This window comes from Sminthopsis crassicaudata, chromosome 2 (genome assembly GCF_048593235.1).
Source record: "Sminthopsis crassicaudata isolate SCR6 chromosome 2, ASM4859323v1, whole genome shotgun sequence".
In the NCBI taxonomy this organism is placed as follows: domain Eukaryota; kingdom Metazoa; phylum Chordata; class Mammalia; order Dasyuromorphia; family Dasyuridae; genus Sminthopsis; species Sminthopsis crassicaudata.
In genome coordinates, this window is record NC_133618.1 from 115,917,337 (window position 1) to 116,046,537 (window position 129,201).

The 129,201-nt window shown below is 38.0% G+C and overlaps 2 protein-coding genes, 1 long non-coding RNA gene and 1 pseudogene across 5 annotated transcripts; 3 read left to right on the plus strand and 1 right to left on the minus strand.

Annotated features, from left to right (window-relative positions):
- Window positions 1–1,630: 1,630 nt before the first annotated feature.
- On the plus strand, window positions 1,631–42,474 carry SLC1A4 (solute carrier family 1 member 4). Its single transcript, XM_074287078.1, has 8 exons — window positions 1,631–2,449; window positions 20,347–20,389; window positions 22,370–22,432; window positions 28,617–28,792; window positions 32,449–32,682; window positions 35,136–35,330; window positions 37,376–37,510; window positions 40,664–42,474. Exons 1-8 carry the CDS (start codon window positions 1,926–1,928, stop codon window positions 40,896–40,898), a joined length of 1,605 nt encoding a protein of 534 aa, XP_074143179.1. The 5' UTR covers window positions 1,631–1,925; the 3' UTR covers window positions 40,899–42,474.
- Window positions 42,475–73,830: 31,356 nt separating this feature from the next.
- Window positions 73,831–74,913, plus strand: LOC141554782 (prohibitin 1 pseudogene; annotated as a pseudogene).
- An 11,942-nt stretch (window positions 74,914–86,855) lies between these two features.
- CEP68 (centrosomal protein 68) lies at window positions 86,856–125,596 on the plus strand. 3 transcript variants are annotated; one of them, XM_074287081.1, is made up of 7 exons: window positions 86,856–86,993; window positions 99,830–100,272; window positions 103,977–105,482; window positions 106,797–106,919; window positions 111,211–111,307; window positions 122,571–122,729; window positions 124,650–125,596. In XM_074287081.1, the coding sequence occupies exons 2-6, from the start codon at window positions 99,844–99,846 to the stop codon at window positions 122,723–122,725; spliced, it is 2,310 nt and encodes a 769-aa protein (XP_074143182.1). In that variant the 5' UTR covers window positions 86,856–86,993; window positions 99,830–99,843; the 3' UTR covers window positions 122,726–122,729; window positions 124,650–125,596. The 3 variants fall into 3 exon arrangements, with proteins under 3 accessions (XP_074143182.1, XP_074143184.1, XP_074143183.1); XM_074287083.1 differs by lacking the exon at window positions 86,856–86,993 and adding an exon at window positions 87,090–87,223; XM_074287082.1 differs by lacking the exon at window positions 86,856–86,993 and adding an exon at window positions 99,502–99,634.
- LOC141554790 (uncharacterized) lies at window positions 103,422–105,000 on the minus strand. Its single transcript, XR_012485957.1, has 2 exons — window positions 104,866–105,000; window positions 103,422–104,470 (listed from the first exon to the last, which is right to left on the minus strand). It is a non-coding gene; the product is annotated as an uncharacterized LOC141554790 (long non-coding RNA).
- Window positions 125,597–129,201: the final 3,605 nt, after the last annotated feature.

The window sequence follows — 129,201 nt, forward strand, 5'->3', positions numbered from 1 at the left end:
TTCAATGACTGGAATAAAATTTACAGAATTAGAAGGAATTTTTGGGTGGCCACCTAGTTCAGCTTATAACGGAGAAAGAATTTGTGCTACCTGCCTAAAAAAAAAGAAAACCAGTCATTGGTTGAAGACCCCGGTGAAGAGAAAGCAGCTCCATTTTACTTCTGGATAGTTTAAATTGTTAAGTTTTTCATTACATCAAGTCTAAATTTGACCCTTTGCAACTTCCCCTCCTACTCTGTCCTCTGGGCCAAACAGAACTTGTCCACATGACCTCTTCTCCGGATATGAACAATATCACGTCTGGCTTATTAGTTCAGTCAATCCTCACATGCCATAAACGAGTTTTTTCTTCCATCAGTTCAGGCTATCTCCAAAATTTCTTCTTGTCTATTTGCTTTAGGAAGCAATTTAAAATTCCTTTTTGAAATCACAAAGAGAAAATCTGAGCCGTTTTATAAATGACGACAGTTGCAAGTTTTCCAAGGTCCACCTGAAAGAAAACATTGCTCCCGCAACCTCTGCAGTTCCTACTCTGAGTTTGGATTGTTGAGTTCTGGAGGGAGTTAAAATCATCCTAATCCATTTGTCAGGGAATTGTTTGCACTGTGAGCATCCAAACATTTTCTAAGGTCACACAATTTCAAAAGCCATGTGTAAATAAAGAAATAGAACTAGAGAAAGGAGGAAAGCTCGGAACGTATGAACGGCCTCAAGTTTGGCGGCAGTAATAACTATTTAAAGGGGGCTGGCCCTTCCGCTTCCATTCAGCCAGACAAAGCCTGTTAGTCTGGGGATGTTTAATGACCCATCTGCTCAATGGAGCTTCAGTCTTAATACCCCGCTTAAACCTCGCCCGCTTGCTCTCCCCACTGGGAGCGGATTGGGAACAGCAGTCTGTAGTTTTTGTTGGTTTTCCCCTAGTCTTTGCTTTGTAATTATCCTTAGTTCACGAGTGTTAAGTCTGGTCCCCCAAGGCTCGCGGCTAAAGCGCCGGAGCCGAGACCGGCAGCGCGTCCTTTGCTACGACACATTTAGGCGTTTATCTCGCTCTTAGCAGATGCGAGCGGCCCTGTCCTCAGGGCCCATTCCGGAGAGATCCCGGGACACGGAGCACCTGCCGGGCTGGGTTAAGGAGGCTCCTCTCAGAGACAGGGTGGAAGATCCCAGCTCCTGATCTCACTTTAACTCCGGGGCTCAGCGTCACGCGCCGTATATTTCCCAGCCCCGCTTTTGGCAGATTGAGCAGCCTCCAGGTAGTCCCGGAGCGGGGCGCGGCGTCCGTTCCAAACCCGGACCCCAAAGGGAAGGGATGAACAGGTGCAGAGCCTCCTCCCCTCTCCAAAGGCACCGCGCTCAATTACATCCCAGCGGCCCGGGAGGAGAAAAGAGGCAGCCCCGGGCTATTGGCCAGGGGCCCGCCCCCCGCAGGCTCAGACAGCGCCCACCGCCAGACCCCGCCCCAGCCCGGAGTAGAGCCGGCCTGGAGGATGTCTGACTAGAGCCAGAAAAGGAGGGAGGGAGGGATGGGGGGGGGGGGGGGGACGCTTCCAGGGCGCTGATTGGCTGCGGTCACACCGGCGGGGCGGGGCGTCCGGCCTGGAGGGGTGTGAAGGGGGCCGGCTCGTCTCCTCGTTGCATCATCCTCAGCCCTCGGCGGCCGCTTTGGGAAGCCCGGTTGCGGTGCACACCACTCCCCCTCCGCGCTCCAACCCGCGCCCGGGGCCTCTTCGCCGGCCCAGCCTTGCCTGCACGTTCCTGCCCCGCACGTTCCCACCCCGGCGCGCCAGCTGGCAAAGAGGCGGGTGAGACTGCGCGCGCTGCCAGCTTCGCCCACCTTCCGACCCAGTCCTTCGGGGAAGCATCCCCGGGATCTGCAGTCCTCCAGACGCGGTCTCGGATCATCCCCGCAGAACCAGCCGGCGACCATGGAGAAGAGCAACGAGACCAACGGCTACCTCGAGGGTAAAGAGCCGGCCGCGGAGCCGGGGGCCGCCGGGGCCAGCGCGCCAGGGCGAGCGCGGCGCTGTGGGGGCTTCCTGCGGCGCAACGCGTTGGTGCTGCTGACCGTGTCCGGGGTGCTGGCGGGTGCCGGGCTGGGCGCGGCATTGCGGGGACTGGCTCTTAGTCCCGCGCAGGCCACCTACCTGGCCTTCCCCGGGGAAATGCTGCTCCGCATGCTGCGCATGGTCATCCTGCCGCTCGTGGTCTGCAGCCTGGTGTCGGGCGCGGCCAGCCTGGACGCCAGCTCCCTGGGCCGCCTGGGGGGCATCGCGGTAGCCTATTTCCTGCTGACCACGCTGGGCGCTTCGGCGCTGGCGGTCGCCCTGGCTTTCATCATCCAGCCGGGAGCCGGCGCTGGGGACCTCCTGGGCAGCGACCTGGGGCTGGAGAGCTCAGAGACACCCCCCGTCACCAAAGACACCGTAGATTCCTTTCTTGACCTGATCAGGTAATCAATCTAACTTCTTTTGGCTTCCCTCCCATCACACACACCCTATTCGTCCTCTCCCTACCCGCTTCTGTGTTGGAGGACCCAGAGCCTCCAGGCCGCACAGTTGAAATTAATATTAGAAAATCTGACATCTCCCCCACCTTGTCTCCACTATACTCCCATTCCCCCCATCCTAATTCTGCAATTGGCTGCAGTGATTTTTCAAAGGTGCAAATTAATCACCATTCTGTATGTGTTGTACTATCCTTTGTAAATATATCCCTCGAGGGGCCTTTCTCTGAAGAGGCAGACAAAGCTTCCCAGTTATATTGGTGAAACGGGAGGTGAGGGTGGCTAAAATGTAGCTAAGATGATGGAAGGGCATGCTTTCCTGAGCAAAGATGTCAGAGGACCGAGGATTTGGAGCTTCTTTTGGTTGTGGTGCTCTTTCGCCTTCCTTGGTATTAAAACAGCTTGCGGGTACTTTCCATGCAATTTGCCCAACCACCTTGTAAAAGAGCCAGGTTCCTAACTTCTCTTTGCAATCTTTGTGATGTGAGTCATAGAGGCTTTCTCCCAACCCTTAAGGCTGGAGGCAGTGAAGGACCGTGTTTGTACAAGAAGGTTGAATGAGTTGGTGATCTGCTACCTCACTGCTTCATCCAGAAAAAGAAATGAGCATGGGGTTGCCACCCCATTCTTGGGATGCTGAGAGAAAGAATATGTAATCACTGAAATGAGAGGACCATCAGTGTCCCCTGGTTCTGAAATTTCGAAGGTAGTTCTGCCTTGTGCAGTGCTTCAGAAGCATAGAGACAATTGATTTTAGCACCTAGTTAAGTAAAAATAATGTAGGAAGCTGACAGAGTCAATAAAAAGTATTTGTTGAGCGCTTACTAGGTGTCAAAGTAATTACTTTCAGTGGATAGAGAATGTTAATAGTTTATTGGAAGGGACCGCAGATGAGATAGGACCAGATAGGATAGGAGGGGCAAATCCTTATATAGAAGTTAGCACTTGAGCTGTCCTTTGAAAGGAAGATAGCTATTCTAGAAAATGATTCACTTGTGTAGACAAAGAAAATGGAATGTGTGCCCCAGGCCCAAATGATGGCTTAGTTTGTTTGGAACAGAGAAAGTACACCAGGGGAAGTAATAAGAAGTAAAAGTAGCAGCCTCCAGTTGTGGATGGTTCAGTTGACAGGCTAAGGATATTATTCTAGAGGCACTAGAAGCCATTGAAGATTTTTCAGGGAGTTGGGAGTTACATGATAAAATCTGTGTTTTGAGACTGTCACTTGGACAACTTGTAGGAAATGGATTAGAGAGGGACAAACTGGAGGTTTGGATTAATTCAGAGGCTATTGAAATAATTCATGAGAAAGGCATTAGGGTTCTAAACTAGAGTCATGTTCTTTTCCCTGCTATATTCTGAATAAGCTCCCCATCCCACAGAGACCTAAAAAATGTGTGTGTAGAAGAGGTGTCCTGTCCCTTCTATCCATCATTCTAGAGAGATATCAATCACATTTTAGGAACTGAGAAACCTCTGAAACTCTTAGGTATAGAATGAAACAAGGATTTATAGGTGATATGCAATAAAAATTCACATTTATTTGTAAAAAAAAATGAATATGAATGTAAAATATAAAATTTCACATTCATATCATGCTTGGATACATTACAAGCAGCCTTTGTAGTAAGTTCTATAATTGTTGGCTGTCATTGATCTCGGGGAATGAAAATGATAGTAGATTTCCTTCCTCTTCAATGTAGCCAAGTAATCAAAGTGGAGGTTTAGCTTCAGTAACATCCCAGGTTGAACTTGCTACAAAGTTAAGGGTATCTCACTGTCGGAATGGAGATACCCCCTTTGGCAAAAGAATTCTGACAAGAGTCTCCTATGTTGTAGCAACACCAGCTGTGAGAGGTTAGGGCTTATGTTTATGCCTTAATCTCACTTGATTGTGGTTAATGTCTTTAAATATAAATATAAGCTTTTTAAACCCCAGTTTACTTTAGCCCATTTATATACAGGTGCAGCTTTAAAAATAATTGGTTTGTTCAAATCCAGTTATCAGTGGTCCTATGAATTCTTGCCTGTTGTTAAGTGATCTTGACTTATGCAAGGGATGCACAGAGGCTCTGAAATTAAGAGCTAGAAGAAGCCATTCTAGTCTGATAGCTTAGTTTACACATAAGGAAAGTAAGAGGAGAAGGGAAGTGAAGCATCCACACATTAAAGACCCTTTCTACTTCACATCACTTATTTTCTGTTTTTATAGTTTTGTTTTAAAAGAAAAATTTATAGGAAAGAAGTGATTTAGGATTTGAGAAGCTAGGTGTACAGTGGATAGGGCTTGGAATCAAGATCCGTCTTCCTGAGTTCAAATTGGGCCTCAGCAAAAAAACAAAAAACAAAAAAACTGTTACAGTTGAGAGAAAGAAGGAAGTGGGATTAGCATTGTTTGAATCTTAATCTCATTGGATTTGGTTTAAAGAGGGAATATCCTACACATATAGTTTGATACAGAAACTAGTCTCACACTATAGGAAAGGGGAAAGGAAAGGGCAGGGAGGCTAATAGAAGGGAGGGCAGAAGTAGAAGGGGAAAGGAGTAAGAAAAGGGAAAGGGGCTGAAGAAAGGAAAGCAAATTGAGGGAGGTAGGAGGCAGAAGCAAAACACTGGGGAGGAGGGAAAGGAGGAATGAGAGAGAAAAGTGTTTGGAAAAAATAGGATGGCAGGAAATTCAGAGTTAGTAATTTTAACTGTGAATGTGAATGGGATGAACTCTCCCATAAAAACAGAAGTAAAAAGAAGACTGGATTAAAAGCCAGAATCCTACAATATGTTGTTTACAAGAAACACATTTGAAGCAGAGAGATGGATATAGAATAAAGGTAAAAGGCTGGAGCAGAATATATTATGCTTCAGCTGAAGTTAAAAAAAAAAAAAAAAAAAAAGGCAAGGGTAGCCATCCTGATTTCAAATCAAGCAAAAGCAAAAATAGATCTGATTAAAAGAGTAAAAGAGATAAGAAAGGAAACTATCTTGTGTATCATATCAAAGGGTACCATAGATAATGAAGTAATGTCAATACTAAATATACATGTACAAAGTGGTATAGCACCCAGATTTCTAAAGGAGAAGTTAAGAGAGTTGCAAGAAGAAATAACAAGATATACCAATTGGGGATCTTAACCTTCCTCTATCAGAACTAGATAAATTGAACCACAAAATAAACAAGAAAGAAATTAAGAAGGTAAATAGAATTTTAGAAAAGTTAGGTATGATAGACCTTTGGAGAAAATTGGGGACAAAAAGGAAAACATTTTTTCTTGGTGGTACATAGAACTTACACAAAAATTGACCATGTATTAGGGCATAAAAAAACCTCAAAATCAAATGCAGAAAGGCAGAAAGAGTAAATACATCCTTTTCAGATCATGATGCAATAAAAATTGCATATAATAAAGGATCATAGAAAAAGAGACCAAAAATTAATTAGAAACTAAATCATCTAATGCTAAAGAATGAATGGATAAAAAACAAACCATAGAAACAGTCAAATTGGGTCTCAGATACTTACTGTGCTAAGTCCTAAGTCTTTACCCTAGCTAAGTCATTTTACCCTGTTTGCCTCTGTTTCTTATCTATAAAATGAGTTGGAGTAGGAAATGGCAAACCACTCCAGTATCTCTGCCAAGAAAATCCCAAATGGAGTCTTTTGAAGAGGGGGACATAAATTGAAACGATTGAACAATATTTAGAATTTAGTGTAAATATTTAAGAATCAAACTGGAAAGTAACCCATGGAGTTTGCAGCATCAATTTTCTTTTCCCCAGTTACTTGAGTTAATTAATGCCTTTGTCCTTTTTCAAAACCATTTTCACATATATTACCTCCTTTACTCTAACAGCCTACTTGCAATTCAGGTAGTGCAGGTGGCTGCTTCCTACTTTATTGCTGAACAAATGGAACCAGAGAGATTAAGGGATTTAGCTGTGGTCACATAGCTCTTTGTTAACATCCAAGACTAAAAACCAGGTTTTTCAGTCTTAGTCTAGTGGTCTCTCTACTAAACTATGCTGTGTTGGTTGGTCATTTAGTCATAGGTGAAAATCATGAGTGTAGAGCCTGTGTGGAACAGTTAGGTATGCCCCCAATCCTGGCCATACTTCTTCAGAAATGTAAACCTTCTTATGGAATATTATTGCTCTGTAAGAAATGACCAGCAGGAGGAATACAGAGAGGCTTGGAGAGACTTACATCAACTGATGCTGAGTGAAATGAATAGAACCAGAAGATCTCTGTACACTTCAATGTTGTATGAAGATGTATTCTGATGGAAGTGGATATCTTCAACATAAAGAAGATCCAACTCACTTCCAGTTGATCAATGATGGACAGAAATATCTACACCCAGAGAAGGAACACTGGGAAGTGGATGTAAATTGTTAGCACTAGTGTCTATCTACCCAGGTTACTTATACCTTCGGAATCTAATACTTAATGTGGAACAAGAAAATGGTATTTACACACATATATCTGGGTTATATTGTAACATATGTAAAATGTATGGGATTGCCTGTCATGGGGGGGGAGGGAGTGAAGGGAGGGGGGGGATAATTTGGAAAAATGAATACAAGGGATAATATTATAAAAAAAATTACTCATGCATATATACTATGGGGGAAAAAATTCTAAAAAAAAAAAAAAAAAAAAAAAAAAGAAAGAAATGTAAACCTTCAATTCCAAGGTTGTAGGGAGGAAATCTATGCAGATCCATTTTCCCCTGCAGAAAAAAAAAAAAAAAGAGGTAAAAAATAATCACATACTTGGCTTCTTTTGGATTTATAACAGCTACTTCTTGGGCATGAATGTCTGTGTGTGTATACATAGGAGCTTATGGTTTCATCAGTGTGGGTAACTCATTTGAGTTAATTGTCAAACATTTCATCAGTGCTTATCTGGTCCTAGATACCAAGTTTATGAATATTAAACAGCTCTTGTCCTCAAGGAGCCTGTGGTAGGCAGGGAACAGAGAAACAATACATGAAGAGGTGATACAAAATATACACAAAGTAAATGCAAAGTAGTTTAGTGGGTAGAGGAAAGCCCTAACTACTGAGGGACTCAGGACCTTCAATGGAGGTAATGATTACAAAACATAGAAAAAAGGAAGGGAGAATATCATAGAAATTTGAGACAGCTTCTACAAAGGCTTGAAGGTAGGAGGTAGAATAATATAATATAAAAAGAATACTTATTGAGGGAATAATCTCTAACGTGATCAATAAAGGAAATGTCAAGTAAGCAATTTTGGTTGGAAAAGTATGGGAGGGGGAAAATCATCTGCTTGATTTGGAGCTTTTTCATTGTCCATCTGTTTCTCCAATCTAGGGGTGTGTGTGTTTGTGTGTGTGTGTGTGTTTTATATTGATGAAGCAAACCAGTGTGTCTATCTCTATATTTGTCTAAGGGTATAGTTGTGCAGATTATATTCAATCTTTACAGGGGCTAGATGTGTGATTTGATTGATATGAGGGACTACTGGAAGAGAAAACTCTTCCTTCCAGTGTAAGTCAGCCACTGCTTTTTGATTTATAATCCTAGAGACTTGTTTGGAACGCTGAAAAGGAAAGTAAATGACTTGCTCAGAACCTAGAGCTACTATGTGTTAACTAAACTCAAACTCAGGTGTTCCAGGCTTTGAGACCAGCTCTTTATCCAAGACACTACCTCCTCTCTTTAGTTACAATCACTATTCAAATACAGCTTTTAGGTCAATGAAAAGTAAATGTCAAGAAAAAAAAGAAAAAGAAAAATCATTGAATTCTGAGCCACATGGAAATATTTTCCTGAAATTCAGTATTCTACCAGTAAATATTCATTAAAAGAAATGTTGTAATGCATGACTGGTTTTTATGTGATTTTTAGACATGCCATTTGACAAGTTAGGAATCTAAGGTTTCCTTGCCTAATTGTAGTCAGATGAGATAGGAGGCTGGGTAGAAAAACTAGTCTTTTTGGTACAATACATACCACAAAATCTCTCTTACATGTCAACTTCATATCTTAAAAAAAACTTACCAGGAAATGATAATAATGACAATAATTGCTCATACCTACATAGCACTCTGTATAGTTTATGGACTGTCTTCCTTTTGAACAAGATGCTGCAAGTATCACTTGGGATCAATTTCATGTAGCAGCCATAGTAAGTGATATTAAATCTCATATACAAAAGCCCATGTATTTTTCCTTGCCGGAAAATGTCCCAGTCTTATTCAGAGCTATTTTGTCTTTATTTTCCACATAATTCTAACAAGTTATATGTCCAGTGCAGAGCCCTGTGGGTTGGATTTGGACACCTAAGGACCAGAGGTGGTAGGTATTTAAAAATGCTGTAGTGAAAGTAACAGGAAATTATAGCTAACAGCAAGGGAGGAATTAAGAAAGAGAAACAATCAAGCACAAGAACTCAAAGGTCTTGAACTGTTTGGCATATTTTTGTGATCATTTGGTATATTGGGCAAATCGCTACCAAAGGGGCATTGTTATAATTATGTATAACTTAAGCCAAGAATTGGTTTTCCACAGTGGTGACCCTGAGTCATCAAGAAAAAGAGAAATCACATTCTGAATGTCCAGTTCAAGGCAGACAGAGAAAGATATCTGTTTGTTTTTTTTTTTTAAGAGATTTTCACTTTAAAAAGTTTTTTTTTTTTTTTTTTTTAATTTTAATTGTTTTGTTACATGTGCAGGAAAATTCATCTACATAGAACCCTTGAATCTTCAGAAATTATAAATGGATCACCATTATAGGGACATTTTGTTTTCATTGTTTAAATATAATTACAAGTGAGGGTAATTGATATTGAAGAAGACCAGGTCCCAGGGAATGGGATAAGGGCGGGGGGGGGGGGGGGGGGGGGGAAAGAGAGACAGATTGGCAAAGCAACAACTGGAACTGATGCAGCCCATGAGTCAGTCATTAACCATGGGGGTGGAGAAGAAATAGTTTGCTTGAAAAACAAAAATGGGGTTTTAGCAAATTGTTGAAAAATGAGAAAGTGCAGAAATCTTCACAATCTCTTATCTTGTCCCCTCCCCTATTCCCTCCTTATAGATCAGGAAACCGAGTCTCAGAGATGTTGGAGTTATCCAAAGTCATATCTTCCCAATGACATCTAGACTTTTCCCCAATCTTAAAAGTTTACAGGAACCAAAGTGTTTAACTTGATCAAATAACAGTGTTTTTCTGGGCTTAATTTTTACTCACTTGGAAAATGGAGCGATTGGTCCAAAATCTTTAAATCCCCTTTCAGTGGTGAGATGAGATGCTGGGTGACTATGGTTGATGTGGGATCAGTCCTGCTTCTGAACTTTGCCTGTCTGACCTGTAACCATTGCATCAACTTGGAAGAAAAAGGAAGCATTCTTTATTATCATGTAGAGTGTCCAGTAGGGATGGAAGGAGAGTTCTCCTCCCTTTGAGTAAACAGTGCAGTCTTGTAAAATGTCACTATTGGCTTCTAGTCTATATGACACTTATTTCCCAACTTTTTCCTCTTCATTTTTCAGAAGTTTATAAACACCAAAGGCAGCACTGCTGAATCATAACAGGAAGTACCATTGACTTCCCAGGCCCTCAGTTTACTCAGAAGCAGTGTGTAGGAACTTGATTTGTTTTAGGAGGGGAATAAGAGCTTAAATAATATAATTGTGACTTCTTAAGCAAAATGTAATAATACGTGATCACAAAGGTAACACCTGGAAAAATGAAGTTTTTCTTTTCTAAATATTGACTTTTCTATATTTTTGTTTTTTATTACTGGAGATAGAATCAGATATTATTATTAAATCTTATAATGGTTGATTAAGATTAAGAAGGTATATAGGATGTATTGTCCATAAAGGAATGTAAGACTATAGCTAATTCTTATTGTTCTTATTGATTGTTCTACAGCATCAGTCTCTCAACTAGGGAAAAGCTGAAGATTTTCAGGGAAGTGAGAGTCAGTCTTTTCCCAGGAAAGAAATAACATGATTATGTTATTTTTATTATTTTATTTTATTTTAAATATTTATTTGAAAGAGCAATCATTGAACTACAAATAAATAGCTGGACAAAAAAATAAAGATAGCTGGATTTTAGAATCAGAAGACCTCTAGGTTCTTGTGTTAACTTTATAACTTGCTGATTGACTTTTGAGCAAGTCCCTTAATCTTCCTAGGCCTCAGTTGCTTCATCTATAAATTGGGATTAATAAATGTACCATCTCCCTCAATGGGTTACCATAAGGAAACTTTATGGTTCATCTATCTTTCAATCAGGAAGCATGAATTAAGAGCCTATCATGTGCCAGGCACTCTGCTAAGAGCTGGGCTTACAAAATGGAGCAGCTCAATAGGAAAGGCACATACTCATGTACCTAGGGAGGCAAGGTAATAGTGACTTCAGAATAAAACCATATAAAAATGGCACCTAAATTGACTTTTTAAGGAAATTATGGATTCTAAGAGGCAGAAGTGATAGAGGAGATGTTCTAAGCCTGGGAGATATCTAGCATGGGGGCAAAGAGATGAGAGATGGGAGTGTTGGGTGTGTAGAATGGCAAGGAGACCAGGATGGCTAAGTGAGGAGGATAATCACCTATAGCTTCTCATCCTGGCATTCTCCTTAAATTGTTTGTTGCCTTAGGAGAGCTGCCTTCCTTCTGACACTTTTACTGAACTCTAAAAATCACAGCATAGTTTTCTTGCAGACCCTTTGCTGCAGAGGAAAGGGATATCCAGTAGTTGAAGGCAAATATTTATGTTGCCTCCCCCATATCCAGGAACCTTCCCCAAAGACATAACCCTTCTTCTACTCTGAGATATGCAGAGAACTGACACAATTTTTTTTTTGTTTTTTTTAACAGTGGACACTGAGAATAATATTTACATATTTCATACAGTACCATATCCTGTCCCAGGTCACCTTTGAAATTTTCAGTTAATTCAGTGAAGATCTTTTGAACATTAAAAAAGATTTCTTTTTGGTAGGGGCTACAGTAAACAACCGTGGAACATAAAAATATACCTTAGGAAAAGTTAAATAATTGCACATTCCTGTCCTATATAACAAGGAAATGGTTAGCCGCATTACAGTAAGCCTCAGACAATGAGACTTGGCTTAAAACACCAAACAGCCCCCCAGACATAAAAGCTGAAAGTTTTGGAAGCCTGGAAACTGCTCTGTGGGCAGTTTGAATGCAGTATGGCCTAAACCATTTAAAAAAAAATTAAACATCACGGACGGCATTTTTGCTTTTCCCCCCTCTTCCTATTAAATCTCCATTGTGAGTCTCTAGGGGCTCCTTGGAACTTTATTGAATTTCAGCTAATTCCAGGCAGCTCAGGTTTTGTCATCTTGAACCAGTAGAAGTGGATTTTTTTTCTTTTTTAATGAAGAGACTCAGCAGCAAAGAGGCCTATTTTTCCATGCCTAAAAGGATCTTTAGATCTAATAGATTGTCTTATTTTGGTCCCTCCCCCATCCCCACTTTATAGATCAGGAAACTGAGTCTCAAAGATGTTGGAGTTACCCAAAGTTGTATACTAGATGATCTAGATCAGAACTTCTTAAACTTTTTCCACTAGTAATCCTTTTTCACCTGAGAAATTTTTATGTGATCCCAAGTACATAGGGATATAAAATAGATATACAAATCAAACATTTACTGATAATATATTATATATTTTGCAACCTCCACATTCAGTTATGCAAACCCACATGGGGTCGCAACCCAAAATTCAAGAAGCTTTAATTTCCAACTGTGATGGACTTGCTCTTTTCAACGGTGAGATGATTCAAGACAATTCCAATAGACCTGTGATGGAAAGTGCCATCCATATCTAGAAAAACAACTAGACTGAACATGGATCAAAGCATAGTATTTTCACTCTTTGTTGTTGGTGTTTGCTTGTTTTTTTTTTTTTTTTTTCCTCATTTTTTTTTCCTTTTAATCTGATTTTTTTTTTTTTTTTTTTTGCATAGCATGATGAATGTGGAAATATTTAGAAGAATTAAACATGTTTAACCTATGTCAGATTGCTTGTGTCTAGAGGAAGGAGAAAGAGGGAGGGAGGGAGAAATATTTGGAACACAAGATTTTGTCAAGGTGTTAAACTATCTTTGCATGTATTTGGAAAACTATTCCAAAATACTATTAATACTATTAAAGTACTATTAAATACTATTTAAAATACTATTTTAATGTGCTATTAATACTATTAAATACTATTACAATAGTAATACTATACTATAGTATAGTACTATATATAATATATACTATTAAATAGTATATTTAATATATACTATTATATATTTTATTAAAATACTATTAAAAATAAAATAAAGATTACTTCCAGCTTAAAAAAAAAAAAGAAGCAGCTTTCATCTAGATAAGGTGATATTAGATAAGGTCTCTTTGAACATTTATTTTAGGCAGTATGTTTTTTTTTTTTCTTTTTTCTGGAACTGTGACTTTATGCAGATCTCCAATTTGTTTCTAATTTAAGCTGAGGAAATTGCCTAAGAGCAATAAAAGATTAACTGTTTTGGTCACATAGCTAGAAAGTCTCACAGTCAGGCAGGACTTGAACCTGGCTATTCCTGATTCCAAAGCAGGATCCTTTATTAAACAAAATCACATCCATTACTTGGTGTGATTCTTCTTAGTAATCAGGCATAGATGATCAGTAATTCATATAAATGACTGTATCTGGTATCACTTCCACACAGACAAGCCAATTATTTCAAGGATCAGCCAGGAGAGGTCAAGCAATGAGCTATTCTGGGTCCTTTGAGAAGACTTTTTTTTTTTAAATTAATTTAATTTTTTTAAATAATAGCTTTTTATTTTCAAAATACATGCAAAGATAGTTTTCACCATTCACCCTTGCAAAACCTTATGTTCCAAATTTTTTCTCTCTCCCTTCCTCCCACTCCCTCTCCTAGCCACAAATAATCCAATATATGTTAAACATGTACAATTTATGAAGACTCTTAAATCCATAACTGAAGAGGATCTTTCACCAGTATAGTACCGTAAGGTCTGAGTGTTCTAGGATCTCCTAGTTAGGTGACAGATCCCAAGAATTTGTTATCTGCTGGGTTCTGGCTTCTACTGGGATCACATTTGGCTTAAGACTGATACATTACCAAAGTGTCTGGCACATAGTAGGTGCTTAATAATTGCTTTGCCTTGAATAAGGCAGGACAGCATGTTCTTTTTTACTGTGAGCATAACCCCCCATCAAAGATCTACAACTTCCTCTTTCAGAAGGGAAACAGGTGAGAGATGAAGATGATAATAATAGCAACTAGCATTTGTATAACATTTTAAGATTTGGCAAATTTGCTTTACATATGTTATCTCATTTGATTCCAAAGAATCCTATGAGTAAGGTGATATTGTCCCCGTTTTGCAGATGAGGACATTGAGACAGACAGATTTGCTCCTCCAGATCACACAACCCGTTAAGTGTCTAAGACAGCATTTGAACTTGAGTCTTCATCCAAGTCCGGTTCTCCATCCACTGAGCTACCTAGGTCTTCAGTAGGAAAGGGAGTAGGATGAGCAAGGAAGGGACCCATAAACTCTCATTTCAACTCTTTCCTCCTAGAGTCAGTCTTATATAGGAAAGTATATAAGGAATAAGCTATGATTTTTTTAATGAAAAGCTCTCTGCTCTCTCCACCACACCCCCAATTTCTCTGACCCTGCCAGAAATCTCAACAATTAGAGATTGATTTTATTTGAGAATAAGCATCCTTGGAGCATCTAGATGATGTAGATAGAGGATTTGAAGTCAGGAAGATCTGAGCTCAAAACCAACTACAGACATTTAACACTTACTAGTTCTATGACCCTGGGCAAGTCATTTAACCCCAATTGCCTCGTAAAAATGAAATATTTTCTCATGAAAAATAAGCACCTTCATAGTAAGTTAGAGGAGCTTTCAGATATTCATTCAAATCCTAAGTATGAATTTGATACATCAGGCTTTCTACACCCAACTGAGGAGATTGAAAGACTAAAGGTACTGGATAGTACAGTAGAAAGAATGTCAAACCTGAAGTCAGGAACCCTTCTTCCTGAGTTCAAATCTGGCTTCCGATGCTAATAAGCTGTGTGAATCTGGGCAAGTCACTTACACCTGTTTACCTTAATTTCTTTATCTATAAAATGAGCTGGAGAAGGAAATGGCAAACTGCTGCAATATCTTTGCCAAGAAAACTCCAAATGGAGTCACAAGGGCAGTTGTACACAACTGAAATTACTGAACAAGATGTGCCAGATGCAAGGCTAAGAGCTAGAGATATTAAAAAAGGCAAAGGTAGTTCCTGCCCTGAAGCAACTTAGAGTCTGGTGGAAGAAACAATATGCAAATACATACAAAGAAAAGAAGCTATAAATAGGTAAAAAATGGGAGATAAATGACAATGTTTAAGGCACTGGAATTAGGTTGGGGAGGCCTTGTAGGAGGTAGAGTTTTAGTTGAGATTTAATGGAAGCCAATAGTTGTGAGCAGAAAAGGAAGAATATTTCAGGCTTGGGGGACAGCCAAAGAAAATGTTTGGAGTTGATCAGAAATCAGCTTGGAGGCCAGTGCCATTGGATTGAAAAGTATGTGTTGGGGAGTAAAGTGTAAGAAAACTGGAAAATTAGGAGTAAGCTGGGCTATGAAGGGCTAGGAATGCCAGAGCATGTTGTATTTGCTCCTAGAGGTAATTGGAAATGACTAGAAATTATTGAGTAGAAGGGAAAACTATAAAATAAAGAAGATCCTATAAGCTGCATATAATAGTCGGTCTTATTATTTTGGAATACATGTATCCTAAAGAAGTAGTGGTCTTCTATAATAAATCTGTTACAAAAATACATCCATCTTCAGTTGATTTATGTGGGCAAGAGTAGTTCCCTATGATCAAATTATCTACTCACAAATGTCAAACTTACTCAGACATCTAAAGAGTCATTCCAGTATAAATCCTATATTTTACAGATGAGCAGATGACTCCTAGAAGAAAAAGTGAATTGCCTAGGAAGCAAGGCAAATGCTGATTTGTTTGGACTAAACTTAATTGGACAAATATTTTTCCTTTTTGCCTCTTCTGTTTGTTGTTCTATGTTGTCAGTGGTTGCCATTTATGAGCTATTTGTGATTCCTTAAAATGGTTTAATGTGCTTAACATTCAGTCTAGAAAAGGCTCAACTTTTTTTGTGTGTCATGGATCCCTTGGTCAGTCCAGTGAAGCCGTAGGACCATTTATCAGAATCATGCTTTTAAACACACAAAATAAAGTATACAGGACTACAAAAGGAATAAAAAAGAAAAATATATTGAAATACAGTTATTAAAAAACTTTGGAAACAATTTAATAAGCTCCAGGTTAAGAATGCCTAGCTAAAAGTTGTCAATTATCAGAATATGGGATGACCTCATATTTCTCTAATAAATTATAATGTTGCTTATAATCAAATAATAATAGCTCTTAAAGCTTAAAACTCTACTGAGACTTTTTAAAAGACTTTGTAAAAGTATAGTTGTGCTTAAAGAATATTGCTGGATCAGAGCTCAAGTTGAACCCCCATTCTAAGGGGGAATAGACAAAGGCTCCATAGCTAGAGATGAGACTGAGACTCTATCCTATGGGGACTCTCCTTGGATACACCTAGAACCAAAAAGAACTTTAGAGGCTCTAGAGCTAGTCCTAGTTAGTTAGAAACCATTCTATCATTCTAGTCAGCAAGAATTTATTAATAGGCTGAGCACTGCATTAAACTCTGGGTGCCCTCCAGAAGCTGTATTCTAAGAGAGGAGATGTGTGTGTGTGTGTGTGTGTGTGTGTGTGTGTGTGTGTGTGTGTGTGTGTGTGTGTGTGTGACAGACAGAGAGAGAGAGAGAGGGACAGAAGCAGAGAAAGAGGGAGAGAGTATATGAGAGAGACAGACAGACAGACAGACAAGAGAGACAGAGACAGAGAGAGGGAGAGAGGGAGGGAGGGAGGGAAGAAGGGAGAGAAAGAGAGAGAGAGAAAAACATAGAGATAGAGACAAAGGAGGAGACAGAGAGAAAGAAAGAGAGAGAGAGAGAGAGAGAGAGAGAGAGGGAGGGAGGGAGGGAGGATACTGGCAGCTTGAAGGAGTCAAAAAGGCTTCACGTAATAGCTTTTGCCTGAAGACCTATGGTGAAGTCTACTTTTAGATTAGCTGTGGTAGGAAGTTTTTCCTTAAGTGCCTTCCATTCTTTGTTTCTGTATCTGTCTTCTAGGGTCAAACCCAACGAGACTAAGCCCCCTTCCACGTGACAGCTCTTTACAGACTTGAAGGCAGCCTTTAGGGGCTCACATATCCCATAGGACCTTCTCCAGGTTTAAATATTTCCCCCACAGCCCCAAGGGTGGTGAGGGTAAAGTGGCTGGGATGGTGTTTTTCCAGATCCTGGGGTATCTTTCAGAACGGGCAGTCGAGATGTCCCATTAGCTATCTGCATGGTACAGAATGGGTTGGCAAAATAACTCTCTCCCTGTTGTCTGCTTCTCCTGCCCTGACACAAAGTTGCCCTGTCGGGGCTCCGTTCTTTGTCCTGACCAGCTTTGGACCCTGCCCTCCTCTGGGTCTGTTTGCACTTCACTTCTCATGTATTCCTGTTTGCATTGTGACTGTCCTGGGAGAGCTGACCCTGCCCGCCTTTGAACCCATTCTTGTCTACTCCCAGAGTCCCTGTTAACTCCCCCTTCTTTATCTGACCCTGAGTAACTTTGGTCGGCTTTTAACTACTGCTCTCTGCAAAAGAAACAGGCTCTGCTAGCTGTCAGCTGCTTCCTGCGCACCTGTGTTGGGGCTGTCCCCAAGTGAACAGAGTACAACAGTATTCGGGATCACTTGCCTTTGACCCTGTCTGTCTGTTTAAAACCCATTGTAGGCAATGAAGCAAACCACAGTCTAATGTGGGTTAGGGAACTGCCTGGGGTTTTTATTTATCCCAGCATCTTGTATCAAATATTACTTCAAGTAAGTGCAGAGGAAGGAGCCGGAGAGAATCATGCGGATCGTTCAATGTAGCACACTGGGGACAGAGGGGACCTGTTGGGGAGTGGGAGAGAGAGGGAGAGAAGTAGAAGGAATGGTTGCCTAATCTTAAATCCTGTCCGGCCCATTATCAGCCCTCTAGTTGTTCAGAATGCCCTGGGCTCTTCTGTCAGGAAAAAGAAAGTTTTCTTCAGCTGGTCCCACCAACCTGGAGCATTTCACAAAGAGGTAGCTAGATTATAACATGCCCACTGCCCCAGGACTTTACAAGTATTAGCCAGGCCCTAATAATCTCCCTGAGATGTCCTTCCTGTCAACATCTGCCAAATTCACCACCTAACCACCACCCCAGGCCATTCAATTAGGTGATATCCGCTCCTCAGCCTTCACCATTCAGAACTTTCCATAATGAAGTGTCTATCTGTATCCTACCAACATAGGACATTATATTGAGATAACACCTTCCCCTGCACTAGCCCAGGACATTTTCACCTTGAAGGACTTACCCCTACCTTACCAGTGCAGGACCTTCCACCAAGAGATAACTAGAACATAATTTCCATGTGGTAGTCCCACCAGCCCAGAGCATTCCACTAAGAGTGGGGCCAGGACCTCACCTGTATAATGACTGGAAAAATTGCCATCTCATAAACCAAGTAGGGGAAGGTGGATGAGGATCAATCGGTTCCATGAGTGGAGACTATAAGCTCCCTCATCCTCCAGTCTACTTAGTTATAAAGTCCAACATTGCTATGTCCTCTGTGTCACCAGACAGCAAGGCCAGCCTCTGCCCACCAGGCCACCTTGTCCCTTGGCCTAAGTCCAGAACTTCCCCTCAACAAAAATTAAGTCAACATGTACTGATGAGCAGTAGAAAGAGCACTCACCCTGATACCTGACTTCTTACCAACCAAGCCTCAGCCCTTCATAGTGAATGAGGGGCTCATTCCCAACTTTAGGTTTACCTACAGCCGGCCACCTGGACTGTCTCATACTCCTGATATCTCTTTAAAAAGTCAAATCAATGTCCAAGTACAAACCTTGTAAAAATGGTTGTTCACCAGCATGGAACTATACCCAAAAGGCTATCAAACTGTGCAACCCTCTGATCCAGCAGTGCCTGTACTGGGCCTGTCTCCCAAAGAGATCATAAAAAAGGGGAAAAGAACCACATGCACAAAAATGTTTGTGATGGCAAGGAACTGGAAACTGAGTGAATGAATGCCCATCAGCTGGAGAATGGCTGAATAAGTTTGTACATGAATGTTACAGAATACTATTGTTCTGTAAGAAATGACCAGCAGGATGATTTCAAAGAGGTTTGGAGAGACCTACATGAAGTGACACTGAGGGAAGTGAACAGAACCAGGAGATCATTGTACACGGCAGCAAGAAGACTATATATGATCAATTCTGATAGATGTGACTCTTTCCAATAGTGAGGTGAGTCAGGCCAGTTCTAATGATCTTGTGATGGAGAGAGCCATCTACTTCCAGAAAGAGGACTGTGGGGACTGAATGTGGATCACAACATAGTATTTTCACTTTTTTATCATTGTTTGCTTGCATTTTTTCTTTCTCATTTTTTCCTTTTTTGATCTGATTTTTTCTTGTAGACCATGTTAAGAACTGCACATGTTTAACATATATTGGATCATTTACCATCCACAGAAAGGGATAGGAGAGAAGGAGGGAAAAAATTTGGAACCCAAGGTTTTGCAAGGGTGAATATGGAAAACTATCTGCATATATTTTGAAAATAAAAGGCTTTAAAAATTTTTAAATAGGAAAAAAAAGAAAAAAGTTGCTCACAAGAGAACACAGAATGTGGTCACAGTTAGCTTGTGTTCACCAGCTCCCTAAATGAACCTTAGTTCACAGAAGCTCCTCCCTGTGCTACCTAATCTCCATTTGCTTCATCCATAATTTCTAACCCTTCCCTAATCTTACCTTGTTTTCCCTTTCCTTTTTGCCTTCTGGAAGCCTTGTTCCTTTGTTAATTCACTGCCTTCTGTATTTAGCCCCTTACTCCTATGTGCCTTGCAGTCACAGAAATCTGGCTTTCTCCAGATGACACAGTATTCTGGGCCATCTTCTCCACTGTTCAATAACCTTTGCTCATGCTTAAGCACTGAGCTTTGAAAAAACAGTCATTCCTAGGTCTTCTCTGCCACTTGCAAGTCCCTCCCCCTGCCACCATCAGTCAGGATCCTCTTGTCCTTTGAGATTCATCCCATCCAGATAATTATTTATTATGTTATAATAATATTATAATTACACATTGTAATATTAATAACACAATTTTATTATGTAATAATGTAATATAAGTAAATATGTAATACACTCTTATGTAACATGACATTTATGAATGTAAATATGTATTTGTTCTATATTATAAATTTTACTTGATACAAATATATTTACCTAATGATGAGCACTTCATAAAGACTGATTGCATTGTTTGTTGAAGATGTCTTTTTTAAAAAGTCTGTTCTTGAAAAATTTCAATTTTGTCCTACTCTTCATGATCCCATTTGAGGTTTCCTTGGCAAAGATACTGGAGTGCTTTGCCATTTCCTTCTCTAGCTCATTTTACAGAAGAGGAAACAGAGGCCAGTAAAGTTAAGTGACTTGACTAGGATCACATTTCTAGTATCTGAATCTGGATTTGAATTCAGGAAAATGGGCCATCCTGATTCCAGCTGCACTCCATCTACTCCACCATCCAGCTGTTGTAGGAAAGTCTCTGTTAACAGACATATTCTATTTCTTTAAAGCTCTGAAGAATATTTATCAACCCAATATGTTTTTTTCTTTTCCAACAGAAACTTGTTTCCATCTAACCTTGTGGTAGCTGCTTTCCGCACGGTAAGAATATTTTTTTTAATGAAATATAAATTGTTAAAAACTTAAAAAAAAAAAAAAAAAAAAAAAAGGAACTTTAAACCTTGAAAGCTAGACAGAGTTTTGTTGTGGTATTCACTTTAAGATGAGTCTCAAGAAGGATTGGATTGACAGCACTAGGATAAGTTTTTATTTTGATCTGTTTGTTTCTAAAGATCTAAGCCATTCAATTTAGAATATGTTTCTCTACTTGTCCCCAAGTATTCTCATGGCTTTTCACAGGAGGGCTTGTGTACCTTTTTCCTTAGATAGAATAGAAAAGTATGGCCTGTGTTAGATTATATATATAGATAGACCTATAAAAATGTGAAAATCATTTTCAAATTAAAGAACCAGAATTTAAATATCTCTGAGGACCAGCCTGAGTCCATTGACACAGTACATTATTTTTTTTTTTTTTGCAAAAAACAAAAACAAAATTATTTTGAAGTAAAATTATACATGATTATAATTTTTAAAATTTATAATTATATGCTTATAATGACATATTTAATATATACTTATAATTATCACAATTTTTGCTTATAATCATTTGTATTTAGAGTATATTTTCATGGCTAGGAAAAATTATAGTAAGTTACAGTAAAATAATTTCTTAAATGTTATCAATTAATTGACTCAGTTCTTCTAATGTTAAGGATTATTTTGTAAAAAGGAGGTCATGTATAAAAGGTATGATGCTAAACCCATGTGTGACTTTTAAATGAAGCATGATAGAAAAATAGAAAGTTTATGGAACCTTTCAGTGTCCTTATGGAGAGATAAGGCAAACTTATTTTCTTTTATGTTTATCACAAAACCTAACAAAATATTTTAGAGTCTGTCAAAACTCAGGAAACTAAAATTGATGTTAAAAAGTGATATATACCAGCTGCTAGCCCTAAAACTGTCCCTAAGATGTTTTTGCTATTTCATTTTCCATATCCTCTTGAATGGCACCCAGATAGACCTTACCTTACTCTATATATTACTCTTCAGTTAGTATTATTACAGTAAGATTCTAAGTGATAGATATATTTCTGAGCACAGATAGGACAGAGACTGATTACATTTCAGATAGGACAGTTAGATGGCACAGTAGATAGAATGCCAATCTTGGAGTCAGGAAGACTCATCTTCAAATGTGGCCTCAGACACTTACTAGCTATGTGGCCCTGGGCAAGTCACTTAACTCTGTTTGCCTTAGTTTCCTCATCTGTCAGATGAACTGAAAAAATACAAAATACTCCAATATTTTTGCCAATGAAATCCTACATGAGGTCAGTCAGAATTGGACACAACTGAAAATGATAGACCAACAATAGCATTTCAAATAAATGTGAGAATAAAGAGTCAGAAGAAATTTGCTATTTCTAATCTACCTATCTAGTGTGGAAAGCAAAGATAAATGTTAAATCAGCATATAAAAATAATATAAAATCTCTGGACTTGAATCAGATCTGAAATGAATGCTGAAAATTCATTCAGGGAACCTGTCTCTGGCTTAAGTCATGGCTGATTAATAAATGAACTTTGTTATGCTACAGAATTAATAAAAATTAGCCATAGTTAAATCCTACTAATATATTTTAATGAAAATATAATGTGCAGCAGAGCAGCATAAAATTTTGCAAAAGCCTCCTTTTTGAACCCACTTGTTCCACAAATAGAAGAACCTTTTTGCCCTATCTTTTGTTCTCTCTTTTCCCCTGCAAATTTCTGGGACTCCTTGGAGAAGTGATTGTGTCTAAGCCTCCATCTTATTCCTTTTGCCACTTTCGTATCATTTTCAAAAGCATGACTTGAGTCAGCCCACCTGAGTCAGAAATTCCCTCTAACGACTCTGCTTGGATGATCACCAGGAAGGCTACAAGGAAATTGTTAAGCTGTTATTGCTACATGCCCTTGCTATTTCTTTTGTGAGAGTTGTAACCATGTGAACTGAGGTTTGCTTTTCTCTTACAGTACGCAACTGATTATAAGAGAGTCATCCAAAACGTGACCTTTGGAAACATTACTTTGGAAAAGGTAAGGGTCACCTACCCTGAAGAAATGTCTGTCACTTTGTACAATTTTCTTCTTGCCACATTTCCGCTGTATTAACAATCTAGGATTTTCAAAGCTTGTATTTCTCCAAAAGGTTATAACTCAGGGGTTTTGTTTGGTCATGGATACAGATGGTGACTAGAGGACCACAAAGTCCAGAGATTGGTTGGAGAACTGGGCAGGTGGGTGGAAGGAAGTATTGTCTGACTAAGCACATTTCCAAATTTAAGACAGCAAAAGATTATCAGAAACACAATTATATTTGTTCTTTTGACTCCATCGCTTAAAACCACGTATTTTAAGTTCAGCCAATATCAGAACATTGTGTAATCCCAAGGTGAAGGAATTTTTTTAATTCACTAAACCATACAAATAACTTTGCCGTTTGAAATTTATTTCTGCTTTGCCTCCCTCCCAAGTTCATTCCGTGTGCTTCCAAATTTTACTCCCATGTTCTACGGATTAAGCTTGATGGATTCTCATGGATATTAAGACTGTTCAGGGAATTTAACAACATTAATAACTAACATTCATATGACCTTCTCAGGTTTACAAAGCATTTTTACATATTTTACTTGCTATTCACAATGCCCCTCTGAGACAATTGCTATTATCGCCTCCAATAAGCAGATGGTGAAGCTGAGGGGAACGAGGTTAAGTGACTGGGTCACATAGTGATCAAGGATGGTGTTGAGCTCTTTTTTCATGACTGCCTAAGAACAAACACAATCGACAGATATGTCCTTTGTCGGAAGGTGTGGTACCTAAAAGCTCCTGATGGTTCTAAGGGAGTGATTAGAGAGCCTGAGGGTTCATATCTCAGGTACACAGCCCCAAGTGGGTGCTATATTATTAAACTGGCTCTAGTTACAGGGTAATTAAGGTCTGTTACTTTAAATGAAATAGATGATGACTACTTTCAGATTAAAAAATCACTGTGATCCACAGCCTGTTTCTGCATAAGTCTTATTTGTACTTTGGGTTAAGTTGGATTGTATTAATTTTTAGAGAGCCAGCCATGGAGCCAGATAGATCTGGATTCAGATCATTCCCCTGATACATACAGACTATGTGATCCTCAGGGGGCAGCTAGGAGGGGCAGTATTAGAGTACCAGGCCTGGAGTTCAAATCTAGCCCCAAATATGCACTACTAACTACTTGGACAAGTCACTTCTTTCCCTCAGTTTCCTCATTTGTCAGATCTGGAGAAGGAAGTGGCAAACCATTTCCCATTTTAGGGAAATGAGAAACCCTAAATAATGTTTCAAATAATCAGACTTGACTGAAATGACTGACAAGAAGAAGAACAAATGTGATTCTGGCCTCAACCAGATGTAATTAGGAAGTCTTACAAAAATGAATGTTGAAAATTATTTTATATATATTTGGAAAAATAAAATACTATTGATAAAAATGTAATTAGGAACTATTTAGTAAGAAATGAAACACAATAAAATATAAATAATATTGAAATTAAGTTAACATGTGGCCCTTGTGTATGGTTTGTTGTTTTTAAGTATTAAATTTAAATATACATTTTTAAAAATTAATTTGTAATTATAACATTTTTTTGACAGTACATATGCATAGGCAATTTTTTTTTTTTTTTTTTTACAACATTATCCCTTGCACTCCCTTCTGTTCCGAATTTTTCCCCTCCTTCCCTCCACCCCTTCCCCTAGATGGCAGGCATTCCCATACATATTAAATATCTTATAGTATATTCTAGGTACAATATATATGTGCAGAACTGAATTTTGTTGTTGTTGTTGTTGTTGCAAAGGAAGAATTGAATTCGGAAGGTAAAAATAATCTGGGAAGAAAAAAAAAAAAAAAAACAATGCTCACAGTTTACACTCATTTCCCAGTGTTCCTTTTCTGGGTGTAGCTGATTCTGTCCATCATTGATCAATTGGAATTAGGTTAGATCTTCTCTTTGTTGAAGATATCCACTTCCATCAGATTTGATCATCATACAGTATTGTTGTTGGAGTGCATAATGATCCCCTAGTTCTGCTCGTTTCACTCAGCGTCAGTTAATGTAAGTCTCTCCAGGCCTCTCTGTATTCATCCTTCTGGTCATTTCTTACAGAACAATAATATTCCATAACATTCATATACCATAATTTACCCAACCATTCTCCAATTGATGGGCATCCGTTCATTTTCCAGTTTCTAGCCACTACAAAAAGGGCTGCCACAAACCTTTTGGCACATACAGGTCCCTTTCCCTTCTTTAGTATTTCCTTGGGATATAAGCCCAGTAGTAACACTGCTGGGTCAAAGGATAAAATTTAAATATTTTAAGTATTAACATTTTAAAAGTATTAAGTATTAAAATTTTAAAGGTATTAAGCATTAAGCTTTTAAATATTAAATTACATACTAAAATTAAAAACCCATTAAGTAATTTAAGTATGAAGTTTTAAGTGTTCAATGTAAATATTTGAGTATTAAATTTAAGTATTTTAAGTATTAAACTTTAAAAGTTTTTAAGTATTTAAATATGAAGCTTTTAAGTATTAAAGTATTTTTACATACTAAAATTAAAAACCTATTAAGTATCTTAAGTATGAAGTTTTTAAGTATTAAATGTAAGTATTGGAGTATTAAATTTATGTATTTTAAGTATAATTTAAAAGGTATTAAGTATTTAAGCATGAAGCTTTTAAGTACTAAACTATTTTACAAACTAAAATTTAAAAAGTATTAAATATTTTAAGTATGAAGTTTTTAAGTATTAAATTTACCTATTGGGCATTTCATTCCTAATCCAACAAGGGGGAATAGGCTGGTAAGGCTGGGTCCTTTCAAAGCAGAGGCTGGGTGACCAGGAATGTTATATAGGGAATTTTTGCAGTGATGAGAGATGAGACAACGTAGCCTCTTCGAACTCTAAGATTCTACCCTTTACTGTCAAGATTTTTCACGATTTTTTGTAGTCAATCATGTGAAGCTGGAAGAAAATCTCGGGGTGATTGGCCCAAACCTTTGATTTCTCAATTACAAAATCAAGATCCAGAGAAGCTCTTTAAGTATATGGGGTGACAAAGAAGCTGGAAATCGACGCAGGTTCTTCTGATTTGGGTGCAGGGCTCCTTTCACAATATACCATTCAGTCTCCCAGTCAAGGCCCACAGTGACTTTTTAAATCAATGCACTGGGCAGAAGAAGACTATACCACTTGACTAATTAGCAGCTCTAACTGATCACCCATTTCTCGTAGGAGAAAAAGCAATTCTTTCTCCAGCAAAAACGACATCAGATTCTTCCAAAGCAAAAGTTTGGCCCTGGAATAGAGTCAAAATCAAGCACCATAGGCAACTGTAGTCTTTAAACTCTTTTGGGACTGCTTACTGAGTGTCAATTTTAATTCATAGGCTCAATTTTATCTTATATGTTTTCCCCATTCCAAAAAGTACACTACATATTTCCATAAACTCAGAGATGATGAAGCCCAATTCCCTCATTTTTACCTTTTGGCATGAAAACAAAAAATGCAAATTAAAAGAAAAACTCCATTTTAAATTTCATTCCTTGAAATCTGCTCATAAAGCAAAAGAGGGAAATTGGTTACTGTGGAACAACACAACAATCTATACTGCCATTAAATGAATGTAGTCAATCAATATAATTAACATATAATTAGCAAGTTTTTTCTCCTCCTTCTGGGTACCAGCAAGAACTCTGTTTTGAGTCAGCCTTTACTTCATATGATACACTTGAAACCCGCTGAAAACCTAAACAGCATAAAAATAGATGAATAATAAAACTGAAACTTTATACTAACGTTCAATTCAATAAACATTTTTATTTTCTGTGTATTTACCTAGTACAGGTGGAATTTCTCTTCTCTATTAGAATGAAAGCTTTTTGAAGTCAGACATTGTTTTCTTTTTTTCTGTCTCTTTCAGCACTTAGCACAGTTCCTGGTACATAATAGATGCTTAGTAATGCTTTTTGAATTGAACATTGAATGAATGAAAAAAGTATTGATTAAGTATTACTATATGCAAAGCTGTGGAAACACAAATAGACTCACAAGCCAATCTCTGCTCTTAAAAAGCTTCCATTCCAATTGGGTAATAACACATCATTTCTAGGATCATAACTGTGGATCTTGCTTCTCCCCTCCCCATATTACTTTAATCACAAAGCTTTTTTTCTTCACCTGATTATCTCTCTTTTTTTAATTAAAGCTTTTTATTTTCAAAGCATATGCATGGATAATTTTTCAAAATTCACTTATGCAAAACCTTGTGTTCCAGTTTTTCTCCCTCTTCCCCAACTCCCTCTCCTATATGGAAGTAATCCAATATATGTTAAATATGATTTAATATATATATATATATATATATATATACATGGATAGATAGATAGATATATCAATACCTGCTTATCTCTTATTAGGAATTTGGCCAAAGAGCCCCAGCACTGAAGTCAGGAGACCTGGGTCCTAATTTTAGCTTCATCACTCATTAGAGTGTGATCTGGTATAAATTATTTCAGTAGGTAGGGGTTGAACCAGATGATCTTTAATTTCCTTTCTAATCAAAATTCTATAATTCTATGAACTGGAGCTCCAACTTCCTGTGTTAGATTTGATATTAGTAGTATTTGGTAATCATGTTTGGTGTTAATCTATTCTTTCTCATCACTTAGAGTCAGAATGCAAATTAACAGACAAGAATCAATCAAACTAGTCAGTCAGTCATATTGCTCTGTAGAGTCTATCTACTTTGTACCAATGCTTTATCCAATAGGGTTCTGAATTTCTTTCTGGTTCACTCTTCTAATGGTAGACTATGGCTACTAAGAGAATGTTATTGTCTGTTCTTTTTTTTCTGAAGAGGACCAGTGATATCATAGGATGCTGTTTTGACCTGCGTGGTCAGGTTGGATTTAAGGGATGCAGACTTGCACAGATGGATCAGCATCATTCTCTCTTCCAGAATGGTAGCAGTCTAGTGGCAAGGGAGACATGGATACATGAGGAAAAGAACAATACAAATAATCCCTCTCATATAGCAATTCTCCTTCTGAAAACAATGCTAGGAGGAATGAATTTATAGGGTGATGAAGCAATAAAACTGGGACTGGAACTGTGATTTTGCTGAGATAGAGAGTTCCCATTGAGAAACTTTCTCTACCATTGCTAGTCAGTGATATCTGAGCAACTTTGAATCTTAAAGCTGCCTAATGCAATGATCCTAAAATCAAATAGAAATGGAGGCTGCTGCTGCTAAACCATACACCTGTAGATAGTAGAGTGGGTAGAATGCCAGGTTTGGAATCAGGAAGACCTGAGTAAAAAAAGTCTCACCTCAGATATTTTTTAGCTATGTGACCCTGGCAAGTTACTTATCCCCAATTGCCTCAGTTTCTTTATCTGTAAAATGAGCTGAGGAAGGAAATAGCAAACCACTCTACTGTCTTTGCCAAGAAAATCCCAAATAAAGTCATGAAGAGTCAGACTCTACTTAAAAATGATTCAACAGCAACAATAGCACCTACCTCACAGGGTTGTTGTGAAGATCAAAATAAATATTTGTAAAAGAAAAGAAAAAGAAAAAGTGACTAGCACAGTGCTTAGTACATAAGTAAGGTTTAATTAAATACTTAGTTCCTTCTTTTTTTCCTTCCTTCCTTCTTATGTTCTTTCTCTTCTTTATCTGTACTGTTCATTTACCAAGGCTGCCAAAACTTTATATAACTCCATTTTTTAAAGGCGCTTCTCTGAAGAATATTTTTGTCTTCATTCTCTGTCTCTATCCTTTACATGTCTACAGCCCCTTATTTATTTTGCCCATCAAAAAGCTTCCTCTCCCATTTCTGCCCTTTAGCACTCTTGTAATGTCTTTTTCTCTCCCTCTTCCTCCCATTATAATCTCCCATTTTTCTGTGATGCATTTCATGTGACTGATCTCCAGCTAGAACTTTTAATTAATTATTTCCCATTCAGCCCCCTTAATTTTCTCTTTCTGTATCCTGAACTTCCTTCCCCTTCCTTTCATGGTCTCTTTAAAGAGGAAAATGAAATAAACTGACTCTTTTTTTTCTTCCCCATTGTAGTGTTTCAGTCTGGCCTGAAAACCTCAAGGGGCAGATTTCAGTATCTCCCATTCTCTCCCACAAGGATGGTACCTGACCACTGTATCTCCTCAGTCCATGCAGGTTCCTTATGGCACAGAGATCGAAGGGATGAATATTCTGGGTTTGGTCCTCTTTGCTCTGGTCTTGGGAGTCGCCTTGAAGAAGCTAGGCTCAGAAGGAGAAGAACTGATCCGTTTCTTCAATGCCTTCAATGAGGCAACCATGGTGCTAGTATCTTGGATTATGTGGTAAGTTCAGCTTCCTCCTCATATCCTCCAAGTTCATCTTGCCCTTGCCTAGATAAAAATGTAGAATTAGATATTTAGTTTGCTTAGCCATAGGTTCCAGCTTGACCATGGCACCAAGAAATATTTCATGGAAATAACAAAAGGAAATTCAAAGAAAGAGGGAAAGGTTGAAGAGAAAATCAAGACACTTTTGTTAAACCAACTTTTACACTTTTACTTATAACCTTTTTTTCCCTGTATTTTGAAATAGTTGTTTCTTGATGTTAAACTCCTAATAAAATTTAAATTTAAAAAGTTTAAAAATCAATATTTGAAATATCAAACAAGTTCCTTCTTGTGCAGAATTAGGTTTTTGGATCTGAAAGCAAGAATTAATTAATACTGAGAACCAATTAAAATTACTTCTAAGTTCATAAGTAGAAGTGGAAGGAATTTTGAGTGGAGGTAAGTCCACAGCAATAAAACTGTTTTATTGCATTATGTGTGATGCCACTGAAATTGTAAAGTACATGAAAGCATGGACTGCTTTCTTTATTTTTTTATATCCTAATAATCTAATTATCCTAATATATCCTAATATCCTAATCATCATGAGACAAAATTTGGATCTTATTAAATTATGAAGTATGAAAAAAAAGAAATTTCATGGGAGGGCACAAGGGCCCTCTGTCAAATTAAGGGGTTAGACAAGATGGCTTCCAAAGTCCTTTTCAACTGTAGATCAGTAACCCTATGATCTTATTTCTGGTCCCCCTGACTTCAACTTCAAAAGTACCCCATGTGCCGAAACCAATTGCTTCCTCATTTCCCTGATACTACTGATAATAAGTAAGGCTTTTTCATTACTGAATATAGCCAGACTTATCTTGAATCTGTTTATATTTTCAATCTGTACCATCTCTTGGTAGCAGTGAGTTTTATAAGTTTCTTATTTACTGTATAAAACATTTTTCCCCTAAAATTATTTGCTTCCAAGTTCCCTGTTCTGATCTTAGTTAAATAAACCAACCACAACCTATTTATACTCTTTATAACTTTAAAGATTTGAATTATATCCTGTCTTAGTTTCTCTACACTGAAGGGTCTTGATTTTTTCTTTTTTATTGAAGTTTTTTTATTTTCAAAACATATGCAAAGATAATTTTTTGACATTGACTTTAAAAAACCTTCTGTTCCAATTTTTCCTTCTCTTCCACCAACCCCCTTCCCTGGACGGCAAGCAATCCAATATAAACATGGTAAAAATATATGTTAAATCCAATATAGGCATACATATTTATACAATTATCTTGTTGCACAAGAAAAATCAGATCAAAAAGGAAAAAAAATGAGAAAGAAAATAAAATTCAAACAAACCATAACAAAAAAGAGTGAAAATGCTGTGTTGTGATCCACATTCAGTTCCCACAGTCCTCTCTCTGGGTATAGATGACTCTCATCTTGATTCTTTTCTTTATTCACTAAAAATAATTTTAAAACATTTCCTGCTTGGAAAGGTTGGAAAAATAAGGATTTTCCAACTTGGCTTTGACTTGATTTTCTTTTTTTTTTTATTCTGAATTTAACAATCTCAAAAAATATTGAAACTTTTTAGTAGGACAAAAAAGGAAGATAGTATGTGGAATTATAATCTCTACTACAATTTACTTTTTTGAACATTTTCAATATGCTACTTTGACTTGACTCAAATTGGTTTTCCAAAAATAATTTAATTTTATTAATGTCATTAAGAACTTCTCTCTCTCTCTCTCTCTCTCTCTCTCTCACACACACACACACACACACACACACACACACTCATTCTCTCTCTCTCTCTCTCTCTCTCTCTCTCTCTCTCTCTCTCTCTCTCTCTCTCTCTCTCACACACACACACACACACACACACACACACACACACACACACACACACACAATATACACTGATTTTTGGCTTCAGTGACCAGGACTATTTATCAGAACTTGATTTCTTTGTGTGTTAACTTCCACCAGTCATCAGTCATAACATCCGGGTCTGATTCTCAAGCATACCTTTCATCCACAAAGCACTTTCTTCTTTGTTAACCCTTACAAAATTCCCAACCCTTCCCTTTTCAGAGAGATTCCTGGAAAGGAAATGTTTTAGTTGCTATTTTATAGAAGAAGAAGGAAAGATGCTTAGAAGCTGGTGGAAATTCTAAGAATGGGTGGGAAGGCAAAGAGAGGCCAAAGCATCCCATGATTACCTTTCCCAACTTGAAACATCCTGTGTTGGTTTTGATTTTACCCATGTAAACAGTGTAGCTTTGTATCATTGAAGTAGGGGAAAGATCTGACACTTTCCGAAAGGAAAAAGCTAATGGGGTTTTCAGATCCCATTACCAGTTTGAGGTTCTTGGTCTGTTTTCCTTCTAAGTGTAGTGCCTTGGGGCAGCCCTTGTCAAGAAGGCAGCCCTGTTTATTAAACCCCTTTTATCTATCTATTTAAGTTAGCCACACAGTCTTCCAGTCTTTCAAATGAATAAACTGGTCAGGCTCATCAGGCAAATACCCAGACTATCCAAACTCCGCTTGATATTTTATACTCAAAAAACAGATTTTACATAAGCATGGAATTTAAAATGTCCTGAACAACTCATCTATCATGGGCCTTTACCAGTTCTAGGAAAGATCTTAATCAGTTTTGCTATTAATTCCTCTTTCCACTCTCCCCCTAATTACATAAAAATCAAAGTTCCCTGTTAATTTCATATAATAAATAAAACAATTGAATAATAAAACAATTTCTAGTAGAGGTTTCAAGATTAACTGACTTTCCCTAGACTAATCTTCCCTTTAATAATCTCTGCCCTAGGAATATGCAGGGTCATATCTTAAATAGATGTACACACCAAATCACATAAAACCAGCTTCTCACATTAGAGAAGACTCCTTCCCAAAAGATGTAGATATATGTCAGCTTTGCAATCCTATTAGGTAGTTGTATTTATCCCTGTGTTTATCAACAGGGAAATAGGCAAGGGAAGATAAACCTGAGATTACAAAACAGGCAGAAGCTACAATTATCTCTCAGGGGCTCATCTCACCCTTCATCCTATTTTGAAATAGCCTTTTATTGAGTTTCATTCTTTCGGATGAGAAAGGACAGATAGCCCTAGGAAGGAGCCAAGATTCTTGTCTCAAGTGTACTGCCATTTAATCATGAGCTTGAGTCAATCTTGTCTGTAAAATTGAAAAAAACACCTGTCTCTCATCATAGTATTGTTTTTCACTCATATTTATCAATAGGGGAACAGTCAGTACAGGTTAAAGAACTTAAGTCATAAGGCAAGAAAAATTTAAGATTGGGAACCTCAAAGTCTGGCCTCATGCTTCATCCCCCTAAGAAGGTAATTGTGCCATTCCTAAGTAACACAAAAATGACACAATCCAAGGAAGAAGCTAAAATTCTAGTCACAGGACTATTAGCAGTTAATCATGACCTTGGGCCAGTCAGGAAATTAAATTCTCCCTCAGTTTCCTGGCCTATAAAATGCAGGAAATACCACTAGTCCTGACATGGCTACTGCAAAGATAAGGAAAAAATAAGAAAGATGAAAGCCCTCTGACTTTTATAGTAGAAAGGCATTACCTGCATAGATGTTTCTAATATGAAAGAGTCTTTTCTATTTATCCTATAGGTATGTTCCTGTGGGTATTATGTTCCTTGTTGGAAGTAAGATTGTAGAAATGAAAGACATTGTCACCTTGGTGACCAGCCTTGGGAAGTACATCTTTGCATCAATTCTGGGCCACATCATCCATGGAGGGATTGTTCTGCCGTTCATTTATTTTGTTTTTACACGGAAAAACCCGTTCCAATTTCTTCTTGGACTCCTCACACCATTTGCAACAGCCTTTGCAACTTGCTCCAGGTAAGTAGCCTCAAGGTGCTGTTGTTAATTAGTGCCAGCTAAAAACTGAATAAGTTTCTGGGCCCCCACTTTTCCCTGAAAAGGACCAATTTCCCCAAACATCCATGTTTGTGAAGAACTACAGGGATGGGAACAGTTACATAAACAAATTCTAGGGCTATAAAGGACACTTTTTTTTCTCATTTAGTTGTTGATTACATCACTTTAGTAGTTACCGTGGACTGCATTTCTGGATTTGTCCATTCAATTTATTAAATACTTGTTAAGTCCCATATGCCAAGGACTGGCCAAAAATGCTCCAAAAATACCAGGACAGAAGCAGAACAGCCTTAACCTTCAAGGAGTTTGTAGTCTGTCTGCTTCTGGGATATGACATACACACATGTGCACAAATAAATTACAGAGCATATAAAAAGTAGTGCAAACTAGTTAAAAGAGAGAGACAAAGAGACACACAGAGAGAGACAGAGACCCTAGTGACTGAAGGTAAGGTATAATGTAGAACAGGTTTCAAAAAAGACCTCCATATGTTTGCACTGACTGTCCCCCTTGCCTGTTTCCTTTTCTCTACTTCCTAGCTTCCCTGTTTCTTTGAGTGCTAATGAAGACCCATTTTCTACAAGAAGTCATTCCCAGTCCCCTTTAATGCGAGTATCTTCTCTTTATTGATGATCCCCAATTTATTCTGTATCTATCTCATATGTACGTAAATTGTGTTTCTGTTACTTTTCCCATTAGGTTGCAAGCTCCTTGAGGGCAGGGAGTGACTTTGGGTTTTTTTGTTTTGGGGTTTGTTTGGTTTTTTGGTAATCCCAGCACTCAACACTGTACTGAGATGCTTAATATATACTTTTGATTGACTGCCTTTTGCAGAAGGTGGTAGCACTTGAACTGTCCTGGGGAAAGAAATTGAGAACTCTAAGAGATGTAGGTAGGGAAAGGGAAATGCATTCCAAAAATACAACAACAAATTCCCTTCTCACCATTCATGTCTAGAGGGAACAGACAGAAGTAGTCTGGAAGAGCCTTCTTACGTTGCCCAAAACTGCAGCCAATGAAAATTTGGCCTGTGTAAAGTAAGCAGCTTTCCTCAGTAAGGAAACATATTCTCACGAAGTGCCTGAGGTAATCAAACTTGAGCTCACTGAGATGTGTTCAGGACATGTGCTTTTAGTGCTAATAAGAAACAGGAAGCCATTGAAAGAAACAAATTTCACTTCAGGTCAAGTCAACAAGTATTTATTGAATACTTGTGATGTACTGAACCTGAGAATACAAAGAAAGGAAAAAGGACAAGTTCCTTGTTTTCAAATAGTTCACGGTTTAATATGGGACAATGTGCAAACAACTTTGTACATCTAAGTTAGAGAGAGGATAATTTGGAGGCAGTTGACAAAGAGAAGGCCCAGGTATTAAGGAGGATTGGGAATAGCTTCTTGGAAAAGGTGGACCTTTAACTGGTACTTAACAGCAGGGAAAGAGTCCCAGGCATGGGAGAGAGCCAGAGAAAATGTCCAGAGCTGAAGATGTCTTATGTTTATGCTCATATAAGTAGGTCTATACATAAGTATATGTATGTGCTCACATATGTTCTTCAGAACCTCAAAGAGACCACCATTTATGACCTCCCTGAAAGGAAAGAGTTTCTAACAATTAGAAGTATTCAGAAATAGATGGGAGCTTCCTTCTCAAAGAACAAGACAGGGTTACAGAGCCCCTTGCCAGAGTTATTATAGAAAGAATTCTTCAGGTATGGATTAGAGGAGATGACTATTGAGCTCCTATCCAACTCAATTTTCTGAGTTACAGATTTAGGGAAATAAGGCAAAAATATTATGATAGGACATTTACTGCCCATCCAAAATAATAGTATTAAATAGTACCGAAGGATTATTTAGTTAATATTAAAGGAGGAGATGGGTTCACTTGCTTTTTTCTAAATTATATTTTATTGTTTTTACTTAAATATCCATTTTCTTCCCCTTTCATCTCCCCCTCCTCCCCAGTTCCTCATTGGAAAAAAAAAACAAACTTGTAACAAATATGCGTGGTCATGCAAAATAGTTTCCCCTATAGGCCATATCCAATAAATATATGTCTCAGTCACTGCACTCTAAATTGGTTCCCTCTCTGTTAGCATGTTTCATCATCAATCATCTGGAGCTATGGTTGATCATTGGATTAATCAGAGTTTATAAGACTTTTAAGTGTTCTGTCTTTATGATGTTATTATTGTATAAGCTGCTCTCCTGGTTCTGCTAATCTCGCTGCATCATTTTATACAAGGTTCTTCCTAGCTTTCTCCGAAACTCTTCAAAAACATTGATTTTTTTTTAAAGAAAAATATAATAAGTAAATGTGTTATACTAGGAATCATTTAAAGACCCACAAAGATTCAGAATTGAACTCAACTAGACAAGCTGTTTCATCTTTCTTCTTTTGTTCATTTCTAGCTCTGCAACCCTCCCCTCCATGATCAAGTGCATTGAAGAAAATAATGGTGTCGATAAAAGAATCAGTAGGTTCATCCTTCCCATTGGGGCCACCGTGAACATGGATGGAGCAGCCATTTTCCAATGTGTGGCAACAGTTTTCATTGCCCAGCTGAACAATGTAGACCTAAATGCAGGACAGATTTTCACTATTCTGTAAGTGACTATCTTCTCTAAAACTGGGTCAGAATTTTAGGGGTTTTCTGACAGACATTTTTCAAAATCATTTTAAAGATGAAAGAATTCATGGGCAAAAAATGACCTTTTTTCAGTCTGTAACACAGGAATAATCATAATAAAACAACTCTCCGAAAACAGGGTGCAACAATTAGGGGTTATGGTTTTAACCGTAGCTCCCAGGAAAGGGCAGAATATGCCATCCCCTGAGAGAAACTCCTCAGATGTCCTCATCCAGTCCTCCCAAGGTCGTGTGTCTCAAAGAATGTGGACTCTGGTTAAGCAGCTGCAACCATGTTTATTTTTATTCAGCACAGAGCAGGGCATAGGACAGAGGCAAGAGAGTGTGGTTAGCGGGTTAGTAAGTGGAAGGGGAAGTGAGATACACAGGGGAAGGGGATCAGCCAATGTGACCACTTGGAGGAGAGAGGGAGCAGGTGTCTGGGAGACAGGTGAGGGCCGGCTCTCTGCCCATGGGAGCCCCCTGCTTCTTGGCACACAGGTAGGGGAGTCGGCTCTGGCTGCCAGCTACCATCCTTGGATATGTTGGCTGTTAAGGCCACAGAGCATCAGCAACTCTGTGATAATATTATTATGTAGCAAAATTCACATACTAATCCCATGACATAGGGTATTGGATCATCCCTGCAATTTTTCATATTTGCTGTCTATGATTTGGAGATGAGAGAAAAGGCAGGGATTTTCCCCTCCACATCCAATATTCTGTGAATAATCAATGAGTTGGTCAATGGAAAAAAAGTTTCACACATAGCACAGAATATGCGTAGGGCAGCTAGATGGTGAGAAGGGTCCGGAGCCAGGATGAACCAAGTTCAGATCCAACATCATATATTTAATAACTGTGTTGAAGGCAAGATTCTTAAGCACTCTGCCTCAGTTGCCTCAAATGTAAAATGGGGATAATAATAGCATCTACCTTTCAATGATTTTGTGAGAATCAAATGAGGGAATAATTGTAAAGTCCTTATTAGCACAATGTCTAGCACATGGTAATTACTATGTAAATGTTAGTAATTATTACTATTATTCGTCGGAATACCAACAGTTAATGTTAACAAGCAGACTAACAATAGTGTGATTTTAGAGCACTCTCTGCTGTGAGAGCCCTTTTATATTCTTTGTTTCAGGGACTGTCATGGCCAAGCCATTCTTCCCCAAGTGGCCAGTGACCAGCCTCTCTGTACTTAGTTGGGCTAAATACAATTTAGCCAGATTAGTTTAAAGCCGACCGTGTCACTTTCCAGGCCTTTGAAGCCTTTCCAGCAAAGCTAAAACCTGCCAGTTTTCCCTCCACTCAGAAGCCTTGGAGAAGCCAGCCTCACTCACCTGCACTCAGTGGTGAGGCAAGAGGGCTGAGCGATCAATATATGGTTAATAATTATATGGATTAGGCCGTGCCAGCAGGCCACAAGCCCTGGCAGGTCCATTGATCAGGAAAGCCTCATACCCAATCTGGCAACAGACCATGAGCCTGTTGTCCAAGGAAAAGACTTAATTCTGTGATCCTAGCCAGCTCTTTAAGGCTTGCAGGACACTTTTTTTATGTATTATTGTAATCCTCACAATGATCCTGTGAGGTGGATGCTGTTAGTTTTCCTATTTTACAGATGAGGAAACTGAGGCAAACAGAAATTAAGGCACCTGCCCAGGTCACAAATAGTAAGGCAGGATTTGAACTCGGGTCTAGCTGGCTAAAATACTGTGCCGCTGAGGTGCTCCATCTCCATGGCTGTAACAGAGCACACCTTCCCACCACCACTGCTCTCATACTCATGTCAAGGTGTAGGGGAGTTGTGTGGCCAGTATTAGTAGAGGGGAGTTCCCATTTTGACCAAATCACAGATCCTTCAAGTAATAATTAAATAATAATAGTAATAATGTTCAAGTAATAGAGTTGTGGGGGAAAAAATAAAAAGCTTCTCTGAATTCCTTCTGCTTTCTGCCTAATAAAGTGACGTCTTGCATGGAGCAGCAGTGACCACTTATGCCTTTCCCTCCCACAGCGTGACCGCCACAGCCTCCAGCGTCGGAGCCGCCGGAGTGCCAGCAGGAGGTGTCCTCACCATCGCCATCATCCTGGAAGCCATTGGGCTCCCCACTCGTGATCTCTCCCTGATCCTGGCAGTGGACTGGATAGTGTAGGTACCCACCCTGGGACTGTGTGCCCATGGGAGACACCTTTGCCACTTAATACTTGTGTAACCTTCAAAAATTCACTCCCTGTCCCTGAGCCTCGGTTTCCCCATCTGTGGCATCTGAGACCTCTTCCTATTCTGTGTCCTTTTGTTCACTTTTTTTTTTCCCCTTTTCTTTTCTGAGGGAATTGCCCAGGGTCACACAGCCAGGAAGAGGCCAGATTTGAACTCAGGTCCTCCTGACTTCAGGGCTGGTGCTCTAACCACTGCACCACCAAACTGCCCCTCTGTTCACTTCTTTTATGGAGCAGCTGCTTGGTCCTAGGTACAGAGAGAGTAAGAGAAAGTGATGGCTGCTGCCTTATAGGAGGTTACCACTTACAGGAGTTAAGATTTCTGCATCAGAAAGTCAAATAAGTGAGATGACAAATCATCATAATTATTTTTATTAAAACTTTTTTGTTTTCAAAACATGCATGGATAATTTTTCAACATTGGCCCCTTACAAAACCTTGTGTTCCAAAATTTTCCCCCTTTCCCCCCACCCCCTTCCCTAGATGGCGAGTAATCCGTGTTAAACCTGTTAAACTACAAATAACCATAGCTAATAACGTTTATATAGTCTTTCTAAGCTCACAAAGTGGTTTGCAAATGTTAAAACCTTCCATCAACTGTTTGAAGTCATTATAACAAGCATTATTATCTCCCTTTTTACGGATGAGGCACATAGCTAAGAGATGTTGCAGGTAGAATTTGACCTCAAGCTTCTTGCCTCCACATCCATCCCTGTATCCACTGTAGCAGGCTCCCTCTCCTGAAGCCAAATGATAATTCTCAGGGGTCATTCACCATGCACTTAACACCCCAGAAGGAAGCATTCAGACTCTAAATGTGGCCCTGTAATCCTGCAGTCAAGAGAAAGTGTGGGGAGGGATGGCCTGGCTGGAGGTCAGAAAGCCTTCTTTGGCCACTTTACTGCCTGTGGGACCTTAAGCGAATTATTTCACCTCTTAAGGTATACGTTTCCTCATCTGAAAAATCACAGGGGCTGGAGGAAGGGATCTTTAGGGATCCTTCCAGTGCCAGCAGTTTGTGGGCAAGACTAATAGTCAGATTGGGCTGGAAGCATTTCCAGGGAACAAAGGCTCGGGAAAAGTCCAGCCTACTCAGGAGTACCAACCACTGGAAAGAAAGGCAATGCAGAAGAGAATCTTTCCCCAAAACCTCTTTACTCTGCAATCCACTGACAAGCGGGAGAGAGATTCCAAAAGGGGAAGAACGTGGCAGATGAGACCAAACAGTAATTGAGGTCTGCTAACTTCAGCAATGTGGAAGTTGGGGTACTTACTAATAACTGACATTTAAAGCACTCTAGGGTTGGGGTTCAGTTTGGGTTAGAGGTAGGGTTAGGGTTCAGGTTAGCATTACTCTTTGGGTTAGAGGTTGGTTTGGGATTGAGATTAGGGTTCTTGTGAGAGAGAAGATCTCACTTCACCCTCAGATGAAGTAGGAAGTACTGGTATAATTTCACCAATTTTATAGATAGGAAAACTGGAGCCTGAAATTTTTTCAGTATTTGCTCAGAGTTACACAGTTAATGAAATGGTGGAGGATTTGAAACTGTCTTTCATGCTGCCTGTCATTTAATATTCTTTCTCTCCAAGACTGTAACAAAGACTCTTAATCAAGTTCTAGGTATCAAGTTACTTGAGTCATTTGTAGCCAAATATTATATAACAAGAATGATTTTCTCCATATTACAAACAAGTAAGCTGCCTGGAGATGGCAACTCAACCTCCATCCTTCCCCCACGCTCCCACAACCTACATTTCAAAATTGGGAATAGTACTTGGATCAGTCAACAAATATTTATCAAGTTTCTGCTCGGTTAGACTTTCTGTTCTCAAGGAGTTTACAACCCAATGTGGGGAAACCACATGCAAACAAATATATGCAAACTATAGACAGGATAAGAAGGAAATAATTAACACAGAGAAGGCTCTAGATACAGGGGTTCTCAAACTACGGCCCGTGGGGCAGCTGAGGCCGCTGAGGACATTTATGTGGCCCGCCGGGTTATGGCAAATGGGCTGAGGGGCTCAGACAGAGTGTGAGCTTTTGTTTTTACTGTAGTCCGGCCCTCCAACAGTCTGAGGGACAGTGAACTGGCCCCCTATTTAAAAAGTGTGAGGACCAGTGCTCTAGAATTAAGCTGGTTTGGGAAAGACTTTCTATAAAAGAGGGAATTTTTTCACTTCAGAAAGGACACCAGAGGAGTCAGTAGGGGGCACTGAGTAGGGAGAGCATACTTTAAGAAACTTGTTTCCCATTCTTTGTTGCATTGGTTTTGTTTGTGCAAAACCTTTCCATTTAATGAAATCAAAATTATCCAGTTTACATCTCATAATGCTGGGAGATCATACTTTGAATTTGTCATCCAAAAACCCCGTCTGGAACTGACCTTTCCTAAATGCTTCGTATTTTAAAAAGAATCCAGTCTGTTTACTTGGTAGGATTTGCCAAGCACTGCAGTGAGTTCAGAAAGTCACTGCCTGAAATTACCATCTCCTTCCCTTATGGGGAAGGCTTGTCCTTAGGTGGGTCACTTACGGGGATAAAGTCCCAGACCAACTTCTCTTTTCCTCATTTTCAAAGGATTTCTCCCTCCTTCTATTTTAAAGAAACAATTTGCTGTAAAATTGGCAAGATGAGGTCCTGAGTAAAGGCTGCAGCCAAGAAATGTCTCATGAGCTCCCCAGCAAGGGGCAGTGCCAGTTACCATCCAGGAGGCAGGGGAACAGAGAGCTAGAGATGGACTGAGGCCTGAGTTCTATTCTTGCCTCAAAGCCTCCGCTCATGGTGGGACCTGAGACATTTTCCTTGTTTGTGAAGTGAGGACATTGGAATTAATAGCCTCTAAGGTTTCTTCCTTCTCTGCATCCATAACTGTGACTTTTCTTCCTGTCTTTCTGTATGTGTGTGTGTGTGTGTTATCTATGTATGTATTTATGTGTGTGGATATATGTATATATATATCTACACACATATGTATATTTTATGTTCTATATTATTTATCGTTATAACCAGTAGTTATGATACTGAGATGGGGAATAATAATAATAATAATAGCTCTTTTTTCTTTTTGGCCATCCATAGGGACCGTACCACCACCGTGGTGAATGTGGAAGGGGATGCCCTGGGGGCTGGAATCCTCCATTACCTGAATGAGAAGGCGACAAAGGTGATGGACCACGAACTCAGCGAGGTGAAAGTAGAGGCGGTCCCCAACTGCAAGTCTGAGGATGAGACCTCCCCTCTGGTGACCCATCGAAACCCAGCCCTGCCTCCAGCCAGCGTCCCTGACTTAGAGTCCAAGGAGTCAGTCCTGTGAGCAGCGGTGAGGTCTCACTCTGGGCCTGCCAGAGGCGGAGTGCCGGTATCCTGGCCCTGGCACACCTGGACCAAACACCTCCTGGACCTTTGTGCCTCCTGAGGGATGCTTTGGGACGATATCCTAGACGATTTGTGTTACTTAGCATGTGTCCTGGAGCTTCACAGTAGGACTCATTTTTCTTGAATCGGAACAAACACTTCCATGTTTCTCTCTCTTCGTGTACAGACGCCGCTCTGTGTCTGTGAATCTGTGTGTGTGTCTGCTCTTGTGACATGTGAATGTCCATTTCTAAACATCATGCCCAAGACCTGCCACCAGTACATGCTGATTAAAGCCTAGAAAAGAGCAAATATAATCTTCTACTAGTTAGCCTGTGTAGGCGGGGCTGTCTTCCTATACAGCTAGAAGGTCTGTGGAAGCAGGGAGCATCCCTAGGGACTCTCCAATATTGCCTAGTGGGTGGAAGCAAGCAAAAAATATAACAAAATTAGCTTTCTTCCCCCCCTCCCACTTATCCTTCTAACCTCCCCAACAAATGGAAACAGTAAACACAGAGCATTCCAGTGTTGTTTGGAGAGCCTGTACCCTAAGCGAATGCATATGATTTCTGCAATCGTGCTCATGCTTTGCCAAGTGGGAGCCTATTACTTGGGCTTCAGCATCATTCATGCCAACCAGTGACATGGGCTCTCTAGCCTTCTAGAGAGACTGAGGCAGGCTCCATTCTAGCCCAGAGCCCCAACTAGCTCAGTCCCTATCAGAGCTGATCGTTTCCCTGAGGTTGGCAAGCTAGAATTTTGGCAGTTCTGAAGCTGTATTAATTCTGGTCTGACAGAAGGTCACAAGATCACACTTTCTGTGGTGCTGTACCCATGGTGTAATGTCAGCTGTCTCATTTAGGGCGTGTGTGTGTGTGAGAGAGAATTATGTATTTCATCAAAGTATTTTAATTCTGCTACTCCGTCTCTTAGGGCAACACATTGGCAATGGGACATCTCCAGAGACCAGAAAGGGTACCATGTAATTCCAGATTCCCTTGTTTTGATTTGAGTTGGCTGTTTGGAGTGGAACCTAATGTACTCTAAAAGGAAACGATGGGGGAAAAAAATCAGAAAATGCCCAACATGGCCTGCATTCCTGCAGTGACACATTGGCTCCCTCTGAATCAGACTTTGTCAGAGGTTCTGGTGCGCTGAGCGAAGAAGGCGAGGGGTTCCTCCTAGAGGGGGGAGACCCGATCTCTTTCTGACGTCGGTACTTCATCCTCGGGTGACCTTGTCACTGTACCTTATTCTTCTCCCCTCCTTCCCCAATCTGTAAAATGGGCGTGATAATACCTGCTTTTACCTACCTCACAGGGATTTGGTGAGGTCAAAGTTAAGTTGAATTAATCTAAGAAAAGTTCACCGAGCTCTTTTAAATGAAACATCTGGGAGGTATCTTTATTTAATGGCCAAATAATAATTTTGTCCAAACAGGCATCGATCATAGTCTTTCTGATTTTTGTAAGCAGAGCTTTGTTTTTTGTTTTTGTTTGTGTGTATGTGTGTAAACACAAACCTCCATTGTGTTGCATGAAATTTTGTGTGTGTGCTTTTTATACTGAATTCACTCGAATCTGTTACTGGATTTTCTTAGTAATGGAAGGTTTCATCTCCTTAAATCATTGTCATTCTTCCCCCTAACCATTTGGTTTTTCTTTATTGGAGTGAATGAAAGGGCGGTATTGTAATACCTGGTTCTGCTGGCGCTCACAGTTAAGGGTAGTAATTATCGCAGAATGTGTTCAGTTGCATTTGAGGTGAGCCTCACTTCCCTACCCAAACTGGTCCAAATCCAGCTCCAATTTTTTCTGTCCTTCTCACTTATCCTAGAGCTATAGAAGAAGGGTGAGTTCTCATAAGGATGCACTGGACCCCCACTGCTTAGCATAGTGCCTGGCACATAGTAGGCGCTTAATAAATGTTTATTGCTTGCTTGATCAAAAGGGATAGGAGAAGGAGGAAGATGTAACAGGGAGAATCCCTCCCTCCTTCCTCCTCTATACTTCCTCTATCTTTTACATAAATGTATACTCTGGATCTGTGCCCAGGCAGGAGACAAGGAAGGACCCAAAGAACATGTAAAGGTGACAAACAAGTCTCAGTTCCCCTGTACTCCAGAGAAAAGTCCTTTTCTTTGGCTCACTTGAAGCTCGCTTAGCTAAACAGTCCTTTTGTGAAGCTCTGGGACAGCCAAAGGCCAGTGCCTTAAATGGAAAAATAAACAGAGGTGGATGAAAAAGGCAAGCAAGATGTAGACACATTTTTCTCTTTCATAGGCACAGGGGAGCTCATTGCTAGTGTCCTAGACTCAAAGGAGAAGACACTGTACTGATTTTTAAACAATTAAATCTTCCCTTCCTATTTCCCACTCTTGCCTCAAAAAAGTATGAAAAGTGCACATTGATGGTTTGCTTTTTGTTTTAGTTAACCATTGAAAAATAGTTTCTATCTATTGCTTGGACTTTGGCCTAAACTACCAGAAATGAAAGACCAGATGTCCTGATTTGGTCCCCAATTTCCCCCTTCATTCACTCATTCAGCCCAAGGCAATTATGTTATTGGAAGGAAAAAGAGCTGAGAAAATAAAACCTAATCATATAATATGACAGTGCTTGACCCTAGAAGCTTAAGGGGGAAAGAAGGGAATTTAAGTTAATCTATTCAGTTAATCAACCCTCTTTGAGATATTGAAAGGAATGGGAATTGACAACTTCTTCTTGCTTTTGTCTGGTCCAAGCCTTTTGGGATTTTTTTTTTGGGGGGGGGTGTAGAAATTCTTTCTCAATGTCTGTGACAAAGTCTGTCTTCCTACTTGTCCTTTTCTGATATTTGTTGTAAACAATGGTTCTCTCTAATGGCTCTTTGTGTGTGTGTGTGTGTGTGTGTGTGTGTGTGTGTGTGTGTGTGTGTGTATGTGTGTGTGTGTGAGACTTGCCTGAAAACAGAGCACAGTCTTTACCAACAAATACATGATTTCTACTGGTTTCTGCTGCCTCTTTTTCCTTCTCTGTTCCACTCATAACAGACCATGTTTTAATATCAGATTTAATGGGGTGATCACCAAAAAGAAGATCCATTGATCATCTTCTTGGGTGCCTTTGGTGGAACTATATTGGGATTTTTAATACTTTCCTATGCCAATGAGGAGCATAAGGTAGTTTTGGGGGTGAAATGATAGCTTCAGGTCTTGTCTCTGACACACACTAACAGAGTAAATAGGAGGAAGTCACATACCTCTCAATACCCCCAAACAACTCCTTAAGACTGTAAGTGGCAGAATATTGTGGACAGTTGAAGGGCTTTTCTATGTTGAAAGTTCTCCTCAGCAATGGACCTCCAAAAAAACCCTCCACTGAAAAGCATATTACTCTGTACTATCCCTGAATACCTTACGAGAACCTGGAGCAGTAGAAGCAAAGTTAAGAAGAGGGTAGCTATTGTGATGGGCAGCTAGGTGGTACAGAAGATGAGTCCCAAGTTTGGAAGTAGGAAGATTCCTTCCTGAGTTCAAATGTGACCTCAGAGGCTTAATAGCTATAGACCTGGGCAAGTCACTTAACCTTTCTGGAGAAGGAAATAGTAAACCACTCCAGTATCTTTGCCAAGAAAACTCTAGATGGAGTCACAAAAACATGACTGAACAACAAAGCTATTGTGACCTAAATTCAAGATATAATAACTAACTTGCAGGTGATAAATCATGGATTTTCCTCTTTTAAAAATATTAGCAAAGAATTAAACAATTTTGGATTTCCATTAGCACTAGCTTAGATCTCCAGGTCAGTTTTCTATGTTGACTGCTGGTTAAGTCATCTCATAACTAATTAGAGCTAAAGATTTGGGATGGAAAAAATGGTCACCTCCAACTGGTGGTGGTCACATTCCTTTCATTACTCTACGCACAAAATTGTTGCATGACTGAAGAATTTGTTTTGTGATAAAATTATCTTTAGATAATAAAAATAGTCTACAAATTTACCCTGGAAGATTGAAGGACTGTATTTCAAGTGAAGTAGCTATAAAAGGAGCAGGTCTGTGTAATATCACTTGATCTAGATTTTGGTCTCTTCCCTTCACACTAGAATTAGCCTTGTTTTCAGTCAAAATATAGAATTGAAGAGAGAGAAGCTCTCTGTTCATAAGGGGACAAAAGTGGACAATCAATTTGTCATATTTTGAGGAGTGACTTTACTTTTGCCACTTTAATGATGGTAAATATTTATTTCAAAATTTCAGAAGTAGAAAGAACTGAAGAATTCAGGATTGTGAGGATGGTTCCACTAAGAGAACCAAATTCTTTTCATTGTCTTCCTCTGTAACAAATGCAAAGGTTGTTGGTGATATTAGTTTGCAGTTTGGCATCTTTGAATTAATTTAGCCATTGCAGGGCCATATATGCCCAGGAAAGTGGAAATCTTTTCAATGAATAAATTTAGCCAAACAATTCTCCTGAGATAGGAAAAGGAATAACAATTTTAACTTCCTTTTTCCATTTCTATCTTTTACAAGTATGCCAGGAGGCTTTGATACAATTCAGACATCTAGATCCAGGATATTATTCTCCCTAAATTTATGAAGTGTTTCCTTGTTCTCCCCTTTCTACTTGCAAGGGCTACTTGAGCACCTAATTTTGTTTTAGCCCCAGCTTTGCCTATTTTGAAATGCTCAGAGTTAGTACTAATATGGTTGAGGGCCTTCTAACTTGGACTGATTTAAGCCAGATATTTTTAAATGGCTCATTTTGCCCCTATTAAACTATGGTATCTCATAGGATCTTTATCCTATTGATAAGTCAACCAGTGCATAGTAGAAAATGGTAGAAGGGAAGTATCTCGAGGGCCTGTTTTATCTATCAGCTGATTATTGGACCTAGTCCAAAACTATGGTTCACTGGTTGCAAATTACTAAGTCCAAACATCTATAGTAACCTCTACCTTTATAACTTAGTTCAGCAAAGGCAAGCAATAAAGGCAGCATAAAGAGCAGCAAGCTTTTGGCAGAGAGATGGATATCAAGCGTGGCAGAAAAATGTATGAAGTCTATAAAGGAGAAGGTGTTGGTGAATAAAGCATTTTGGGGATCTTGTTCTTCTCCTGGCCAGTATAGAGTGCTTACCTTTAAATAAAAGTTTTGCAAAGAGAATGGCCAGGAAACTTAGAAAAATATGGACAAGTCCAACTAGCTATCTTGAGAGATTCTCCTAATTAGGGTTGTAAAACCCCTAGAGCAAGAGCTATCTTTACTGATACATGACAAGTGTTTAAAACAACAGTAGCCACACCAAAAATAAATTATAACAGCTAATTTGGAACGTACGTTTAATAGATTGTGTGTTGTCTTTAACAGGGAAGTGACTAATTAATCTGTCAAATAGTGGGGAAGTAATCCATTGAAGCAGCTTGGGATAATCTTGGATGTGCTCCATGCAATGGGCCATGCAATCTGGGGCAGTGACCACTCAGACCCCCAGATTTAGGTCACACATGAGTTATTGAAAAGACAGAGCAAGCAGTAGCTGAACTATACAAGTTGAGTGCAGTTCCCTGCCTTGGGAAGGCACATTCGAGATTTCCAGATGGAGGTGTCACCCAGTTAACCTTCAGAATGTCTTGCCATCTTCTCAGGCTCACAAAGTATTAAAGGAGCTTTGGGAAGCCCCACTTCTGGGGGGTACACATACCCCTCCGCTGGGAACCAGGGAGCCCAGCAGCTGTTGTGTGACAGCTAGTGCCATCGTATTGGAATTTCCAACTTCTTCCTAGCGTTAGCCTGTCACCTGCCATATCTATCTCTTTTTTTCTTAAATAATGGAGAAAGTGAAGTTGTTCTCAAATTCTTGAGCAATTGGAAAAAGCAGTGCCCTTTCAAATAGAATCCTATAAACTCAAATTATGGAAAGAATCACTTGACATAGTGGGTAATAAACACAGGAATCCCCGACCATCAAGAGATGGTACTGATGAAAATACATATGGATTCCCAAAAGTTTGATAGATTTGGTGTGACAGAACCACAAAAGAATACACACACACACACACATACATACACATACACACTTGCTTTTTCAAGTTGATGGTAGGGGGGAACAACCATACCTTCCTATTGACAATTGCCTTGGGATTGCTCCTGGCAATAAAATAAATGGAGCAGGTTGTGACTGGAACCCAGGAAGATAATTTCTTTGGTATGTGCTTGTTCATTTAAATTCTCTTCCTGTCTCTCTCTCTTTATTTATCTCTTTGTCTTCTGGTCAATTTCTTTCCCTTCTTTACTCATATCTTAGGCCAGCTAGTGAGTGACCCCCATGGTCACTAGATGGAAAGAATGTAATTTAATCGTTTAAATCCCACCTTCTACACTTGCTGGTTCAATGCTTTTTGTCCAAATCAGGGTTTCCATTTCCTCATCTATAATAAGAACAATAAGGATAAAATAATGCTTCTAAAAACCCTTTCCTTTAAAAGTACTTTTAGTACTTAAGTGCATAAAAATACCATAGAATCTTAGCTCTCTTCAAACTCCAGCTCAAGTGCTGTGCTGGTAGACTGTTTTTTACTTCCCATCCAAGCCCCTAAGCATTGAGCGCTTGCTTTCTGCTTCCTGAAATTACTTTATTGGTATACAAGTTTTAAACTTCCCAGTAGAGTATAAACTGCTTGAAGGTAGATTGAATGTAAATGCAATTTTTTTTGTATTTCTCTGTCTCCACTCAGAGCCTAGCACCTAGTAGGTGCTCAACAAACCTGTTGAACTGAACTGCATTAAATGGAATTGATGACTCTTTGAGTCTTAAGACATTTCTGATTGTGTAAAAAGTGCTGTCTTTTATGGTCTCCTCCTGGGCCTCCAGAATCTATTAAAACTGTGGTTAAACACACACACATACACACACATTGGATTCAATCCCAATTTTTAAAAATAGCTGTACATTTGAAGTTTAGACTATCACAGAATTCCAAAATCACAGAGCTGAAAGAAAGTTATCCCTGCTGTGCTCTTGGCCGAGACTTTAAAATGTCAGAATCAGCCAACTTAAATAATCAGCGTACAAATTAATCACAATGTAGCCCGAAAGTTTCCCAAACAGTCCCGAATCAGTTTACATCCTGTTGAAGTCATTAATGCTTTTCCACTTGCCAGTGTTTGTAATCTTTTTCACTTAGGGAGCCTGAAAGAGGAAGATACATGTGGACAATCTGGCCTGCTAAGCCAGTCTGTGCCTTCACAATATGGGAGGATGATGATTCCAAACTAGGCCTGATAATATTTTGACAGCTGCTTAGGAGGAATCGGGCTTTAAAACAGTTGTTGCTCACAGAAGCCTCAGTCCTTGCCTTCCTGTACACTTGGGCCCTATTATCTCCCCCCCATCGCCTACTATCCCCTCTACCCCCCCCCTCCAGTACCAGTCTCAGAATAAGCAATAGGCCAACAATCCCTCCCAGGTGTAAGAATGACCTCCCTTGGCTCAGTTTCTGTCTCCTAAGAGAATCCTCTGCCTCCCTCCACCTCCACAAGAGTATTCTTCAGTTCTGGTCCACAAAAAGAATCGATAACTACAGAGGCAGAGAACACCCTGAAAAACTAAATGACTGAAAGAAAGCTGCTCCCCTGGCCAACTTGGGGCCACAGATGTAGTCAGAGATAGGAAACATAAACTAGCCCTGTTTTGTTTTGGAGCTGTTTTTTTTGTTGTTGTTGTTGGTGGTGGTGGTTTTTTAACTATATTTTTTTGATAGTAGAAATTGTATCTACAGAGGCAACTGAGCACCTTTTAGAGTCTGAAAGTTGACTATATTATTGAAAAGTTAAGTGATTTGCCTAAGCTCACACAATTACAGGCATTTATTAAGTACTTACTATGTGCCAGGCACTGTGCTAATCATGAACTATAAACATAAAGTCTCAAAAAATGGAAATATATTTAAAATGATTGCCCATATTAAACCTACATCAGATTGCTTGCTGTCTTGGGGAGGGGAAAGGTAAAGGAGAGAGGAGAAAAAAATTTGGTACACTAAGTCTTACAAAAATGAATGTTGAAGAAAAACAATCTCTGACCTTAAGGAGCTCACATTCTAATGGGGGAAGACCCATGAAAGGGCAGAGTGCATGGTGGCAAAGTCCAGAGAATGAAGGATAACTGCTCTGGGCCCTTTCTCAAAATGGAGATTTTAAGAGGAATTCGCCAATGGAAAAAGGGACCACCAGAGGAGAGGGAAAAGGCAGCTAAAACACGTTAGCGAAATCTAAAGAATGATAGATACATGACTGGTCTGAACCCTTCCTCAAAATGGGGGTTCCACAAGGAGATGGCCAATGGAAGGGGGCCACAGGTACAGAGGAAGAAGGTAAATTTATGGTACATTCAAGGCCTGAACTCATCTTCCTGATTCCAAAGCCAAATCTTTATTCCATTATTCCTTGCTACCTTCAATTTTCTGTTATACAATTCTAAGAAGAAGAAAAAAAAAAACCCACATGCCCATGAGTCTTTTAATTTCCTAATTGTGGACATGTTTAGTTAACATGGTAGGATTTGGGACTAGCCATACAGATTTCTGAATGAGTGAAACAGACAAACTGGGCCTGAATTTCTTAGGATGGCTTGTCTCCAAATTGAATTTCCACTATTTGCTGGATCTGAAAATCAACCTGCATTAGTTTGTCAAAAATCTGATTTAGTTGATGTGGGAATTCTTTTCACCAACACAGACTGCAACTTATTCATCTTGGTCAAAGGTTTCAATGCTATAAAATGCAATTAATTAGAACTCAGGTAATCAAAATCTTCCATTGGATTTTTTCCATATCACATGTACACTGAACCCAGCAACAATGTGTCCTAGGAGCAATAATTAGTTTTCACAGTTAGAAATTATCTGTCTTTTTTTTTTTAGGTAAAAGAAAAATCATATAAAATGAACCTAATTCAGGATTTTTTTTTTTACTTATTTTCTAGTTTTCCAGGAATTATCTTCAAATCAATATAGAAACTGTTGGTTTTTCTACCCCTTATGCAGGTATGGTCTTGTAAGATAATACCATATTTGGAGGGATAACCTCCTCCCTGCCTTCTAAGTGAGTTCAGTTCAATAAATATCTATTAAGAAAATTTATGACATGTGGCAGGCACTCTGCTAAGACCTGGAGATACAAAGTAAAGCAAGATGGAAGATTTAAACAAGTTACTCAGTGGGGCTTACATTCTAATGCAATACATAAAAGAGAGCTGGAAGAGATCTGGGGAAGAGGGTCTATGTCTGGAGTGCTATGGTTTGGAGCTGATGGGAGGAAAATGAGTCAGAAGACTGACTCCAGGCACAATAAACTGAAAACTCACCTATCAAAGCCCAGAATGATTCTGGCAGCAGAATCCAAAACCCTACAAGGGAAGAGATAGATTTGCTGACCAGAAGGAAGGTGATCTGGTTTGGAGCACCTCTTTATATAGATAGTTACTGCCTGGAATTCCCAGTTGTCAAGATAAGATTAAAGATTGACAATTTCATTTTAGATTTTTAAGCAAAGGTTAAAACATCATAGGATCTATGTTTTATGAATTAACTAGGAAATTCAGTTAACTATAATTCACACACACACACACACACACACACACACACACACACACACCCCTCCATCATTTCCTGGGCATTCACTGTATTTCACAATCACATGAGAAGCTTAAATATAGCAATACAGTGGGAGCTATTCTGTCTCCTGGCCATGGAGATGAGCATTAGTCAAGTATCTTGACCTAAACTTGAAGCACCCATGATATTAGTGTAAGATCTTGGAGCTAGAGTTAGCAGTTGTTCAGCTGTATACAACCTTCATGATCCCATTTGGGGTTTTCTTGGCAAAGAGAAGGGAGTGGTTTTCCATTTCCTACTCCTGAATATAGCCTGAGTCAGATTGAAATATAATTCCTATATGATTTTAACATTTTAATGATGCATCATATAATGACATATGCAGCATAATGCAATAATAATTAAAAAGAAATGTATATACATGTGGTTTTCTGCATCAATATGGGGCTCAAAGAATTCCTTATGCGTTAGGGGCCCCCAATTCTGTTTGGGTTTGGTACCACTGGATTAGAGATCATCCCCCCTCTTCCAATGATCCTATGATATGCCCAGTAAACATGATCTCACTATATTATCTCACATATGCTTTTGTTGAATTGGATTTAATTCCCTCTTCTTAGGGGAACTAAAAAATTCCAGGAGGCAATGTAGTTAATATCACAAATGGCCTCCACAGTCCACCATGCCAGTCAGAATTCGTCTTTTATGGAAGCCAGCATTGAGTATTGCCCCTGGAAATATTTTCATTAAAATGTAAGATACAGAAAACCAATTACAGACTTTCACGAACATGGAGTTATTCAGGACTCTTTCCATAAACACCTCTTCTCCTCTGAAATCTCTTGAGAAATGTAGTTCACAAGAGAAGAGCTCTCCATGAGACATTTTGATTAATGGCTCACTCCATTTAACCCAAGTTTTAAAATGGTAAAGCCCTGGAATAACATATAACTCAGTGCTATGGCTATGATGGCTTAGTTTTGGAGACTTTTTTCTCTCAGGGATGTCATAGGCACATGGGGAAGTCTCTCTGTTTAGCAGGGATCAGACTGGGTTCCCCAATTTACTTGATGAAGTTACAGGATATGGACTGTTATCAGAAAGGGAGCTACACCTGCTCACTCCTTGCCAAAGCACACTATTAGAATTATATACTAAGAGACTGATCTCTAAGACTTGAGGCAAGGGAAATTGTCTCTAAGATGAATGATCTCTAAGAGTGAGGAGGAGGAGGAGGAGATACTAGTCATTCTATACTGATCCATCATATTGGCGTGGGTCAGCATAGTCCAGAACTCTGCATCTTACCTGGCCAGGAGATCTGTTCTCTGGCAGATCCTGGGCAAATGCAAAAGTAAAATATATATTCAATTTACCTCAGTCCTATAAAAGGCTTTAGGCTTCTGGGAGAATGTAATGAACATAATAAGACACCTGAATATTTTCTGTCGGTATTTGTCCAGGCAGGTCTTTGCATCTTTCTGTAGCTTGATCCTTTTCTGTGATAGAGGAAAGAATCCACTATTCTATGTCTGATATCCATATTGTATTTTGAGTAGCTTTTCTGGAAGGGATCCCCACTTTGGAGGAAATCTCAAAGATTTCCTCAAGAATTTTTTACTCAAGAGTGGAGGTGGAGACAAAGAGAGGAAGAGATCTGACCCCTGTCTTTGGGGGCCAGGCCCTCCCTCAGGGGGAAAAAAACAGGTTAATGTGAATCTAGAGTCCCTTTTGAAAATAGGAATGTGTAGCCTTGTTTGTGGGGGGACATCTGCCAATGTGGCTTTGTATCCAAGATTCCTTCCTTCGGACTGGGTTACTATGGAACCTGAAAAACCCCAGGTAACTTAGTCTGGATCTTTATAACACAAAGAAAAGTATTCACCTAGTTCACTGACCTGAAGCTGGGTGTCCATATGGGGGGGAACAGATGGAGGGGAACCAAAGTTTCAAAAAATGAGGCAAAAGGGTATGTGGCAAAATATATTAAGTCTATTTCCCTGGTCAAGCGGCCTTCAAAATGCTTCCCTACAGTAATTCTCCTCTTGGTCTCATGTTTTCACATGCAGCTATTGATCACTTGCCTTCTCATTTCATGGAAAAGACATTAAACTTTAGCTCTGGGATTTTCATTTCTTAAACTTTAAGTTATAGATTTTTATGTTAGATTGTTTAGACATACATCAATGATAGAATTACACTTAATTTTGTTGAAGTTGGAACTGATTTTCTATTGTACATCACAGAATCACAAGATTTTCAAGTTGGAAGGAACTTCAGCTATCATCAGATCCAATCAAACTAGAAAAGAATCCTCATCATAACATACTCATCTTGCTATATAAATGGTAGCTATTGTTCCATCAGCTCCAAGGAATATAACCTCTCATAACAAAGAAAAGGGCAGATTATGGATTCAAGAGAAAACTATCTCTGGCAAAGAGAGAACAGTGGACAGAACAGTGACTCCAGATAAGCAGCCCATCCATCCATCAAACACACTTTGCCTAAGAGTAGAGAGGCAGTGTGGAAAACTGTCAGGAAAGAAAGGACATTGGGCTTCTGCAATCCTGAGGCATAAGTTGCTTTGGCTCCCTCTGTTCCCTACTTTCTTGCTTCATTACCAGCGCTGGAGCTCGCAAGCTATCGTTTTTGGAGTTTGGAGATGGATCCACAGAGTATCCTTTGAACTCAAGTAGCACCTGTTCTTTAAAAGAAAGTACCAATTAGAGTACAGCTCCTAACAGAGGTGCTATCGTTACATAAAAAGAAAGGCAGCAGAGTGGTTTTGAGGGAGAGGGGCAGAAATGGTTTCATTGAATATATCATATTAAAAAAAAAAAAAACAAAAAAAAAACTTGGCTTCCAAGATTTTCAAGAAAATCCGGGCAAAGCCTGGTCTCCAATGGAGATAACATCACAGAATATGAAATGCATAATTCACAAAGGAGGTGCAAATAATAAATTTACACTTAATAACAATTTATTGTTCTTTAGTCATTTCAGTCATGTCTGAGTCTTCATGACTCCATTTTTGGAGGTTTTCTTAGCAAAGATACTGGGGTAGTTTGCATTTCCTTTTCTAGCTCATTTTACAGATAAGGAAATTGAGGCAAACAGGGTTAAGTAATTTGCCCAAGTGTTTCTACTGGGATTATATGCCAAAAAGATCTTAAAGGAGGGAAAGGCACCCACCCAAAATGTTTGTGTCGGCCCTTTTGTAGTGGTAGGAAACTGGAAACTGAATGGATGTCCATCAGTTGGAGAATGGCTGAATAAATTGTGGTATATGAATATTATGGAATATTATTGTTCTGTAAGAAATGACCAACAAGATGATTTCAGAGAGGCCTGGAGAGACTTACATGAACTGATGCTGAGTGAAATGAGCAGAACCAGATCATTATACAAGGCAAAAAGAAGACTATACGATGATCAACTCCAATGGACGCAGCTCTCTTCAACAATGAGATGATTGAGGACAGTTCCAATAATCTTGTGATGAAGAAAGCCATCTACACCCAGAGAAAGAAGCATGGGAACTGAGTGTGGATCACAATATAGCATTCTCACTCACTCTGTTGTTGTTTGCTTGCATTTTGTTTTCTTTCTCAGTTTTTCTTTTTCTTCCTTCTTGATCTGATTTTTTTTGTGCAGCAAGATAAGTGTATAAATATGTATGTGTGTATATATATATATTGGATTTAACATATTTTAAGATATTTAACATGTATTGGACTACCTGCCATCTAGGGGAGGGGGGGAAGAAAGGGAAAAGTTGGAACAGAAGGTTTTGCAAGGATCAATGTTGAAAAATTACTCATGCATATGTCTTGTAAATAAAACGCTTTAATTAATTTTTTTTAAAAAGTGATTTGCCCAGGGTCACACAGCTAATAAGTACCTAAGGCTAAATTTGAATTCAATAATTTAATAACAATAACCAGCATTTATATAGAACTTTAATGTTTACAAAACCATCTCCATATATTATCTCTCTTGATCCTTACAACAATCCCATGAAGTAGGTACTATTAATATCCCCATTTTGCAGATGAGAAAAATGAGACTGGCAGCCATTAAGTGACTTACGCAGATTTATAAAAGTAATTAGTTTCTGAGGCAGGATTCAAATTCAGGACTTCTTGAGTCCAAATCTAACCCTCTTTCCACTAGACTAACCACTAGGAAAAAAATGTTTAACCTCATTAATAGTTAAATAAAGTCAATCTAAAATCAATTTTAAGGATCTATATCATATTTGTTAAACTGACAAAAAATAAACAAAAAGAATAAAAGTCACCATCTAGTCCATCTAATAATTTACTAGATATGGGAAAATAGATAATCATTTATTGTGATTATCAATATAAATTAGTGTCATCTTCTGGTAATTACCCCCTTTAGAAATATATTTCAAGGAAAGAATTGAAATTTTAAAAAAAATTGCTCCAACTTATTAATATCCTTCCAAAAATCTGGTGCTAAGAATTAGATACAAAACTTCAGATTTGGCAAAGAAATGTGCTTTTATCTCCTCTCTGCCTGTCCAACTGTGTGACATTACTCTAGACATGTATATAAAGAAATTCCCCCAGTTTCAATACAGATAGTTACAGACTGACAGAAGATCATTTTTATCACTCAACAAGACTAACTATCAGAACTTATGTCAATAATCCAAAGGTCTCCAGCCTTTGGTTTTGCCCAGGAATCCACAAACTCTTTGGAAAGAAGAAGAAACAGCTTTTGAGGAAATAATTACTCTCTTATGCATGTCCTACAAGAGAGAAAACTAAGTAACTTTGTCTTATCTAAGATAATGTGTGTGGGAGACAGGGGTTCATCTTATAGGAAAAGAATGAGCTGAATAAAAGAAAAATGTCCTACAGCACTTTGCAAATTTTAAAGCACTATGTGAGACAGTTAGTAAGCATTTATTAGGTACTTACTATGTGCTAGGCACTGTGCCAAGTTCTGGGGATACAAAAAAAGTCAAAAGACAGTCTCTCCAAGAAGTTCATAGTTTAATGGGAAAGGTGACATACAAACAAGTATTTACAAAAAGGGTAAATAGGAAATAGTTAAAAGAGAAAAGGCACTCGAATTTAGAGGAATTGGGAATTCAAAATTTAAAAAGAATGTTTAAACATATTTTTACATATAATTAGGGGAAAATTTTTAAAAAGAGGAATTGGCTGATTCACTAATGCACTGTTAGTGAAGTTGTGAACTGATTCAACCATTCTGGAGATCAATTTGGAACTACGCCCAGAGGGCTATCAAACTTTGATCCAGCATTGTCTCTACTAGGCCTGTATCCCAAAGAGATCATCAAGGAGGGAAAGGGACCCACACTGCAAAAATGTTTGTGGCAGCCTTCTTTGTAGTGGCTAGAAACTGGAGACTGAGTGGATGCCCATCAATTGGAAAATAGTTGGGTAAATTGTGGTAAATGAATATTATGGAATATTATTGCTCTGTAAGAAAAGATCAGCAGGATGATTTCAGAGAGTCCTGGAGAGACTTACATGAACTGATGCTGAGTAAAATGAGCAGAACCAGGAGACCATTATACATGGCAACAATAAGATTATATGATGACCAACTCTGATGGACGTGGTTCTTTTCAGCAGTGAGATGAGTCAGGCTAGTTCCAATAGCCTTGTGATGGAGAAAGCCATCTGTATCCAGAGAGAAGACTTTGAGCACTGACTAGATCACAACATAATATTTTCACCCTTTTGTTGTTTGCTTGCTTTTTGTTTTCTTTCTCATTTTTTTTCCTTTTTGATCTGATTTTTCTTGTACAGCATGATATATGTGGAAATATGTTTAGAAGAATTACACATTACACAAGTATTTGGATTATTGTTGTCTGGGGAGGTGAAGGGAGTGAGAAAAATTTGGAACACAAAGGTTTTTTGCAAGGGCAAATGTTGAAAACTATCTTTGCATGTATTTTGAAAATAAAAAACTATTATTTATTTTAAAAAATAAAAATTAAAAGAAATGCAAAAAAAAGGGTTTGCGAGGGGCTTTCTGTAGAAGAGGAATTTTAGTTGGAACTTAGGAAGTCAGGGAGATTAACAATGTGGAGGAGAGAGTACTGGCCCAGAGCTGAGAGATGGAGTTTTGTTTGAGGAACAGCCAGAAGACCATTGTCATTGGATTGAATTGGATATGGATGAAGAGTAAGGTATAAGACTGGAAAGGTAGGAGAGTAATGAAGGGCTTTGAACACTAAACAGGATTTTATACTGCTACTATAAGTGTAAAGAGCCACTAGAATTTATTGAGTAAGGGATGACAATAGGAAAATCATTTTGGTGACTGAATAGAGGATGGATTGGAAAAGGGGGGGGCAGACTATTGCAGTAGTGGGTAGGAAAAGATAAGAGCCTGCAGCAGTGTAAGAGAAAAGGAAAAATGTTTGAGAGATGCAAAGTAAAATCTGCAGGCAGGCATTGGCAATAGCTTGGATATAGGGGTAACAGAGAGTAGGGAATCCAAGATAAATCTTAGAGTGGGAGTCTGAAGGACTGGGAGTTTGGCGTTACCCTGTACAGTAACAGGGAAGGTAAAAAGCAGGGAGGATTTAAGGAGAAAATAACATGTTAAATTTTGGACGCATTGAGATTAAGATGTCTACTGGACATCGAATTTGAAATGTTTAAATGGCATTTGGAGATGTAATACTGGAGGCCAGCAGAGAATTGATTTGAGAATCATCAGCACAGAGATAATAATTAATCCCTTTTCATGTGCAGGAAGTGTTCATCTTCCCTTTGCTTGCAGATCTCCAAGGAGGAGGAACCTGCTCCCTTCCAAAGTAGCTATTCCTATTTTGGGACAGTTCCAATTGTTGGGAAGTTTTCATTCCATCAAATCTCAATTGGCTTCTATGATTCCCACTCATTGCAAAGGGGCTGCTATGTCTGTCTTGCCTGATTCCACTTGAATGACCTTAAAGGAGTGTTTGACTTAAGGACATATTTTTATTCATTTTACAAATATTTATTGGCTGTCTACCCTGTTTCATATTTATATCCCTGGTTCCTTACACACACTAAGCATGTAATAAATGTTTGTGGAATTGAATTCTTCAGGCCCTGTGCTTGATCAGAGATTTGGAGCTAAAAGTAGCCTCAGAAGTAATCTAATATAACCCCCTCATTTTACAGATAAGGAAACTGAGTCACACAGCTAAAAAGTATTAAGTGTCTGAGGCCAAATTTGAGTCCTGTGTGAACCTAGGCAAGCCACTTAACCCCAATTTTCTTGCTAAACAAATAAATAAGCAAGCAGACAAACAAACAAATAAATGAATAGACAAGAAGACAGACAAAGAAATAAATAAATGAGGGGTTGAAGTATATAAATAAGGTCCCTTTTGATAATGATGTAAGACTCAAATAGAAATAGATCTTTGCAGCATATTGACCTGGAAAACAACGGATTAATATAACTTAGTTTGTTTCGTATTTATTTGGCTAAGCATTTCCAGTGCTACGTTAATCTGATTCAGGCATTATCTGGAGTTTTGCCAATGCTTATCACCCCTATGTAGTAGTTTGACACCTCTGCCTTTATAGCTTAAAGCTCTGTAATCACTATGAGGAATTCAGAAAAAGTTATGAAGATTTATCTGAACTGCTATAGGGTGAAGAAACCACTCTATATTGACTATTTTTTGTCTGTTCCTTTTGTTGTTGTTGTTGTTTGAGAATAATATTCAGAATGACTACAATTGATTCAAGGAAAGAACAATAACAGACATCAGAATTCAGATCAAGGCCATGATGTCAGAGTACTGACAATGAAACGTCCTTTTTGCTTGAGAAGTTGTGGGGGAGAGGTGCATGATAAGACAAATTATCAGGCATGGTCAGTGTTAGTTTCTTGTGCTTAATTATAATTCTTTGTTACCAGAAAAGGATCTGTGGGGAGGAGGAGATTTTAAAAATAACAGCGACATTTAAATATAAAAAGCAAAAAGTTCAAATAAAGCAAATTAATAGTATAAGAGTGTAGTGTAAGATAAATTATACTTCTATTAAGTGTGCAGAGTCATATCCTTGAGATTCACCTTTTTATCTTGTAATATATTAAGTAAATGAGGGTCTAATTCCTGGAACAGGCTTTTCACCAGACACTTCATGCAATCCTCCAGGCCACCCTCGCCTTAGCAGACCTGGCTGGGAGTCCTACAGCGTTGCTTGGCTGCTAAATTCACAAGTCTCAAATGAGAAGCACTTTGCTATCCAGCGGACCCAGAAGCTCAGTACCAAGCCAAAAGGAGCTCTTTCCATCGGAGTTCAGCAAAGTAATTAATGGGGTGAAGACGCCACCTTGTGTCCACATGGGAGAATTATTCCAGATTCTTCCTTTTTATCAAAAAACCAGCTAAATCAGGATGTATGTAGAATTGGAAGCGACCTTAGAGATTATCTACCAGAATTTTTTACACCACGCCTTAGAACAGTATGGCAAAGTCTATGAACCCCTTCTCAGAGCAATGGTTTTTTTTTTTGGTTTTTTTTGTTTTTTTTTTTTAATTTTTATTTTATTTTATAATTATAACATTTTTTTGACAGTACATATGCATGGGTAATTTTTTACAACATTATTCCTTGCACTTACTTCTATTCAGATTTTTTCTCTTCCTCCCCCAACCCCCTCCCCCAGATGGCAAGCAGTCTTATATATGTTAAATATATTACAGTATATTCTAGTTACAATATATGTGTGTAGAACCGAATTTTTTGTTGCACAGGAAGAATTGGATTCAGAAGGTAAAAATAACAGTTTACATTCATTTCCCAGTGTTCCTTTTCTGGATGTAGCTGGTTCTGTCCATCATTAATCAATTGGAATTGGATTAGCTCAGAGCAATGTTTTAAAATGCAAAAAATGAAACACGTAGGATTACCAAAAAAAGCAAATTATATTGAAATACTGTATATAATATGTATGTCTGTATACACGTATATGTACATATATATGTACATATAGATTTGTTTGTGTGTGTGTGTGTACCAAGTTCTCAACCTCGAGCTAAGAATCCTTGATCTATTCACATATTCACATTGTAGAAATGTAGAACTTGAGCCCATAACACCAATAAGTAGCAGAACCAAGAATCAAACCTAAGAACAACAACTTTTTCCAACGATTTTTCAGGATGATGTGGGAATTGGTCTCTATCTAGTTCCAGGAATAGACTTTCCGTCTTCCAAGCTAAAAGATTCCAATAGGGAATCTCTATCAGAACAGCATTTTCAGGAACAGTTCTGATATAATATTTACTCATCAATAATCCATTCATTTAATATCATTTCTTGAATGGCCACTATAGAGAAGTCATAAATCAAAGACTTAAGTGCTATGAGTACAAAGTAAGGGGATCATACTCTTTTTTCTCATTCATTGTTTTACAATAATAGGCCACTTTAAGGTTTGCAAAGTAATTTCAATATCTTATTTCATGTTATTCTCAGGAGGTAGGTGCTGTTATTTTCCCCATTTTACAAATTAAGAAACTAAAACTCAAAAAGGTCAAGAACTCTTCCCATATATAGCTGGGAAATACACAAAACGGGTCTCGAATGCAGACCTTCCTGTCTCCAAGTCCTTGTGCCATATATTTGTTCTTCATCATGTTCAAATCTTCATGATCCCATGGATCATACTGTTCATGAGACTGGTTTATCATTTCCTTCTCCAGTGTTCTCTATATGCACTGAGCATATTTTTGGCGGTACAAATTGTGATCCCTCCCCCACAGAGAACTAACCAGAGGAGAAAACAAGAACAAGCAAATGACTATAATCAGAGACAATATAAGATAAATACAGCATGATACAGGCCAGAAAGTCATTTAAGAGTTAGAAGAAGAAATCACAAGCCACTCATCACAAACATAAACCTATTTCTGGGTTTTCCTAAGACTCTAATGAGATATTGTAAGTAAGGCACTTGGAAAAACTTAAAATACTATACAAATGAGACATATAATTATAAAATGAGTAAGAAAAAAATAAAGATTTTTTTGTAACCCATTACAAATGAATATAACAAATTTCCATAGGCCTCAATGAAAGCAGCCTCTGCAAATGCACCAGGGGAATTCAAATAATAGAGTTGAGTTAAGTCCATTAGGGCTGGCCAAAAAAATCATTCAGTCATTCAACATACAGTTCATTCAACATACATTTATGGAATACCTTCCATAAACACAAGGTTCTGAAAAAGTCAAATGAACAAATCAACTAGTAGGCTTCCAAACCTCAAATTATTATAAAGTTGCAGTCATCAAAACTACCCAGGTTTCGTTAAAAAATAGAAACACTGATCAATGGATCAGAAACAATGAAATTCAATAATCACTAACATATATTATGTCATTTCATCCTCACAATATTTCTATATGGTTAGTACCTATGTTATTTCTTACACTAATATTACAGATGAGGAAATTAATGCTTGGAGAACTTTAGTTAGGCAATCTACAACACTGTCACACAATAAGTATATGTCAGAAGTAAGATTTGATTTACGGTCTCTCCTAATTCTAAAACTAGCCTAAACACAAGTACAACAATATAAATCATAACAACATCACACACATCCCCAAAAATCAGAAGTGAATGTAACCAAATTACAATGTTCAAGTAGGACTTAAATAGAATGAGAAAATACTCCCAACCCACCCCTTCAAGGTGGAAGGTTCACAGGTGTTATACACTGCACAAATTTTCAGACTTTTTGAAGATATGGATCAGTAATGCTGATTTTTTTTCCCTCTCAAAAAATGCTATTTGTGATGGTTCTCTGGGAGGAGAGAGGAAGATATAGGTCTTGAGATAACTGTGATGAAATAAGAAACAGAAGATATTAATAAAAATTTATTTTAAAAAATAAATCACCTAAATAATTAAACCTATAAAATAATGAATAAAACCTTAAACATATCATATATTTTAATAAAGTTGAATCAAAAACATTTTTAAAAACATAAAACTCATGATTCAGATATTCATATACAAACTTTTAAAATATGAATAGCAAGAAGATAAAACAGAAATCCTAATAAGAGGGTGTGCATTTGACTCCCAGGTATCTCCAGTATTTGAAAAGATAAGTCTCATAATTAGAGATTAGCTTTTAAAGGGTAGTTTGTATTCAGGAAGAACGGAACAGGTTAAAGGAATCACAAAATAATCTTGTATATTAAGGAGTTATGATAACCATTGCAGAAATTGTTTTGCATGATTACATATTTATAAAAGATTTTGTTTTTCTTGTTTCCTTATTGAGTGTGGGAGGGGGAGATTATAAAACTAAAAAAATAATAATAAAAATATCTATGCTTTAAAAAAATTAATTAAAAACTTTTAAGAGGCTATGCTCATTTTTGAGGAAATCCGGAGACAAAAGGGGTTGCAGGGTGGGGACCATACGTCTGAAGATCAAAAAGACAGAGACAGAAGCAATCTTGTCAGCAGAATGAACTACAGACCATATGGACAGAAAGAGGAAATAGATGAAAAAAGGAAACAGATCATAAGCCTTGCACTAAAGCATGATACACTAGTAACAGGGTATTTTAAGTATCCAGACAGCAGCTAAAGCTCTTGCATTGTCAAAACAAATGTTGCTCATGGATTCTTAATTTGTCCTAATGATCATTTCATACTCTGAAATGTGGAAGATTCAGTTGATGGAGATCCTATTTAGAGCCTGACCTATACTTGATGGAACCGTATTAATTATTCATGATCACTGCTTCCTTTTCTACAAAAGTAACAAGAATATTTGTTGTTGTTAGAAATTAAAGTCAAATGTGCTACCCTACAGCTTGCAGATTCTATCATTTTCCCGCTTTTGAAAGTCAGAATAGGCTGACTTCTTTAATCCCATAGCACCTTTATCATTTTCAACTATCTTTCAATGATCTCTGATCTGTTCAACAGTCCCATCAATCAGTTCATCCCAGCATAGGAACCTCTGAAACTAACTAATGCAGCTATTTGCTTTTTAAAGAATTATTATTAGCTCTTTTCTTATGATAAGTTTCACCTTTTATTGGTCAATATTGTCATTTTCTTTCAAGTCCCAATATTATTTTCTTAATGAGAAAAACAAGAATAAAATTAAATAATTCTGCCTTAATCTGCTCTTGGGTTATTATTAACCGTTATACCATTCACCTCAGAAAAGATTCTGTTACCCCTTTGGTCCTTTTTTGTTTTCCAAAAGGGTTAAAAAAATAACACTCTAGCTGTTGTTTTTCAATCTATAATTTATTTATTAAGTTTATATTATATATCAGGCATTGTGCTAAGTACTGGATGTACAAAGAAAAGTAAAAATTCCCGCCTTTTCCTCAAAGAGTTTATGGTCTATAAAAAGGGAAAATATAACTTACTTACTATCTATAAGAAAACATGCTGAATTAGATAGAAGGTGATCTCAGGAGGAGGAAATTATCAGAGAAGAGAAGATCAGGAAAGGCTTCTTGGGGAAGGTAAGATTTTGGTTTTTAGACTTCCTCACATAACATTTGATGGAAGGACTTAAAGTTCAATATGAATCAATGATACAATACCAAACAATCGATCAGCAAGCATTGATCAAACACCTACTATTTGCCGGTCACTGTGATAGGCACTAGGACTACAAAAACAATAATAGAAGCCATCTCCAACCATAAGGTGTTTATATGCTAGTAGTGGTGTTAACAGGTCTGTCTAGTTCAATAAAGTGAATGCAATCTTAGGCTGCATTAAAAGAAGCAGAAGGATGAAGGTGTTAATGATTGGGATCAAGTCTGATCTGTTCTGGTCAGATCACCCAGAAAATTAAATTCTAGGCATCATATTTTATAAAAAACTCTGATAAGCTGGAGAGCATTGGAGGAATGCCATCTGGGTGATGAAGGCCCTGAGGGGGCTGGCTGAAAGAACTGAAACTATTTAGCCCAGAAAAAAACAAAACAAAACAAAACAAAAAACCTCAAAGGGAGCCTTCTTCTGTTTGACTCCCAAAGGCAGATCCAGGAGGAAAAGATAGACACTGCAAAGAGCCTTAATTAGATTATGTTTCCAAAGAGGTCCTATACCCAAAGCAGTGGAATATTTGGGGCTTGAGGGGTTAGATGAACAACAATTTTACTAAAAACATACTTGTTGAAAAGTCCAATAAGAGGTTCTGTTAGGTCTTAAGAGTTTCCTGCTCAAATCAGAGTTATCCTTTATTTGTTTCTTGGTCAAAGGGTCCACAACTGGTTTTTTCAGTTTGAGGCAAAGTTAATGCAGACTGTGATCTAGGTCTCTTAATGTTTCCAGTCTGTCTCACCCCGTCCTGGCTCATAACTGCCCTGAGGGTGGGATTATTAACTCAATCTGTCTTGGGGTCTATATCAGCATCCTGGGCCAGCACAGTTTGATATAAAGAAAAGCTTACTAATAATCATAATTATTTAAAGTTGGACTACATTGCCTTGGAATATAGCAAGATTCATCTTACTTTGGCATTATGACCAAAGTTGGGAGGAACTCTTGCTTGAGATGCTAAGGAGGAGATTCTTGTTCAGGTCAAAGAATAGGTGATTACTGAGATAATTCCAAAATCTTGAAGCTCTTGGGCTTCATGTGTGTAAATTATAGTACCATCCTGCTTGGGTCTCCTTTTTACTTGTTCTGTTTCCTTTGGATAAAACATGTTCTTGCTATTCAGTCATTTTTCAGTTGTGTCTTACTCTTCCTTTGAGCTTTTTTCAGCAAAGACACTGAAGTGATTTGACAGTTCCCTCTCCAACTCATTTTACAGATAAGGAACTGAGGAAAACAGGGTTAAATGACCTGCCCAGGATCACACAGCTAATAAATGTCTGAGACTGGATTTGAACTCATGACAGAGGAATCTTCCTGATTTCCAGCCCACCTAACTGCCTTGGCTGAAATTTTACCTTTTGGATACTAGTCATATTTCCCATTTTACAAAGTTCCAATGATACTACAAAATCAAATTTGCTTAGGATCTCTAGTTTATCTTACTTGACACCTGTGTTTTGTGTATCTGTTTAAAGATTATAGGACTTAGGTTTTATTGCCAGTTCTTTTTTTGGATGTTGTATCTTGTGAATTTGGGGGCATTTTTGCTGTTAGGAGAGGAAACATGGAGTACTACATAGAGTACTGGGCTTGGAATCAGAAACACTTGTATTCAAATCACACCTCAGGCATTTACTGTGCTAAATCACTTAACCTCTCTGTGCCTCAGTTTTCTCATCTGAAAAATAAACAGATTGCACTTGATGGCTTCTACAGTCTTATCCAGCTCCACATCTACAATCCTATTTTTCTTCTTATATTAAAAAAACTACTATCTATAAAATCTAGGTTAGTAAATATGCCTAGGCAATTTTTTCCTTTTCCCTTTTTTTCAAACTTGAACCCTTTCAATTAGATTTGCAAGACTAGAAGAAAATATATTGTTACCAGTTCTCTTGTTGAATATACTCCATTGTTGACCAATATATTCCTATATTTTAGAATGTGGTCCAAAAATCCAGATGTTCCCTTTTTTACCAGCAGTTCACTTACCAAATCTACCTTTTTCTTCTGAATTCATTGCTTTTAATAAAAAAAAAAAAAAGTGCTTAAAAAATAGCACCTACATCTCCAGGTTTTTAGTTTCTTGTTTAAGACTTCAAAATCCTTGGCAATGCTTTTATGTTCCCTCTAGCCTTATTATATGTGTTCCTGTAACTCAGCAGAAGTGAATAGTAACCATCAAGTTGGATAAGTATAGGAAGATTCCATCATGGCCTGAATCCATATTAATCTCACCAATATTAATGTGTCTCAGCAAGAAATCACCGACAACCATTATTCAGCTCTTCTTCTGTCCTTTGCTCAACAATCTCTCACTCAGTGGCACCTGTGGTACCTACATCCTCATTCTTTGGTGGATAAGCAACTGTGTTGGATCTGTGGATCCAACTCCCTACCCCTACCCTATGAGAAAAACTTTATATCTATAACTTAAGTCCAAGTGTTCAATGGTCCTTCTTCCCTTTCTCCTTGGACATCTTCCTTCATCCTCCAGGCTCCTGATTACCCAATTTCCCTCTGTCTTTTCCCCTCCACTTGGTCTGCTACTGCTATACATGGGGCAGGCAAGCCAATCTAGCTGAGGAACAGGATACTACTGCAGGGCTCAGACAAGTCAAACCATCACCATCTCACTCAGAACCATAGTGGAATCAGTCCAAGACCTGGAACCCAAGAATTTTGTAAATATCAATGCTTCCATGCCAATACCCACAGTCATCTCCCTGGGAAGCAGCCTCTATGAAGAAGCAACCTGGTACTTACCAGCACCTGCCGTTTTCACAGACACTAAAAACCAGAAAAGAATATTCTTATCATTTAAATCTTCGGTACTAGTTCAGAATAAAAAACTGTTATAGTTTTGTCGATGGAAATGACATTAAAGAGGAGTTATTATCATCTCCTTTGTTGCAGCAACCTGAGAACCATTTAACTTTTACCTGAAATTTTCCATATGTGTTACCTCCCCCCAAGAAGAGCCTCTTGAAAGCAAGGGATGCCTTATTTTTATTTTTGTATTCGTAACACTTAACACAAGAGTTTGCACATGGTAAGCACTTAATAAATACTTCATTCATTCATTCATTCATTCACACAGTCAAAGATTTTGTTCTATTACTGTCCCCTGACGTTAACCTTCAACCATTACATTCTCAGTTCATGATTAAAATTCAACTAAATTCATTTAAATTCCTCTTCTGCCATAATTTAAATCCATTTCCTCTTAATGAGCCCACAGTCGGAAGAGAATACAGCTAGTTGCCCTCTTTGCTGTAATAATCCTACACTTACATGGCAACTATTATTAATGCTCCCCAAAGTCATAATGTTGTTTGGTTTGAGTCAACTAAAACGGCACTTCTAATGGACTGAAATAGAAATTACTTGTATAACCAATCCCCCTTTGTCCTTGAAGAGTAGAAGAGAATTCCTCAGGCTAGACTAATAGTGACTGAGATACCTGTTTCCAGGAAATGTATTTACTATTCAAATACAGGAAAAATGGAATCACTTGAGTTACTGCCCATAATATAAGATTTCGAGCATATATTTATTCTCAAGAAAAAATGAACTCAAGCAACCAGCAAAATTGCCAATTTGAGCAATAAGCAGTTTGTCACATTAATTGTAGCTCATCTCATTAGCAATTTTATCCATTGTAAAGAAGAAATATATGTAAACTAAAAACACTCCTTAGTAGTAAAAGCCTGCTCTTTCATTTCCAAAGTAATAAAATGTATGTTTTTAAAAGACATCCTTTTCTCTTAAAAGGTTTTACCATAAACATTTCTTGATAAATGCCAATGCCATCATTGAGGCTCCCTTGCAACAAAGAAAAGCAACTAAGCAAAAACAATCAATATATTACCCATATATTTAACATTCAGTGCCTGTAGTTTCCCAACTTTCTGCCAAAAGGAGGGATATGCCTTTCATTATTTATCCTCCAGGACCAAAATTTACCTTATTGTAGTCATTGTATTTAATGTCACCTTGGCTCTGTGTCCTTCCTTCTTCTTTAGGGGGATTCTCTTCATACAAATCTTTCTGTATTTCTCTGAATTCTTTCTATTCATAATTTATTTTTATTTCTTTATTTATTTTTAAATAATTTTTGTTTACCAGATATATGTATGGGCAATTTTACAACATTGACAATTGCCAAACCTTTTGTTGTAATTTTTCCCCTCTTTCCCCCCCCCAGGTGGCAAGTTGACCAATACAAGTTTAATATGTTAAAGTATAAATTAAATACAATATATGTATACATATTCATAATTTCTTGTTGATTTTTTAAAATTATTTTCCTTCATGTTGATGTTGATGTTGATTTTTACTTTTCATGATAGCTTTTGGGTATTGGAATGGTTTACTATTTCCTTCTCCAGCCCATTTTACAGATGATGAAACTGAAGCAAACAAGGTTAAATGATTTTTCCTGGATCATATAGCTAGTAAGTGATTTGAACTCAGGTCTTCCTGACTCCAGACCCAGAACTCTATCCACTGTACCTCCTAGATGCCCATGTAACACATATAACCATCTATAAATGGATCGATGACTTTTATCTGTGTATGACAAAGATCCAGAACAGAATTTGAGAATTGCAGATGCTCAAAAGAAATGTGAAAATTTAGAAACATTTCCACTGCAAGTGTTCATATGGACTATTTGTGCCTAATCTATGGTAGTACTTTCAGAGCTAATATTGATCTAATCAGCTACAGTTGGACATACTGTACACTGACCCCCTCTAGTCAAACTTTGAACTGAAAAAGAGATTTTGAATACCAATAAGCTCCTCTCAGGTGGTGCTAATTTCATTCCAGCAGAGATATACAAAGCAGGTGGTCCAATGCTCATAAAAAAAAGTTGACTAAAATTTTGTGAATTAAAAAGCTCTATTGTCCATCTCTATGAAAGAAAAGGAAATAGGTTGTCCTGTGATGATCATGGTGGGAGCTCTCTCTTAGTCATTGTCTGCAAGATTCTTGCCAGGTTTCTCCTTAAGTTTGACTATCTTTCACAAAGAAAAATGCAAGAGCATGCATGGCTTCAAAAAAGGGTTGAGGATATACTTTAACATATTTAACATGTTAAATCTACCTGCCATCTGGGGGAAGGGATGGGGGGAAGGAGGAGAAAAAGTGGAACAAAAGGTTTTACAACTGTCAATGCTGAAAAATTACCCATGCATATATCTTGAAAATAAAAAGCTATTTTTTAAAAAGGGTTGAGGAACAGTCAACTGCCTGACAAATCCAGAAGAAATGCCAGAAACAAAACAGAAGTCAGTATATAATATTCTTCCATTTGACCAGGACCTTTGACACTGTCATTCATAACAGCTCATGGAAGATCATGATGAAATTTGGTTATCCAGAGGAGTTCATCATTATTATATACTCCAGTTTCATGATAGCATTCGGTATAATGGATGATACTTTTACACTTTCTCAGTGCCCCAACAGAGTAAAGCAGGGCTGCATGCTTGTTCCTCTGCTTTTTAGTATCATATTTTCAGCAATGTTGTCAGACACCTTCAATGAAGATGAAAATGGCCTCAAAGTCAACTACCATCCCAGCAGTGAATTACTTAACTTGAAAAATCTACAAGCCAAGACTAAAGTGAAAGGAAAGTTTGTACTTGACTTTTTGTTCTTGGGTGATCATGAGCTCAGTATAGATTCTGAGGCTGAAATGCAGCAGAGTACAGATTTCCTTCAGCATTGATTGGTGGAAGTTCAATCCATTACTCCAGGATCATGTCCTTATGCCTCATCAATGTGGCTCCATCAGCACTTAATAGTTGAGATAGATGCACCAAATGTCTGTGGCCCATCAGTAGCCTTCAGGATATCAGAATCACTTTGAGTTGTGACTGTCACCTTAAAACTAATTTTTTTCTGCTGTCTTATTGAGCCAAGAATCCTTCATCTCTCTAAGCTTTGCTTATACTTTATTTTGATGGCGTTAAACACTGCCTTCTTAGAACTCTGTGGAGTTCTCATTTTTTACTTAAAAGCTTCTGCCGTCATTTTCATTGTCAATTCTGATATTTCAAGTATTCTGGCCCAATGACTAAATACAGGGCTGCATACAAAATCTCTGAAAACTGCCCATGCTTTTTCTGCTGCACTCTGGGCAATCGTAAATTGGCTCAGCTTTCCCTCCAAGTCAGCCACAAATTGTTCACTTACAGAGAAGTGCTCTCATCTATTATGTTAAGTCTTTTGATAGCCATCATGCCTTGGGGTCCCTGCCTTTGTTGAATGAGAATGCTTAGCTTGGAGTGGATAAGTCTATGATGAGTCCAAAACTCTACCCCACACATCTCCTTCATTATTCTCATACCCAGGCTCTTCTTACAATGACAGAGTCAATTATATACCAATGTTTGGTGCAAGGATGCATCCAAAAATTTTTATTGCATTTTGGCAAATGGTAGACAAGGTTATGAGACACAGAAATATTTGGCCGCAAGTGAACATTGCTGTTATTATTTCTGATTCCATTCCTCCCCAGGACTCCCTGCCATATTTGGTAGTCTATAATTCAGTGGTCTTCAAACTTTTTAAATAGGGGGTCAGTTCACTGTCCCTCAGACTGTGGGAGGGCCGGACTATAGTAAAAACAAAAATTCACACTCTGTCTCTGCCCCTCAGCCCATTTGCCATAACCCAGCGGGCGGCATAAACGTCCTCAGCTCCCACATCTGGCCCGCTAAACATAGTTTGAGAACCTCTGATCTCTATATCGACTCTTGAATTAAAGTCACCCAGAACTATTTGTTTGTCCTCTTTTGGAACATTGATGACTGAGGGTCTCTAGGTCTTTATTAGATCTAGGTTTGATCTAAAATGCTGATTATAATGGCATGGTCAAATCTGATTAGTTCTCTTGCAATAAGAGCTGTTCATCTTTGAATTTTATGTTCTTTATAAGAGTGTGCATGTTCCATGTATCGATGGTGAGTGGAATCATTTTTGCAAAAGTTTTTGTACATTGTATGTGTGTGTGTGTGTGTGTGTGTGTGTGTGTGTGTGTGTGCTTCAACTGCAGAGTTGGTCCCCTGAATGCCAAGGTAAACAGGCCAGAGTTAGATGAAACACACGATTTTTAGGGCACTTTTTTTTAGCCCTTTCTTTGTGCCAGGAGGTGAGTGCTACAATCCTCCCAAAAGGCTCTCAGTCACTAGGGGCTGCCAAATCCCACTGCTATTCCAGCCCAGTGAGAAGATGATTTTAGGATTAGAGCCACCTATGTGCAGAGTTGTGACTATAGTTCTCTGTCTACACTCCTGCGTTATCATTGACCTGTCACCACAGGACTTTGAGGTAGGTAAAAGCATAACATAGCAAAATAATACAATAGTTGAATAGTAAAATAATGAAATAGTATAACAGTAAAATCTTTTGTCTCGAGTATAAGTTGGATTTAAGAGTTAAACAAAGTGATCAGCTCACTCTTTCTTTAGAGTCATCAGAGTTCAGTGGCAAGACAAATTTTAAGACAACTGGTGATGGTCCAGGATGTTTTTGATGCCTGACCATTTCAGAAGTTTCAATTCAACTTTTAAGTGCTTCCCTGTGCCTGTCTGGCCACCTTCATGACCTATTAAAATAAATTGTGCCCATCTACCTATTTCACTGTCAGTCTTTACATGGTTGGAGTAGGCATCCCCTTAATGTGCCAATGGGGATGCATCAATTAAGTTCAACCTGGTTTAGCCATCTGCTGAGACAATTTTACTGGGGTATGACCACTGCATATACTTCAGACGCTTGGAGCCATAAGTGAGAGTTGGGTGGCCAGTGGACACTAAAGATGGATGATCAGTCCTAGAAAGGGCTTGGTAACCCTCACACCAGACTTCCTGAATATCCCATACAACCCTATGTTATATGATATGGATGTCTATTGTATACTACATAGTATGCCCCGTTATATAACATATACTATCCCTATTATATAGTATATTCTATGTACATGACCTATGTATGACCTAGTATCTTTCCTCCTATGCCTCCAGGCATCCATAAAAATTCCCTCTATTAATATTGAAGAAACACCAGCGTGGAGACTAAAGGGTAAATTTTTTTTTTGTTTGATTATGCAAACTTGTTACAAGGATTTTATCTTTTTTTTTTTTTTTTTTTTAACCGGGGGTCAAGATAATTGACAGGGAGAGGGAAGCTAGGGACAGAGTTGATAGAAGAAAAATGAAGAAGAAAAAAGAACTGAAGGAGGAGAAGGAAGAGAAGGAGGAAGAAGAGGAGGAGGAGGAGGAGAAGGAGGAGGAGGAGGAGGGGAAGGAGGAGGAGGAGGGAAAAGAGGAGGAGGAGGAGGAAGGAGGAGGATTGTAATTTTTATGTAAAGGATTATTGAAGGATATGACCTTGTGAATTTTGGAGGAGAAGCATAGTTAGTGCCGGAAGTAATCTTGGCCAAGTCACTATGTCCTGTTTACCTCCATTTCCATTTCTAAAATGAGCAGGAAAAGGAAATGGCAAACCACTCTAGCATCTTTGCCAAGAAAATCTCAAATGGGGTCCCACATCAGATATGAGTGAACAACAACCACCAGCAGTAGTAAAGATGGGGACTCATCTTTCAGCTATGTGACAATTTGCAAATGTACTTGGTGGGACAAATGCCTTTTAGAAATCACTTTTATGGGGCAGCTAGGTGGCACAGTGGATAAAGCACCAACCTTGAATTCAGGAGGACCTGAGTTCAAATCTGGTCTCAGACACTTAATACTTCCTAGCTGTGTGACTCTGGGCAAGTCACTTAACCCCAGCCTCAAAAAAAAAAAAAAAATTCACTTTTATGTTTAAGCTCACTTTCCCCATAGATTAACATGATATAGGAGAGAATACCCCCTTACATAAGGAAGATGTTTCCATTTCTCTCCTTGCTATGTTTTCTTGGTAATAAAATGAAACAAAACCAAAAATCCTTTGAAAGAGCTAAGAGATGTAAATTTGTTTAATACTAATGAATTACTAATTGTTGGAAATTCATATTGAGGGAAACACCTGAATAGAGCTCAAGCCAATAAAACTAGAGAAAAACATCTCCAATCTTTCAGAAGTCCCCTAGAACTCTGTAGAAAAGTGATTCCATAGTCTTACTACATATACATTCAGTGGGTACTTGTTGGCTGCGATTATAATTCTTTGATCGTTATCTTGGAAGCATACTATGCCTGACCACTATCTGGATAACCTGCAAAATCTGTGAGGAGTTATTTCATTGTTGCTTGTTTCCTTGCTTGCTTTTGTATTCCAGTGCCTGACACGTAGTAGGTACTTACTATATGCTTGTTGATTGATTTATTTTATCAATGTATGCTACAAGCCTTGAAAACTTCAGATGAGATGAATTGCAGTTCCATTACTGGACCAGTAGATGTTGCAGGATGACTAGTACTGTCTCCAGTGAGTCAAGTTATATAGGTAGCCTTAAATCCTTTGGGATTTCACAGCTAGACTAAGAGGCAGGAATGTGACAGCCCTCCTGCACTATCTCAATAGAACTAGGTTTTAGCCCAAGACAGTCTCAATAGGCTTATCAAACCCCATAGAAGGTTGCATCTTCTGTTGCCATTTGTTCATTTTCCATTCACTTCTATTCTTTTTTCTTCCTCCCTATTTCTGTGTCTTTCTGTCTCTCTCTCTTCCTTATTTCCTTCTTTTTTCTTCCCTTTCCTTCATTCCTTCCTTTTCCCCCTCTTTTCTCTCTCCCCCTTCCTTCCCTCCTTTCTTCCCACTTTCTTTCCTCTCTTCATTCCTTCTTTTCTCCCTTCTCCTTCACTTTTCTTCCTTCCTTCTTCTCCCCCTTCTTTCCTCCCTCCTTCCTTCCTCTCTTTCCTTCTTTCCCTCCTTCCTTCCCTCCCTCTTTCTTCCTTCCCTCATTCCTTTCTTCTTTTCCTCCTTCCTTCCCTCTTTCCTTCCTCCCTCCCTTCCTTCCTTGTAAGGATCCTTTAAATGGGAGGCCACGGTGCAACAGCAGATTGAGTGGCCCAGAAGTAATCTCTGTGGATGTAGGATTGTCCTGTGGGTGGGATCCTGGCCATATTGAGATAGCTATGTAATGGGTGACGGCTCTCTCGCTGGTTGGCTGTGTGTGTGACCTCACAGGCCCTTTAGAAGCCCACTGCAGACAGCAGTTGCTCTCTTTAACCTGGCTCCCTAGCCTGGGGTAGTCGAGCTAAGCTGATGGATAGCCGAAAAAGGTAAGGAGTAAACTGAACAGAATCAGAACAATTTATACAATAAAATTTATACAATAAAAATATAAAATACAAACAACTTCAAAAAACTTAGGAACCCTGTAATCACAATTCTAAAGGATTCCTGATGAATGTCACAACCACCAAATAGAAAGGTCATCACCTCAGAGTATGGATGAGGATATTTTTTTTGGGGGGGGTGGTGGAATTTGGTCCATGAGAGAATTTGTCTACATACTCATAATGGATTTTTTCCCCTCTCTTAGTAGGGGAGAGGGTGGTGAGAAAAAATTCAGAATTGAAAACAAAATGAAATTTAATTTTTAAAAAAAAATTATATATAATAGTTCTAAAATATCCGATTCCTGACAAGTCCAGCTCCTTATGAAGGTTGCTCTCATAAGAATAATAAAAATAGCGACGCAGGCGCAGTAACTAGGGTTGGGGAATTCATGTGGAGGTCAGAGTTGTGTCTGGTCTAAGAGAACAGAAGACCAAGACCATCTGAAGGAGACATGGCTGCTAAACTGTTTGAAGCTGTTGGCAAGTTTGGCCTGGGCTTAGCTGTTGTAGGAGGAGTTGTCAACTCTGCCTTATATAATGTGGATGCTGGCCACAGAGCTGTCATCTTTGATAGGTTCCGTGGAGTCCAAGACATTGTTGTAGGGGAAGGGACTCATTTTCTCATCCCATGGGTACAGAAACCAATTATTTTTGACTGCCGTTCCTGGCCACGGAATGTCCCAGTAATCACTGGTAGCAAGGATTTACAGAATGTCAACATCACTCTTCGTATTCTCTTCCGGCCTGTTGCTAATCAGCTGCCCCGAATCTTCACCAGCATTGGCGAGGACTACGACAAGCGGGTGCTGCCATCCATCACCACTGAGATCCTCAAGTCAGTAGTAGCTCGATTTGATGCTGGAGAATTGATTACCCAGAGAGAAGTGGTCTCCAGGCAAGTGAGTGATGACCTCACAGAGCGAGCTGCAACCTTTGGGCTCATCCTAGATGATGTTTCTTTGACACATCTGACCTTTGGGAAGGAGTTCACGGAGGCAGTAGAAGCCAAACAGGTGGCTCAGCAGGAAGCAGAGAAGGCCAGATTTGTAGTGGAAAAGGCTGAGCAACAGAAGAGAGCAGCCATCACCTCAGCAGAGGGTGACTCCAAAGCAGCTGAGCTGATTGCCAATTCACTGGCCACTGCAGGGGATGGCCTAATAGAGCTTCGTAAGCTGGAAGCCGCAGAGGACATCGCATACCAGCTTTCCCGTTCTCGAAACATCACCTACCTGCCTGCTGGACAGTCAGTGCTCCTCCAGCTTCCCCAGTGAAGCCTGTGGCCTCACCAGTCCTACCCCACTCAACCATGATCTAATCCACAGTCTTTTCCCTGCCCCCCTCCTACCCAAAATCACTGTGAAATTTAACGATTTGGCTTAAGCAAAGGAAATAAAATTAAAGTCATTTTGGGATCTTTAATTTCTCCATGAGATTAAACTCTTTCATTCTTTACATCTCTCTTGTCCACCTAATTTTAAGCGAGAACTACTATCTGTCTTGAACAAGTGGTTGGGGCAACAATGCTCTCAATCTTCTGGAGAAGTTCAACCTCAGTGCTTCTGGGAACAGGAAACAGGTCAAAGGAAGAAGGGCAAAGACAGATGTGCAAGTGGACAACTTTAATGAACTGATGTAGACTAGAGCTTTCCATCATTTGACCAGAGATGATGAGAAAAAAGATAGCACCCAGAGCCTTAGTTAGATGTTAGAGAAGGGAGCCCTCCATTCATTCCAGCATTTTGTTTATAGACATAGTTTAGAGGAGGTGCTGTGGAGTCTCAGGAAGGAAATGGTCCTTCTATTGCCATGAGGTTGATCATTAACTATGGGACTAATGGAAGCACACATATATATGTGATTGGTACTGAGAAAGCTGGCCTTTCTGGGATATAAGGGAAATTATTTTCTCTTCCTCTAATCCAAAGGGTTCTAAAGATGGAATGGTCTTTGGGGGATCCACCTGGAAGCTTCTCCCTTATCTCTAGCCTCTTTTAAAATGCTTAGGAGGGAGCTCTCTGTGTGAGGGATTGCATTCAGCACTGACTGAATATGCTCTTCAATTATGTGCAATTCTGAGTTCCTAGCTCTTTTATTCAGAGACACTCACCTTCCAGACAACTTTGTGGCTCACATTGTGGAAGGAATGGGAACAGCCATGGGGGAGAGTACAAATTGTGTAACCTGCCTTCAATAAATGACACCCAAATTCCCTAAAAAAAAGAAGAAGAAGAAGAAGAAGAAGAAGAAGAAGAAGAAGAAGAAGAAGAAGAAGAAGAAGAAGAAGAAGAAGAAGAAGAAGAAGAAGAAGAAGAAGAAGAATAGACACTGTTAAAGTAATATATAGAAAAATACTTCTTTTACAACACACATAAAAACCTTCAGGTTTCTGGTTGAATATATTGAATACAGAAGGCTTTTGCATTTTTGTGTATCCTTAGTATACTTCTAGAAAGACTTTGAAAAATACTAGCTGCCTTCTTGTAACTTGCATAGCTCAGATTATTGTCCAGTATTGTATCGCATAAAATAGTTCTAAAACTTGCTGCTCAAAAACCAGCAGATTGCTCTCTGGGGTTATAAGCTCAACTCTTTTGGAGTCATACCCCTTTATCTTGGTCTATATCACTGACTATCATCCTACAGGTGCACCTGTCTCCAGTAATCCATGGACAGTTAAGGCAAAAAGGGATGATTCAATGCTAAATAGCATTTGCTTTTACCAGGGACATATTCTCTGAAAGAAGACCTAGCCTCTCAGCTTTCTTGAGTGAGCAGCCTAGTTCCCTATGAGTCATTGATGTGGCTCCTTTACTTCTTTCATATCCCACCTTCTGCAGGGGACCTCTCCAGGTTCTGTCCCTTCCTTCCCACTCTATTCCAGCCTCTGAAATTCCCTCAGGAATGACCTTACACTTACATTGCATATTTTTTGTGTTTATAGTTGTTTGGATGGTGTCCCCCTTTCAAATGTGAATTCCTTGTGTTTTTTGCATTTCTGTGTATTCCTAGTACTTTTTATCAGGATGCCTGGTTCGAAGAAAATGTTTACTAAATGATTATTGATTTACTGAGTTTCACTTACAGAAAAAGAGACATATAGCTAGAGACAGAATGACTAATTAAAATCATTGATTATAGCCCCTAACTTCAAGGGAACTATGCCATCATTCATATTTCACTCTTTCTGACTTACTCAATATAGACATATGGAAAAAAGCTCTATTTTCCTTGGTTTATAAAAATCAACAAGTATAATTAAGGGTCTACTATGTACTGGGCTTTGAACAACTCCTATGCCTTATACCTTCAACAACACTTATACATCAAAAAGTCAGTCTATTGTTGTTGGATAGAATAGAACTCAGAAAAATTATATGTAACTACCTCAAGTCCCCAGACCAAATACTGGGACAGTGGATGACAATGAGCTGGACTGAAGGCATTCACATTTTATTATTTGAGTCAGTATATCCATCTATATGTTGTGGGATTATTCAATAAACCCTCAAGTCAAAGATTACTTTTACCTCTTCCATGATGATCACCAAAGTTTGTGATACACACAGCCAAAAGGATAGGGAGTCTGCAGCCATATTGGTTTTCTTTATCCAGTAATGCATGCTGAGCTTCCAGTTGACCAGTGCTATTACCTGTCCAATGCAGAACTTCCTAACATATATGAGTGGAAATACTTAAAATTGAGCTCTGTATGCAGATTATCAAAACTTATCAGTGACAGTCTACTTTAATACCAAGAATTCCAATTGTGTTTGTGTGTGTGTGAAACAGCTAACCAAGTACTTAAAAAAAAAAACTCATTTCTCGTCCCAACAATCTTTAAACAGATTATTCCTTTTTTCTCCCTTCTACATTTGGTTCTTCTCAATAGTTATCCACAGATTTCTGATAGTAGCTGTTAAACCTTTGAAACAAAGAATTACAAAATTTGTTAGACAGTAAGTCATCTTGTTTAACCTATACACAAAAGAAAAGTGCAACTATAATATAACTTATAAGTAGTCATCTAATCTCATACTTCCAAGAAGGGTGAACCCACTGCCTCTTAAGACAATTCTTCTCACTTTTGGATAGCTCCAGTAGGTAGGAATCCAAACTTTATCTGTAAAATTTCCCCTCAGTGGTCCTAGTTTTGCATTCTTGGGCCAAATAGAATTGGTCTTGTACAAAATAGCCCTTCAAATATTTGAATTTCACAGAGATGTGTGGGATGCTCCTTGAAACCAAATTGACATTCAAGCCATTCAATAAACTCCAGGCATTTAACATGGGTAGAATGTGAAGAGAAGGTCCCCACAGATATTCTAGTAAGTATATTTCTCTGTATTGGTCAACTACCATCCTTTCAAAGGCTTCCATTCTAAATAGTCACTGTTGAGTATAGCCTTAACTGCCCATAGTACATAGTACAGCCTATATTTCCTGACCCACAATCTAAACTCATCCCTTTATTGCTGGCAAATCATTGTCTAAAGAAGCACCTCTCACAGCAACAAAATCCTCATACTGTCCATAGTCCATCCTCCTTTTTTGTTATTCACCTTTTGTTTCAAAGAGAATCAATGATATCATGAGCCTGATGTCTTGACTTGTATGTGAATAGGATTTAAGAGAGGCAGAGCTGTACAAATTCAGCAGCCTTGATCTCTCCTCCAAATACACTGAAGTCCAATGGCAAGACGATCAAGATGACCAGCAATGACTCAGAATCCTTCTTTCTCTATGAAAGGTCTATGAAAGACTTTTTAAACTACCCAGTTCCTAAGAACTCCCTTTTCTAAGCAGGATCCTGGGGATCTGAGAAGGACCCACATTGTCAGGTGGCTTTACATAATGTAGTCATTGGAATATCTTCTTGTCTTTTGGCTTCTTATTTTTGATCAGATCACTATCCAGAGTCACACCTCCCAGAAGAAAAGGAGATTCAAGTGCAGAGGCAAACATTGCTCTCCTTGGTATCTGCAAAAGCAGATACCAAGGTTATCACTTGTCAGCTTGTTTAAAAAAAAAAAAAAAAAAAAAAAGGACTAACCTCAAAATAATTTGTAAGCCATTGTTGCCTTCCTTAACACAGTCCAGTTTGCAACTAAGTCATCCAGAGTCACTGTGATTCCTCCCAAATATCTAAAAAATTTGGATGCTGGATATTTTGTGGTGGAACAGTGTGGAAAGTGATTGCTTTATCCCCTGGGAAGTACATCTTTATCTCCATTATTTGATTTCTTCCAACCCTGGGATCAATATCATTACATTAGTACCATGAAACACTCACTATCATACAATCAGATGTAACAACCATGGAAGTTGCTGTAGAGGGAAGAGTTGCCTTTCTGATATTCAAGACTTTTTGTTTCCTCCTTTCTTTTGGAGAGTGCTATAGTGGAGTCTTTCCCAGGTCTTCTCTTTGGAAGATAGTTTAGGATGTGATCTTTTACTTATATGAACTGATGCAAAACAAAGGAGAAGCAGGAAAGCATTGTATATAGTAATAGCAATATTGTAAGTATGATCAACTATGAAAGACTTAGCTATTTAGATCAAGACAACAATCCAAGACAATTCCAAAGGATTTATTATGAAAAATGCTATCTCCTTCCAGAGAAAGAATGATGAATTCTGAGTGCAGATTGAAGCCTACTTTTTTTACTTTATTTTTCTTCCTTTTTTCAACATAGCTAATTATGGAATTTTTATATGACTTTGCATATAAAATTGATATTATATTATTTCTCAATGGGTGGGAGAGGCATGGGAGGAAAGAAAATTTGGAACTCAATTTTTTTTAAATGAATGTTAATGTATACATATATTGTATTTAATTTATACTTTTAACATATTTAACATATATTGGTCAACCTGCCATGGGGGGGGGGGAAGGAGGGGAAAAATTGGAACACAAGGTTTGGCAATTGTCAATGCTGTTAAATTACTCATGCATATATCTGGTAAATAAAAACTATAAAAAATGAATGTTAAGAATTTTTAAAATAGAATTTAAATAATTTTTGAAAAAAAGAATGTTTTTTTTTGTTTTTTTTTTTCCAGGTCACTGTCCTATCGTTCCTACCTTCTTTATCTCAGGATACAACCAAAAACAATCTTCTTTTATCTAGAGATAGTCTGAAGGCCCACAGGAAGGTTCAGGTGGTCTCTCTCTCTCACTCTGTCTCTGTCTCTCTCTTTGTCTCTATTTTTGTGTGTGTCTCTGTGAGTCTCTGTCTCTGTGTGTCTCTGTGAGTGTCTGTCTCTGTCTCTCTGTTTCTCTCTCTCTTTCTCTCACCTCCCCCTCTCTCTTTTTCTGGAGTTTATAAAGCAAGCACTCTCTGACTTACTATCATAGAGACAGGCAGACTGTATCTTTCTCTTAAGATTCTAGAGATATTCTGAGAGATTTGGAGAAATTTTTTCTTTAGTGCCATTAGCTTGAGCCCCCACTGGTTGTAAATCCTACCTTCCATCCCTACCCCAGATACCTAGTTAATAGTGACAATAATGACAGCTTTAGTTCCATTTAGCCTCTTAACATTAATGTATTTCTAAAAAGAGATATTGACTTCAAAGATACTGCAAGAACAAAATTAAAAACATTTCCTTCTTAACACCTCAGGGGCAAATACTTTCCCTTATCCCACCTTATTCTCTAGGGGGAATTGGCTTAGGTTTAGTTCAATTCTTACATGGTATTAGTCACCACGTTCATGTGCAGTTTGATATTGCTGCTGGTTGACTCCTCATCTCAGCTATGAAGGACAGAGTGTGGAATGTTATTTCTGAAAGTCATTCTAGGTCCTTGGGGTATTGATGCTAGGCAGTTACAAAACCTGAATGGGGGACAATGGAATATCCTTTAACTTGCCATTCTGATTTTTTGAAACTTGCAAAGCTGGAGTCTCTAATCCCTAAATAAAAAGGAACACATAGAGAGGCAAAAGACCAAGGCCTGTTTCATGGGGCTACATGCCAACCTCACTGGGAAGAAGGCCCAAGACCCCTTGAGGTTATTACATTACCTCTTATCAAGTATCATCAGTTAAAAAGAGAACAGATGGAAAGCGTGGCAGAGACCAAAGTCTTTTGAAAGCATTTTTATGCAACCTGGAACTTGTTACAGACTATTTACACATGCTCAAACAATTCTCTAAAACATTTACATTACACCTCATCATGACTGTCCTAGAAGCTGGGGAAGAGAGACTTTAGAAAGGTTCTAGTCTCCAATACATTCATACCTGATAAAAAGTTGACTAATATCACAATAGCTTAAATGTTTCAGTTAGGAAAATTCCTAACGTTAACACAGAGATTTGGTCCTCTGTCTTAATATTTTTTTATCATTAGTTAATAGCCACAAGCTTCTTTATGTTGAAGGCAAAAATGAGGATACAGGAAATGTTAAGTTTTCAAAAAAGTAATCTGTAACTTCCAATTAATGGGGATTTAGGGGAGGGACTTGTGCTTCAGAATAGGAAATAAAATACTTCCTTTGGGGTTTCAGTGATGTTTTTACTAACCTAGGCACCCATTCTTGCAAGAATGTAAAATAAATCTGCACTCAAAAAAAAAAAAAAAGTGAGCAGAGTATATCACAGCGTCTATTATTGGACAAGTCCAGGGAGAGGAAGTTGGAAAAGAAATGACTTTTTTTAGGAGGGAGGGGAAGTGGGAAGAAGGCAATCTGCTTTTGTTCCCTGAAGTTAATCAGTAACTTATCCATTAGCCTTCTCATTTTTAAAATATCTATGGCAATCTAATCATCTTTCCTCAATGTTTTCCTTCTTTGCTGCAACTCAGCTCTTATTTTAAACCTTTTTCCTATTGGTTTCTCCTTTTGCCTATTGCTCCTATGCCACTGATTCTTTTTGACTCAGGATATCTCTGCTGCTGCTTCTCCTTGCTTTCCATTTTTTCTCAGTTCATGAATCCAAGGCTGTGTGTACTTTTAAGAACTCCTAGATATAACCCTAGTCTGCCTTTTGGCTCAAGGAGTAGGACAATTCCAAGACATTCTTAGAGCTAAGAGGGAATGTTTGTCCCTCCAAAGTATGAGTCCCAGAATGTCAATCAGTTCTCACATGCCTATCACTCATAAAATCATAAAACATCAGAGATGAAACCTTAGATGTTATTGAAGATGACAGAAGTCCCAAGGTGGATGTGATTTGTCATTTAGCTAGTTAGCAGAATTAGTATCACAGTCCAAGCCATTGCTAGGTATGAGTATTTATCTGGGTATCTCTGGATATATTATCTCTGTGTGTTTATGTGAATTTGTATTTGGATATATATGTGTATGTGTTGCTCTGAGAGTTCATCCTTTCTGACTCTATTGCCTCAGACTGGAGATACTGTTCAGTCCCTGTTTTCTATCCATTTACAAGCAGAGTCCAAGTACCTCTCATCATTATACTTCTGAGTGCTTTTTTCTGAATAGCTTCCCTCCTCAGATATCAGAAAAATGTTTGCCTATTTCTCTGTGTCCCCATTCCAAATTTTTGGTTTGAAAGTGAGAACTGAAAATAAAAGGTAATGATGTATAGTGGAAAAACATTAAGCAGGTAAAGATATTACTCTAGGTAGTTATTACCTGTAGTATAACAATAAAAGAGAGGTTAAGCAACCTCTCTGGGCCTCAATTTCCTTATTTATAAAATTAAGCTGATGGGCTACATGATCCAGTTGTACTTCCCTTCTATAGTCTTCTCATCTCCACTCCAATGCTCAGTTTTCTGAGAGGGTATCTGATGCATCCTAATGTATCCTCGGTACACATTACCTGGCAAAAGACAGGCTGACAATGACTGTATTGAAAGAAGATTCCTGCAACTAAAGGATTTAGAGAAAAGAGGAATCCTAAGAGATTTCATTAAATCTAACTTCTTCATTCTGTGATACAAGTTTCTTAAACTGTGGTTCAAATCCCCAAATAGGATCATGTAACTGAATGTGGGGGATCTTGAAATTATGATTTATCAGTAAATGTTTGATTTATATACCTATTTTATATACTTGTATCTCCAGTCACATAATACAAATTTTATATATATATATATATATATATATATATATATATATATATATATATATATATATATATATATATATATATATATATATATATATATATATATATATATATATTGGATTACTTGCTGTCTTGGGTGTATAGGGATTGCAACTGGAAAAAGTTTAAGAAGTCCTGATGTAGAGGAGGAAACCAAGCACCATGTAGGTTAAGTAACTTATTCAGTCATTGGAGTAGAGTCAGCATTTGGATCTAGGTGTTCTGATTTCAAATACAGCACTCTTTTCACTTCATTATCCAAGAATGCAATTCCTATGGAAAAGGGGCCAGCCATCCTCACCACTTGCCAATCATTGGCCACACAAATATCTGGGCATCTTGAAGGAGAGACAATAGGTAACAAAAGCTGAGTAAGTCAAATTACCACCAATACCTTGATTAAGGCTTTCCTTAGAACCATGAGGTAGATAGCCAGAATAAGAGAAAAGTGAGAACTCTCACATTCTGACTAATGGTATCTTTCTCTAATGATCCTTAACTGTGGGCTCCTGCCTAGCCATTGTAGACTCCAGTTTACCTATATCTGGTGCTGTAATCAGCTTTAGACTAGTCAGAACTCAAATCCAGGTACTACATAAAGCAGTGATTACTGTCCCAAAAACTTCATTGGGCTGTTGTGGAGCTGAGGTTTTATAATTGTCTTGGATGCTATGGCAACATCCATCGGGTCTTTTCAAACATTATGGGTTTTGCAGTGGGAGAACAGCTTTGACTTATAATTACCAAAAGACCCGGCTTGTTTCTCAAAGGAAGGGGCTTTCTTATAGCAGACAGAATGAAGCAGTCTCAAGGAACTAGTTAGTTCGAGGAACTTGCCTGTGATGTACATTTATAAAACTTCCAGGAGCAGTTAACCCTTCAAACATTGGTTGGGACTAACAAGAGCCATAGAGCTTGAAACATTTAGCAAAACCCACATTTCCTATACCTGGCTTGAGTGGGTAACAGCATTTCTGCTCCCTGAAATTAGCTGTCCACACAGTACCCAATAACAGCCCTGCTGGGCTTTTCCCCAGGTTTTAACCATTTGTATACAATTTAACTTATTCTAATAGAATTTGCTTATTAGGACAATTCTGTAAATAAGAGGTAGTATGGGCTATGGCTAAAGTGGTAGATTTAGTGGCTAAGAAACCTCGGTTCAAATTCTGCCTCTGACACTAATTAAATGTATAACCATCAGCATGGCCTTATCATGAATGACAATTAACCTAACTGAACTTCAATTTTTTCATCTGTAAAATGGGAATAATGATTAACTGTAGTATTGACGTCACGGAGTCATTGTGAGATTGAGATGAGAAAAAACATACAAAACAATATATAAACTTCAGGAATTGTGGATGTCAACCAAGTCAAAGGCATAAAGAAATACTGGCTCCAGATTTCCCATTGGTCCAAATGGAATGTTACAAGCACTACAACAATAAAATGTCTAAGAAGTGGATTATTGCATACTCAGTTTACTCCCAGAATATCAGTTAATCTAATGGAGGAGGGGACAAGCAAACAACTATTTACAAATAAACTACATGGGAATAAAAAGGAAATTATCAGTAGAGGCCAAGCACTGGGAATAAGAGGAACTGGGAGAAATTTCCTATAAAAGATGGGATTTTAGTTGGGACTTGAAGGAAGCCAAACCACTCCACTATCTTCCTCAAGAAAACCCCAAATGAGTCAGGAAGAGTTGGACTCGACTTCAATGGCTGAACAACAAATGAAGGAAGCCATGTGGAGGGAGAGTGTTGGAAAGGGACAAAAAACGACCAGAGCAGGAGAGATGGGAGTGTTTTGTTCTCAAAACAAGGTCAATGGCACTGAACCAAAGAGTGGGGGAGATGAAGGTATAAGAAAGCTGGGAAGGTAGAATTGAGCTAGATTTCCGAGGGCTTTGAATGTGAAACAAGGGCTATCCCTCGGGGGATAGTTTATTGAGTGGACAGTGATAAGGCAGGATGGAGGTTTAAAAGAACATCACTTTGTAGTGAAAACAAGCAGAAGCAAAAAATTGTACACTAACAGCAATATTGAAAGGATGATCAACTTTGAAAGACTTGGCTACTCTGATCAAGACGATGATTCATCACAATTCTAAAAGACTCGTTGAAAAATGCTATCTAAAATATGGAAATATATATAGGAGAATTGCACAAATTTTACATATATTGGATTACTTGTTGTCTAGGGGAGTGGTTGGAGAGAAGGGAGAAAAATTTGGAACACAAGGTTTTGCAAGGGTAAATGTTAAAAAAATATCTTCACATGTATTTTAAAAATAAAAAGCTATTAAATTTAAAAAAGAAAAGATACTATCTACCTCCAGAATGAGAACGAATGGATTCTGAGTACAGATTGAAGCAATTTTTTTTTTTACTCTTTTTCTTACTCCCCCCTTCTCTACCATGACTGTCATAGAAATGTTTTCCTTAACTTCATATGTATCATGCATAGGTATCCTATTTCTTGCCTTCTCGATGAGAAAAGGGAAGTGAAGAGAGGAAGAAATTTTTAAACTAGAAATAAATTTTTTTTACAAAGTCATGTTTCCACTACACACCTGTCAGATTGGCTAGGATGACAGAAAAAGATAATAATGAATGTTGAAGGGGATTCGGGAACACTGAGACACTGATGCATTGTTGGTGGAGTTGTGAATGGATCCAACCATTCTGGAGAACAATCTGGAATTATGTCCAAAAAGTTATCAAATTGTGCATACCTTTGATCCAGCAGTGCTGCTATTGGGCTTATATCCCAAGGAAATATTAATGAAGGGAAAGGGACCGGTATGTGCCAAAATGTCTGTGGCGGCCCTTTTTGTAGTGTCCAGAAACTGGAAAATGAATGGATGTCCATCAATTGGAGAATGGTTGGGTAAATTATGGTATATAAATTTTATGGAATATTATTGTTCTGTAAGAAATGACCAGCAGGAAGAATACAGAGAGGCTTGGAGAGACTTACATCAACTGATGCTGAGTGAAACGAGTAGAACTAAGGGATCATTATACACTTCAACAATGATACTGTATGAGGATGTATTCTGATGGAAGTGGATATCTTCAACATAGAGAAGAGCTAATCCAATTCCAATTGATCAATGATGGACAGAATCAGCTACATCCAGAAAAGGAACACTGGCAAATGAGGGTAAACTGTGAGCTTTTTTTGTTTTTCTTCCCAGGTTACTTTCACCTTCTGAATCCAATTTTTGTGCAACAACAAATTCGTTTCTGCACACATATGTTGTATCTAGGACATACTATAACACATTTAACATGTATGAGACTGCCTGCCATCTAGGGGAGAGGGGGGAGGGAAGTGAATGCAAGGGATAATGTTATAAAAACTTACTCATGCCTGGTCAAAAAAAAGTTATAATTATAAAATTAATTTTAAAAAATAAAGTATAAATAAATGAAAAAAGAAAAATCACCCATACAGATGTTTTGTCAATAAAAAGCTATAATAATTTTAAAAGTCATGTTTCACTTGAGTAACCTTTAAGAGTGATGGCTCATTCCCATACTGAGATAAAGCATTATACAGAACTTTTGTAAAGTTTTTTTAACAACAATTCAAGTATTCTGCTCCCCCCAAAAATTAATAGCTTAAGACTGCACAAAGACCTTTGAGACACCCTCATCTTTTATAAATTTGGGTCATGTCGAAAAGTACAAGAAAAATAATAGCTCCCGTTTCGGTAGTGCTTTAAGTTTGCCAGGCCCATTATCTATTACTTCCTCACAAGGGCGCAGAAGGAAGCCACCGTCACTGTTATCACTGACCCTGCTTCCAGAGGGAAAATGAAGCAGACTCAGTCCGGGGGAAAGGCGGGAGATGTCTGAAAGAGAATCTAAATTCAGTTACGTCCAGATCTGACTCCAGGCCCGCGCTTTACCCAAGAGGGCGTGCTCAGTAACCAGCTGGACGGACGGACGGACGGACGGATGACTCTGTCTGAAACCGTTAAACCGCACTCGTTCATCTCATTTTAGGTCCTTTCCTCCCTTCTCCTTTCTCGCTCTTCTCTCCACAGCCTCTGCCCCTCCCTCGGAAAGTACGTTACAGACAGCTGCGTTCAAACGCAGAACTACGGAGAACCGACTTCCCCAGAGCAGCAAGCTGAGAAAGGGGCGGTTCGAAAAGACGAAACTTCCCATTGGCCAGGGCCTACTGCTGGAGAGTCCATTGGCTAAGGAAGATCAGCCCGGTGCCTGATCCGGGGGTTTCCCTCTGAGGGGTGGGGCTTGGGGCGGCGGGGGCGGAGGAGAGGAGGGGAGTAGCGGGATGGGGCGGCCGTGCAGCTGGGACCTCGGGCCCGCGAGTGCCCGCTAGCCCCCTCCCCCTCCCTCTGCCTACTTGGGCATCGGGCCCCCAGCAGCGTGGCGTTGGCGCTGCGGCAGGACTGCGGACTCCCGGACGCGGCCGGTAGGACCCTTGGGGTTGTGCGTGTTGTTGAGCTGGGGGCGGGCGCGCAAACGCCGAGCCCTGGCCGGGCACCCCGCCCTCCTCTAGGCGGGCCGAGGCCGAGCCCTCAGCCGGGCCCCCAGTGCCCCCGGCCCGGCGGCCTTTTCTGGAGTTGGGCCGTGCGAGCGTAGGCATGTGCGGCGCCCTCTCAGGTGCACCTCCCCCCCGTCCGTCCTTCCTCCATTTTGCAGGTGGTTGTTCTTTTCACTTGGGGAAGGCGCGCACGTATGGCGTGTACGTTCGGGGGTCTCAGGCCAGCGGGGGGTGGGGGGACTAGACTCTGAAGAGTAAAACACGCAGAGGGTGGATCGGCGTGTGTGTATCAACAGGCGTGTGCGCGCGTGCGTGCGCGCTGCGGGGAGGGGGCCGCGAGAGGTCGTGCGCGCTGCGGGGAGGGGGTCGCGGGAGGTCGGGGCTAAGGCGGGCATTAAAGAGTTAGCGCTCGGTGCTTTTTTTCCCCCTCTATCCGTCTGTCTCTGTCTGTCATCTTTGTTCCTTTCCCCTATCTTTAGTATTTACTTAATAGTTGTCTCTGCTTAACTCTTATCTCCAGCTACTTATTTGCGTGTTTTTGTTTTCGTATTTCTATTTCTTATTTTTATCTAGTCTCACTAACCATATATCTAAATCTTTACCACCTAAATTAACTTCCCTATATCTTTACTGACCTCTCCCTATCTTTCTGTTTCTACCATGTTTTCCGTTACCTGTCTATACCTTCCTGTGTTTACCCACCTGTCTCTACCTGTCTTGTCTATTTCATTCCTCCATCCTTCCATCTTTCATTTACCTATCTATTTAATCTCGTGAGGAGTAATGCACAATCATATCTTGATGTCTTGGAGAGGATAGAAATTAAAAATAAAAAAAATTAAAAAAAAAAAAAGTGCGAATCTCTAGGTGAGATTCTGAACAGCCGCCGTGATTGGTGGAACTCAATTTCCTCTTGGCTTGTTCTGGGGTTCCCGGCTCTTTTTTTCCGGTTTTTGTTCTTTAGGGGCCTGATATCCCGGATGGGAGTGAGACTTTTCTGCTTGCTCTAGTTCCAAACAATTATTTTGAAGATCATCCATCGATGAAAGCTTGTCAAGCAAATGAAAAAAAAAAAAAAAAAAAAAGAATTTTTTTTTTAATTGCTAGCCTTCTTCTGAGCTTGACTGTAACAGCCTCAGATAATAGATATTTACTTCAAACTCCCGTCACCAGATCAGATAGAGGAAAGGAAAATACAAACCTTTAGGAAAGAAAGTCACTAAATTATAGAATTAATTTAAAAAATGTAAAGAAAGAAAGAAAGTCACTAGATTATAAAATTAATTTAAAAATGTAAAAAAAGAAAGAAAAAGTCACTAGATTATAAAATTAATTTAAAAAATGTAAAAAAAGAAAGAAAAAGTCACTAGATTATAAAATTAATTTTAAAAATGTAAAAAAAAGAAAGAAAGTCACTAGGCTGGGTTCAGTTAAGCAGCAATCATTGTTGTATGTAATTTAAAAAAAATAAATAAAGGAAATAGGCCGGTTCCAGTTAGTGGTGAGGTAATAACAATTTATAAAAGTTTAGATAATAATTTGGGATTGGATGGAAGTTTAAAAAAAAAAAAAAAAGCCCTAACACATCATACTGTAGCCTACAATTTTAGAACATAGAAGGAAATTATTTGCTAAATAAATTAAGTAGGAGGTAATAGATTTAGATTACAAATTTTATATAGTCAAAGACCACAAATAGATTGTTTCTTAGAGCTAAGGATTTCAAGTATTTTGTGGTGGTTTGGAGTCTGAATAAGTGTGATGATAAGGTGATAAAATAACAGGCCAATTTCCCCCTAACTATATAGTAAATTAGAGGAAAGAGTGAAATCATGTTTTTCATTTCCTGCTATTCTCCCTAATTCTCATCCAGATCCACTTCCAGCCTCTTCAGACTACCTGATTCAGTTTATTGGGAGAAGAAAGAAAGAATTGCAGATTGAAATCATAGAATTTTAAGATTGGAAGAGAGATCATATATCCCTTTCAAATTACAGCTAAGAAACTGAGGCACAAAGATTTTGTGTTTAAATTCTGAGCTCTTGTCAGTAAACCTGATGTCTCACTAATAAAATGGGTATGAGAAAAATCTCTCCAGCTAAATTAACTGAACGTTTTTTTTAAAGTAAATTTTATTGATTGGGTTTTGTTTTTTTTTTTGTTGTTTTTTTTTTTTTTTTTTTTTACATCATTGTTTTCCCCAATATCTTCCTCTTTCAGAGAACCATCCCATCTTCCTAGCAGTAAATTAGTGGAGGTATAAGCCCAATAATGCATTGATAGGGTCAAAAGTTATGGATGTTTTAATCATATTAATTACATAATTCCAAATTGCTTTCTAAAATGATGGTATACTAGTTTATAGCTCCACTATATGTATTAGTATGCCCATTATTGCTATTTTTTGTCATTTTTGCAATTTTCAGGTGTGGGGTAAACTTGCAAGGTTGTTTTAATTTTCATTTCTCTTATTATTACTCATGTGGAGCATTTTTTAAATGTGATTTTTAATATTGTGCAGGGGTGCTTGACCATGTATGTGTACGCTCATTTTTTAAAGTCTGTTTATATCTTTTGACTACTTTGGGGAATTAACTGAACAATACTGTATAATCTCTCCAGTCTTTATCTCCTTTTTTCTAGCTATCCCAATTTTTAAAAGTCTTAAAGTCTTTCATTCATTTTCTTTTACATGACGAAGTTTTTTTCCCAGAAATAATCTCATGTGTGCAGGGCGTCAAATACTATTATTAAATGCTTTTGCAGCATAGGATTGATATATTCTTAATCTAGAGCTTCCTAATGAAACCTCAGGTTACCAAAAAATGCAGCTGGTAGGGATAATTCTCATTGGAATATAAGGAATAAGTAATCTGGTGAGTTTTGGATGATGGGTGTGAAACATTGCATATACCATAGACAGGATTGAAATATTAGTTTTGCTAAACAGTTTTCTGCCCCCTCTTTTTCTACTAATTGTTACAAGAATTGGGGAAGAAATATAGACAGTTCTTTCTTTACAAAAGTAGACCATTCCTTAGACCTCTGGGTCACAAAGCAGTAAAATGATTTTTTTACATAATACAAACATGCCCCTATTTACACATTTTAACTTAACTTATATAACCAAAGGCATACACAAAATAATACCTTTATGCGAGTCATAAAAAGTGCTGTAATGCAGGCATTAAATACTGTATCATTACAATAAACAGAATTATGAAATTAAAGGTAAAGTTAATGATAAAAGTATGCCCAGTACTGTGAAGTTAATAGAGGTGTGTGCAGTACCTTGCCTCCACCCACTGCACCTAGCCTTTGTCACTAGTATTTAGTTGTACAACTTTTTTTAAATGAAGCTACGGAAAGGTCTTTGGGCAATGGCTTCCCCCCTCCTGCATCTGATGATAGAAAATTATCCTCTATTAGTCTTTGAACTTTAAAAAATCTTGAAGTATTTGGATCTATCTTTTTAATAGAAGAAAAAATTCACTCAAATGATGAAATGTTTTCTGCCAACTGTTTCATTGTAAATTCTTTTGATTTGACCTCAGCTTCCTCTGCTTTTTCTTTTATAACCTTTGCCACAAGCAGCTCTATCGCATCCTCATTCAGTGGTTCTCCTTCAGACTCGATCAATTCCTCCAAATCATTTTCATCCATTTCTGGCTCCAATTCTTGTGCTAATTTTTCAGTCTTCTTTAAACCCATGAAAACCGAACTGTGGGCTCACTTTTTTTCCTGTTCTCTTTGTACATATTTCTGATAAATTTTCCTATGCCTTAGCAATATTATGGATTGCATGATAAATATTCTAGGACTTCAAGAAATCTCTCAATGTCAAGTCTTTATAACTGCATTCAAATCTGTGGACCGTCTGGGAATATGAAGTGCTACCTTGAAATTCACAATCACTCCCTCATAGTAGTAATAATGAAGTAGTGTTTGGTAGACCCCTTTTTGCATTTTCTTTAAAACCATCTAGATGGGGAGGGTGACCTGGGGCGTTATCCAAAATAAGTTGAATCTTGAAAGGAATGGAATTATCATTAAAAACTTCTCCATTTCTGGAATAAAGCAGCAGGAAATAATGCACAGGTAGATCACTTCAGTCACTACTTAAATTAATTCAGACTTTTCATTGGAAGGACAAAAATTAAAGCTGATGCTTAAATACTTTGACCATAGAATGAGAAGACCAGACTTGTTGGGGGGGGGGGGGAAACCTAATATTAGGAAAGATTGAAGGCAAAAGGAGAAAGTGGAATGACTAGAGGATGAGATGAATAATGTCATGAAGGCAGTGAACATGAGCTTGGGCAGACATGGGAGGTAGTAGAATATAGAACAGCGTTATGTTGTCTATGGGGTCATGAAGAACTCAGGACATGCTGAACAAATGACAAGCAAGTGTTGCCTTGCTGATTTCTTTCAATGCTCTGGGATTTTCAGAATAGCCACAAAACAGGTTTTAATTTGCAAGTCTCTTATGCATTCGTTTCCAGCAGAAGGGTGACTATTGTTCTAAGCTTTGCTACCTGGCATTTGTGTTTTCTTCTGCTGGGGGATGTAGGTTCAAGATGAAATAGGCTGGTTTCATTAGCATTAAAGATTTACTCTGGCAAGTAGGGACTTTCATTCATCTCTTTTTTGTAGAAACTCCAGAGCTTCTTGTTTCAATATCTGCGTCCTGACACTTGCATATTATAAAACTCTGTATGATTTTAAAATCAGAACAGGAATGTGGATTTCTTTCAATATTCTTTAAAGTCAAATTTGCATAATATGAATTTAGGTAAAGTGAGAAGTTTGTATTTAGAAATTTAGAAATGGTATGAATCCCAATTTTTAAAAGGCATCAATAAAAATTTAAATTTGTGACCCCCCCACCTCCTAACATGAGGGAAATATTTTGGTGGCTTAGTATTGGAGAGAGCTTTGAACAATGAGGGATGAGAAGACAGGGATTTTCAGTGTAGCATTCACTAGCTGTGGGTCATTGGGAAGTTTTCCTGCTTTTTAGAAGGTCAGTTCTCTTCTCTGTAAATTGAGGGGATTGGGCTCTTTCAGTTCTAACTTTCTATGTGATGGAAAGTGATAGTTTCTTTGGAAAGGGCTTTTATTTTCACCTCCTCTTAAACCAGCCTTCATGGAGGAGAAAAGTCAAATCTCTTACAATAGAAACATGGAAAAGTTCTTTGCTGTTTTGTTTTTTGTTTTCTATACTTTTTCTGAGGTTGGGATTAAGTGACTTGCCCAGGGTCACACAGCTAGGAGAAGTGTTAAGTATCTGAGACCAGATTTGAACTCAAGTCCTCCTGAATTCAGGGCTGGTGCTCTATCCACTGGGCCACCTAGCTGCCCCCTACTGTTCTAAAGAGATGGTATCTAAGCAGCAAAATCTGGTAGCTGCTGCCTTGAAAGATAAAAGGTGCAAGATACAAGAGAGGATATTACCTCGCTTCCAGTTTTTTTTTTTTTTTTTTTTTTAATCTAAATAAGCTTCTCCAAGAGTTAGATTTTGAAATTTGAAAAAGCTGAAGTCATGGAGAGTGGAGAGGAGGTCCAGTCCTGCCCCAGAGGTTATAATCTATTACAAATTATTTTGTTGCCTCATACAGGAGCCAGTCTCACAGATGCACATTTTTTTCTCTATTTCAACTATAAATAACAGAACTTGAACAGTTTTGCCTCAAAGCATGTTCTTATCTAGCAATGGTAGAAATCCGCCACAGAGCCATTAAAAGACGACATTGTCCCTAGCCAAATAAACTTCTTTGGAAACTTGGTATCTGATTTTGCATTAGGCACGTTTACTTTTCACTGTCAGAGTCTGTTTTAGTAATGTGGTTGCAAGAATCAGGTTTGACTTACCTCTGGGATTTAGAGAACATCTTACTTTGGGGAAGATGTTTCTTACTGTTGAGATTTTTGTAATTGCAGGTAACATTTTTTTCCCTGTATACTGAGAACAAATTAGATCTACTTGGGTTATCTATATAGCATGAATGTTTTAAGCTTTGTTACTATACTCATCAGCATGCAGCTGAAGTGGCTAGAGAAGCTGGAGAGTAGGGGGACTATTCACTGAAGTTCTTTTGTCCATGTGGCAGCTGCGTATCTTTCATGGACATTTGAAAGCCTTACATTGACTAGTTTGCAGACCAGCCTTCCCTTTCCACTCCTTAAGAGTGAAAGTCATTCATTTAGGGTGTTCTTGTAGTTGGAATCAGCAGAGTGGAAAGGGAGACTGAATATAGGTAGTTAGGCAGTAAATACTCTGCTTCACTGAATTTTTGAGACACTCCCCCTAGCCCCACCCCTCAGACCCAATAATAATAATAATATGTTTCTATAATTCTTTAAGGTTTACAAAATATATTCTTTAAAAATCTTCAATGCATTAGGTACAAAAACCACTATCCCTATTTTAAAGATAAGAGAGCTGAGATTAAGATTTGTTTAATGCCTCATTGGTTCCTAGAAAGCTGGAATTGGTTTCCAGATCCTCAAATCTACTACCTTCACAGGGGAAAATACCTTTTGCTGAGCAGGGACTTCAGAAATAACTCTAGCTAGAAAGAAGAGGAGATTTGACTACTGGTGTTTATTAAAAAAAAAAAAAAAAAAAAAAAAAAAAAGCCATCATCTGAACTTCATAAAGCAAGAACCACATTTGATTATGATTGAAGATTAGAGATCTATGGGAAATTAGGAGCAGGATGCTCTTAGAGAAACCTGAAAAGTCCTCCATGAACTCAACCAAATTGAAATATATTGGGTACAAGTAATAACAGTATTGTGGTATGATCAGCTGTGAATGACTTTGCTATTCTCAGCAGTACAAAGATCCACAACTACTCTGAAGGATTTAGGATTTTAAAAAAAAGAATGTTATTCATATTCATAGAAAGAACTGATAGTATCTGAATGCAAATTGAAACATTTACTCTATTTATCTTGAAGGTTTTTTCTTTTTTTGGGGGGGGAATCTGTTCTTTCATAATATGGCTTATGGAAATGTTTTGCATAACAACATATGCCTTCTTAAAAAGGGCTTGCATAAGAATGAAGGGAGAGAATTGGAACTCAAAAGTTTTAAAAACAAATGTAAAAATATATTTTATATGTAACTGGGGAAAATAAAAATATTAAAATTTTTTTAAAATGAGAATAAAAAAAAAACTAGCCATAACAAGCCTCACTAATTTTCATTAATTCCTTCCCTTCTCCCTAAAAAAATCAAGGAGGACTTTTTCCTCTTTTTTCTGATTTTTGAAAGTTTTGGATTTTCTTCCAGGTGACAGTTCCCAGAATGTTTCCTGAGATCAAATATATCTATTACAAGGTAGAACCAAAATTCCATTCCTCTTTCTTAACCTATCCTTAATGTAGTTACTTTATTCCTTCACTTCTTTTTAGTATTTCTTAATACTTTTTTGCTTTAAGTGTTCTGTAACAGTGAGCATCGACCCTTTTCTTTTCTTGGAATGAAACTAAGTTGTGATATGACTTCCTGGATTCTTTGTTCCTTCCATATGCTTCCTAAGACAATTCTTTTGTGGATTATTCCCTTCAGAGTGGCTCTTGATGATTACTTTTTTCTTTTTACTTAATAGTATTTTTTCAATTACATGTAAAGATAATTTTCGACATCATCTTTGTTTAGATTTTGAAGTCCAAGTTGTTTTTTTTTTTCCTCCCCCCATTTCCCAAGACAGCAAGCAATCGGATATAGGTTATACATGAACAATTATTAAACATATTTCCACATTAAGCATTTTGTGAAAGAAGAATCAAAATAAATGGGAAAACCATGAAAAAGAAAAAACAAAAAATGAAAATAGTATGCTTCCATCTATATTCAGACTGCATAATTCTTTTCCTGGATATGGTCGCCATTTTCCGTTATGAGTCCCTTAGAATAGTCTTGGATCATGGCATTGCTGAAAAGAGCCAAGTCTTGTCATAATTAATATTGCTGTGATCTCCTGATTCTGCTCCCTTCACTCAGCATCAGTTCATGTAAGTCTTTCCAGATTTTTTTTTGTTTGTTTGTTTGTTTTACATTTGCTCATCATTTCTTCTAGCACCATAGTATCCCATTACATTTGTATACCACAGCTTGTTTAGCCATTCCCCAGCTGATGGGCATCCCCTCAATTTCTAGTTCTTTGCCACCACAAGAAGAGCTGCTACAAGCCTTCTTGTACATGTGGGGACTTTTCCCTTTTAATGATCTCTTTGGGATACAATAGACTTAGCAGTAGTGCTGGATCCAAGAGGACACACTTTGAGAGCCCCTTGGGCGTAGTTCCAAATACAGAGCGCTGGCCTGGATGGCTGCTTAACTTGACTTCACTTATGAAATGTTTGTGTACACTAACTTTTCCTGTGTCTGGGGAACCTGATATAGAGGTTAGGCTAGGCTGCCCCTGGAGAGTACAGAAAACAGCTGCTGAGATGGGTGTATTTGGCTGCCAGTTCTGGCTCTCCAGCTCCGCCTCCTTCCTTCCTCCCTCCTCAACCAGACTTCTCTCATGACCAACTGCTTTCCTTTTGTTGGTTTCTGATCTTTATAACCCAGCCTCTTTTTCATACTTTCTCCTATTACCAGCTTCAACTTCCATTTTAAAGTTCCTCTCTTTCATAAATCTCATTCTTCCAAAACTTTTCATACAATCTACCATACCCAGGCTTTTTTTTTTTTCCCCTGTGCTTGCCTGGAGGGTCTTTCCTAAAGTAGTGGGGTTAAGTACTCTATTTTCCTAGCATTTGGCGCTTCAGCCAATTGGCTGTCATTGTTGCATAATTGAGTACTGAATTAGAGTTCTGACTTTAATGCTTACCAGCTAGTTGATCACTGGCAGCCACAGTTGCATTTTCTGTAAAATGTAGATAATAATAAAACTGCCTAGTTCATGGGGCCCTTGTGAAGAAAGCTTCTTAAAACAGGCCTGGTGGCAGGAAGAGTTGAGTTCAAATTCAACTTCCGACAATCACTAGCTGTGAGACTCTGGGCGTGTTACTTAAATCCTGTTTGCCTTAATTCACTGGAGAAGGAAATGACAAATCACTTCAGCCTCTCTGCCAGGAAAACCCTATATGGATTCACAAAGAACCAGACACAACCGAACAATAGCAAGTTTAAAAATGTGAGCCTTTTTTATTCTCAAAAATAACAGAATTAATCTGACTTGACATCATAGAACTAGAGCCCAAGACCTTAATTCTAGTCATATAGTCTAATTCCCTCTTTTTACAGATGAGGAAATTGAAAGCCAGAAAGTTGAAGTGCTCAAGGTTACACAGGCAGCCTAAGGCAGAGCTGTGATTTTTCTGGGGAGCTATCTCTGGATGTTCAAGTTCTTATAACCCTGTAGAATTATAGGATCCCCTGCTTCATTTCATATAATTAATATGTTGTTCAGGAATTTGTTCTAAGTAAAGTCATTTTAATGTTCTTGTGATAAAGAGAGCCAGCTATACCCAAAGAGAGGACTGTGGGAACTGAGTGTGATCACACACAGAATTTTTACTCTTTTTGTTGTTGTTTGCTTGCATTTGTTTTCTTTCTCATTTTTTCCCGTTTTTGTCTTTTTTCTTATGCAAGATAATTATATAAAATTTTATATAAAAAATATCCATGTAAATGTTCTGAAAATAAAAAGCTTTAATAAATAAATTAATAAGCTGAGCCAAGATGTTCATTGAAATTATGAAATAACTCTTATTTTTATAGAAGAGAGCTCTCCCCTAACAATGCCTTCTCTCGGCATCACACAGGTGATGTACACAATCTGTAAGGGACCAGAGAGCTGAGCTGCCTCAGACATCAGATAGCCAGCCATGCTTGGCCAAGTTAGAATCACCGGACGGGTGATGTGTGTGTACATATTTTACTCTGCACTAAGAGCAGACGGGGCTGTCTGGCTTCTCATTATCGGCTGAGGATAGAGCTCCTCTGAGTTGCTGCATATTTGGATTTTTACAAGAAAGGTAGTAATCAAGTTAAGTTTACTAGGATGTCTTGAAAAATCTCTGAATTATAGCTGGTTTTAGACTGGAGAGGGGAGGCAGATTTGGTTTTGTAAGGATTCCTTAGAGGTTGACCAGAGGGCTGAATTCATTATTCATGTTGTAGAGTCTAATGTCCTCTTCTCTTACTGTTATGAGAGTTAAGTGAGACTGTGTCTGGGAAAATGCTTTGTCAGGCACTTGTATCATCTGGGTACCTAGCCGAGAGTTTTACTTTAGTAAGCTGGAAACTGCTGTGACACTGTGGACTGGAGCTGGGGCTTATTGTCCAGGCCTTGGCCTTCCTGTTACTCTCCGTGACCTTGGGAGGTCCTACCGGCCCTCTGATGGCCTTGACTGCCTCCTCTATCGTGGATCCCATGGATCTGAAGCATGTGTGTGTGTGTGTGTGTGTGTGTGTATACATACATATATATATAGTCATACTGAATTCCTTTAAAAAATAGGACAGAGGCTCTTTTTTAGATTGTAAAGACTCAGCCCAAAGAAAATAACTTTTTTTTTATACAGTAAATGCTACCTTTGTGGAAGAAAGGAGAATGTGATGGGATGAAACAAGTGTAGAGGGTTAACAACAAGCAGATATGTCATAGGATCAATGATTTAGAGCTAGAAAGATCTTAGAGGTCCTGAGGTCCAGATCACTCATTTCACATAGGAGGAAAGTTTAAGTGACTTGCCCAAGGCACATGCTGCTCAGGATCTCTAAGGTCCTCTTCTAGTTAGTGATTAGAAAAATTATATTTGGCTTCAGAATGCAAACTGGAATGTGCCTAATCCTGGCTGCTGTCACCCTTTTGTTATACATCTCAAATTGGAAGAGAGTTTAGAAGTAATCTAATCTGGCCTTTTATTTTACGAAAGAGCAACTCGCAGCTCAGAGAAATTAGTTTATTGGTCCAAGATCACACTGGTAAGTGGCAGGGTCTGGATTTGAACTATGTCATGTGACTCCCAAGTCCCAAGTGTTTCTCTACTGTATAATTCTCTCTACCAGGAGACATGAAAGTAGAGATTTTGTAGGGTTGAAAAAAGATAGGCTTGCTTCTAAAACAGAAGTAGGGAATAATCCCTGTGTAAAACCCTCAATTTAATTTCATCGAATTCAGGGAAGTTCTTGATCTTTTTTTATGTATCATAAACTCCTGGCAATCAGGTAAAGCTTATGGCCCCCTTCAAAAGATAATATTTTGAAATGTACAAAATAAAAGTAAGCTAATTTTACTGAAATAGTTTTCAAATCAGATTCATAGGCCCCAGGTAAGGATCGGTGCTCTACTTAAATGAGAAAAATGCAGAAAACCTTAAACTCTTTATTCCCATAGTTGTGGAACTATAACATGGAAATTGTCTTTTGCTGTAATATTCTAAAATACTACATGATTAGAAATTTATGAAAATTTGTCTACTTTTGTCTCCTATACTTGTCTGCTTTCTCAAGCACTTTTTATGATTACCATCTGCTTCTGTCTGATACTTTCCCTTCCTAGCCGTTTATGTTGCTTTTAAATATAATTAACCTTAAAACAGAAACTTTTGAAATAATTATTTATACTTTCTGACTGCCTAAAAAAATTTCCTCTTTAACTACTATCAGTTTTTCAGGTCTTTTTAAAAGCTAACTTGCCTTTGATGATTTTGTTTTCTAATCTCATTCTGTAAAAATTTGTTCATTATGTTAAAAGGCAGCTTAATTGAACAATTGGTTGATTGCTGTGTCTGAAATCTGAAAGACTTGAATTCAAATCTAGCCTCTGACACTTTCTAGTTATATGACTCTAGAGAAGGAATTTAACCCTCTCTTTGCCTCAATGTTCTAAGTTGCAGAATGAGGAAAATAATATCACCTATTTCATAAAGTTATCATAAGGATTAAGTGAGATAATATTTATAAAGTGCTTATTAGCACAGTGCTTTGGCATATGGTAGGAGCTTACTATATGCTTATTCCCCTTCCTCCTTTCATTTTTCCATATGGCCAATATTTCCTTTCTGTCCCTAGTTCTACTTATTCCCTACTCTGAAAATATTAACATAGTGAAAATTCACATTTATATTTTGTAGTTTTTGGCTATGGGGAAACTAGTTAGCAAATAATCAACAACAAATTAATGAGGAATGACTTTTTTTTTTTTCCACAATTGGATCTGGGGTTTCATAGCAAATACAGATGTTTCTGACCTCTGTGATAGATACTGGTTAGAGTGCTATCCTTAGCAGCAGGGAAAGTTTGGCCTTATTGCCTAGATGACTTCTCAGGTGTTCTAGGAAGCATGGTTTGTGGTCTAGGCGTGCCCCAACTTGCACTATTGCAGGAACATGCCAACAGGAAATGGTAGTCACAACAGAAGAGCCAGCAGTGCTGGAGGGACCCTCCTTTTCTTAGAGTAGGAGGAGGAAATATGAAAAAAGTTTGTAGAAGATCAGAATCCTGATTCTGATCACCATAGGTCTCGAGGTTTGTTTCATTTGGCTCCATTTATGGAGTATGCACCTGATGCTGGAACCTGTACTAACTACTCTAAGTGCAGGTAAGAGAATGCTGTTTTCCCAAGCTGTTTTGGAAGCATTTGGTGCAAGGGGAAGTTCAGATTTCCAAGTTGCTTTTGCAAGTAATGTTTATGGCTTTAGAGTTCTTTTCTTCTTTAGCTAAATTCTGTGATAGGTGAAAAGAGAGGGTACATTGAATTATAAGAAAAATAATTACTTTTTCCTGTTTCCTTTAGGGAGGTAAAAGCCAATGGGCCCTGATCTAGGGAGAAGTCTCTCCTCAATGGCACTCAGTGAAGAAAAGACTTTAGGAGAGAGTGAGACTGAAGCAGAGACAGTACTGGATGGGAATGTGAAGCCCCATGGAAGTTGGAACAGCCAGGAACTAGAGATAGATTGCTCCATAGCTCTGGACAGCACGCAACATTTTGTAGATGCTAAGGGAGGAAAATGTTTCCCACTGGGGAAAGAAGAAGAGCTGACCAACAGGAAGGCTGTGCCTGACCACAGTGTTGCAGCTGGAGCGTGGAGGAAACATGACAGCAAGAAAGAAGACAAAACCCAGACTTCAGAGGGAGAATCCTTCTACACTGAATCAGAACCTATATATAACCATTTGCTTCCTGAAGACAGGACTGCAACTGAAACAGAAAATCTTTTGTTCAAAGTAGGAGCCCAGGTAGGAAATGTTGTTTATGATACACTGGATATATAGATTATCTTTCTTTCAGGTTGCTGTGGCTTTTTGCTCAGATCTTGTTTTATTTGTTCACTCCAACCATTGTACAAGCTGAGATAAGAATTTAAGTGCCTATTTTATGGATGGAAAAACTGATAAGTGATGAGATCAAGTTAACCTTCATCAAGTCATCTGTATTTGGGTAATTGGCTTCTGAAATCAGTAGAAAGTAAAGGACAAAATTAAATATCATCTCTAAGAGATAGAAACTTGCCACTGCTGTGAAGATTACATTACTTCCCTGATGATGCCTCATATCCCCTACCTCAGAAAACATTTTACTTCTGACTGTCCTTTTTATTTTACTTATTTGTATAAGTGTTGACCCCTACCACTACTCCTTAAAGGGCAAAAGCTTACTTGCTTTTGTATCTGTGTCTCCTGTACTTGAACCATTCCTGGCACTTAGTAAGCATACAATAAATACTTATTGTTTTAGCATCCAGGGAGCCAAAGAATAAGTGGTTATCTGTAAAATGGGGATAATGATAACTGTACTATTAATGACACAAGAGCTTCATCACAGGATGATTGTGAAGCTTAAATAAGAGAAAGTAAATGTATGTAAAATGAGTTTTCGAAATCTGAAGTGCTGTTAATATTACCTGTTCTTAACGAGACACTGAGAGACGACTAGCTCTTGTGCTCTGTCCTCTGATGGCATAAGATAAGGAGTTATGAAGGATATCGGGTCTTCAATTATTCTCCTTCTACCTCCTGCCCCAAACATGGCACCCCAAAGCCCAAGATGCCAGCATTCGAACTTGAAGTGAATCTTGTGCCATGACATTAGAAGCTTCTGGGGTTTGGGGTGTATATGCCTTCTTATTCATGAAGATAAGGTGGTACATGATCAGAACCTTGGGAGAAACTAAGGATTCCAGAAGGGTGGAGGTGAGGAGGGAAGGACATTGTGGGCATGGGGGTAAAGCACACAGAGACCTGGAGAACCCGGGGAAATGCTAAAGGAAGAGGAATAGGACACCACTGAAGCTTTCTGAAGAAAGAGGGGATATGGGTATGCTTTGAGCAGATCCTTTGGCAGTTGTGTGGAGGATGATGAGGAGCTGGGAAAAACTCTAGGCTCAGAGATCCATTACACAACAATTTTTGTGAAAGAGATGGAGTTAAAGAACTAAGATGGCTATGCTCTGCGAAAAGAGAAGGTACAGATGCAAAAGATATAGCAGCACAAGGCAATATTGGGCAACTGGCTATGTGGAGTGAGGAAAAGAAGGTGTGACACTGGGCTTACATGACTAGAGTTTCTGTTTTGGACAGGCTGCATTTGAGATGCCTTTGGGATATCCATTTTGAAGTGTCTAGTAGATAATGCAGAACTAGATGGAGCTTGATGAAAGCTAAAAATCTAGATGTTAGAGTCATCAGGATAGAGATAATTGAGCCCCTGGTGAAGTTGATGTGGTGCTAGTGGTAGAGAATTGGGGTGTGAGAATCCCCTCTGTTCAGCACTGGTCCAATGTGAAAGAATTTACAAACCCAAAATCTGAATGTGGCAAGAAAGGGATTTTTATTGGCACTCACAAGCCAGCTTTGCTAGGAAGACAGACTCCTCTGTGCCAAAGTACTGTCAGAAATAACAAAAGATTATCACTGAGAAGAGAATGTCTTTACAGCGGGCAAGAGTCCTGGCAGGCATTTGTGCCAAGAAGAGAGATTCCTTTGCAAGGCATAATCCTGCTTCGTTCTTCTGGGGAGATTTGGAGTTCAGAATTGTTTTTTATTGGTTGTCTGAGTCTTGGTTCTAGTTGAAAAGCGAGTCAATGCCTTCAGGCCTAGATACTTATCTTGGAGTTTCAAACTACTCAATAGGAATAATAGGTCGAGATCTCCAATCACTTAAATTTTACTGGGTGTGGTCCTGGGTTTATTTTCTACTCAATAGAGGCTGCAGCTAGTCCCCTGCCAAGATTTCCCACGGGACAAAACCACTTAACTGCCCTGAAGGATAAGTCTCTGTCACTGGAGAGTTTCCAGGTTCACCCCCCAAAAGTCAAGGTGGGGAGAGATAGGATTTACATCAAAGTCACTAAGTAAGAGAGTATAAAGAAACTGGAAAAGTCCTGGCAAAACCAGGGTATCTTCCCTGGGTCTTCATTCATTTATATGTTTATCTTCCCTTTGAAAATCTGTTGACCTTGTCCCATGAAGAAATCAAATGTCTGAGAGAAGACAAAAGGATGTATTCTAGGATCTGTCTGTATTATACAAGAACTGAATAATCTGAAATGCTCTGGCAAAATTGTAAGAAATACAGCCTTGGATTTCCAGGGCCCTGGGGCTCAGGAGAATCAGAGATGTGGTTTTGCAATGTTGTTCATTCCAAGAGCATGAGTTTAGCATTGTGTTTCTGCCATTGGACTACTTGAAAATGTTAAAAGAAAAATTTGAGATTTTCCTAATTTTATTTTATTAAGAATTTTTTAAAAAGCAAGCCTTATACTTAGTGACACAGGTATCTGTAGTAACTTATCAGTAACTTGCTGCCTTTCTGAATTACATATTCACACCTATGTATGTGTGTTTACTTAGTAATTTAAGGGAACTTTAATTTCAGCCAAGGCCATTGACACACTTCACTATTGTATTCTAGAGCTGCTGTAGCTGAAAAATTCATCACCGTAAACTTGATGATAAACTTTCTGAACTTAACAAGGCTTGTCCTTGGATGACAGTCTTGGAGTCTTTTTCAACTTGTGTAGGATCCACATGCCAGGGAACCAGGAGCATACTCCACAAGAGGCCTTAGAGGAGAACTTCCCCAAAAAGTGTCTTCAGCTAAGAGAGGCAACAAGACTTAGAGAAGAGAGTGCTTCTTGGATTTCAGAAACAGCTGAGTTCAAATCCTCCCTCTAAAATTTAATGGCTGTGACCCTGGGCAAGTTCACTTACATTCCTTTGTGCCTCAGGTACTTTTTTAGGATTTAGATTTGAGTTACCGTTGGGTTGCAATCTAATCCATCTCACAAATCCTCCTGCCTTTATCTTTTAAACAAAACTATGAGTGGTACTCCTTATTCTGCTTTTCCTTGATTAGAATTATCCAGCATTACCACAATCACAACTACTTGAAGTAACAAACTTTTATTTCATATAGGAGAGCTGAGTTACACACTGGTATTTGAACATGTAGTTCTGCAGATTGCCTTTTGCTAGTCTGGGGATCACAATAAAGAAGATACGTAGATAGAATGAAGTCCTTTCTTTCTATCTGAGACATTTCTCAAAGACTTTTTTCAAAAGAGGATTTATTCTGTTTGGGGGGGGTGGGCATAAATTTGGCATCAGTCATCTCTGCCCTATTTGGCTATCCCCCCCATCCTAAATTGGCAGTCTTTAGTATTTTGCTGTTTTATCTGTTGAGAAAGAAATCCTTTGAAAGCTGTTTTCTCTATTTAGAGATAATCATATTGTGCTAGTGACATTCATTAGATTCTTTGTCTCTTACAATTTGGGAATCCTTGCATTTGCCATTCTAAAGGATTCTTTTCTTAAGTGGGGCCTTTTGTTTGTCATCCAGGTACCAAATAAAAGTCTTTGGCCCTATTGTTATGTTATCAAATTGCTTCCATACTGACACCTCTATGGTTATGTTTTTTCTTTGTCTTCCTTCTTCACTACAGATTGAAGAGAAATTGTGTCTTGATTCTCCAGAGCTTCTTCAGAATATTACTGATCCTCTAGCCAGGACTCTCAGCTCAGGAGAAGTTGCTGATGACGAAGATGACCTTTCCAGTTTGGAATCCCCCCGAATCCATGATCCTAGGCAACAACCCTACAACTCCAGTTCTTCTTTCTCATTGAGGTGGAAATCTTTGTTGAACCTAGATGTATCTGCCCTTACTTTTTCCAGTCACAGCTTTCCCACCTCCCCTCCCCCAAATGGCTGCCTACAACAGAGAGAGAAGACAGGATCCCACAGCCTTTGGCCTGCTACAAGCTCGTCGTTTGTGCCATCTGGCTTATTGAGCTCTGCATCGGGCCCTGTGCCTCCCACCCCCGGGAGCAGCAGAGCCATGGCTGAGGCAAGCAGGCGGCGGTCCTCCTTTCAGGCCAATTACTGGGCTTGTGTGCTGCCCGACTCCCTGCCTCCATCTCCTGATCGCCGCTCCTGTCTCTGGAATCCAAATAAAGAGTATGAAGATTTGCTGGATTATACATACCCTTTAAAGCCCAAGGCTCAGCTTCCAAAGCATGCTGCCAGCCATGTGCTGGCCGACCCCTTCCTGCATGACTCGGGGGTTGACCTGGACAGCTTCTCTCTATCTCCAGAGAACACCCTGAAGTCCCCTGCTACTCTGTCTCATGACTGCCTTCCAACAGAACCAGATGTCCAGCTTCCTTCAGAACCCAGAAATTCTGAGGACAGGTTTTCTACTATGGTGTCCCAGACCCAGGGTGGCTTGGAACTGGCGGCTTCTGGTCACCTTACATCGACTCCCAAAGCCAGTAGTAGACAAGCTTTTCAGAATGACAAAGAGCAGCCCCTAATGAACTTCAGGAAATCTCTACCTGTGGGACGATGCCTTGAGACTCACTTGTCATCACCAGGAGAATGGTCCAGAGGCAGTTCTTTTTCAACACTTATAGGAAAGAATGGTGCCAGTAGTGATCTCCAGAGTCTTTCCCATGAGGCTCCTATGGAATCAGGGTGGAAAACACCAGAGGATATTGAAATTGAAGAAGAGTATCTTGCCCTGCCCCCTCGGCTGACCCAGCTTTCCAGCCTGGCTCCATATCTGTCCACCATTCAGATGACCGATTCCCAGCCTTCTGTAGTCACTAAAGGGCAAGATTTACCAGCTGCCTCTAGTCAAGAGCCAACTCCCCTTCTGCACCCTAGCACCCAGAAGTCTCCTGCTTGGGAAAAATCCAGAGGAAAGTGGGGTATTGCACACAGGAATTGCTGTACCCAGATCCCCCATTATGAGTTTCAAGAACTTGATAGAGAAGGTGATATTAACATATTGATCAGTCAGGACCCAAGAGGCCCACCCACCCAACCAAGGACAATCTCCTCCTTAAGGAAAATGCTTGCTGGGCTGGCTTATTCTGACTTGAAACCAGAAGGGCAGCATTTAAAGAAAGAGAGAGACCAAGAGAGAGAATCCCTTCTCCAGTGTGTGAAGGTAAGAAAAAAAATATGTAGAGATATACATGAAGATCTCTCTTAGTACTATCCTCCAGGCCCTCAAGTGAATTTAAATTTTTGACTGGGTCAAAGCTAAGGTTTACTTTGTAGTCTTATTATGTGGGAGATGGTCTCAGCTCTCACTTCAAGACAGACCATCCTGATCCAGCCCCTTGGTATTGGTTATAAAACTGGGTTTCTAAATCCAAGGATTTCTTTATTTCATTGTAGACTCACATGTTCCAAGTCAGACTGATCCTTCTTGGGACAGGGGGAGAGATTATGGAAGCTGCCCCACCAGGTTTCAAATATAAAAGCATGATTTCATCTGTTACATGCTACTTTAGGGGGCAGAAGGTACATGTAGGAGGACTTCCTTGATTCTATCTGTAGTTTGCCACTTAAAAGAAAATATTTCATATTTATGGGAAACATTTTACTTTCTATAAACAAAGCTCTTATCTATTTAACGGAGTTAATGCCAGGCAAATAATAACCCCATTTACAATGAGGACACTGAAACACAAAGTTGAAGTAGCTGACTGAACCAAGGCTATACCCAGGGACAGAACCAGTATTCAAATCTAGGTCTCTCAGATCATGGTGTAAAAGCAATGAATTAAGACTTGGGAAACCCAAGTTGTGGCCTCAGTTCTGCACCTCAGGTAAGTGACAATCTGAAGGCAGAGCATTTGTGATTGGTCAGTTGCTGTTAGGCAGTTCTCAGGGCTTTACTTTTCTTACCTATAGAATGAAGCATCTGAAGTAGAGAATTTTCCACATCTCTCAGTTCTGAGATTCTGTGATGTGTTAGTGTTCTGGTCCTTAGGTTTGTGAAGAAAGGTAGAAGATGCAAATTTTTGTAATTTTTAACAATGTTTTAAAAGCAGGGGTGATTGATTGTAGCCATTTGTTTTAGGCTAATTTTGTTCAGCAGAAGTAGCTCCTTAAAGTTAACATACTATATAAGCTGACATTTATGTAGCACTGTCATGATTTTTCCCAGATTTTTCCAAAGCAATATTGCATTCTCTCGAACTAGATTGACATCTTTTTCTGGGTACTAACCCAGAGGGCAGAGATACTGAATTAAAAGGTTAAATATTTTTAAAGATCACTGTGATACAAGCCTCTTGCAGAACAGAGCTTCAGAAGTATAAGAAAGGCACCAAAGAAAGATGAAGTCCAAGAATCCTTATTCATACATTAAGTAATCTTGGATAAAGGCCTGTGTCTGCAGTAAAAAGAGGTTTGTCTTTATATAGGTTTCCCTAGAACACAGATAAATAACAGTTATGTTTGGCCTTAGTAGACATTTTGCTGTCACCTGGAAGAGCTGATTTGCTGGCTGTATAAAGTAGCTGAAGTTACGGACAACTTGATTCCATCAAAATCTAACCTTGCAAGTCTCAAGTCTTCCCTACAGCTTTATCGGGTGAGTGTAAATAAAACCGCATGTGTTTATTGTATTCATCAGTCAGTCCTCTGTGAGGGGTGGTGGTTAAATAATTTGGCATTAACATTATAAATCTTTGCTTAAGAGTCCTCTGATCAGGTTACTGGGAGGAGGTAATTATTTTCCCATTTTTGCCTCTTTCTGCCAAAAGTAGAAAAAAGAAAGCTAATAAATTTACTTAATGTGGGCTCCTGGTTTTTGTGGATTAGTAGCTTGTATGTATTAAATATAGCACTTAAAGGATTATTAAACACTTTCCTTTACAACAACTTTGTGATCAAGGCAGGGCAAATATTATTAGCCCCATTTTCCAAGTGAAGATACTGAGATTTAAATAAGATGTAAAGTGATGCACTCAGTTAATAATCATAAGAACCAGGTGCTATGCTATGCTGTTCTATGCTGAACCCAGGAACTTTATATAGCCAGTGCTGTCATCTCTGTTAATCATTATTGGTCTCTTTACTTAATTCATTTCTCTAGGGCTTTGTCTTGGTAAATTGTTTTCCTATCCTGTGAGGGCAGAGTATTTTTTTTTTTTTAAGGAAATAAGAGAATTTAACAGGGATTGTTCCCCTCAGATTTTTTTCTGCAAATTGTTATAAGCTTTGAAGTGTACAATGCCTGGCTAAGAACCATTTCCCAGAGAGCAGTTGTTTTACTCTGACCTCCCACTCAGTCAAGTTGACTCTAACCTTGACTCCTGCTCTACCCTGTTCTTAGGGGCATTTCCCTCTTTGTTAAGAGTTGAATAAAATGTTACTGTGGTTATATATCATACAAGAGAAGAACCTGGTGGGGAGGAGGAAGAATCTAAGCTAGCCCCTCCTAGAATGGTCCATTCTTCTCTTTTTAAATTTTTATTTAAATATAAAATAGGAAAAGAAGAAAAAAAACATTGCCATGTTTACCACAGAATATAGGATTCAAAATATAAAGCAGTAAATTTTTATTTCAAGAAAGCACATATAATAAATACTGCATATTGTGTTCAAAGTCATCCATCTTTTATTTTCTGCTGTGCAATTTTTACTTTATTCTTTATCCCCTCTTTCCTCTCTGCTTCCCCCTAGATTTTTCCCCTATTTCCCCTCAATTAAGTAGAGATACATATTTACATATATACATATACCCCTACATACACACACACATATAAAAAATATATTCACACATTAATATACATTGACATATAGACTCATACATATATTTATATGCACCTAAGATTGTATCATGCTAGCTTGATTTTTGTTTCTCTAAAGATGGATAACATCTTCCTTCATAAGTCCAAATCTATCTATATTTTTCTAATTCCATCAACTCATTTCCTACACCCCAGCAATTTTCCAATCTTGTATTGTCTTTATTTAAGCATCTAAAACAATATTAATATGGCTGACACAGAATGTAATTTCCCTACTTTTTTGATTAAATCTATTTTTGCTTTACCCTTGCTTTTTTAACATGATAAATTCTGATCCTTTTTTGTTTGTGTATATCTCTTTATTTCCAATACCTGACTTCTGCTTTATTTCTACCTATTATCTTGCCCTCCCCATCTAAATTCTCTGTCACTTCCTCTTGCATTTCATTTATATGGGATAATTATTAATCATACTTTTCCTACAATTTTGCTTTTTAAAAATCACATCATATTCAGCTCTATCCTAGTCTTTCAAACTACCCAATAATTTTTATTGAAACAGTTTGCCCTTATTGAGTCCTTTGTAATTAGTCTTTGATGTTTACCTTTATTTCTCTAGGATCTTGTATGTCAGATTTTCAAGAAGTTCAGATCTTTTGCACCCAAATCCTAAAAGTCTGGATTCTTTGAATGTCTTTTTCCATTCAGCATTATGCTTAATTTGGGGGGGTATATTTTCAGGTGCAACCCCAGTTTTTATTCTTTCATATAGTGTTCAAGACTTTCTTTTAATGTAGCTGCTTCTAGGTATTCTGTGATTATAATTGTGGCTCTACCATATTTGAGTTGTTTTTCTCTTGTTGCTTATATTTTCTTCTTGACCTGGGGATTTTGGAATTTGGCTGTAATGTTTCTGTAGGTTTTCTTTGTAGGATTTCTTTCAGGTGTTGATCGATGGATTTTTTTTCTATTTCTACTTTCCCCACTTGTTCTAACACTTTAGAATAATTTTCTTTAATTACTTATTGTATCAAGATTCTTTTTTTGATTGTAACTTTAGATAGTCCAGTTATTGTTTTTTCATTTTGATCTCTTCTCTAGCTCAGTTATTTTCCTTATGAGATGTTTCACATTCTCTTCTATTTATTTTTTCATTCTTTGTATTGTTTTATTATTTCTTGGTCTCTTATGACTTTGCTGGCTTTCCTGTGCCCAATTCTGATTTTCAAGGAGTCATTTTCTTCCTTAAGATTGTGGAAGTGGAAAAAGATCTCCTTTTCCACTTAGTTGACTTTTCATAATCTTGTTTTTTTCTGGATTTTTGCTATTTTCTTTTAAAATTTTTCCTTAGTCTCTCTTTTTTGATTTTTAGAGTCTTTTTTGGTACTTTTTTATGATTTCTTTTTTGGGTAGGTGACCATTTGGAGAGGGAGAGGCTTTTTTTGTTGCAGTATCCACCTCTGAAGATGAATTCTAGTGTTTGTTCTCTATGGGAACTTTCTTTAGTTGCATTCTTTCTCTTTGCCTGCTCATCTTAAAGTGTGTGTGTGTGTGTGTGTGTGTGTGTGTGTGTGTGTGTGTGTGTGTGTGTGTGTGTGTGTGTGTGTGTGTGTATATCTATATATATATATGCTTGTTATTGTAACCACTTTGGGGTGGGGGGGATAGTGCCTCTAGTCTTAGGTCCCCCCTTCAGTTCTCCCCTCTGGCCTCCTGTAGGAGCCGGCAGCCTGCAGACACCCTGCCCCACTACTTCTCCAGACACAGCTAAGTCTGGCATTCCTTGTCAGCAGAGGCTCCTTCAATCTTCCTGGGGACCTAGCTAGCCCCAGGGTTCACCACTTGCTATTTCCTTTAAACTAGCCTGATGATGTTCTGGGTGTTTTTCTTTGGATCTTGGTTGTTCTGGGAGGACCACCTTCTGGCCCGATTCTTGTTTTGTATGGTTGTACATCTGCTTTGAGGTGAGATCTGGAGAGCTTGGAATTTTCTGATCCACTCTGCAGTCTTCCCAAAATCCTTCCCTTTTTAGAATGGCCCAGTCTTGATTAAACTTGGGACGTAATCTGGTTAAAGGTGGTGGGACAGGTTTGTCGTGGAGAGCCAATTTGGACAGGATTGTGGCAGAAATAATTTAGAGGCTGCCTTCTGTCTATGCCTCCAAAACCCCACGAAACAGTATCATGAAAGCAAAGTGGAAAGATTCCAATCCTGGTCCTTCTACCACTGATGCTTGATAAATGCTTATTTCCTTTCCTTTTCTCTCTCCCTCAGACCAAAGTACCCCAAAACGATGTGAGACTGTCTAGGTGGTTTTCAGAATGCCATCATTCTGCTCTTCTCTGGAGGCCCTTGGGTTGTGGTACCTTCAGATATTTTCTCTTCCACTTTCCCAGTGGGGAGATGCTCTTCACTGCATTATATTGCAGTTTGGAATAGTCTGTGAAGAGGACATCCTTCTTTGTCTCAAATAGAACTGTCTAAAACCTCAGCAAAAAGTTTTGCTTTGTATTCTCTGGTATTTGAGTAGGTATTTTTTTCAAAGCCAATTAATTAGAATTAGTTTGCTTTGAAAAGTTCATTAACTATCTTGAGACAATTTGTAATGTTATGGGGTATGGGGGTGGGTAAGGGGAGTGAAAGAAGAGCTGGGGATTTCTTCTCAAGACATTTGAAAGGGAGAAGAGATGATACAGATATGACTGTGATGGATTTGGTATGTGAAAACCTGGCTCCAAATTCTGGCTCTATGGCTTATTATTCAAATACAAAATAGGGAGGTTGGACTAAATGAAATTTAGCTACCTTCAGCTCTAAATTTGTGCTCTTTTGAATGACTATCTCAACCTGCCTATGAACTGTGCTCTGCCACTGCAGTCTCATTCTACCATCAAGCAAGCATTATCTAGCAAACCACAGTGAAATTTGTCTCATATTTTTTCTTACTTTCAAAGACTCTAATGTTAAGCAAAGACATTACTCTTGGAGTAGAGAGTTTATTTGTTCTTTATCTTAGAGCTTAATGTGGTTTCTTTGTATTATTTTGATTCAGGGGCACTTTTTCTTATAAAAACTTGTTAAATTATGCTCACAAAATGTTATTTTTCTTTATCATGATACCCTTTTCAGCAATTTAAAAAAGACATAGCTGAACACCAATCCCTGACCGAGAGTGTCTTACAGAAAGGGGAAATTCTGCTCCAGTGCTTGTTGGATAACACACCAGGTGAGATGTTTAACATTTTGCTTCATACAGACTATAGCCGATATCACTCTCCTTTCAAGAAAGCAGTATCTACAGTGGATAGAGCACTTGCCCTGAAGTCAGGAGGACCTGAGTTCAAATGCAGTCTTAGACATTTAACACTTCCTAGTTGTGTAACCCTGGGCAAGTCACTTAACCTCAATAGCCTCAACAAAAAAAAAAAAAAAAAAAAAAAAAAAAAAAAAAGGAAGCTGTATCTGGAACTCAATATTTACTTTACACAGAGATAAGAAATTAGTCTTGAACAAATCCTAGATCATATGCCTTTAAATTCCCATTAATTCCTCTTGTGGTAGCTAAACATCTATACTACTCATCATGCCCTGAAACTTCCTGGCATTGCTTATTCGTCTTTCTACTTAAAAGCATAAAAATATATCTTTGATTTGGCCCTGAAAATGGGAAATTGAATCTGCCCGGATAGTATGTGATGATCTCTTATTTTTATGTCTATTGAAGCTTGGTTTTTAGAGAAACAAATATGATTATGTAAGGACAATAAGTATGTTTTTAATCTAGAGATACACAAGTACCTCATTGAAGGAGGAGAGAATAATGAAAGGGTACACGATGGCCCCGCAAAATATGGGACAGACTGATGCCAGTGTTGTAGGGAGGTAATGATATAGACCTAAGATTAGGAACTAGGTGCAAGGCAGAGGGAGAGATGGAATGTCACCAGATTGCAATGAAAAGTTTGTGAACATGGAAGTGGAACACATGATGACAAAAATCAAGCCTTCGACTATCTCTGTGGCTGCAGTATGGTGATGGATTAAATCAGGGGAAATGAGGAACTTCAAGATTATGGTGTTTGAGTGAATGTCATTATGAATGCTGAAGCCTTAATTTGAAGGCAGGAGTTGGGAAGGAGAGAAAGAGGCCCCCCTTGAGGAAAGAAGGGGAATGCCCTGGAGTTTGGTAATCAGCAGCTACCGGAATTTTAATTTGGTATCAAAATATACATTAAGTTATTCTCAAAGGAGAAAAGGTTACTGAGTGATGTGGTTAGGAGGAGAGCTTAGAAGTGGCCATGAGAGGTAAAAGTTATTCCAATTTCCCTACAGTAAATTAGAGTCAGTGAGTGAAAACTACAACTAGTCCTGGAAAGAATGGCCAGGAAATCAATGTCTCAGTGAGACCCAGAAGGTGAGAGGGGCAGGAAGGGAAAGAAAGAGATTTAAGATAAAAATAAAGGACTCAAGAATATTTAAATGGTTCTTGAAGCTCAGAGGAAGACCATGTCTATAAGGACTGGTCTTGTTGGGGAAGATTTTATGGAAAAGGTGGGATAGAATAAGTGAATGAAATCAGAAATAAAAAGAAAGTGTATCCGGAACAGTGAAAAATTGGGCATCCATGTTGGAGAGGAAAACAGTTAATTAGATAGGTTGAATCCTAAGTTTAGAACAAGCACATAGAGGAGCTTAGATTTGATATTGTAGGATATAGGGGAATCATAAAAGACTTGGTATACCTCCAAAATTGTTGTGTCAGTATCTAAATCTTTGAATGTGAATTCTGCAAATAAATACTTTCCCCTTCAACTTTCCATTTAGCTATTTTCTATCCATGTGGATTTTCACCAGAGTGATAGTGGGAGGAGATAGAGGAAGTTAAATGAGGTGAATCTCTTTGCTATTTTTGTTAGCATTCTTACTTAAAGGGTGTAGGTGGAAGGAAAAGGGATAGAAGGGGAAAAAACAGATGTAATGATAGGGAAAATTTCTTAGTGAAGAAGATTGTAAATTCAGGAGGAAAGTAGGATCTCTTTATTCAAAGTTTTTGGTCAGAGTTACAGAAATTTTTATTATTGATTTCATTCTTTATATGCCCCACTGTAATAGTTGTATAGTTAAGTGTTTACCAACCCAGATTCAACTGTAGATCAGTAAAATGCATGAGTACTCCACCCTCGCTCTACCTCTATAGTACCACAATTCTCCTCCTGCCTTGGAAGAAGGAGGGAACTGGAGATAGGAGGAGCAGGTTGAAAAAAAGAATAGGAGGATTTCTAAGAAGTAAGGAGTAGTAAAATTTTGTGCATTGTTTAAAAATTTTGATGTGAACTGATGCCAGATCATCAACCACATGGAGATATATTGATTTGGATAGATTTTATTGTATTGGCTATATCTTGTCTGGGAAAAGGCCATTTTAGAAAGATAAGAACTTGAGCTGAAAAATAAAAAAGGAATTATGATTGAAAATTGCCAAATCTTTGAAGTGTATGAGGTTTCTGTAAAATGCTCAGGTTCTAAATTTAGGGATGGGGAATTTAGAAGAGCTTTAGGGAAATTGAACAAAGGATTATAACTGAAGGAGGAAGAGGGAAAGGATTTAAAGGAAAAGAATTTGAGACCAGTTGGTAAGACAAAGGAAAGGAAATTGATGTGACTATGAAGATATGAGGAATGTGATGGCTCCACAAACAGTTTATTAGATAGTTCTCTAGGGGAGTGGCTAGGAAAGTCAAAAGGACTGCGGATCTTCACTTCCAGGAAGTAAAGAGAACTGGAGGAATTGTACAGGGACTTGAATAGTATTGGGTGTTTCTGTTTCTGCTGTGGCCAAGTGACTACTATCTCTTCTCAAGATGCAGGCTGATCTTTCTAAAAGAAAATAAAGGGACATGAATGCTTCTCTTGTAGAGAGAATGAAGTAATGCTTTAAAAGGGGGAGAGGGCTTTAATGTGAAAACAGAAGAAACAGGTTCTGAAAGGGGTGAGGGGAATGGAGGGTGGGGAAATATCAGAGGAGAAAGGAAAGATGGACCATTCTCAGCTCCTTGAAGCTAAGGAAAAGAATTATGAAATTTTTCCGGAAGAGGAGAGAGCTAGACCCTCCATGAAGAGGAAATGGCAACCTATCCTTAAAGGAATGAAGATATAAATGCATAGTCATTATCAGGTGAGAGTTCCAGTAGAAGGGAGAGAAAAAAATGAATATTTGTGTTTAGTGAACCTCTGAGGAGGTATATTGAGACAACTCTTCAAGAACCACATAACTGTCTTTGTAGGGCATCCACATAGGTAATCATAACAGAAAATTTTCCAAAGTTTATCAAACCAGATGACTTCTGTCCCTTCTAGTGATTCAAATATGCATATATTCACATTATCAGGAGAAACTTAGAGAGCTACAAAATTTTGGACAAGTTCCTGAAGACCTTTGGGACACAGATCATATTTTCATACTTGCTTTTAATCAGAGAAGAAAAGCACGTTTAGGAAGTAAATAGCTGGTTAAGAAAAGATGTCTGAGAAGAGAATATGGATTTCTGGACTACAGCTTAATTGAATTGTACACACACACACACACACACACACACACACACATATAAACATTCATTTTAGCACTTAGCAAGAACTGGGAGCAAAATAGATGCCCATTGATTGGGAAATTATTAAACAAATTATGATATAGAGATAAAATAGAATGTTACTGCATCATAAGAATTCATGAATATAAAGAATTCAGAAAAGTACTGAAAGAGCTGTATGAACTGCTATTGTATGAAATAGGAAAACCATATTCTCACTGTGTCTACAGCAGTACAAATAGAGCAGCAAAATTAAACCTACCCCAGGCTTGGTCTCAAGACTACACCTTAGAAATTCACAAGAGAGAAAACTGAAGAAAAGAATCTTCAATAATGCCTATAGCTTCAGATACCTATATATAAATGTCTAAAATGTTAGTAAGAACTCAAATGAACTACAAGTCCCAATATAAGAAGGCAAGTTTAACCCTATAGATATCACTTGAGAATTGAAGGAATGTCATCTATGTCTCTGAAAAGATATGCCTTATTGAAAAGGAAAAAGGATGGAGGAAGATGTGGCAATTAGCAGTTTATAATAATAATAATATATATTTATATATGAGAAAATCTAGGAATCAGGAAGTGAAGATCAACAGCATAAACCGGAGTTATATAATTATATTACTTATGACTTAGAAAAAAGGAACTAGATAGATAAGTACTTTTGGAAATGGCTAACAAGCCTGGCACAAAGGTAAAAAAGACTGTAGTGATGGGGTGCTTCCAGGATCCAGGCAGGGGCTCGAGTGCTCTCTACCAAAAATTGTTTAATTGTCTTGATGATAGTTTCATACTTAAAAAGGCAGAGAAGCAATTTCTGAGCCTAAGGTAACTTAGAATGAATGCAGGAAAGGTCTATCTCAGCACAAGAGGAATATTGCTCAGTAGAAGCAGGTTCAGACTAACCAGCAAGAAGCCCCAACCCCATCACAGATCAGCAGCCAAGACCTGTGACCCAAGTGCCTTAGGCCAGCTGTGAGGTCTTCAGCCCCAAGTCCAGCAACCATGGCTGAACTCTCAGGGCTGAAGGCACAGGCATAGCAGGAGAGCTGCCAACTCTGGATAGCCCAGTGCAGCAGGTAAGAATTTAGGCCAAGAGACCCTGGTGCAGGAGACTTGGAGCAATGCCCCTTTTACTCCAGAAGCAATGCTCAACTTAAAAAGTCATGAAATGGGCAGGAAAATGAACAAAAACAAATAATCAAACAAAAAACAAACCCTTAATTGTAGAAAGCTACTGTTGCAACAGAAAAATTAAAGCACAAACTCAGATTATAGAATAGTACATATAAAATCTTTATCAAATTGTTTACTATTTTAGGGAGAAGAGAAGGGAGGGAGAAAAATTGGAACTCAAAATTTTATTTTTAAAATGAGCGTTATCTTTACATGTAATTGAAAAAGTAAATTAATACTTAAAAGAAAGAAAAAAAAATCACAAACTCAGAAGAGGACAACAATGTAAAAGTGCCTGCATGTGAAGCCTGAAAGAGAAATATGAATTGGTCTCAGGCCCCAAAAGAACGCCTGGAAGAGCTCAAAAGAACTTTTAAAAATCAATTAAAAGAGAGAGAAGAAAAATAATGAAAAAAAAAAAAGTCAACCATTTAGTAAAGGAAACGCCAAAAAATGAGAAAAGATGTGCAAAAACTCAGTGAAGAAAAGCAACGCCAACAAAAGTAGAATCGGCCAAATGGAAAAGGAAATGCAAAAGCTAACTGAAGAAAATAATTCCTTAAAAATTAGAATTGGACAACAAATTATGTGATGATCAACTGTGATAGATGTGGCTCTTTTCATCAGTGAGGTGATTTAGGCACACTCCAGTAGACGTGTGATAGAGAGAACCTTCTACATCTAGAAAGAAGAGGATTTGTGGGGACTGAATATGGATTACAACATGGTATTTTCACATTTTTTGTTATTGTTTGCTTGCTTTTTGTTCTTCATATTCTTTTGGGCTGATTTTTCTTGTGCAGAATGAAAAATGTGAAAATTGTGTAGAACTGCACATTTAATATATATTGTATTACTTGCTGTCTGGGAAAGGAGGAAAAAATTGGAACACAAGGTTTTGCAATGTTGAAAACTATCTTTGCATGTATTTTGAAAATAAAAAGCAATTAAAAAAAATAGAATTGGGCAAGTAAAGCTAATAACTCCATGAGACATCAAGAAACAAACAAAATCAACATGAAAATAATAGAAGGAAATGTGAAATATCTCACTGGATAAACTAGTGACCTGGAAAATAGATCCAGGAAAGATAATTTAAGAATTATTGGACAACCTGAAACTATGATCAGGCAAAAGGCCTAGACAGTGTTTTTCAAGAAATCATGGAAAATGACCTGATACTCTAGAACTAGAGGATAAAATAATTTTAAAAATCCATCAAATATCTCCTGAAACATCCCAAAATGAAAACTGCCAGGAACATTAAAGGCAAATTTCAGAACTCTCAAGTCAAGGAGAAAATACTGCAAGCATCCAGAAAGAGACAATTCACATATCAAGGAATCAGTCATGATTATAAGATATAGCAGCTTCTGTGTTAAAGGATTGGAGGGCTTAGAATGATATTCTGGAAGGCACAAGGGCTTGGGTTACAACTAAGAATCACCTACTCAGCAAAACTGAGCATAATCCTTCAGGGGAAGAGAGGCATTCATTTGAAATAGAATACCTTTAAATGTTCTTGCTGGGGAAGAAAACCAGAACTAGACAGAAAGTTTGATTTTTAGATACAAGACTCACGAGAAATATGAAAAGGTAAACAGGAAGAAGGAAACATGTTATTTGGTATAATTAAACTGTTTACATATTTACATAGTAAAATGACACTTGTAACTTAAGAACTTTTTATCACTATTAATACAGTTAAAAGGACATATATATATATACATACACACATAAAGGGTGAAGACTTTAATGGAATGATATAAAAAAGTTAAGAGGATTGCCCTGGGAGAAAGGAAAGGTAGATGGGGTAAACTATTTCACATGAAGAAGTTCAAAAGACCTATTATGACAGTTACAAGAAGGGAGTGGGATAAGCATTGTGTAAACCTTACTCTCACAGGATTTGGCTCAAAGAGGGAACATACATTTGGGAATAGAAATCTATCTTACTCTATAGTAAAGTAGAGGGGTGGGTATAGAAGGGAAGAAAGATTGAGAGAAGCAGTAAATCAGAGGCAAAAAACAAAGGGGGAGGGTAGGAAAAGAAAAGTATGCACAGGGAAAATAAGACAGAAGGAAATATACAATAATCATAACCATGAATGGGATGAACTTACCCATAAAATGGAAGCGAATAGCAGAGTAGATTAAAAACCCAAATCCTACAATATTTTGTTTACAAGAGACACATGTGAAGCAGGGAGACAGAGTAAAGGTAAAAGGCTGGAGCAGAATATATTATGTTTCAACTAAAGTTTAAAAAAAAAACGAGGAGCAATCATGCTATCCGACAAAGTAAAAACAAAAATATATCTAACTAAAAGAGATAGGGAAGGACTCTACATCTTGATAAAAGGTACCATAAACAATGAAATAATCTAAAAATACACGCACTAAAGAGCATTCACATTTTTAAAGGAGTTAGTTACTGGAGGAACTAGACATTAAAACTTTACTAATAGGGAGCACCCTCAACTTTCCCCTCTCAGAACTAGAAAAAATCATAAACAAGAAAAAGGTAAATAAAACTTTAGAATAGATAGGAAAGATAGACCTCCGGAGAAAATTGAATAGAGTTAAAGGAATATGTCTTTTGCAGTGGTTACATGGCACCTTCACAAAAATTGACCATGCATCAGGTAGGGCATAAACACCTCACAATCAAATATAAAAAAAGCAGAAATATTAAATGTATCCTTTTCAGATTGTGATTTGATAGATATATTTAAAATTAATTGGAAACTAATTCTGAAGATTGAGTCAAAAGAACAGATCATAAAAACAATAATTTCATTAAAGAAAATGCTAAGACAACATACCAAAATTTATGGGATGCTGTAAAAGCAGTATTTAAGGGAAAATGTATTCTCTTAGTGCTTACATGAGTAAAAGAAGAGATCAATGAATTGGGCGTGCAACTAAAAAAACTAGAAAAAGAAATTTTAAATCCCCAATTAAATACAAAATTGGAAACTCTGAAAATCAAAGAGATTAATAAAATTGAAAATAAGAAAACAATTTAATAAAACTAAAACCTTGTTTTAAAAAAAATGGATACACATTGTTTAATTTGGTTTAAAAAAAAATTACCAAGATCAGAAATGAAAAGATTGAACTCGCCACCAATAAATAGGTAATAAAAGCAATAGTTAGGTTTTTTTGTCCAACAATATGCCACTGAATTGTAATAATCTAGATGAAAAGGATGAATACTTACAAAAATATAAATTGCCCAGATTAACAGAAGAGGAAATAGAATACTTAAATAATCCAATTATAGGGAAAAAAATGAACAAATTATCAGTGAACTCCCTCAGAAAAAATCCCCAGGGCCACATGAATTCACAAGTGAATTTAGAACAATTGGTCCTAATATTATATGAAGTATTTGGAAAAATAGTCAAAGGAGGATTCCTCCTGAATTCCTTTTATGACACAAATTTGCTGCTGATACCTAGACTTGGAAGAGTAAGAAAGGAGGAAGTATAGACCAATTTCTTTAGAGACTATTGATGCAAATATTTTAAATAAAATACTATTAAGAAGATTATAACAATGTATCACAAGGATTATCCACTATGACCAAGTGGAATTTATATGCAGAGCTGGTTCAATATTAGGGAAACTTTCAGCATAATTGATCATATCAATAACAAAACCAACAGAAATCAATAGATGTAGAAAAAGCATTTGACCAAAAAAACACAAGATCCATTCCTATTAAAAAGGGATTCCAAATGTAATAAAGCAGATATTACTCTTATGTGTATGTAGCAGATCCTGCATACACAGAGAGCATAGGAATAGATAGTTTTTATTAAAATGACAAGTAGCATTTAAATCATCAGCATACATTATACGTAATACAGAGGGAATAAACTAGAAGCGCCCATTATCACCACTACCATTCAGCATTGCACTAGAAATGTTAGCTATACCAATGAGTGAAGAAAAAGAAATGGAAGGAATTGGAATAGGCAGTGAGGAAACGATTATCATTTTGTACAAATTATATGATATTCTCAGAATCAACCAAAAAACTGCTTTAAACAGCATTAGCAAAGTTGCAAGATACAAAATCCATATAAATTAACATTATTTGTGTATTATCAACAAAACTGAGCATTAAGAAATAAGAGAAATTGCATCTAAAATAATAGTAGACAATATAAAATACTTGGGAGTCTACCTGCCAAGACAAACTCAGGAATTATATGAACACAGATATAAAATACTTTGTACAAATAACATATCCAAACAATTGGAAAGCTATTAATTGTTAATAAATAGGCCAAGCCAATTTATAAATGACAATTCTATCTAAAATAATTATTTAGTGCCATATCTATTGAATTGCCAAAAAATTATATGGCTAAAAAAATTTAACAAAATCATTTGGAAGAACAAAAAGATCAAGGGAATCGGTGGGGAAAAAAAAAGTGAAGTAAGGTGGTCTAGTTCATATCAGATCTCAACTGTATTATAAAGTAGTAATCAATAAAGCAAAAACAGTGCTACTAAGAAAGATAGAAAGTGAGTCAATAGAATAGATTAGATACATAGAACTCAGTAATAAATGATCATACTTATCTAATGTTTGATAAATTCAAAGACCCTCCCCCCACTTTTGAAATAAACTCACTACAAGACAAAGTCTAGGAAAACTGGAAAACAATATGGCAGAATGTAGTTAGAGACCAACTTTTTTACATCATATACCAAAATAATGTCAAATTGGGTATATTATTGAAACATAAAAGGTGATACTATAAGCAAATTAGGAGAACAAGGAATAGTTTACCTGCCAGTTGTGTGGAGAAGAGAATTCATGACCAAACAAGATATTACTAGAGTAAACTGGGTAGTTTTGATTATATTAAATTTAAAATGTTTTACACAAACAAAACCAATGTAACTAACATTAAAAGGAAAGTAGAAAAGTGGGAAACAATTTTTGTAGTGTCTCCATATAAAGGCCTGATTTCTCAAATATATAGAGAGAATTCTTCCAGGAACAAGAAGGGCATATATGGGTAGGAGTGGATTTCTTCTCCAAGGTCCCATCTGATTGTTTTGGTTTTAGTTATAAATGTTTTCATTTTCTGTCTTCACTCAGCCTGAAAGGACTAAAATGTGTATTATTTTTCATTTGATACTTGGACAACTTGGATGCATACAACTCCTTTTTATACCAAGACTTGGACACTGCCACTGATGGAATTCCATTTAGCTCAACGTCCTTTTGATTTCTAGCCCTTTCTCTCCCCTGAGTTTGTTCCTAAGAATTTAAGGTCCTTAGGAGGACAAAACCTCATAGTAGAAAAAGAAAACCAGTGCAGAGTTTCAGAGAAATATTGAGAGGGCAGCAAAAGTTGTCCAAATCCTCCTGTGAGCCTGGGTAAGTCACCTAGCTTTTCTACATCTCCTCTGATAATCCAAAGTCTCCTTTTATTCTAAATCTGCACCATTTAGAGCCAAAGATCTGCTGCATACACATAAGGGGAATACCTGCTTTAATCACATTTGGAAACCCTTTCCTTGGTTTTTCTTGCTAAGCCACAGAGCCTCGCCTCCATGGTCTCTGCCTGATGATGCTACCTTGGCGTGGCTTCCTCCAGAGGCTGACCTCCAGCCCTTGGTTCTCGGTCTACTTTTCTTCTTATCTACATTATCCAAAGATCGGTAGTTTCCTTTTCCTCTGCTGGCAGATGTAGCTGGGGCAGGAAGCTTGAGAAAGGACTGGCAAGACTGATCGTGCATGACAAGGGCTCAGGGAGTGAGATGAACTTTGTGTTTTAACAAGAGCTAAATGTATTACAAACAGAGGACACTTGTCTGTCATAATCAAGGCCAAAAACATCCTGTCCTTGTGCACCATAGGGTCCTGGGAAGGGAAGAAATCTGAAATTAAAGAGGGTGGCCTGAGAATTAAAGTATAGAGATTTGCCTTTCTTGTCTTTACACACCCCCATTAGCTTCAATTTTTGTCAGCCTTGAGAAATAAAAATGGTAAAATGGTTTCTTTGAATGAAGGTCATGAGGGCTTTTAAAACAAAATTAAAGAATTTAGTGAGAACACATTCCAGATTGATAACCTTTACCTACCAGGGGCTCCACGGTATGTGACATGGCTTGATAAAATTTGTTAAAATACTGATTTTATGTGTCCATTCATATTCTTTTCTCCAGAATTACATGTCAATCTTCCTAACTAGATTATAGAGCTGGAAGGAACATTAGAAGTCACCTAGTCCAGCTCCTTTGTTTTGCAGGTGAGGATGTTTCTTTTCACCAACCTGTCCTAGACTTGCCACTTTAACTCAGCTACCTCTTCCCCTACCAGCCTCTTCAGTTGCAACAATGAGTTTCTTCTGCAATTTTGGGGAATGGCCTAGACCAGCCATTCTTTATTCTTTACACTTTGTTGGCATACTGCCCAGACCCAGACACCGTCATATGACATAGTTTAGCTTTAATTTGAAGGTGAAAATGTGGATTTCAGAATTTTAACTAAAAACTTTTGAACAAACACCTGCCATCAGTTTCTGGGCATTAGTATACTGAGTAGTAAGTTCATTAAGACTGTCTTTTAAACCAAGGATTATCATCTTGATGGGGGAAAATATTTAAGGTCCAGTGGTATGGTTTTTTTGTTCCTATTTCTTGAATATCACTTGCATGTTCTGGGTGCTAATTACTCTGATCTCCCATTGTTAGTTTTAAAAGATGTCCTTGGGTTGATTGCAACGCAATCCAGTGAGCTTGAGGACCATGCAGAACGACTGTATGACTCCGTCTTAGCAGCTTTAGACATGATGGCTGGGAGCACTTCTGGCCCAGATAGCAAGCCAGCTACATGTGAAAGGATTTAATCAGGTAAGCAAAGGAATTGGGGGGGGGGGGGGGAGAGGAAGACATTTCTCTCCATAATCTCTTCAGAAACACTTGTGCTAAATGTTTAATGTTTGAGTGAATGTCTGCTGTGTTAAAATGTCTGCTGTGTTAAAAATGATGGAAAATAGAAGATAAACAGTATGAATGTTGCCAATTGGAATTGGATGGGCCTCCAAGCTGAACTAGAAGGTAGGGTGGTTCTACCTTGTCCTGATGGGTAAAATGCAGGGCTTGAAGTCAGAAAGACTGAAGTTCAAACTTCTCCAAGCACTTTTCAGTTCCAGGGAAATGATGGTTTTGAAATGTTTTGCAAACCTTATAGTACTATGTAAACATGAGTTAATATTGGAGATTTGATTTCATCAATATAAAATGTGACCTTGCTGATGCTGATCAGTAAGCATTTAATATTCTGTGTACTAGGCTCTAGGGATACAACCCTCAAGTCATTTACATCCTCTTGCAAGAAACACCAAGTATGTTATGCTTAATATATGTTATCATATTCTTATGTGATAATAACAATTATATTTACTCTATTATGTATTAAATTTATGTGCTATCTATCAATGTATGTATTCAAAATAAATATAGGGTAGTTTGGGGAGAGGGCTCATGCAGCTAAGGAAGTAAGTGAAGACTTCATGTAGGTGAGTGCTGAGGCAGCAGGTTGGATGGTATGCAGACCAGGCATGGGGGAAAGTCATTGCGAAGAAATGGAAATGGAAGGTGGAATGTGTGAGGAACAGAAGTGCAAAAGGGAGCAGCATTTGTATCCATAAAGTAGTTTGGAATTGGATTTTGAAAGGCTTTAATATGGAAAACCTTCTACAACTTAAATCTTCATTGCTTGGGACAGCAAGAATTTAAGGACCCCTTGGCTACATGGTCCCACAACCAGCATGTTTCAGGCGGGACTAAAATAGCTCATTTATCTGACTCTTAGGCTGGTCTGCTAGCCTGTGGTCATTTGAATCATAAGATAGAATCAGCTTAGTTGCTAGTGATTCTGTTCATTTTCCTGAAATTAATCATTTTTTTTAGCTTAGAGACTGGATAACAATGTATTTCTGCAGCAACTCTAGTTGAGAAGATCCATCTTCCTTTTTCTCTGGTAACCCACAAAAGAGTGCCACCCTTTGCCTCTAAAATCTCCAGTTATTTCCATTTGCATTTAATAAAACTTAACTTTTTTTTTTCCCCCCTGCACTAAGCTAATCCCTCATTACTAACAGGGATTCAAGTGTCTCAGGTTTTATTCTCCTGCCTCCCACACTCAGGCTCTGAACCTGTTTTCCACCCCCATACTCCTGCCTGGACATAAAAAAAGGGCATTAGCTACTCCATGCTTTTTTAAGAAGAAACAATTCCATCTTTTGGTCTATAAGGAAAGGATAGGGTCATGGCAGCCAAGTGGTCACCATTACTTAGACTGCCCCTTCACTGCTCATCCCCACTGTCTCAGGAAGGGTTTAAGAAATGGACTAAGCTGGTGATTCAGCACAACATTATTTTCCAGAATGGTCCCTCTGGTAAATAGGATACTTCTTGTACTATGTCAGGAGCAATCTATGGCAAGAGTTTGTGCTGTTTATTTACAGAATGGCTTAAGAAACAAGAGTTAGGAATCCTAAAATCCCAATTTCAATATAGCTCTGTAACTCTTATGTGTGACTTTGGTCCAGCCACTTATATCTCTTGTAGCCATAACTCTCCCTTTAGTAAAAAACTAAAGATAGGATGATGTCCTTTCTTAGTCTAAATAAAGATCTACAATGCCTAAATTCAGTCTACTAGAGCAAGTCATCCTGGTCTGGCTAAGGATACACATAATTCTTGAGTTCAGTTTTTCTTTGCTGGTTCCTGCCCTATATATAATACATGGCCTTCTTTCTATTTCAGGTAACAGCTCAAGCAGTGTTGGAATCTGTTAGCCCAAACCTAGTTGTTTGGAAAAACAAGAATTTGCTGGAAGCCAAGCCAAAGCAATAATTTTGTCGGATCAGTCTGATTTAGCAGAGAGAACCACAGCACTGACCTACTGGCTCTTAAATGGTTTTTCATGTGTGAAGTGGACAGCTACTTGAATTATTGAAAAAATACCTTCCAGACCAAGGTATTTTTCAAATGGTGCTTCTGGTGACTCTATGGGGATTGCCAAGCCACTCGGCTTCTCAGTTCTTAATAGAAAATAGCCTAAGTGACAAGTCTGTCCCCTTAAAAAGAAAAGGGAATGGTGGCAACTGTCCTATAACCAGACTTAGTCTCAGGAACCAGTTTGCGTCACCTGTTTTTATTAAGTGTTCAGAGGGCTGGGAAATTTGACATTGAAAATACTTGGCCTCCAAACTTCAAACTAAGAGAGTGTTGGCCCATCTTTCCACAAAGAAACCTCTTTTAGGAAAACCAACTCTGGTTTGGTTTTTTTGCATGTTTACAACAGGAAGGCATCAACACTTGACTTACTGATGACAATTTAATACATCCCATCAAAATGTTGGGAAATAGTAACACTAGTTTTCCTGCTATGACAGTTGTCTTGTTAAATTGAAAGATGGCACCTCCAGTACACATTAAATGCCTATTATTGAAGGCACTTTAGATTCTTTTCAAGTGGATGATTTGATGTGATTTTTATGCTCACCTCTTGGGTGACTTGAGTGTTTGGCTGGCCTCACTTAATCCTTAAAGTTTAGGCTCTAAGTGTATTTTGCTATCCTGAATGTAAACACTAGAAAAAGAAAATGCAACCTCACCATTTAAAGTGGAAATGTAATTTAACCATTTAAATAATTCTATATCTTTTTAGAATGACACTAGAGCCTTGAAGAACAGACCATTTTCCCAAACTGAATTTACTCAGGTCATGAATGAATGAATGAACATAGAAGAGGAAATCAAGTAGAATATAATCTTAATAACTAAGAATTGAGAAAAGGATGTTTAGTAGTGTAATATTAGAGGACAAGAACTCCAAGCTCTTGGGAAATACTTTTTAGTTTGAACAGGTTGCTTTACAAAGAAAAATCTGTTACATTTATGATAGATGGAATAGGTCAGCTGTGGAGTTAATAATTTTCTGAGGTTAACCATGAAATCTGAGGTACACATTTCTAAATTGGTTCATACAGACATGAAGTCCCGTTGACAATATTAAGATTTCAAATAGTTGAGTGTTAGATGGTATAGTGAATTAATTAATTAAATTGCTACTCTTAAAAATAGAAAAAGTCCAACATTCAATTCTAGCCAAAGAAAATTACAAGTCCCCTAGTACAGTGCTGTCAGATTTCTTGAAAGTTAGATTTTATGTCCTGGGACATATATAAGAGCTAGCCAGCTCCAACCATTTCAAATTGTTGGTCACAAGTATTACAAAGAGGTAATTCCTGTCTAGTTCTTTAGAGAGGATTCTCAAATTGATAATGTTTATGGGGAGGAAATAATGCCCTTAAGACTCAAGACGGATTAAAACACAATCTTTCTAGATGTATTGTTAATAACACTATGAGGTCACAGGTTAAAGGTTTCTGTTTAGGTTCTGCTCCTGACAGTATGAATGTGATCCTGAGCAGAAATGACCTAAATCTTGCAGTATTCTGTCCTTTTTCCCTCCCTTCAGGCAGTTCTCTAAGACTGTAGGAGTTGCTAATAATCTGTATTGATGGAATCAACCTATTAAAAAATGAAATGTCCTAGAAATACTTTTTTCCTTTTCCCTTCTCCTACCCCCAAAAAACTATAAAGACAGTTTAGGAGAGAAAGAAGCATTTTTTTAAAAAAGGCTTAGTCCTGCCAGATACTTATCATGTGACTGTGGGCAAAACATTTTAGCTGTTTCCTCTGCTAGTTTGTGAATACTGTAGTATACATCTCGTGGGTTTATATACTATAATGTAAAAATAAAAATATGGGCAAAACAATGTAAAAAAAACTAAAGAGTTTCTCAAAATGTCAAAAAATGAGATTCTATGCATTTTAATTTTAAATTAGAAACCTGAAAGTCCTCAGTTAAGTATAAAGAGATCATCTTAAGAATGTTAAGAAAACAAATGATCTAAGTCATACTGGTTTTGTCATCAGTAATGGAGGGAATTCCTGCTATTAGTGAAATCAGAAACTTCATATTTTGTCCCCAAATACATGGTAATACTTAAGAGAAATACCAATTTGTCACATTTAAACTGCTTTGAAAATAGAAGGAATTTGTACATGAATCAGCTGTGAGTAGAACATCCTATAGAAAGTGGTTACTCAGGACTATGTAACAAGTGATGGGAGAAAATGGAATTCTACAACTAATGGTGCCGCCTAAAATATAGTATTGGATTTATGCAATTTCCACAAAAGACTCTTGGGGAAAGGCTCTTTTTCTTTAAGCAACGGATTCTATGTCTATGGCTTAAAAAACCATTACCATTCAAAACCTTTTCCCAGTTGAGTAGCAAAACACCATTCTGTGGAAGCTAACTTTGTAGCTGGCTGAGAATGCCACTGAGCCAGTTGACAGACAGCCTCTATTCTTAAAAAAAAAGAAGAAGAAGAAACTCATTTTGGCTTAGCAGTCATTCAGTAATGCTAAAAGTTAGGCCAATCTAAAAATCTTGGGCAAAAAAGATGTTTTCAGTAATGCTAAAAGTTAGGCCAATCTAAAAATCTTGGGCAAAAAAGATGTTATCACCAATATTAAATCTACTTGGGCAAATGTTCCTGAAATCATTAAGATAGCTTGGAATGTTGGCTTGCAAATAAGTTTTGTTAATCTCATGTCCACTGTAAACAACTTATCTTCTAGAAGGGTAAAATGAACACTGGACTAATAAGTCCCACTTCTATTAAGTGACTAGATATGCGACAAAGTGTAAATGAACTATTCTTAACCTCTACCTGTGAACTGAAGATGTTAATGTACAGTTACAATGAGCATGTTTTTGAAAGCACTTGTTCAAAACATAAAGCAGTACAGAAATGTTAAAAGATAGTCTTTTACTAACCGTGTAAAGTCAGCATTATTGCTAGTAAACGAAATTTTCAACAGGTTAAGGAGGCTCAGATTAAGAAATAATGGCCACCTCACAAAGATCCCCTATTTTTCTTTAAAGAACTGTTTCTGAAGTATCTGTTTCTGAACATCTAGCCACAATAAAGTCCATAGCCCCACATTAAATAACTTGTTCCTAAATCACGGCAGAAAGGAATGTTTTCCCCCATGCAACTAACAACTTACTTTCCCCAATCAATCAGGACATAAAAAAACCAATAGACATATATATTACACAGCATTATTTTCCTTGTCTTGAATATCTTGGGGAATCATATCAAGATTTTCCAGATTATTCAAATAAGCATGTAAATTTCATGAACCCTTTGCTAGTCCACCAATGTAATAATCAAATCCTGCTTCAGAATCAAAAGTTTGTGATTTATTCATTCAATTATTTTTCAAGTGTTTCTGAAAGCTGTGTTTTATGCTGTTTTAAGACAAATGTAACTATTTGAAGGTGTTTATTTTTTAAAATTACCCAAACACTATCTGTGACTTCAGGAACTGGTCAGTTGCCTTATGTAGTATGAATAGATTCTCAATAAGCACATCTATAATACAAAGTAAACTATGATTTTATTGTGAAATTCTCATAGATGGAAAATTCAATTGTATATTTATTCTGTTCATTCATTTTACAATAATCTTAACCACTTATTTTTGTACCATGTTTTACGATTGCCTGTTTAGTGAAAATAAAATAAAAAATATTTTAAGGGTTGCTTTTATTTCTATTTTAACCCCTGAATTAAGTTTAAAGACTTCACCATAGGATGTGTTTGTGTACAGTGTTTTGGCTATTGTAGCATATATTTAAACAATAAAGGGAGAATCTTAAGTGGAAGCATTTAGGGGAAAACAAAAGATTTGGTATCCACTCAAAAAGAACACCCCCCGGAAAACAAAAAACCTAACCCAAGATCTTCTTGAGACTTTTTACATTGTCATATGGGTGCAAAAATTCACCCAGGCAATTAACTTCCTTTTATAAGTTTCCACCCAACCACAAATAGTTTTAAACTCATTTTAGGGGTGTCATTTTTCAGGTAAGGGTTATCAACTAAAAAGTGAGAGAAAACTTACTCCCAGCTTGCTTCTTCATTGTCTTAACTTTTTGCCCCAACACAAGTTATATAGCTACAGTTTATGGAGGGCAGAATAATTATTGAAGATAGTGCACTAAACTTATTATTTAATAAAGTTGAAACGGTATTGATTCAGCATATGGAAGTAACAGGATATAAAAAAAAAGCACATACTGGCTAAATTACATCAGCTTGAATTGTTAGTCTGATCATTCACAAGTTAGGAAAAAGATACAATTTTCCATCTCTACTACAGATGAATTAACAACAAAAGCATTTCTAAATAAAGCCATTTAAAAATGGTTTTAAAGATCAGAGATAATAG

What these genes read in the sequence shown, in the direction of transcription:
- SLC1A4 (XM_074287078.1), top strand. Translation starts at nt 1,926, where the DNA reads ATGGAGAAGAGCAACGAGACCAACGGCTACCTCGAGGGTAAAGAGCCG. An exon ending in GCCTTTGCAACTTGCTCCAG is followed by an intron (nt 32,683 to 35,135) that starts GTAAGTAGCCTC and finishes GTTCATTTCTAG; the next exon opens with CTCTGCAACCCTCCCCTCCA. An exon ending in GGACAGATTTTCACTATTCT is followed by an intron (nt 35,331 to 37,375) that starts GTAAGTGACTAT and finishes TCCCTCCCACAG; the next exon opens with CGTGACCGCCACAGCCTCCA.
- CEP68 (XM_074287081.1), top strand. Translation starts at nt 99,844, where the DNA reads ATGGGCCCTGATCTAGGGAGAAGTCTCTCCTCAATGGCACTCAGTGAA. An exon ending in TGTTCAAAGTAGGAGCCCAG is followed by an intron (nt 100,273 to 103,976) that starts GTAGGAAATGTT and finishes TCTTCACTACAG; the next exon opens with ATTGAAGAGAAATTGTGTCT. An exon ending in CTTGTTGGATAACACACCAG is followed by an intron (nt 111,308 to 122,570) that starts GTGAGATGTTTA and finishes TCCCATTGTTAG; the next exon opens with TTTTAAAAGATGTCCTTGGG.